Source organism: Myxine glutinosa, unplaced genomic scaffold (assembly GCF_964187855.1).
Source record: "Myxine glutinosa unplaced genomic scaffold, kmMyxGlut1.1 SCAFFOLD_1220, whole genome shotgun sequence".
In the NCBI taxonomy this organism is placed as follows: Eukaryota; Metazoa; Chordata; class Myxini; order Myxiniformes; family Myxinidae; genus Myxine; species Myxine glutinosa.
The window spans coordinates 2,501-117,500 of record NW_027617315.1 but is presented as its reverse complement, the minus strand read 5'-3'; the positions used below and the strand labels follow the sequence as shown (position 1 = coordinate 117,500).

The 115,000-nt window shown below is 42.6% G+C and overlaps 1 protein-coding gene across 5 annotated transcripts; it reads left to right on the top strand.

The window, feature by feature from the left end:
* Nucleotides 1–12,825: 12,825 nt before the first annotated feature.
* On the top strand, nucleotides 12,826–96,182 carry LOC137424158 (uncharacterized). 5 transcript variants are annotated; one of them, XM_078769114.1, is made up of 8 exons: nucleotides 14,050–14,386; nucleotides 25,022–25,099; nucleotides 70,439–70,563; nucleotides 72,366–72,573; nucleotides 82,688–82,740; nucleotides 91,486–91,583; nucleotides 91,946–92,153; nucleotides 92,345–96,182. In XM_078769114.1, the coding sequence occupies exons 1-8, from the start codon at nucleotides 14,065–14,067 to the stop codon at nucleotides 94,157–94,159; spliced, it is 2,907 nt and encodes a 968-aa protein (XP_078625240.1). In that variant the 5' UTR covers nucleotides 14,050–14,064; the 3' UTR covers nucleotides 94,160–96,182. The 5 variants fall into 5 exon arrangements, with proteins under 5 accessions (XP_078625241.1, XP_078625240.1, XP_078625242.1 ...); XM_078769115.1 differs by lacking the exon at nucleotides 25,022–25,099 and having other exon boundaries at nucleotides 12,826–14,386; XM_078769116.1 differs by lacking the exons at nucleotides 14,050–14,386; nucleotides 25,022–25,099 and adding an exon at nucleotides 61,472–61,624.
* The last annotated feature ends 18,818 nt before the right edge of the window (nucleotides 96,183–115,000 follow it).

Here is a 115,000-nt window from a genome sequence, read left to right as displayed (position 1 = left end):
GCAGCGTTCACTGCCTTGAGCTGGAGCTCGCTCAAACGCCGCCATAAGCCACGCGGTGAGGCCCGGAAAAAGGGGGCAGAACGCCAAGAAGAAGGTGTGGCCACGTCATCCAGCCATCAAAGGCGGAGCCGGTAAGCCCTCACCAGCCAACCAGGGCTGAAGGGACATCGCCGACAGGCGTGGCTTTTGGGCTCGCGGAGCGATCATTGCTTGCGTTATGAAAGCGCAAACGCAAAGCCCTTTCACAGGACTTACGCGGAGAAGGATTGGTGTGCATTACAGAGGACTGCGCGGGGGGACTTGCCAGCGAACGCATTTACCAAGAGACTCATGCGCTGGCGTTTGTTAAAGAGGACGTGTTGGAAGGGTGGCTTGGAGAAGGACTGAGAAGAAGAAGGGCGCGCTTGTTAAAGAGGACATTGGGCAGAGAGAGAGGGCGTTTGGCACAAGTGTGCTCATATTACATACGCAGGACACCAGCTTCCCCCCGCTATATAATTGTCCGGTCGCGTTCAACTACACGCGGAGCTGCCTGTCGGGTTTCACCGCTGGACCGGAGCCTGGACGCCATCGCCGGACCCTCTACCTGTTCCACCCTACCATCTACAATCCCCGTGTGAGTGTGTATGTTTGTCCTGGGTATTAAGTTAAGACTGCCATAAGACTGCCATAAGACTGCCCTGTGTGCTGCTCCTTCCTCTTCCTATCCTGTACATTCTTTAGTTTCCTCTTCTTTCTGTATATTTGTAATAAATTGCCTTGTTCTTTCTTGGTTTCCTCTTATCCGATCGCATCCGTCCTTTCTCTCATTGGGTAAACGTGGCACGATCGCAACCGCTTAGAATCGGGTTTAGTCATTTGTTAATAGCTCGGATCGCAGATTGCTATCCGCTCGGCATTTTCCATCATATTCGTGGTTTGAGCAGGAGTTATTCCCTCGTTTCCGGCCGGCGTTAGTAATTAGGTAGTAGTGAACCCCTAGGCCTAACAAATCCTACCTAACATCGTGCCGGGAAGGACGTTATAACCCCCAGGACTCGGGTCGGCCAGATAAAAAGACAAGGGGATTAACCCCCCCTTCATAAGGGGAGAGCCGACGTCCGAGATCCGCAACTATATATATATATGTATACACACACACACACAAGGATTTGCGGTTGGGAGTAAATCCAAATGACTCCATGGTAAGATCTTCAACCTTTAATTGAACAGACAATGACATCGTTTTGATTAACAACATTTGACAAAGCCACACGCCTCCGTTAATCTTCCTCAAGAGTGATAAAATCATCTCAACATCCCCTTATATGCAAAGTGGGCGGGGTATATGCAAAGTGGGGTGGGCAAAGCTGGACAGCCAATTAAACCGTATCACACCGCTCTCGTGAACTGAGAACGTTACTGACCAAATTCAAAACTCAACCGCATATTAACGGCTCAAAATAGTCCTGTAAGCAATGCTGGATTATAAATCAAGTGTTTAGAAAATCCAGAACAATCATTACATTTAATTAGAAGTTAAACTTGTAAATAATTAAATTGTAAATTAAATTGAAACTGTAAATATATTAAAGCAAAATTTTTTAAGATAAAATAAAATTGCCATAATATCAAGATCATCACATGTGGCCCTATGCGGTCAAGGGAAATGCAGGAAGGGGTGGGGTCATAGGGGGGGATAAAAATGGGGGGGGGGGGGGGGGACCGGAGGAGGGGCGGAAGCGGATGGGGCGTTTGGGAGAGGGGTGTTTTGGGAGAGGCGTGTTTGAGGGGGGCGGGGGGGAAAGGGGGAGGGGGCAAATTGTCAGAATAAAAACCTTGTGTGATATATTATGTGGACTCGTTCAAAGTATGGAATGCCTGCTTCGTTTACAGAACAGTGGATGAAACGCTACCGGTAAGTCAAGCACCTCTTGTGTGATCGAGGTAACAGTTTCTTCCGTGTGCCAATCCTCCAAAACACGTCTTCTGTTTCTGTTAGGTGTGGAACCCAAAATATTAACGCTATCCCATAAAGGTGTGTGGCCTTCCTTAAGGCCGTGTTTGGCAATAGCAGATCTGTTGGGATAATTACATTCAAATGCTTTTTGGTGTTCAGCAATACGTTGACCTAAGGTCCTCCCGGTTTCACCCACATGTTCAGCTCCACAACCACAGGGCACTACGTATACCACCCCTGACCTATCCTTCCTCGGAAGCTTGTCCTTGACCCTCATAAGAGCTTCGCGAAGGGTGAAAACCGGTGTGAAACTAACCCTCACTCCTGCCGATTTCAAAATTCTGCCGACCCTCTGTGAAACCCCCTGTACAAAAGGCAGAACACACAAACCCTTTGGTTGTTCTCTCGGTCTCAGCCTGTTGTGTGGGGAAGCCCTTATCGTTTTCCTGTTGGGTAACAAGCTATCAGGATAACCATTTGCCCTCATCACATTTTGAAGATGGTCCACCTCACTCATCTTGTCTTCAAAGGTAGATGGTAACTCACGTGCTCTTTTTGAGAGGGTTTGCACAACCGATCTTTTGTGTTCCATTGGATGGCAAGAATTGAAATCAAGGTAGTGATCAGTGTGTGTTGGTTTTCTGTACACTGTTACCTTTAAGGCTCCTTTGGGATCCCTTGTTATGAGTGTATCCAGGAAGGGAAGGGCTCCATTTTTCTCCTCTTCAATGGTGAAATTAATGGAGGAAAAAGTTTTATTCATGGCCTCATGTATGATGCCCACCTCATGAAAATGACAGATGACAAATGTGTCATCCACGTACCGGAATCAAACACGTGGTTGCACTAACAGGGCTGGAATGGTGCGTTCCTCCAAATCCTCCATCACCATGTTAGCAATCACAACCGATGCCGGGGAACTCTCCCAAACCCCCCATCCGCTTCCGCCCCCCCCCCATTTTTTATCCCCCCCCCTATTTTTATCCCCCCCAATGACCATTTTTATCCCATATACGAGATCGTATATATACTACGATCCCATATATCACATATTTTTATCCCATATATCTCGTATATATACTACACAGTGATTATATATTATTATTATTATTTTTTTGACCGTAGCCCATAGGGCAAAGCTTTCGAGAACAGTGTTTGTCTGTCTGTATGTATGTCCGCTCAAATGTATACCAATCAGAGCTGATGATCTGGTCACATGACAGGGTGATGTGATTTAGTCTGATGTCATTACGGTGGTACGGCGGCTGACTCTCCACACTCCGGCATTTTGATTCCAATTTCGTTCATGTCGAACATATAATCGAACCTGTCATATATCACAATCGTCATGCTCTAGTCACCTTTACGTTTTTCATTCAGTGTGAAACGCAAACAAACCGATTGTTAAAATGACCATCAAATATCGAAAGCATCGGCGTTACGTATCTTCCAACAAAACGGTATGTACCCAACCTTTGTGGGGTATAATCTAGATGACAGTAGATCTTCCCTCAGTTCTGTAAGTAAAACTTACCTCACAGATGTCTGGATTCTTCCAAATTTCTTTCTTTAATTTTACTAGGGAGATACCCATGCTACGCAAGGGTGGGAGGCCAGAAGCAAACAGGCAATGCAGATACGGCGAATGCTAAAGCATGAAAACAATAAATTCCACATTACTGTAGCACCTTCAGTCGCACGTCAGACATGGACAGCAAGTTCGTGAAGGACTTCCATGAAAAACATACCTGTTCGCAAACAAACGGGTATGTTCACATATAGAAACATCGATCGTGGGTCCGTGGCGAATCTGCATATGGCGATCCGCGAAGCTCACGTTCAGAAAGTAGAAACCATCATGGTATGTCATCATTCACTTGAACTCGATATCTCTTTTTGCATTCCAAACAACATAGCTCCAATTAATCACAAAATAAACTTTTAACAACATTGTTAATGTTTCCTTCATTGTAAAAACTACCAAATCAACAGTTAAAAGGATTTTGAGCCGATAGCTGTTACGGCCTTGGCAAGATCGATGGAGACAGCGATCTGTTAGCGTATTCACCGCCCAAATAGCTATGTGGAATTCTCACATGTAGAGATTAAATGTCGTTTGAACTTTGGCCGAGGTCATTATTTACTTTTAATGATGTTTATATACGAATGATGTTTAATGATGTTTATATTGGTTTTGGGTCGTCCTTTCCGCATATCTCGTGGGATTTTAAGTTGGAGAGACGGCCGTGATGGCGGGGAGGGGTTTGGAATTCTCTAAAGCAGGGATCCAACCCGTGTGCTTATAAAAGGTCTCTGTCCGAGGTCACCGAGTTCTATCGGTGCAGCCGTGCAGCGATCGGTGCAGCTGTTTGTGTGGCACCCGGGAAAACAACATCGTCACAATGAACGTTATGCGAACGTGAATGTTATGCGGGAGTCCAAACCTGAGAATGCTGGAGACTAATTGGGAAAACTAAATAGCCTATTTTACTTCTGGAGATCCCAGGATTATCCACCCAAAATATTGTTGCGATCGGTTCAGCCATTTTTACGGTACCTTCGAATGGACAGACAGATAGACAGATAGACAGACGACAGACGGACGGACATTTGGTGAATTATAGTAAGATAAACGGCATGAGCGACTCTATAAAAAGCTAATAATGTGTGTTTGTGGTTTATAATATTATTGTTGGGGATATGGGAATTGTGTGGGTAATCTGATGTAAATTTTCCCCTTTTTGTATGCTGTAAATCTTGTAAATATCACCCTCCAATAGTATAAAGATCAAAGGTCGCCCTTAGTTAATCCATCGCATACACGTAGCAAATCTTAAGTTCCCTCACTAGTTATGTCCGTAATACATGTTAGTATAAGGCTCTGTGGTCCACTAGTTCATTGCGTTGCGTCAATTAAATAAGATAGATTCTCCTTTTGTCAGCTATTGCCAACTGCATTCGCCACTACGGTTTTGGCTGATGGTCAGCGCCTTTGACTCCATTAGCCACGAGGTGAGCTCGGAGAGGAAAGGCGTGTCTCCACCTCATCATAGAGGGGAGGAGTGAGCCAGCCCTTGCCGACCAACCAAGGATGAGGGGTTTGGCTTTGAGAGGGCGTGGAGAGAACCGTCGAGGAGGTTCGCGAAGGGTTGAGGGTGTGGCATATATAACCCGTCACAGGACGCCCCCCACAAGAGAGGAGAGGAGATGAGACACGGAGCAGATGGGATACGAGAGCTGAGCTTTGACTCCACCACGCAGCGTTGACTCCACCACGCAGCTTGACTCCACCACGCAGCTTTGCCACCGCCGCAGTTCGAACCGTAGCAGCTTGCACGACCGCAGCTTTAGCTTTGACGGCGGTGCCGACGTGGCCGCGAAGGAACGGCGGCTGCCCACTCCCGACCCGACCGTGCTTCGGTCCGAGCTGGACCTTCCTCTCCCTCCAGCCAATCCATCTGCAATTTCCCCATCGTGTGAGTCTGCCCGTTTGTCCGTCTTTCATGTGGTCTTGGGAATAAGTTAAGCCTGTTTAGTTAAGCTAATAATTTGCACTGTGTCTCCTGCTCCTTACATTGCCTTGTAAATTGTATTTCATTTCTTTTCTGCTTTAGTTGTGTGTAAATAATAATAAATCTCTGTTCTTCTTACCTTGTCCTCTTCTTCACATTCGGTCGCTTTAGAGGTTTCCATATTGAGGGTGCGTGGCGCGATTCGGCCAACGAATATAAATCGGGTCTAGTCTTGGTAAACGGCTCACGCCGCAGTTCGCTTCGCTCGGCGCAAATCATCCATTACGCTGCGGCCGTGAGCAGGGAGTATTCCCTTGCGTACCGGGATGCGCTGGTATTTAGGTCATAGGACGGTTGGGCCTAATACCCTACCCAGCGCCGACCGGGCGTGACGTCATACCCCTGGGACCACGTCGGTCAGTCATTAGCGAGGGGATTAATCCCCTCTTCTTAAAGGGAAAGGCCGACGCTGGGATCCGTAACAATTGGTAGTCAGGAGTTGGGATTCGAACCTGGGACTAAATTTATTTAGCCCAAATTTTGGACACCAATTGTACTATTGGCCGTAACAATTGGTGTCTGGGAGTGAGATTTGAGGCCCGAACCAAATTTTTTATAACATCAAAAAATTTGGTCAAAATTAAGAGCGCCCAAAATTTTAGAATATTCCAAATTTGAAAATCGCGCATGGATGATCAAGGCGACAGGATGCCGGTGTGGGGGAATTAGAAGAGGGGTTAGGGGTAACCCAGGACCCCAGGGATATGTATATGGAGGAGGAGAGAAATGGTGAGGTGGTTGCGGGGGTATCAGGCGCACAAGATGGCGCCCTTGCGCACGAGGTTTCAGGCGCACAAAATGGCACCTCGCACGAGCGCGCGGTAGCCGCGCCCGCTGCGCAAATAGGGGGAATTGATGTGCGGGACCTCATGGCGCAGATTAATGCAGCCATACTAATGGAGAATATAGGATTGGAAAACAGAATGGGGGAGAAAATGGGGAACCAGATGGAAGGGATGGAAAGCAGAATGAGGGACGAAGCGAGGGGTACCAGTGAGCAATTGGGGGCAATGAGGGAAGAAACGAGGGCTCTGGGTGAGCAAATAGAAAACCAAATCGAGCAGATGAGAGGAGAGGAGATGAGACACGGAGCAGATGGGATACGAGAGCTGAGCTTTGACTCCACCACGCAGCGTTGACTTCACCACACAGCTTGACTCCACCATGCAGCTTTGCCACCGCCACAGTTCGAACCGTAGCAGCTTGCACGACCGCAGCTTGGGCTTTGACGGCGGTGCCGACGTGGCCGCGAAGGAACGGCGGCTGCCCACTCCCGACCCGACCGTGCTTCGGTCCGAGCTGGACCTTCCTCTCCCTCCAGCCAATCCATCTGCAATTTCCCCATCGTGTGAGTCTGCCCGTTTGTCCGTCTTTCATGTGGTCTTGGGAATAAGTTAAGCCTGTTTAGTTAAGCTAATAATTTGCACTGTGTCTCCTGCTCCTTCCATTGCCTTGTAAATCGTATTTCATTTCTTTTCTGCTTTAGTTGTGTGTAAATAATAAAAAATCTCTGTTCTTCCTACCTTGTCCTCTTCTTCACATTCGGTCGCTTTAGAGGTTTCCATATTGAGGGTGCGTGGCGCGATTTGGCCAACGAATATAAATTGGGTCTAGTCTTAGTAAACGGCTCACGCCGCAGTTCGCTTCGCTCGGCGCAAATCATCCATTACGCTGCGGCCGTGAGCGGGGAGTATTCCCTTGCGTACCAGGAGGCGCTGGTATTTAGGTCATAGGACGGTTGGGCCTAATACCCTACCCAGCGCTGACTGGGCGTGACGTCATACCCCCGGGACCACGTCGGTCAGTCATTAGCGAGGGGATTAATCCCCCCTTCTTAAAGGGAAAGGCCGACGTTGGGAACCGTAACATTATACAAGCCCAGCTTCGCCACTGTTAGACTTTCGGTCTTGTTTTATATCATTGGCTGTTCTATGCTTCCATTGTCATTTGCAACATTTTTGGCAAAATGGGTCCTTCATCAAGTCAAATAATGCTGTAAAATGCAGGTAATTTGAAGGTACTATTAAAATTGGCTTGTTTTGTCTTATCCACCCAACAACATTTCGTGCCATTTCTTTTTTTTCTTTTTTTCTGCAAGTTTGTGTCTAATTGATGAGCAATGTACCTGTGGCTTTGAACTTGCAGTAAGGCAGTGGGGCAAATGTTGGACAGAAGGAAGGGATTGTACAAACAGGGAAGGAGGGGGGGAGGAAACACTGCAACCTACAAGTTTTAGGGTTGGATTAGGAAGGGTTAACAGGGGTGGAGAGATTGGAGGCAAGGATGGGAGATGACTTGATATGCCAGTGCACCATCTGTTTGAAAGCTTCGATGGAAGAGTGGGAAAGCACTCTGGAAGATGGTTCCAACAAAAGTTGGTCGATTGCTAGTCAGTATGAATGTTGGAAGTTTAACCATTAGGGGGTTACTGGAAGAACGTGTGCATGATCGAGTTTTTTGGGAAGGGCCAAAGGGCTGAGAGAATGGGGAGGCCACCAAACTGCCTGCTATGTGAGAGCAACAGTTCTTGTTGGTTCCAATAAATTTTGATTGCTCAGTGATTTAATTTTTTCCTGAAAAATAAAGTTTTCCTGATTGTTATGTCCTTTGGAGTATGGACAAAATAGGAAAGAATAAAATTGACCACAGGATTTTTAAGGGTTTATTTTCAAGAGGTAATACTCAAAATACTTGAAGGATAGCCAAGAGGTATCTATACTGACCTCTGAGCTGTCTAGCCTGGGATTAAATCTCAATCTAGCTATAAACTGTCACCCTGGTGTTTCACAGGCAGGACTGTTTTGCATGTCGGCAGGTGCATGAATATGTGCGCACCGTCCGTCGGAAGGACTTTAAGCTGGAGCACCCATCTATTAGCACCTGTCATTCGTTGATGTTAAAGATCATACAGTGTCTTTCACGAAGAGAAGGTGGCTCATCACCAGCACCCTGAACAAATTACAAATTCTTATGGTGGCTAACTGCTTCAAAGGCAGTGGCAAAACACCTGGCGTAACCCTTGCTTGCCAAGGAACTGCTTTGGCAGCACTAACGCTCTCTATGGTGCATTGGATTGAATACTTAAACTGACCACCTCTTCCCTTTCATCCTTCTCCTTCTCCTTCACGTTTCTCATCTAGCGTTTGCCTTCTTATGCTCAAACTAAAAACCCTTTTGGAAATGCATGTGGAGACCCTGCTAATTTTAAAAGTTCAGGTTTTGTGGCATCAAAAACGATTTCTGCCATTTCAGATTTGATGCAAACAATCATTGCATTAATACATACCTCATGAGATACACTACTGTGAATATGAGCAAAGCATAAAACACTTTGGTTAAACCTGGCAGGCCTTGAGCTTAAAACAAGAAAATAGAAACGAACTTGATCATACCTGTGATGTCCAATTTCAGCTGTTGTCATTCATGATAACACGCAATCTAACATGTGTATTATCCATGTATTGTGCAGTTCCTATTTTTAATTTAGCTCAAGAATGCCTCGTTTGAGAGTTATTTTGATCGTTTTGGGAGTATTGTTGTCTTTGTAAAGTTGGTCTACTTTATTACATTTTTAAAATCATCTTTCCTTATTGGAACTTTGTCAATCCTTTTTACGACGACATTATACTCGTTTATGTAGTGCGGCTTCGACCCATGTTTGTTTTGGGTTTTTTTTCTGCCGAGAGCCCACAACATACCACAGTTGAATATTAAAGCTAACATAGCACCTATTGTTCTCTTCTCTTCTCTCCTCGCAGTTTATCGTTTCTGATCTGCCTGATCCTCCCTCGTTCACCATGTTTATCTGTAGCACTTGTTCGTTGTAACTCTCCATGAGGCGACTGTCTACAAATTGCTTTTTCTATCCAGTTCTTCCTTGCTTTGCAATATCTTTGTGATGTTTGGGGTTTGATGTATTTGAATAAATATCAAATTTGGAATTGTAGCTAAATGTTTTTGGGGGTTATTTTTTTTGTTCTATATGTTTTCATTTGCCTTATCAACCTATTGAATCACTTCCATTCCTCCCATATAAAAAGGTAAAACGTATTTTGCACAGTTTTATTGCAATTTGGAAGTGGCTCGTCTGTGGATACAAGTATAAATCAGAAAACATACTTTGCTATAAATAAATGCTTTGGAATGTAGTTCATTCTTTGATTCAGTCTTCCTTTCTTAATCTTGCGTGTTCTGTGATGTCTTTGCTCCTCATGTTGTCTAAACTTTCTGTTGCCTTTGAGAAAGTTAACATTAAGAATTTATCGGTTGTTTGGTGAATGCAAGGTGTTTGTTTTTAAGGTTACCTTGATGTTATTCTTAGGTACGTCGTATGTTGATTTTGATGTTTGTTTTGAGGGCTGAAGCTTGCGAGAATTATGACAGCCGAACTGACAGAATTTGAATACTTACTGTGCACATGAATGTGTAAACATCACTGAGACAAAAATAATACGACGTATTTTATCGTTTCTAATCCGCCTGATCGTCCCTCGTTCACCATGTTTATCTGTAGCACTTGTTTGTTTTGTTTCTGTAGCACTCCCACTTATTTTCTATCTCTCTTTTTTTTTTTTTGGTATACTAGGTCAAGGCTCGTGTAAGAGCTAACACACAAAACATACTATAGGTAGCGGGAGACAAGAGGGGAAGAGAGAGGGAAGCACAATAACAGTAGAGAACATGGACATCACGAGATCTGTGGAAGGGAGAGGGCTGGGTGGGTACACGGTATAAAACAAATGGACACTACTAGGAATTTCAGGAAAGAAAACGGAATTTGACAGAGGTGGATTTGGGGTGTATTAACGGGGGTAGAAAAGATCAAGGTTTTGGATGGGGGAAGATAAGAGATGGTGGTGAACAGCTGTTTTAAAGACCTGGAGGGAGGAGTGGGATTGAAGAGAGTAAGGGAGTTTGTTCCAGAGGTGGGAGAAAAGAGGAATGAAAGAGTGAGGGTGTGCAGAGAGTCTTGATCTTGGCAGTTTCACCAGAAGAGGGATTCTGGCACATCTTGTGTGTCCTGAAGAGGAATAATTGGGGGACAGAGCACAGACATAGCTGGTGGAGCTAGGCTGGAGAGGAGTCTGAAGAAGACAAAAACTGTCAACATGCCGAGAGAGAGAGAGAGAGAGAGAGAGAGAGAGAGAGAGAGAGAGAGAGAGAGAGAGAGAGAGAGAGAGAGAGAGAGAGAGAGACAGACAGACAGACAGACAGACAGACAGACAGACAGACAGACACAGACAGACAGAGACATAGAGAAAAAAAAAAAGCCCTCAGAATCAGCTTCATCATGGGAGATACCAATGATTCTAAAAGCCTTGGTTTCTACAGCGTGAATCCGAGCTAGGTGTGAGGCAGGAGCACCAGCCCAGAGGGGAGAGCAGTACTCCTGGTTGAAGAAAACAAAATAAAAAGTATAAACATGAACAAACACATTAGCTACAATATAGTTTGCCCTTTCAGATAGTGTTACAACAATGTGAATTAAAACGTTAATTTTAATTATCTTTCAAATTCCACGCATCTCTCTGAGCATGCACTGAGTGAAATATCTCGGTCATTCATTTTGAAATGTAATGCACCTTTCCATGTGTAGTCCTTTATTTTTATAATGTTACATTATTCTCTTTAACTCACACTAGATATGCCCGTGCAGTTGTATAATGCTACAATGGCATAACATAAAGCTCCATGCCCACTCTCGATACCTGTCTCTTTGCCCTTGCTATTCGAGAGTTTTGAGAAGTAGTTCATTTTGCAGATTGTGTCCTCTTATCATGATCACTTTGTCTTGGCACTAAACTGCATTCCTTTGCACTAAATTTGCACTTTGCATTAATTATAGTTGATATGCATAATAAAGGAAATACTGTATAGTATTTCCGGATCTCAGATCTTTTTCCCGACCCGGATCTCAGTCAACAGAGCATCTTCTCTTCTGGACTTGGTTATGACTAACTTCCCTGAAAATGTCTGCTGCTCTTATTCTGCTCCAATCGGCTCATCTGATCATGTGCTTGTTAAAGTGGACATCTCTCTGACCATTCTCAGGGAGCCTGCTCAGCATCGACGAGTCTGGCATTTCACTCAGGCCAACTGGCACGGTCTTCAAGCAGCCATCAATCATCTGGACTGGGCTCCCATCTCTACCACCTCTGACATCAACTCATCCTGGGAATTCTTCCAAAGTAAATTGCTCTCTCTCATGCACAGATTTATCCCATCTCGTCTTCAGTTGTCATACCCTTCCTCCCATCCATGGTACACGGAATCTTGTGGTGAGGCTGTTGCCCAGAAACAACTTGCTTTCGTCTCCTGGAAAGCAAATCCAACGGAAGGAAATCTCATTTCCTTTCACAAAGCCCGAAACAAGTGTGTGTCCACCCTCAGGAGAGCCAGGAAACAATATCTCCGTTCTCAAGACCGAACTCTCTTATCTGTCTCCCTCTTCCAAATCCTGGTGGCGTCTGGTCAAATCTGTTTCTGGTGTTTGTTCCCCCTCCATCCCCTCCCTTACCTCAAACGGCTACACAGCTGGCCACATTTCACATTTCCAAGCTGGCCTCCAAAGCCAGTCGCCGACTGGGCATCCTCCGTCGTGCGAAGTCCTTCCTTGGCACACCTGAGCTCCTCACCACATACAAGGCTTTCATCCGCAGCTCAATGGAGTACTGCTCTCCCCTCTGGGCTGGTGCTCCTGCCTCACACCTAGCTCGTCTTCACGCTGTTGAAACCAAAGCGTTCAGAATCATAGGAATCTCCCGCGATGACGCTATCTCCGAGGGCCTTTCACTTACTCACCGCAGGCTGGTTGGTGGTCTTTCCGTCTTCTACCGACTCCTCTCCGGCCTTGCTCCCCCAGCTCTCTCTGGGCTCTGTCCCCCAAATATTCCTACAGGCCGCACAAGATCTGCCTGCATCCCTCTTATGGTTAAACTGCCAAAATCAAGACTCTCTGCTCACCTTCACTCCTTCATTCCTCTCGTCTCCCGCCTCTGGAACAAACTCCCTCACTCTCTTCAATCCCACTCCTCCCTCCAGGTCTTTAAAACAGCTGTTCACCACCATCTCTTATCTTCCCCAATCCAAAACCTTGATCTTTTCTACCCCCGCTAATTTCACCCCAAATCCATTTTTTTGAAATACCAACTTCTTTTCTGGAAGTCCTTGGTGTCCTTGCGTTTTATACCTGTCCTGCCTCCCCCCAGGCCTTCTCCCTCCCACACATCTCCCGATGTCCCTGCTCTCTAATGTTGTGTTTGTGTGCTTCCTCCCCATCTTGTCTACCACTCCCCTTTTTATATACTTTGTTTGCTTGTTTGTTTCATTTGTTTGTATGATAAATGTTAGCTCTTTCACGAGCCTCGATTCTGTATACAAAAAAAAAAAAAAAAAAAAAGCAAGTCATTGCTCCCAGCTTGTATTATACATTTTATTGGCTGCTCCCAGCTCATTTACATAAATTTTATTTGAATTTGAACTACCTGAAATTTAAACCAGTACGGTTTTTAAGAGATGAAGCGCTTCAATATATGGCTGTGTCTGTTCTTCCGTCAAAAATGAAGAACCTTTCTAACCCACTGTGTTTAATTCTGATGGGTTCTAAAGGGTAATTCTGGTGGGTTCTAAAGTGTAATTATAATGGGTTTCCCTCGTTTCTAGGCTTTGCCTATTTCCTATAAAAAATGCCAAACTGAACTGCTTCCTTTGGACACGGGTACGATTTATTTATTTATTTTAAAATGCTAAGCCAGTTTGACATGCATTTTTATTGAAGGCATAATAAAATATATATACCACTTGCAAAATGAGCAAGTATCCTCAAATTATGGAAGTCATATTACTGGTATACTGCTTAAGTACCATACTGGTTGTTGGTGGTTTGAAATCCATATTTGAAAATTCCCAGGACTGATACATACCACTTCATTAACTTGACGGTTTTGTTTGACTTAGGAAGGAGGTAAGGGGAGGGGATAAAGGAGAGTAGGTGAAAGGGAATATCCCTCTAATTTATAATTGATCAACTGTCACCCCCTAAAGGCATAGCTTTTTCAAATGTACCATGGGATCTTTATTATTCACATTGTCATATAGATGAGACTAATGAAAACCCTGCTTTGATTCGCTATGGGATTTGAACCCACACAAGCTAAGGTAGTGGGACAGTGCTTCATCTCCTCGGTGACATGTGAAATATTCTTCCATTCTGATTCAATGGTAAGAGTAACTCGTGTTTCATAAAATAAATTGCTGTATAATTTTTACAAGACATTACTTCTTTTTTTAAATGTTAATTTAGTCTCAAACATTTCATTGCATACTTTGATTCCCACTGTCATTGTATGATATGCTCCCCTGTCATTGTGTTGTAGCTTTCAAAGTCTATTGCACTTTTCATTTCCTTTCTCAGTCACATGTCAGGCATGGCCAAGTGCTTCATTAAAGACTTGGAACAAAAATTCCCCATCCATACCCCACAAAGGATATTGGATGAATTGCAGCCCTTACATAAGTAGAAGTAGAAGTAGTAGTTGTAAATGAGGCTCATTAATGCTTACCACAGACAGGCCTATGGTAAGCCAGTTTGTTTTATTGCTGGACAGTTGCTCTATTTTTATCTTCTCCCACACTGCAGATCCTCCAGCTTGCCCTCTGGTAATGGTGGTGAGCTACTCACGCTACTGTCGTGTCCTGGCCATTGCTGCCCGGCTTCGCAGTACCCTTGCTTGCCCCTGCGACGAATCTTCACAACCCTTGCTCCGTGCCCTTGGTGGAGGCTCTTTGCCAGACCCTGGTACCCGGTTGCTCTATTGCCGCAACACATTCCGGCACGGACGCCTGGCTGACAACCCCAGCATCTGCACCGGTCTTGGTGGGTGCCCACAGTACAAATTTTGTTTGCATTGGATTACTTTCTTCAATCAATTTTTTTAATATTCCTTTGTCATACTTAAATTTGGCTCTTTTTTTTTTTTCCATGTTGCAGTTGCCAATAGATAATTTTGGCATGATAAAACAGTTTGATAACTAAAATGTCATGGGCCACGTGGTATGGCAGCCATTTTGGATTGAAGCTCAAACCTTTAAAAACCCTATTCTATCAAACCATTGAACTAATCGATGCAAAACATTAAGTATATCATCAATCATCAAGCATTCATGGTGACAAATGTTTGATAACTAAAAAGTCATAAGTTAAGTGGTTTCAGAGAAAAATAATTTAAAGTGTTTTCCTTCAATCTAATATGGCTGCCAAACCATGTGACCTATGATGTTATTGTTTGGAAACCTTTTTCCCCATTGGTAGTGGATGATGTATTTGAAGTTTCTCATCAATTTTATTGAAGCGGTTTGAAAAATGCTTTCCTTCGATCCAATATGGCTGCTAACCCATGTGAACGATGATGTCATATACTTATCAAACTGTGTTCCTTGTGTCTCACAGTTTTGTAAGTACCCACATATAAATCACTGCTTGTAGTTAAAAGTGTAACGATGGGCTACTGTGTGTGGTAATCTTCATTCTGATGAAGCAGCGCTTACATGGAACTAGGAAGTGTGCTCATTCGATAAGCTATTGACGGATATAAAATTAAGCGTTTCATATTTGTCTGGTCATGTGAAAAGCGAGTTTTATTCAAAATATGAGAATGCAATACAGGAGGAGGCCCCAGGTTAAAAAGGGATTCTGTTCCAAACAATTATTCATACATTGAGTAAATCAATTTGCAGTTGACTCTATTAAAAATGGTGTTATCAGCGCATGAGTGGGGGTACTCATTTCACAAGGGATTTCACAAGCTTAGCATGAGAATAACCAAAACAAGGAAAATGGTATGTTTAAGAATTTTTATATTTCCGGGAAAATGCGGCACCCATGGAACTTACGCCAAAAGGCAGTGTGTAAGTACCACATGATTATGGGGCTCTTTATGGCCCAGTTCAAAGCAGAAATGGAGTTGATGAGTGAAATAATGAGCAGCGAAATGCAAGTGATGGGCACTAAAATGGATGTGATGAGCGGTGAAATAAAACGGGACATAGGTGATGCGATGGGCAAGGAAATGGCGGCTGTACAGGAAGAGGTAAGGGGGTGTAGGATCGGTGTTTGGAAAGAGTTGAGAGTGAGGCCAGACTGACTGGAGAGATGGGGAATATAAAGAAGATGGAAGGACTCAGGCAGGGGGAATAAGGACTTGCGGTAGGGCAGAATGAATTAAACAAAAATATTAAGGAAAATACCAACATAATAAAATAATTTTAAAAATTCCCAAAGGGAAACCAAGGGGGGAACTGTGAGCCATAAATAGGGAGTGGAAAACACAGAATGATGAGGTGGCAAAGACTATGAAAGAGATGGGTGAAGTAATGAAGGTTAAGGAATGGGCAATAAGTGAAGTCAGTCTTTAAGTCCTTGGTGCTTCCAGTCTTGCTCTACAGATGAGAGACTTGGACCCTTATCAACGGCCAGAGAATGAAACTTAACTCCTTTAGAACCAAGTCTCTTCGGAGAATCCTTCACTATTGCTGGTTGGACTTTGTGTCCAACAAGAAGTTGCTGAGAGAGACTCATATGAGATTTGTTTCCTGTATGGTCCGTGAGTGTCAGCTGCGGCTGAGGCTGACACAGCTGACACAGCTGATCATGTCCATGATCCATATGGACATGTGGATCGTTTTCCGGATGCTGTTCCAGCTCACCAGATACTCTCAGCAAGGGAGCCTCACGAGTGGAGGAGGCTAACGGGCCGACCGCATGCCTTGTGGTTGCAGCAGGTTGATTGGCATCTCAAGGAGATAGGGATGGGCCAGGCATCAGCCTAGGGGATGGCCAGAGGGAGGCCCCTGGAGTACCAATGGAAAATGGATGCGGCGACGCGCTGCTTCTGCGCATGCTCCCATACCTGACTTGACCTGACCTGATGAGTGAACACATAAACACGATGTGACCATAGAATGGAAACGGTTATGGTTCAGACACTTTTTGCACGCCTGGAACTTATGACGTCAAGACGTACTCCGCCAGGAAGTAGGGTACAGTAGGAGTGATAGTGTTTTTCTTTGTACTCGTGGCTGTTTCTAAAGCAATAGGTTATTTTACAGGAACCGGTTGTGTTTTGAAAGGTATGTTGTTTCTCTTCGAGTTTGGAAGCAAAATAAATTTGGTCATACCTGAACATGTTCAACAAATTACTGAGCCAAGTAATTTGGCCAAGTAACTGAGCCAAGTAACAAATCACTGAGCCTAAGTTTTTTGAAATTTGCCATAATTAAGGGTAAAAGCTACTCAAGATTTGTGGGTTCTATAGAGTACAGCACGACTGTAATCGGCCATTGGTACTCCACAGTGACTCCAATCTGCCAGTGCCGATTACCGAAAATAGCTGATATTGCCGGTCCCGATATCGGCCCAGCACTATATATATATATATATATATATATATATGTATGTATGTATGTATGTATGTATGTATGTATGTATGTATGTATGTATGTATGTATGTATGTATATATATATATATATATATATATATATATATATATATATATATACATATATATACATATACACACACACACACACACACACACACACACACACACACACACACACACACACACACACACACACACACACACACACACACACACACACACACATATACACACACATATACACACACACAGTGTACATATATATATATATATTTATATGTATGTATATATTTATATCCATATGTATGTATATATTTATATTATCTATATATATATATATATATATATATAAATTATTATTATTATTATTATTTTTTAATACACATGAGGACTGGTCTCCCATATCCACTGCCGCTGATATTAACTCAGCCTGGGAATTTTTCCACAGAAACCTACTCTTATGCACAGATTCATCCCATCTCTTCAATTATCTTACCCATCCAACTGCTTTTGCTACTCTGAATCTTGTGATGAGGCAGTTGCTTTAAAAGAACTTGCATTCTCCTCCTGAAAGGCAAATCAAACTGAAGACAACCTGAGATCATTCCACAAAGCTCACAACACGTTTATTCTCTGGAGAACCAGAAAACATCATCTGTCCAATTTCAGGAATGAGCTTTCAGACTGATCTCATTCCTATAAAACCTGGTGGCACCTTGTCAAGACTTGCACTCTCTGCCCTCTCCTTGCTTTGTCCACCTCGGTTATCTGCAGGACACACGCGGTCCACCAGCAACCCTCTCTGAGTGAAACTGTATAAATCCAGAACCACTACTCACGTCCACTCATTTAGTCCTCTTTACCCCCGCCTGTGGAACCACTTTCCATACGCTCTTCAATCTCATTCTTCCATCCAGGTTTTCAAGATAGCTGTTCACCACTATCTCAAGTCATCCCTCATCCAAAATGATGATCTTTTCTACACCTGACCACCCCCACCTATCCCAAACATTTTGCTTCTGTATCCATCTTGCCCACCTTTAGTTTCTCCCTCTGCCCTGCTGTTGGCATTTCCCCTTTCTCCTGCTCTGCTGCTTTTATGTTGTGTCCTTGTTTGTTTTGTGTCATAGCTCTTCCACGAGCCGAGACCATGCAGTTAAAAAAAAAAAAAAAAAAAAAAATATATATATATACACAGTGCGTATCAAAAAACATGTAATCCGAATTCAAGGGGTTAATATGCAAAGGTTATTTAATTTCACAATTTACATGTGGTTTACCAATTATGAGGAGATCCTCAGCTTTCCATAGATGCCTTTCATGCATCATTGCTGTCACAAGTACATGTTCATTGAAAATGACAAGTTTAAATCACAGTTTTACAAGTTTGGCTAATCGGTGCAAGACAGTTTGAAATGAATGCATTACTTGTCGACTGCCAAGTTGATTATGTAAAATTGTTAAGCTGGTCTGGTAATCGTCGGTTGCGTCATCCTTTGTTTAAGATGGGTATTTAAGTTGGGCCAACAGTGTATGGGTTTAGAGACAGTCTGAGTCATTGAAAAGATGGTTCAACTTACGACTGAACAGCGGACCTTCGTGGTTACAACCTTTCACCAAACTGGAAGTCTGCAGCGAACTCGTGATGCGTTCAGGGAACGTTTCCCAGAACGGGAGCCTCCAGCAGCCAAAACCATCTGGGCGAATGTTAGAAAATACGAAGAGCATGGCACTAGCCTCAACCGCAACAAGGGGAATTCTGGTAGGAGGTGCACTGGGCGATCGGAAATGAACATTGCAGCATTAAGGCAGCAAGTTTTGGAGCATCCTAAGGATACCAGCGCAAGACGAAATGGGACGGGATTGCCTTCGGCAACATTCAACCGAATCACAAGACTGGACCTCCACCAACATCCATATCAGATTCACATCCGGCATCAACTTACGCCAGGGGATTTTGCCAGGAGGCTGGTGCTTGCCGGATGGTTGATAGCACTTTGCGAAGCAGATGTCAATTTCCTGCGGTATCTCGTTATCGGCGACGAAGCTGCTTTTGCCATGGACAGCAAGGTCAATACCCATAATGTTCTTGAATATGCACCGACAGGACAACCCCCGGAATTTAATTTCGACACCAACATGAATCGACAAAAGTGGACTGCTTGGTTGGGACTTTGTGGAAGTGGTCAGGTGATTGGACCATTTTTCTTTCAAAGGAATGTCAATGGTAACAGGTATCTGCAGATGATCAATGATGAGGTTTTACCGCAGCTGGAGGAGAACTTTGAGTGACAGGTTCGTGGTGTCTTCAGATATATCTGGTGGGCCCAAGACGGCGCCCCAGCACATCGTCTTATCGCTGTCCGAGATCGACTGAGGGAACTCTTTGGAGACCGAGTCATCGCCCTCAACCATGCAGTGGAATTAGGGCATGCTCTGCCGCTGTGAGCTTTGTGTTGAAAGGGGAGGTGTACATGTTGATGGTGTGGGTGCATGAAGGCCAATCATTCCTGAGAAAAGTTCACATCTGACGTTCATTTTGCACCAAATATCCTGACTTGCATCGATTAGCCAAACTTGTAAAAATGCGATTTGAACTTGTCATTTTCAATGAACATGTACTCAGTCATGTGTCACAGCAATGATGCATGGAAGGTATCGATGGAAAGCTGAGGATCTCCTCTTAATTAGTAAACCACATGTAAATTGTCAAAATAAATAACCTTTGCATATTAACCCCTTGAATTCGGATTACCTTTTTTTTGATACGCACGATATATATATATATATATATATATATATATATATATATATATATATATATATATATATATATATATGTATGTATGTATATATGTTTTTTCATTGCATTGTCCACTGGATGTGCATACGAAGCAGGAACAGTTATTGAATTTCTTTCTGCGTAAGAGGTTCCACCAATGGATCTTCATAGGCATTTAATGAATGTGCTTGGTGAATCTATCATTGATGTGAGTGAGCACCGTTAGACATTGGGCAAAGCATTTCAAGAGCGGGGAAACCAATATCGACAACAAGCCTTAAAGTGGTCAGCCTGCAACCACAATGCCACCAGAAAACAAGTTGGATTTATGTGCTCATGAAAGTCCATTGCAGTTGACAGAAGAACCACCTTTAGAGGCCATTTTTCCCCGTGGAGCGCGGGTTGGCCAAGACAAGACAAGACAAGTCAAATTGACAGAGACCATGTGGAAAAATAACTTGCTATTTGCTACATATGTATGCATATTCCTTATAAGTTTCATTGTATTTGTAATTATATTTAGTGAGAAATAAAATATGAGTCATTACTTTCGTTTTACCGACCCTTGTATAACCAAGTAGCAATAAACCAAGTAGCAATTTATTGCTACTAACAAGTAGCAATAAAAATTTAATACTTGGAGTATCAAATACCCTTATGGATGCTGAATTATGATCAAAAGGAAGACCAACTACTGCCTTGGAGTCATTAGAAGGAACCTGAATAAGCAATGAGCAAAGGTGGAATAATCAGGAGGAAGCTGGATAGGATTTGGGTTTGAATTGTGCCTCCTCCACCCTCAAACCCATCGAGGCGCAGCCAAGTGAACCTTACAGAAAACTTTCTGCAATCATTTATTTTTCCGGAGACAGCTAAAGAGATAAAATAAAAGAAAGAATTAGAATGAATAAAGAGAAATGTAAAAACGTTGAAAGAAGTGTGAAAGGAACAAAAAACAGATGTCGGTAAGATCCTGGATAGATGGATTTCAGCAGTTACTCCCCAGGCTCAAACGCAGCAACAGGTACGAGGTACCAGAGGTCTGTCAGCAGGGAAGCACAGTCCATGACTACTCTCCGCCCTCTGCCATCCTCATCCCATCCACTGACATTTGCCTCTGCAATGCATACCTTTTCACTCAAAATCATGCCTTGAATTTTTGTTTCCTCTTCCCAGGTGAAAGTTAGATATACAACACACAACAACAACAAGCATTTTAAGGCCATTTTCCCTGCTAGAGCAGGGGTTAGCCTTGCGGTCCCGATGACAATCTTCTCCATTTTGCCCGACTAGTGAGGTACCCGTGCTACGCACGGGTGGGAGGCCAGAAGCAAACAGACAATGCAGAAACGGCGAATGCGAAAGCATGAAACCAATAAATTCCACATTCCTGTAGCACCTTCAGTCGCACGTCAGACATGGACTGCAAGTTCGTGAAGGACTTCCATGAAAAACGTACCCGTTGGCAAACAAACGGTTACGTTTGTTCCATACCCAGTGAATGGCGAATCTGCATATGGCGATCCACGAATTCACATTTAGAAAGTACAAACCGTCACGGCATTCGCGGCAGCTTCAGAATTGTCATCAAAATCTAAACAGTATTTGTAGAATTTCAATAAAAGCCACAACACTGTTCATATCGGTAAATATTATTCCATCGTGTTTGGAAAAACTGGAAAATTGGAAAACTTGGAAAACTTGGAAAAAACAATATAGCCTATTTTACTCCCAGGGGTCCCAGGAATACCCACCCAAAATATCGTTGCGATCCGTTGAGCCGTTTTTGTGGTACCTTCGAACGGACGGACGGACGGACATTTGGTGAATTATAGTAAGATTTTCTGCATCTCCCCTTGTTTAACCCCCTTGCCCGCATTTCTTCTTCCACCATCTTCAGCCAAGTCTTTCTTGGTCTTCCCCGTCCTCTCCCCGTCCGTCTTGGTCTTCCCCGTCCCTTCTACATTCATTTCCATCACTCTTCTCAACCAGTCACTTTCATCCTTCCTCAACACATGACCAAACCATCTCAACCTGTTTCTCTTCACAGCATCCATCACAGGCTCTATTCCCATCATCTTTCGCAATTCATCATTTGTCCTCCTCTCTCTCAACGATACTCCACACATCCACTGAACCATTCGCATTTCCACCCTTTCCAGCCTTCGTTGCTGCTCTATGTTCATTACCCATGTCTCGCTCCCATAAATCATAACACTTCTCACACATGCAGCATACACCTTTCCCTTCAGCTTCAACGACACTCCACTCCTCGTCAGCACGCCACTCAGTTCCCGAAACTTATTCTAGGCACATCTCACTCCAGTAACCATTGCCGAGTCTGATCCACCTTCTCCATTCAGCATGTCTCCTAGATAGCAAAATGTTTTCACACCTTCCAGCTTCACGCTGTCTCCAAGATCCAACTCAACATTTCCTCCATCTGCAGCTCCCTCTGTGCACACCTTAAACTTGAATGTAGCTGCTACACTGGTTAATGACCCTCTCAAACCACTACATTTTTGATGAACCCACTCAGCGCACATTGTACATTGAATGGAGTTCACTCCGACATCCTTCCTGCACACGGCCACTTCCCAGTTCTTTCCACCTCACCACATGCTTTACCATATGCCATCACCTTCGTCTTTCCGATATTCACCTTCAGACCTTTTGTCTCCATACATTCCTTCCACTTGTTCATCTTCTCATTCAGTCCATCCATACTTTCTGAAATCAACACCAGATCATCTGCATACAACAACTCACACGGCAAACCCTCCTTTACATTCCGAGCCAGCACCTCCATCACAGCTACAAATAGTGGTGGACTTAGTACCGACCCCTGATGCACTCCCACCTTCACGCCAAACTCACCACTGTTCCCGTCCTTCGTCCTTGCAGCTGTGCGCGCTCTTTCGTACATTGCCATCACTACTCTAATCAACCATTCCTCTACTCCTAACTTCCTCAATGCCGATGTCACTATAAATTATCATGTGCCCAATTATCATATAATTATCATATGTCACTATGTCACTATGAAACAAAAGTTAGATATATATGTGAATAAAATGTAAAAACATATTTGGCCATGCAACCTTCAATGTGAATTCTTGCACTTCCCTTTGCATGTAGAGATCAGGGTTATAAGTAATGGGAGTGCATGCATGTGTGTTGGTGAATGAGTGGTGGGTGAAGGGAGATGCAAGAAAGCTGCATTTAAATTGCCAATGTGAAATGTACAGGTTAATGATAAAATAAATTAAATCTTGAGTTTTATTAAAGTTAATTGTAAAAATGGGGCCATTGTATGTAAAATGAGTAAACTTATGGAGTATTAAGTTCATGGGGTATGGCTTGAAAGAAACAGGATAGTTTCTCAACTGCCAAAGTTTACTTTTTTTTCAAATTTGCACTTTAAATTGCAAAATTTTGGAGGTAAATGTGCAACATCAAATAAAATGTAAATGTTATATTAATAACTGATTCGTTCTGATGCAGTTACCTCTATCCCGCACCCCCTCCCTTTTCCCATGCGTACATGTATTGGTTGCCCCTGAGAAGCAAAATTCGAGAAGCAAGCAAGGCTGCTTCTGCTGAATGTACCCATTGTTCGCTCAAATGCATGTCACTGTCGAGCAGGTCACATAAATACAACCATGCGATAATTACAACATAGTAACACCTCCAACTTCTATTGCATTTTTTGTCAGAAAATTGTCTTTGTGGACAGAAAATGACAATTCCAATAGTATTCCCTATTTAACCAAATTTGTACATTTTTGAATTTGTGTATATGTTGATTTTTTTCGCCCCACTATATTGCTAATATAATGTGGAAAGCCAGCCATGTGGAGGGAGTTGATCTTTAAAAGTGTATTTCTTTAGAGATGTCAAAGCTCTTGCAAGAGCAAAACAGAGGATTTGGGTAACCTACTGGCAGTGGGACAATATTATTGGAACGGTTGACCATGGAGTGTACAAGCCTTTTATTCTTTATTTAGAATCATGAAAGCACCTAGTCAGTCAAAATATCTGAGAAACTGTCTAGATTTAAACAGATGAGAAACAGTAGACACCCTGATACAAGTCTCGCACGTTTGGCTGATACTTTTGGGTATTTACCTGCTTAATGACCAAAGCTGCTTCAACTGCTACCTCCTTTGTCAAAATGTAAATATATTTCGTGATTTGTTGGGTAATTTTGTGTGAATTTGATCTCTTGAAACAATAAGCTCACTGGGCTTCTTTGGGGGAAATAATAACGGTGATGGCACAGCAGGGTGGAGGGATCACACTTTCATTTCATGTGATTCTGAGGGCACCATCGGGTGTGTTACATGTGTAAGCCACCAGTTGTGATCACACTCACCCATCAACAATTTCCTGAGATTTCTTCGAGAGGAAGTGCTTCTCTGCTAGAAAATGCATGACTCAAAGCTTGCTTTTGGTTGACTCAACTGGAATGAAGGCATGGACTGAGTTTGTCCCTCCATTGGTGATTGTGGAATCCAGTTGTTCCCCAATTCAAACCACCTCTTTATAAATTTCTCCGTTCTGAACATACTCAAAAGGTAATGCCAGAACTGCAGGTTTGCTTAGTCGTGCAACAATTTTGGTGAACTAATCTGCTCATTTGTTAGTTGATGGAGATTTGCTTTGGCTGCCGATATCTCAACTGTCCTGCCAACTTCGTCACGTGGTCCTTTACCATGCTCAGTCGGTCATACAACAATACCGACGAAGTGCCCTTCGGCTGGAACTGTTAAGTCTTTGCTGAAGAATGCCAGATTGATGGGTTTTTATGCCTCCGCCCCCGAAGGTGGTTGGAGGCATTATTTATTCTTGTATTGGGACGTAGGGCTGACTGGTTGGTCAAGAGGTACGCACTCGCCTCTAAGCTGTCTAGCCTGGGTTTGAATCCCGACCCAGCTATAAACTGCTTCGCAGACAGGGTGATTCGGCAATGTGTGCCATCCCTTGGATGGATGTTAAACTGGGTGACCCATCTACAGACATTCGTTGGTCGACGTTAAATATCCCATGGTGTCATTCGCGAAGACCAGGCAAGCTATCGCCAGCACCATGAACAAATTCCAAATTCCTGCCCTGACTACTGCTGTGAAAGCAATGGCAAATCACCCAGTATAACCCTGGCCAAGAAGCTGCTTCGGCAACACCGACGCTCTGTAACAGCATAAATGCCACATCAGAATCAGAATTGGGTCATAGGACTGTCAGTTTCAGAGAAGTAAAAATTTTTGCTTGGCTTCATTTTGTCTTCAGATGATTCAGGAACTTGCCTCTTCATGAAGGAATGGACGGACTGTCAGTATCATGGGACAACTAGATATCACAACAAAGGTGAGGTTCTGGTCATTCTTAGACTTTATAGTAAAATATATTTTGGTAGAGTCTTGGTAGTAAAATATAAAGGGATGCAGAGTCACCTGATCATTGGTCCATTGGAACCCCTGTGCTGTCTGCTCTATCTATCACTCTCCCTTTTAATTACCTCCAGCACTGAAGGTGAACAGAGGCTACATTTTCACTCCTGACCGTCTGTCTGTCTGTGAGCAGGATATCTCAAAAAGTTATGGACGGATTGGGACGAGACTTGGTGGTCGGGTTGGGTGTGTGACGAAGACGAATTGATTAAATTTTGATTAAGATCCGGATCCAGATCTGACCTATCAGTGGGATACAAAACATAAACTGTTCAGCTTGGCGGAGGTATGCGCTCTACCGAGTGCTGTTGGTTCACGAGTTATCAAACAGAGTGACCACTATATTCGTCATGGGTGTGTCTGTGTGTCTGTCTGTCCGCAGCATAAATACCCGATGATATCATCCGATCTTGATGAAACTTGGGTGGGAGGTTGATATCATGATCTAGTTGTGTCCTGCCTCGTGTGGGCGTATTGCGCCCATTGTGGGCAGAGCCACTCCTGAAAAAGATGTCTTTTTAGGGGGTAATCGATTTCAAGCTACATCTTCTCCGGGGGGTTTGGTGGAATCTGACAGGGGTTTCGGTATTTGGTTAGGCCAATGTCATGTCTAGCCCCACTGACTCGATTTTTCATTTTCGCCCCAAGGTCAAGGTCACAAGGTCTCGAAATTTAGAAAAGTCGATTTTTGATGGTTTTATTACATTGTTCGCTTCCTGATAAGGTGAAATGTCGTACATGATCTTATATTATCACATACATCATGAAATACAAGTTTTCCACCAAATTTCAGAATCTTTGACCTTTGAAGGTCACAAAGGTCAAATTTTCGAAGTTGTCAGAATCGAACCGAATTTTCGGTATTGTGTAGCTAACTAACCTCATAACTGATTATACATTATTTTCTATCTCATTTCAAGGTCAGTAACCTTCGTTTTGACATTTCAAGGTCACAAAGGTCAAATTTTCAAAGTTGTCGGAATCGAACCAAATTTTCGGTATTGTGTAGCTAACTAGTCTCATAACAGATAATACATTCCTATTTATGTATTTTCAATGTCGGTTTTGACCTTTGTCATTGAATACCGCTTGCTTGTTAACCATCGGCGTATCCTGACTTGTTCTAGTTACCTTCGCAAAAGCGGAAGGTTATGTTTTGATCGCTGTGTATTTATTTGTATGTCTGTGTGTGTGTGTGTATGTTATTCGCATAACTCAAAAAGTATTCAACCGAATTGCATGAAATTTGGTGGGATGATTGGTTATTATACGGGACACATTTGATTAGATTTTGGGAGCAATCGGGTCAAAGGTGAAGGTCAAGGTCACGAAAAGGTCAAAATCGTATTTTTACCAAGTACAGAACAGTAGCTGCGGCGAAGGTATGCGCTCTACCGAGTGCCCGTTCTAGTTTATACCTGTTTTTGTCTCTTTGTGTGTTTTTGTTTGATATGGTGCAAACTCGGAAAGGTCTGAAATTTCGAAAAGTCAGTGTTTAGTTGGGTGCATGTCCGTGTTCACAAAATGTTCTTCTCAGATGTACTTGTGAACATTGTGTTCATATCAAACCTTCAACATTCAAAAACTGGAAAGATTCGTGTTGAAATCGACACCCAGTGAAGAATGTTTTATTTTGGTTTTGTGGCGCACAAACCACAAAACAACACAACATAGTGCAGAATTATCTCGTGTTATAAGTGTGATTCAAATCTAATATCTATCTATAATTCCAGTAATCTCTGTACGTCTGTACGTTTGTTTGTTTGTCTGTGACCGCTGTTTCTCGACAACTACCGGTCCGATATACTTTTAACTTGCCAGGTATATTGCTGGGGACCCGAGGATGTGCCTTTTCAAGGTTTCATATTAATCGGACAATTACTTACCGAGCTATGTCCAAAAAACGATTCAACCAATCAGAGAGCAGCGAACGATCGCGTGTGCCGAACGTGGAGGACACACTCTGCCTCGGATGGCACATTTGAGAGCGTATTCATTTATTTCACGTTTGCAAACTATGTTGGCGTTAAACTATGTTTTAAAACTAATAAAAACGAATTTGCGATTCATTCGCTTTCCTGCGCGTTTGTGCACGCGATGGCGATTTCTTTACCAAACTCCGGAAGCCGTTCGCTTTGGACCAAACCATTGCATGTAAATAGAGGGGGGGGATTGTCACCGTACTCGCAAGCCGTTCGCTTTGGACCAAACCATTTCATGTAAATAGAGGGGGGGGATATAATTTTAGATATAGATATAGTACGGGCAATGCCCTAGTATTATATAATACTGAGTCGGGTTTTCTTTTTTTTCGAGCAAATCGTTTACATGCTTGCCAATTGACTTAATGCCCGAAGTTTGGACAATACAGTACATCACCCACGTTATGGACCTTGACAAGTTTTTATCCATTTGTTGATTCTCCCTTTTTACCCTCGCCTTTTATCAAATTTTTTTTTTTTGCAAGTACAGTATGTTGATCACTCCGGTTTGTTTGTGTGTGTGTGTTTGTGTGTGTGTGTGTGTGTTTGTCTGTCCGCTCACTTTTACTTGCCTACAGGTTACAGTTTTTAACTGATCTTCACAAAACTTCACCAAATGGTAGAGTTCGTGGTCCGACAAATTCCTATATATTTTTGAGGTCAAAAGGTTAAAAGGTCAACATAGGCCAAAGGTCTCCACTTTTTTTGAATTTCTGAAATCCTCAATTTTAATCCGATTGACTTGAAATTTGAATAGGATTTGCATATCAGCTTACTGAATTCAACCACCAACTATTTTGAGATCAGCGTAGGCCAAAAGGTCAACATAGGCCAAAGGTCAACCACTTTTTTCAAATTTCTAAAGTCCTCAATTTTCATCCGATTGACTTGAAATTTGTAAAGGATTTACATATCGGCTAAATGAATCCAACCACCAACTATTTTTGAGATCAGCATAGGCCAAAGGTCAACAAAAATTTCAAATTTCTAAAATCCTCAATTTTCATCCGATTGACTCGGAATTTGAATGTGATTTTCATATCGGCTAACTGAATTTAGCCACCAATTTTTTAGATCAGGATAGGCCAAAAGGTCAACATAGGCCACTTTTTTAAGATTTCTAAAATACTCAATTTTAATCCGATTGACTTGAAAGTTGAATAGGATTTACATATCGGCTAACTGAATTTAACCACCAACTATTTTTAGATCAGCTTAGGCCAAAAGGTCAACATAGGCCAAAGGTCAACCACTTTTTTGAATTTCTAAAATCCTCAATTTTCATCTGATTGACTTGAAATTTAAATAGGATTTACATATCAGTTAACTGAATTGAACCACCAACTGTTTTGAAATCAGCATAGGCCAAAAGTCAACCACCTTTTTCAAATTCCGAAAATCCTCAATTTTCATCGGATTGACTTGAAATTTGAAAAGGATTTTCATTTCAGCTAACTGAATTCAACCACCAACTATTTTTGAGGTCAAAAGGATGCTTTACTGAGTGCCATTCTACTTTGTTCTGTTTTGCCAAGTGGCGCTCTATGAGTGATTTTTCATTTGTTTGTCTGTTTGTCCTCACAGAATAAATATGATTTTCTCTGCAACCGTTGGTCCGATTGACAGGAAATTTTCACCATCTGTGCAACTCCACCTGTATAATTTTTAATGATAATTATGACGTCATAGGTCACGTGGTTCGGCCGCCATCTTGGAAAAACCGAAAAACCTTTCACCTATATATCTCCGAAACCGCTGAATAGAAAAAATTGAAACATGGCTCGTGGTAAAGAACTCTCCATGGGGAATAAAATATGTTAATGATAATGTCATATGTGCCTCCATTATGATGTCATAATTCGACAAGTACCAAACTTCATCCTATCAAGATGAAATTTCTTGAGCGTCATGTCGGCATAAATTGGGGGAGAAAAAAATGACGATGTCATCGGTCACGTGGTTTGGCCGCCATATTGGAAAATCCCCCCAAAAAATTGCACCTCTATATCTCCGAAAGCGCTGCATAAAAAAAATTGAGACATGGCTCATTGTAAAGAACTCTTCACGTGTAATAACATCTGTTAATTATGTCATAGGTGCCTCCATTATGACGTCATAATTCGACAAGTACAAAACTTCATCCGAACAAGATGAAATTTCTTGAGCATAATCTAGGGCTAAATTGGTTGAGAAAAAAATGATGATTATGTCCTCAGTCATGTGGTTGTGCCGCCATTTGTTTTAACACAAAAGCCTTAAAAACTACTGAAAACACATCCTGGTGAGGGTCTGCAATCTCTGATTGCTCTTTCTAGTTTCTTCATGTTTTAGCCAATTTAATAATATTCATGTTCCTGAATGCCTGCCATTCCTCTGCCATTCCTCCCCCCATCCGACTGACCTCTCCCCCAAGCTTGATCATTTCACTTGCCAAAATAAGACATATTAAAAGAAACGTATTTTTTCATGACAAACACTTTTAATTCCACATGTTGTGTTTGTTGTATGTGTAGGCCATCTAACTCTGTAGTCCAGCCCGGCGAGAATGAAAAAGGGTTTATACACCGCATCAAATTCAAATTTGCTATAATCCACATCTAACCGGCCTCTCTTCCATGCTTGCATGATTTCACATGAGAACATGACATATTTTAAAAAAAATTAACCCTTTCGTGGCAATTCGTTTTAATTTCATATTAGTTTTCGTGGCTATTTATTTTAATCCCATATTATTTTTAGTGGCAATTTTTTTTTACCACAGCCTTACATTTACATGTAGATACTTCTGAGTGAGTATATTTGAAAGTTTGTACTTTTTGTGACATGTTTTGTACACTCGCATTTTTTTGTTTAACTTGTATGTTTTTAAACTTTGATTCTTCCACGGGTATTGCTCGGCAAATTGAGTACCAGCTTGCTGGGATGAATGATCCCGGTGTGTACCCCGGTTTAGAATAGGTACACCGTATCCCTGCACATCGTAAGAAGCGACTAAGGGTTGGCGTCAGGAAGGGCATCCGGCCATAAAAACATTGCCTCAAACAGGGAACCATGACTGTCATGGGGCCCGCAGGGCTAACCCCCGCTCTAGCGGGGAAAATGGCCTTAAAACGATCATTCATTCATTAATTCATTCTTCCACGGGTATTGCTCATAATGTTGAACGATGATCTATTTGCTGCGAACACAATGCTAAAGTTTTCATTGAGGTTGTTTGTATATAATGATGGAAGTGCCATAAGACTAAAGCCAAAACTATATTTTTTCAAGAATACAAAATATAGATTGACTGACAAAGTTTTGAAACAACCTTACATCATAGTGTCTATATCTGGCTGTGTGACTTCGATGCACTCCTGGACCTCGAGACAGAATATATTGAATAATGATGGCCGTACTTCCGGGGATGGGGCAGGGGGTGTATGCATTGGAAGGTTTTAGCCACTAAATTAGATTCATAGTCCGGGGGTTCAGGGTGAGGGGAGGACCCCAATTCTCTCCATTTAATATCTATTTTGGCATATTTGCTGATGATATAGGAGGGTTTATTGCAAGTCGTACTAATATATGCCAATTGTGGGGGAGAGGGGGATTAGCCGGTCTAATTCTGGGGGAATTGCCCTGTCCATAGGGACTGGTTCTTTGCTTGTGTTTATAATTATTGCTTGCTTGTGTTTTAGTATTTGTGCTTGTTTTTCATTGTTTTTGTTTTAGTATTACTGGACATGCCTCTCAACTGTGAAGTGCAAAACTACATTTCATCATGTTTGTTCTTTTAAGAGGTTAAATATAAAACACTCAGAATATCGAAGTTCTTAAAATGTATCAGGTAGAATTATGTCATGTTTTAAAAGCTATTAATAGCTAATCGTACGTTCCTCTCTGAGTTCACCATTCCATCGCCTAATGTTTCATAAATGTTTCTGCACAAAAAATGGATAAAGTTGTTGCCCTGTTTTTCAGTCGATTTCATATAGCTACTTACATAAAGTTGCCTGTTATAAAATAAATGAAAATTGTTAACACAATCACATCCAGGAAGTAAACTCTCAGCAAGCAAAGCTCATTTGTGGTGGACAAAACCCACAATTATTTTCAACTTGGAGATATTACTGGGACAAATATTCTCCGCCGAATGTAGGTTTTAATGTTTTAAAACGGCCATTATTATTATTTTGGGCTGAACTTTGTTCAGCATCACGTTTGTGTTCGGCTAATCTCTAATTAATCAAAACATATACTTGCATGCACATGCGGTGAATAAAATGCATAAAATTAATCCTCCAAAGAAATGCCAATCAACCGATCCAAATGAATCTTTTGGGGGCTTTTTTGTAAAACCAGGAAGAGAAGTGCGAGGGTAATATAAATTTAATGTTTTAGCATGTATTATATCTATTGGCTGGCAGGATTGCTCATGTGCACATGCCTTTGAGTTGTCTAGCCTGGGTTTGAATCCCAACCCATTTATAAACTGTCACCCTGGTGCATCACACATAGGGTGATTCATCAATGTGCAAGCCATCCATCAGAAGGATGCTGTGTCTGAGGACTCGTATGCCAGCACTGGTTGTTGTTGAACCAGGCTGTTGTTGTTGTTGTTGAAAATCAAATGGTGTGTTTGTTGGAGAGTATGTGCATTATCGCTGGCACCTCAAATAAATTAAAAATTATTATCCTCACCTGGCAAGCACAACAAATGCGTCAATACCCTAAGGGAGGCCTTGTCCTGCAGTAGACTGAAAACAGGCTGATGATATGAAGATGGCCCTTTAGAATCCCCCCTTTTTCCTGGTTCCCTACTTGTATATCTTTTTATTTTACCAAACTGAAGATGAAAAGCTGAAATGGTAACCCACATGCATTTTATGTCAGATCTCAGCTTTTTTTTCTGAACTTTTAAGGAATCCATGAATGAATTCAACTCTTTCAGCTATTTTTAGATTTCTCTGAAATGCTGAGCACGTGACAATTATTATCTCTGTCGTGACTTGTGAACATGTGTATTGGTTGTGCAACACCAACACTTGCTGCCAATGGAAAACGTGCACTCTTGTCAACATCATCGCATCTCATTGAAATGCACTCAGGGTATTTCTTCACCAAATATCAGTTCTAAGGAACGTTGCGTGGTTAATGGTGTGCCATACTGTTCACGTTGTTTTTTGAAAACACCAATATTGTAATTAATTATTGCACATTCATCTTATTAAGCCAATGGTACGACATCCCAATTTCATTTGGCAGTGCAAGGTTAAATATAAAGCAGGAGGAGGAGAAGGAAATGGGGACTTGTAAAAGGATTAATGGGTGGTGCAAAGCTCTACGATTGCATAACATTTATAATTGGACCTTTTGTTAAACCTTGTTACGTAGACTCAGACCTTTTGTTGGAGATATTGAATAAAGTGCCACTTAGTAAATCTAAGGGTTGGGAAAACTCAAAAGTTGGTGGGATCTTCTTGAGCTGAGCTTTGATGACAAATATGTTCTTGCTATCATTCAGAAATATGCTAAATTTTCTGAAAAATATCTGGATGGATGTTTTGAGATGCACCTTATGCAAAGTTGATCGAATGAACTTTCATGGCCTTTTTACGGCTTAGCCCACAGGGCAAAGCCATCCAGAACGGTGTTTGTCCATCTGTATGTATGTATGTGTGTATGTATGTATGTCCCCTCAAATGTATACCAATCAGAGTTGATGATCTGGTCACATGACAAGGTGATGTGATTACATCTGATGTCATTACGGTGGTACGGTGGCGGCTGACTGTCCACAGACCGCCATTTTGAATTATATGCCGTTCATGTCGAACATATCGTCGAACCTGTCATATATCACAACCGCCATGCACAACCTTTACGTTTTTCATTCAGTGTGAAAAACAAACAAACCGATTGTTAAAATGACCATCAAATATCGAAAGCATCGGCGTTACGGCTCTTCCAACAAAACGGTCCGTACCCAACCCTTGTGGGATATAATCTAGATTACAGTAGATCTTCCCTCCATTCGGCAAGTAAAACTTACCTCATGGATGTCTGGATTCCTCCAAATTTCTTTGTTTAATATGTTACGTATTACCTCCCCAAACCCCGGTTACAGTGCACCTCAGAGGCTTGAGAGGGAATGCGGCAGAAAGATTTGTATTTTTGAGTGTTCGAATAAACCATGGTAAAACCACACCAATGCACTTGTAGACCAAAACAAGTAATTGTATTAATAACTCTCACATACACAATAATAACACTATTAAAGAAAGTACCATAAATATGTCACTTGCATCAAATGACCAATACATATTGTTACGTTTATAGGGGGTTGGCAGTGATTACTTTAGACCAGGTAGATTTGTATAGATTAGTGTGCTTCGATTGTTGTGAAGAAGAAGAAGAACCACCATGTAATAAGTAGGGATCCGGTGGACCGTGTGTTCGGATTAAGATGTATCTTCGTCTCCATTACGAGGAGTGGGGCATGTTAACTAGCTTAGGGAATAAGGGTTAATTAATTTCTTGTATGTTCCCTCTGTGATTTATCCCTATGTCCCTTATGGCACCGCATTAGACACTAGTTGGAATCGTGCATTTAATGGCACTAATTAATAATAGAACCTACTGGATGCCAGGACATTGAGCCCTACCGCTGACAACCCCGACTTTGGGGGCACACATAGAATGGGCAGGCCGAGGTCACGCCCCGAGGAGTCGTGATTTGTCATGGTTTTGATTGACACAAGGACGAGTAAGAAGCAACTCGCTGATTGGAAAAGCAAGACAGATGACGTCAGAGCCTGGATGTTAAAAAAGAACGCTCCGACCGACATTTCCGCCCTTGTGCCTTCTCGTCTTGGTTTTGACTAAACTGAAAGGTCACTTGTTATTCTTCTCTGGACTCTCTGGCTCTGAGTTTAGCATGATTGATGCGATGGACATTTTGGTCTTCTCATGGTTGTTCCTCTTGTGGCCCTTCTCGCTGCGGATGCATCGCAAGTGGTTGCTTGTTGAGTTATTCGCTTTATTCTCGGGTTGGTTTTCTTCACAAGCACAAAATCAATCGATAGCGCTATTAACAAAGGATGTGGGTTTGGCGCCGATTGTGTGGCGAGGCGGTCACAGCTCGTGGACTCTGTGAGAGTAGCCCAGCTTCGTGCAGCTGGGGACCGTGCCAAGCGAACCAAGGAGGCAGCGGGACTTGAGCGGACCTAACAGTAAGGCGGATGAGGGCTCAGCGAGGCCTATGTTCGCGCCAACCGGCGTGCATTTCCCGCCATGGGCTGACGATTCCTGACGAGGTTCAAGCCGATCACAGATAAGTGCCAACCACACAACTATTATTTTTGATTGCATTTATTTTATCCTTCGTCTGTGTTTGTCTGTCTGTGGGGACGTCCCATTTAGGAACATTATTTATTATCGCGTTTTATTTTGTATTACCGGCATTCCGTTTAATAAAGCCGGCATTTTTGTACATTTTAATCTAGCCTCGGTTTGAGTTATTTTCCGCAGGTTTGAGGACTGCTGGAGGGATCCGTGCAGGTAAGCGCTCTTCAGGAGCCTCCTCCTCCTCCTCCCCCCCCTGCATGTATTAATTCCGCCATATTTTTGAACGGAGTGCCTCGGAGTAAAGCTTGTTCGGTTATCTATTCCTTGGCAAGATTTTAGTCGCCAGGAACGCGACAATATGAACGTACCATCATTCCCCAATGCTCTCAAAGCAATAAACTCACAACACTCCAAACGTGAGTGGAATGCAACATTCCCCAAAGTCCGTGCATGGATCTCCACACTGGTTGAAGTCATGCAGAACGATGAGAACAGGCAGGTATCGGCACGACTGCGAATGAGGAGTTACGAGATGAGAGGTCGATATGGGAATTGAGCCGATATAGAAACCAATGGCAATCCATACGGTGAGGTCGATATGGAAATCCCAACGACAAAACAAGATGCACCAAGTGGACAGCTTCTTCAAGGACAAAATGGCATACGAGCCTGTAATGGAGGTTCTTGCTTTTTCTCCAACAATAACTCGCACTTGGTAATAAAACCTGAGACGCAGGTTTAATTGCAATCGCAATATAGGACGATGTCGCGGGCAATCCCTTTCACGGGAAGCCTCAACTCATTCGCGACCAATATAAAAAAAGTCCGCTCACAGCCTCGACGTGACGTACAGCTCTCTCCTCCTCTCTCTGCCCTTTTCCATCTCTCTTCTTCCTGTTTCTTTGCCGCGTTTTCCTTTTTCCTTCACAAACACTTATTTTCACCTTTTACTGAAGTCATCTCCATTTCACAAAAAATCGTAACAATATTACCTGAAACAAAATCCTACAAGGATTTTGTGACGGGAGGTGTGCCAGGGAGGTGTGACGATTTTCAGAAAACTCGTACACAGTTATTTTTAGTCGAATTTCAATTTTTATTTTTTTTAAAGACTCCATATATAATGCCATGTAATACACTGTAACAAAGACATTTAAAAAATGTAATTCATGTTTGAAAAATGACCATATAAATGGTGGCCGTTCTTGTCCAAGCATTCTTGCAGACGCGCGGAAAAGTTCCAGCATTTCTCAGCACAGCAGCATCCCTCAGCAGTTCCAGCATTCTTTCTGCGAACGTAAACCACCGTACGAAATCATTCTGCTGCAGTTCTTGAACCACCATGATTTTCTACGCGTGATAATGAAGGTCCAAGTGCAAAATTCGACGAACTGATCTGTCTGACATCCGTAGAGCGCGAGCGTGCCGTACCGCTGACCGACGAGGGCTGGCCTCCACAGCTTGTCGAACTCTTTCAATGTTTTCCGGGGTCCTAACAGTTCGATCACCTCCCCGAGCTGCTCCCGGCCTCACAGATCCAGTTGTCCTGAAGTTTTTTACCCACTTCAATATTGTGTTTCGAGACGGAACGGCGCCACGTCGACCAACATTGAAGTGAGTACGAAATCTGCGCTGTGTAAGCACCACCGAACTACCCATTTGAATAAACGTCTCAGCAACAAAGACGCGATGTTCAATCGTCCACAGCTCCATGGCTACTGAAATGGTGCCTAACAACGAGTAACCAACAGCCATCACACATGCGCTAGACCCCCCACTTGCATTGTTATACCCAATTCAAACATGAATTACATTTTTAAAATGTCTTTGTTACAGTGGCATTATATATGTAGTCTTTATAAAAAAAAAAAATTGAAATTCGACTAAAAATAACTGTGTACGAGTTTTCTGAAAATCGTCACCTCCCAGCCGGACCCTGTATATAACAACAACAAAGGCGGAAGTGATGGATCCCTAACAAATGTTATGAACAGCAATAGTGACTGTTTAAAAAGCTAATCATGTGTGTTTGTGGTCTATATTATTTTACAAGCTGGGCTACGCCACTGTTAGACTTTTGGTCTTGTTTTTTCTTACTTTGGAAAAGTAGATGACGTGTTGAGGCTTGTCGAGGTGCTGAAAATTGAGAAAATACCAAGTTGAAAAAAATTGCTTATCGTTTTCCATCTTTGTTTTTATAGTTCATGCTCAAAAGTTTTTCTTTAATGTTATGAAAAAAAAAATTTCAACAATAATATATGAATGTGACTGATAGCATGGCTTATTAAAATAAATAGCACCGCAAAGCAGGCGTAACCCCTCAGCCTATGCATGGTGGAAACCAATTTCAAGATGGCTGCCGTGGCGGCCATATTGAAAATCGCAGCGTGCCCATTTTCGAAGGGAACCTTCCTCTACTCAACCACAACACACACTGCAAAAATGGATTTAATCGGACAAGCTGTTCTGCTTGAATTTGACGGAAACCAATTTCAAGATGGCTGCAGTGGCGGCCATATTGAAAATCGCAGCGTGGCCATGAACCTTCCTCTACTCAACCCCAACACACACTGCAAAAATTGATTTAATCGGACAAGCCGTTCTGCTCGAAATTGATGGAAACCAAATGTTGACGGACGCCCGGATGGCTGCCGTGGCGGCCATATTGAAAATCGCAGCGCACCCATTTTCGAGAGTAACCTTACTCTACTCAACCCCAACACACACTGCAAAAATGGATTTAATCGGACAAGCCGTTCTCCTTTAAATTGGCGGAAACCAAAAGTTGACGGACGCCCGGACGACGCCCGTGACGACAATACCCCTTAGCCCAATTTGGGCTGAGGGGTGAAAAGCCCTGGGTGTTTTGTATGAAATGAATGGATCGTGTCCAACATGAGAAGGAGCAGCCCTGTGGTTATAAGTGGATTAAGTCACAATTTTAGGTTCAATTTATAACATCGTAGGTAGATTACTCATGTCTTTAGTAATGGATGAAATAAACAGGATGTGTCAATCGAAGAAAGCTAACCACCATGGAAAGCAAGGATAAGCTGATGTTTCGGGCGTCAACCCTTCGTCGGAGCAAAACAGGTTCTGTTGATTTCATCCATTATTCTACCTGTCTGCTGATGCAGAATGATACTAGCCTTCACCAGCAAGCTTAGTTTTCATTCTACATTTCTTGTGTACTCTGGTTTTGAAAATCTCATGGTGTGGTTTGAAATAGTACGCAGCTTCTTTAGGCTTTGACCATTGATAGTAAAATAATTTATTAAGTCCCACCCCAAGACCCAATTTAATCTCTGTTTATTCAAATAAGTTTGGTATGAATTTTACTAAAATACATGCTTGGCTTGGTTATTTACCTCGTACTTCACCAAAGTAGTCGTGTTGTGTTTAAATAACCCTCATCACGACATCAGCTTCTCGTAAATGTAATCTGCTTCCCTGGTATCATTCATTGATTGATCCACTGATAACCATGTCCTCTTAACTTGCCATTGAATGTTTTTGCAATAATACACTTCCTAAATGTTTTTTCTATATTTTACCTTTAATACACAATTTGGAAACATTGTTGATCAATCTTCCTTGAACAAGGGGTTAGATTTATGGAAGATGAACCACTGATCTATTCTGCTTTAGTCAAAAAAGACTTCCTTCCTCCCCTTCCCAGTCTCTTAATTTTTTGTGAGTCCGCCTCCTCACTCCCCTCCCTTTAGGTTATCGAATCTCAGGTCCTCTCTGTCCACCATTAGTGTTTCTTGATAGGAGGCTGAGTTTCAGAGTCTGCTTATTCACCACAGATGGATTGGTGGCCTTGAGTTATTAGTCCCCTACCGGTGTACACTGGAGGGGACTATAGGTTTGCACTCCGTCCCTCCATCTGTCAGTCAGTCTGTCTGTCTGTCAGTCCGTCACGCAAAGAACAGTTTTCCGGACTTTTTTTCTAAACTCTTAATGCTAATGATTTCAAACTTTGCACATGGTTTCTTCACGATAAGTTACAGATCAAGTTCGAACTTCACGACGTTGCGATCATTTTTGACAAAGTTATGGCACTTTGAACTTTGGTAATTTCCCCAACAGTTTTCCGGACGACAGACTGCCGGTAGGGGACATGTATTGCAGTGCAATACTCAGAATGCTTGTTTTACTTGCTGTCTTGTGTTGCCCTCTCTGCCGCCCAATCACTCTCCTTCCAGAAACCATCTATATTTTTACCTCACCAATTCTAAGCTTTATATTCACCTCTCTTCATCTATCCCCTGTGCTATTACCCCAAATCTGTTTTCTGCTCTTCCCTGCAATCCCGCAAGACTGTAGCCCACCACCATCTTACAGTCTCTCACATTTCCAAGTCAGAGCTTTTTTTCACCGTCTTCCCCCCCCCCCCCCGCCCCTCTCACCCCTCTTGTACCTGCCACCCCTCCCCTCATGTTGTGGAGCATCCATCCTTGTGTTCTTGTCCTTCTATTTCTCCTTCACTCTGCGTATTGACCCTTTTCTCTCTGCTGTTCTGCTTTTCCTTTTGTCTTGACATCTGTAAATGTATGTTTTAAACAAAAACAAAAACAAAAAAAAATGTTCTTTTATACTCTTTACCTTGACTGTCTGTTATCAAATATTTCCATCTGTTCTCCATTATCTGATTGTTCACGACATGTTCCCTGCCTTGTGCTTGGTTGTCTATCTGTTGTCTCGTATTCGATTGTCTGTCTTCCATGAGCCTTGACCTCTGTAATTAACATATCTTTCGGAAGATACACTAATCATCTGGATCAATGAGTCTCACCCTCTGGTGAAACATGTTGTGCAGGTGCGAATTTTGCAACAACTCTTTTCCCATGCACATATAGACATATTTTGGCAGTAGGTGTGCACATAGAGTACGTTACAGCTTGCTAATCATTTAAAAACAATAGGCAGGAAGGGACGATTGCTGCAATGTCAACACTGCAACTTAAATTGATGCTGTGTAATTATTATCCAATAAACAAGAGATGCGTAATCACCATCGTAAGCAATAGTCACATGTTTGACCAGCAACATTGTTGCCTCTTATCTGGTTACAGCATGTGTAGTTGTTTCTAAACCAGTTAAATGTTACCTACACAGTACTCGATGCTTTGACTGATTATGTTCCTGCTCGAACCAACATGGCGGAACTCCACCACGAGATCGATGAAAGATGGTTTGTTTTAATACGTATCTATTGATGTGGAAGTAACGGGTCGTTTAATGAAAACAGTTTGCACAAAAAGGGAGGAAATAAAATAGCACAACAAAGGTGAGGCACCACAAGACACACGCCACTGCGGGCCCAAACACATGCAGGTGGAGGGGGGTGGGGAGGTTCGGGGGAGCGGGGGTGCCTTTGTTCGTCAATATATGTACGTCTTACTTTTTAAAGGAGCAAAAGAAAAAAAAAATCTCAATCTAAGGTGGGAGCAGGAGTGTTCCATATAGCGGGGTGTTCCATTATCAAGCTGCTTATAGAGCGCTTGCCAAGCTCATAAAGAACTCAAGCAAGCACCTCCAACAAAAGAGCCGATATGCCCGGAGTGTCCCACGATGTCTGAATTGGACAAATGAACACTTTAATAGTCGGTACTTCTGCTGAGGTCAATTCCGCAGTTACAATTTTGAAATTTGGTTCAGGTGAAGAGGTTCTCAAGCTTTGCAGAAATTATATAAAGGCAAGAACACTGGCGTTTATAAGTATTGTGATGTATGCAGGAATACAGCGATTCGTAGGTATGAAGATCAGCGATATTACCATTCGTAGATATGAAGCTTTATTGTACAGAAACCGACCTGTTCTGAAGCAAGGCATATTTGAGTTGAGTGGACAAAATGGTGGAATTAAGACCCCAAGCTGAGCGACCTGAATGCATGCTGACTAAAGGTAAGCCTTGTAGTGAAATCGTATTCGTACTGAACCCGGGGTGATGCTCGCTGCTCGTTGACACCGCTAGGGGCGCGACTATAAGACCTGCTGCTGCGGACGGTGCTCCGAGACTTCTCCTGTGACATGTTACATCTGGTAGACTCGCTAACGGTACGCCAGCATAGAATATCAAGCTTGCTTGCATTGAATGTTATGAATGGTCCCATGTGATGCCACTTCTTATGCTTATTGCATTTCCTGCATTACAGGATGATGTCATGATCTAAATGGAATTAAACCACCAGTTGGACTAAAGTTGTGTGGACCTGATTGGTTTTTCACAACAAGCCTGTTTCAAGTTTTAGTGTAAATGATCTTCAAAAACACACCCAAACACCCAGATTTCATTCGTGCACTCCTTTGGAGTTCAAGAAGTATGCATGCAAAGTTTGGGGTTGCTAGGTTTTATGGTTTTGGAGTTATGGAGGAGATGGTCTGACAGACTGACACACACTCATTTATTACAATAGAATAGTATAAAAGCCCATCAAAAATGACAGGTTGGGATAGTTTATTCGATGGGGCAACCTTGTGAGCATGTCAAAGTTTGAAGCCTCAGCCTAGTGTCAGGTGTGCTTGTATCTTTTTTCTTGATTAGACATCATACAGATGGAAATGAACATTCATTTTACTGTGTGTCCATGCGTGCGCGTGCGCGTTCACATCACGTGCAGCGAATTTCACCTCCCTGCGCCTTGTATTTATTGTTATTTTTAAAAAAATGCTTCTGTACGCCGCCCTCGAGGCTCGGTTTGCAAGCCTCCATCTGCAATTCAAATAGAAAAGACATAATTTCTCTTTTCTGGAAAATGTTTTTCGAGTTTGTTTTATCATCAAAAATAGACTGTAGTGAACACACATTTGTGTTGAAGGATTGGCCATTAAAACTTACCCTTGTGAAGGGGGACAGACATCTGTACAAACACACAAACTGACTGTGTTTTATATGATAGATATAGTGCCTTCAGAAGTATTCACACCCCTTGACTTTTTCACATTTTGTTGTTACAGCCTGAATTTAAGATGGATTAAATTGAGATTTTTTATAACCAATCGACACAAAATACCCCATCATGACAAAGTAAAAACGTTTTTAGAATTTTTCACAAATTTATTCAAAATGAAATACAGAAATATCTAATTTACATAAGTATTCATCCCCTGAGTCAATACTTCGTGGAAGCACCTTTGGCAGTGATTACAGCCTCGAGTCTTCTTGGGTATGTCTGTATCAGCTTTGCTCATCTGGATTTGGGGAGTTTCTCCCATTCTTTCATTGCAGATTTGCTCAAGCATCAAGTTTGATGGGCAGCGTCAAGTTTTGAACAAAATTCGTCAAGTTTGATGGGCAGTGTCAGTGAACAGCAATCTTCACGTCTTTTCACAGATACTCAATGGGATTCAAGGCTGGGCCTTGGCAGGGCCACTCAAGGACTTTCATGTTCTTGTTCTGAAGCCATTCCAGTGTTACTTTGGCTGTATGCCCCCCCGTGATGGAATGCAATTCTTTGCTGCAGTCTAAGGCATTTTGCACTCTGATTCAGGTTCTCTTCATGGATTTGTCTGTATTTGGTTCCATGCCTTGTTCCCTCTGTCCTTACAAGTCTCCCAGTCCCTGCCACAGAAAAGCATCTGCACAGCATGATGCTGCCACCACCATGCTTCAGGGTAGGGATGGTGTTAAATGGGTGATGAGCCGTGCTCGGTTTCCGCCAGATGTAGCGCTTTGCATTCAGGCCAAACAGTTAAATTTTAGTCTCATCAGACCACAGAATATTTTTCCTCATGCTCTGTCTTCCACATGCCTTTTTGCATGCTCCAGTTGTGCTGCCAGTGTGCCTTTTTCTCAAGAGTGGTTTCCATCTGGTCACTCTCCCATAAAGTCTGGATTTGTAAGTGTTGCAGAGACTGTTGTCCTTCCGGCAGATTCTCCCATCTCAGCCAAGGAACTCTAGTTCTGTCAGTGGTCTTTGGGGTCTTGGTGGCAACCTCCCTAACCAAGGTCCTTCTTGCCTGGTTGTTCAGCTTGGTTGGACGGCCAGCTCTAGGACGAGTCTGGGTAATTCCATATTCTTTCCCTTTCCTACAGTCACGTGAAAAAGTAAGTACACCCCATGTAAAGTTTTGACTTTTTCAACATATTTCAACATACAGCTATTTGATCTTCATTTCAACAATATTGAAAGATAAAGGTGATATAATACAACAAATATCATGAAACATTTACATTTTGTAGTCCATTGTATAATTTAAATAAACATAAATGCAAATTTCGCATGTGGAAAAAGTAAGTACACCCCTACATTTATCACTACTTCAAATACCTAAAATTAGAATCAGGTGCACCAGCTCAGGTGCAAATGATTAGAACACCGTTAGAGAGGATCTTGGAGGAACCTGTCTTATTTAAACCTCAGACATTTAGTTTGGTTTGCTCTTTGTTGTTGAAGTGTGCGGCATTACCATGCCTAGATCAAAAGAGCTCTCTGAGGCCTTCAGAAAGAAGGTTATAGATGCCTTCGAGTCTGGGAAGGGATTTAAAAAGATCTCCAAATAATTTCAAAGGACCACAGACACAGAAAATCATGTTTGGTTTAATTAATAGATATTGCTTCACTTAACACTTAATCGTCCTTTAAAAAAAAAAAAATCACTCGATTGGCCCCCGCCACCCAAAAAACGGCGATTTGATTGCTCATGTGACTGGCTACGTCATCGAGGGAATTTTTGTTGCTGCTGGTAGTTTTTAATAATGATTTTGACTATCAGAAGATTCTTGGTCAGGCAGTTATCATTGCGTGCTGAGAAACCTTTCCCTCGATTACATCACACAGGTGACATCATGAATGAACATCATGATTTTAGGGGCGGGACTCCACTACCAGCTAAAAACTACCAGCAGCAACAAAAATTCCCTCGATGAGCATGTGAAAATTCCTTCTTTTTGTGGGGGTGAACTTACTTTTCAAGTTGACTTGGAACCAAAAGTTAATTGGAATTATGTTGAAATTATTCTAGATTTTGTTAATGTGACCTTTAAAAGAAACAAAAACCACATTTGACATTTCGAAGCAAATAAATTGATCCTTGAAAGTGATGTAAACTGATATTGAACTCAATTCACGGACAGTACTGTGTTAAACTTCTGTACGTTTTCCAGAAGTATCTCTTTATTTTGCACATTAGCCCAATTTTTTTTTAACAAAAACAAAAGTTAAATTACGACTGGGATTAAGGACAGTAAAATTACAGTTCAGTACGTCGTGCAACCCCCACGAGCATTCAGGAGAGCACGTACACGTTGAGGAATGCTGTTCACGAGATTTGCCAAGGTTTGGACAGGAATCGCTTGCCATGCAGTGACAATAGTCTGTTGCAATTCACGCACAGAGGTCGGCTGCTGGTCCAAGTGGTCGATTTGACGCGTTAATTCTGCCCACAAGTTCTCTATCGGATTCATATCCGGGGACATGGCAGGCCACTCCATATGCTCTACACCACGGTCAGCAAGAAAGTGTTGGATCATGCGAGCACGATGAGGCCGTGCATTGTCATCTTGAAAGACAAAGTTTCCTCAAAAGGCTGCACGAGCAAATGGAAGCAATGTTTCTTCCAGAATGACCTTGTACTTGAACTGGTTCAGGTTTCCATTCAGAACAACCAGGTCAGTTTTTCCCCCTGCATGAAAATCAGCCCAAACGGTCACCCCACCACCTCCAGCTTGGACTCTTGGCACTATACAATCTTCGTTGTGGGCTTCATGCACTTGTCTGCGCACTCGGACACGGCCATCTTGACGATAGACCAGAAATCTAGACTCGTCACTGAAGATCACGTGATTCCAGTGTCCTGGCTGCCATTGACGGTGCTCTCTGGCCCACTGCATTCGGCGCTGGCGGTGTTGTCTTGTCAGGCGTGGCTTTCTCAGGGGACGCCTGGCCACGATAGCCTGCTTGAACCAGTCGTTGGTTGACTAGCCTTCTGGATACAGGCACATTTGTCAGTTGCTGCCACTCAGCCCTAAGCCGATAAGCTGACTTGGTACGGCCATTGCGGACTAACCGGTGCAGCTGGTGATCATCCCTCCTTGTGGTTCTGCGGGGACGTCCTGGCCTCGATATTGGAGTAGGGACACCCCTCTGAGCATTTCGTTTCGGGATCTTTGACACCTGACCTTGAGTGATGCCATACTGCCGAGCAATAGCACGCTGTTTCATGCCGGAATTAAGTAAAGCCACCACTCCATGACAAACAGCATTGTCGAGTTGACGGACCATCTCCAGAGGAAGCGGCAATAACTTTTGTAGACGTGCAGCAGTTGTTTTCCACTAATACAGAACGCAACAACCCTTATATACCCGATTGTGAAGCCAATCGTCAAATGTACCTGTCCGTACATTTTGTCACGCCACCTGTGATATAATCCTGTTATTGACTTCTTGCTGCGACAGACAATCAGTGACATGGTTCTTTTAAAAAAGAAATCACCGAAGCGTAAAAGAAACTCACCAGATTGATATACTGAGTTCAGAAAGTAAACCCAAGTCAAGAAAAATATATATATTCCATATTAAATGCCAAGTCTGTATATATTAAAAAAACCAAAAAAAACCCCCACCTTTCGAGGCCATTTTCCCCCGCAAGCGGGGGTTGGGAATTTTGGGAATGCTAGGGAATTCTATCCCGGACGAGTGTTATCAGGGAATTTAATCCCGGACGAGCCCCAAATTTCTGTTACGTGCTCCTCCCCGACCCCCTGGTCACGGTGTACCTCCGAGCCCCGAGAGGAGTCACGGCAGAAAAATGTGTTATTCTGTTTGTCAAAGATCAACGGAGAAGCCACCCCAATTGTTACTCACAAACAAATATTGTATTAAGATCACACAAGAATAACAGTACAACAACAATATTATTCAAAAGTACAATCAATATGTCCGATGATGGTACCATCAGTTTTGTAATATATAACTCACTGTGCTCCAAGTGAGTGAAACAAGAACATTCCCCAATGTCTCTTATTCCCGGCTTCAAGACGAAGTTGATTCGCTCCAGCGATCGCCAGAACCATGTCCAATCGAGACCAGAATCCCGTGCGGATGGCAAGTACAGTCACACCGCCGAAGCTGTACAAAGGCGCCCTCAAGGCGACTGGGAAATCCAAAGGCGCCCTACAGGCGACTGAGAGATCACACCCTCGGGTATGGACGAAGTAACCTTCAAAAAGCCACGTCACACACACGCCCCAGATCGACGTCTGAATGCGGTGAAAATGGTCGAAAAGAGACGAAACCGCGAGCGAAGCACAAATCCTGCGCGAGTCAAAATGGCCGACGACCCCTGTTGAGACGTAACGGCCCGGCGACAATTCTCCTTGGAATCCACCGCCAAAAACCTGGCACGCAGGTTGATCGGTCACAGCGATGACGACTCTGTCGCAGGGACGCCTTTCCCGGGAACCCGAAAGTTCGCTAGTGACTCTTGCTCGCCAACGTTCGCTTCAGAACTCGGAGCTCGGCTCCTTCTTGTCCGACTCCCTTGCTCCGCCCTCTTTTTTTCTCCTCTTCCTCTTCGTCATCCGGTTCCCGATCCGGTTTCCTGTTTCTTTTAACATTAACTTTTTACCTTTTGAAAACAGTTCATGAACAATAAACCTTTTGAACACAATAATAGTACATGGAATCAGAAATATCTACAATGGATACAAACCACCACAACGGAAGTGACGAATCCGTAACATGATGTAGTTGTGTCCTGCCTGGAATGGGCGTATTGCGCCCATTGTGGACGGAGCCACGCCCGAAAAAGATGTCTTTTTAGGCGGTAATCAAGTTCAAGCTACATCTTCTCCGAGGGGTTTGGTGGAATCTGACAGGGGTTTCGATGTTTGGTTAGGCCAATGTCATGTGTCTAGCCCCACGGAGCTCGATTTTTCTTTTTTCTTTCCATTTTTAAAATTAATTAATTAATGTATTAATTTTTTCCACTTCATTTTTCACCGAATTTTCGGTATTGTGTAGCTAACTAACCTCATAACTGATTATACATTATTTTCTATCTCATTTCAAGGTCAGTAACCTTCGTTTTGACATTTCCGGGCCTGGCCTGTCCGGGCCTGTTTCGGTTACAGTCCGTCCTTTGTCATTGAATACCGCTCGCTCGTGAACCATCGTCATATCCTGACTTTTTTTTTTTTTTTTGTCATTTGTTGGCTCTTACACGAGCCTCAATCTTGTATACAAAATAAATAAATAAAAATCCCCTACAGGTTTCATCAGAGGAGACGATAACTTTGCTCTCCGTCTTGTTGTCTGTCTGTCAGTCTGTCAGTCTGTCCGTCCCACTTGTGATTTTCCAGACTTTCTCCCACCATATCCATTAACATATTCAACTGAAATTTGGTACATGGATTTATTATAAGTACAGAACAAGTTCGAGTTTCAGGGCGTTTTATCAATTTTTTAAATTTGTTCTGGCTTTACTATGAAAACTAGAACGGCACTCGGTATAGAGCACACCTCCGCCAGGCTGAACAGCTTATGTTTTCTATCCCACTGATAGGCTGGATCTGGATTCGGCCTGAACCAAAATCTAATTGGCTTGTTCTTGTCACCTAACAAAGTCGTCCACCAAGTTTTGTCATAAAGCGTCCATAACTTTTTGAAACATAATGCTACATATCGCTTTTTGCCAGATCTCTCAATGGTCACTGGTCAATGGTCAGATGGTCTCGATGATCACTTTCAAAATTAAATAACACTAGTATCCGAATCCATATTCAGATTTTCCCCAAAATCGAATCGATTCATCCTTGCCACACATACCTGTCGACCAAGTTTCATCCGAATCCATCCATAAAGTTGAGATATCCTGCGATGTATCGTTTTTAGCCCCATCACTCAATGGTGAAGAATCACTTTAAAAAATATTATAGTGGCCGGATCCGAATCCGGATCTTCACCAAAATCGAATCATTTCATCCTTGTCACATATATGCTGCCTCACCGCCAAATTTCGTCCGAATCCGTCCACAACTTTTTGAGATATCCTGTTCACAGTTAAATAGACAAAGAGACAAGGGTGAAAACATAACCTCCATCCACCTTCAGTGGTGGGGGGAGGGGGGGGGGGTTATTGAGACCTGTAGGGACATTAATTATTTATTTTTTGCTTCACCAAACAACTTGATGTCTATCTGAAAGCTATTGATATTTTGATTTCGTCACAGCAAACTTTCTAATGTGCTGAGTACTTAAAAATTATTGTAAAAATATTGCTCATTTTTATTTAGTGACGGAATATTATTTGTGCAAGATGTACTGAATGAAATGTTTCCTTGATGAAAACCTTTTATGATATGTTTTATTCGCCTAACTTTTATGACTGATTTTGTCTTTTTGTAGTGTTCTCGTTCTTAGCACACGCACAGTCGTACACGCACACTTGTTCGTGTTCTGAACAAATAATGAACTTCTCGAGTTCTCACAATTGTTGCCTTTGACGCATCTTCCCACATCTTCTGATTATTTCCCAACAAATCAACATACAGTTTGAACCTCAGGGAAATTTTGCCTTTGAGATCACTTCCTTCATAGAACTTTTTTTTTTTTTCTGAGAAATTTCTGCACTTGCCTGCCCCTGGCATCCGTTCCCATGTTTACATATTTTGTGACACTTTCGTGTAAAAGCCTCTGATGTCGTTATTTTTTTCTCTGAAATGGAGCCAAAAGTAGTTGCTGTTAACTGAGTGATCAAGTTAGCCCAAAGTTGTTTTTTTGTTTGTTTTTTTTGTTTTTTTTTGTGTGTGAGCATGCCGAGTTGTCAACGCTTTACTTTCGGCACTGATGTCGTTATGCATTTAAGCTTGTGCAAATCAAGAATTCCTGGAATTGGAGCACGTGCCTCAGCTATCTCGCCTGGGTTTGAATGTTGACCCGTCTATAAACTGGCATCCTGGTGTTACACAAGCAGGGTGATTCAACAATCTGTGTGCCATCCGTGGGGATGGACGTTAAAACTGGGTGTCGCATCTGGTGGCGTTAGTTGGTAGATGTTAAAGATCCCATGGTGCCATGGTGCCATGGTGCCCGTGAAGAGTTGGCAAGGTATTGCCGGCACCATGAACAAATTACAAATACTGGCTCCTAACTACTGCTGAGAAGTCAACGGCAAACCATCCAGTATGACCCTTATCAAGAAACTGCTTCGGTAGTAAAATATTACATTTATGACAAAGGTCACATGGTTTGGCAGCCATATTGGATTGGAGGAAAATATGAAATAATTATATCTCTGAAACCGCTTACGCTATCGATGCAAAACAACAGTGTGTATTGCATCAGAATCGCAAAGAATTGGTATGTCGTTGGCAGATCGTGTAGTTCGATATGGTGTAATAATTCTGGGTGTGTACATACCTCAATGAGTGGCAAATGGGTATTTGTGGTCACCTGATCCTGCCATAATTTACTCAACTTGAGGAAGAGAGAGAATTATGTAATCTTTCTCAAAGCTTTCTTTCTTCTCTTTGCTTCTTCTGAAATTGACTCATGAAGGATACCATTTCGCCTTGAGTTGCTCACAAGGAAGTGAAATATCCCAAAAGTAATTCTGGCTTCATTTTTGTTCTCCAAGACTGCGCACATGCTTTTGGTGTTGATTTTATTTATCCAAATCTTCCCTTTTCATTTTGTATACAAGTAAGGTGCAACCCTGCTCTGTCATAATACTAAATCTAATAGCAAAGTGGTTTTTATTCAACAAACGGGGCAACTGTTTTGAAATATTTACAATGCAAATATGTTCAGGGCCAGACCACAATGCATCCTAATTTGGGAGGTTGTGCAATTTGTGGCTGTTTGGTAACTTAACTCTGCCTAGCCGTGTGTAATATTGAAAAGTGAAAAGGTAATTTGATTTGCCACAGATGTCATACTGGGTCCCAAGTTTAGCGACATCTACATATTGTTATGAAAATGACCAATTCCATAAATCACCTTTGATTACCTTTTTGAGATTTGCTTGCTTTGTTAGTAGAAATAAGTATGATTATGTTTTATCACCTTTTTACGCTCGCCTGAGGAGAGGGTATTGCATTTGAGTCCGTTTGTTTGTCTGTTTGTCCGCACAGAATAAATATGATTTTCTCTGCAACCGTTGGTCCGATTGACAGGAAATTTTCACCATTGGTGCACCTCCTCCTGTATACTTTTTAATGATAATTATGACGTCATAGGTATCGTGGTTCGGTCGCCACCTTGGAAAAAACGAAAAATTTTGCACCTCTATATCTCAAAGTGCTGAATAGAAAAAATTGAGACATGGCTCATTGCAAAGAACTCTCCATAGGGAATAAAATATGTTAACTAGAACGCCACTCAGTAGAGCGCATACTCCCGCCGTGGGTCAAGTTGGAATAGTACGATTTCACAAAAGTTTGAGGGAGTAGTTCAGTGACAAGACAAGACAAGACAACACAAGACAGACACTGCACAGATATATATTTAGAATGTATAGGAGATAATGTTAAAAAAAAAAAAACAAGGCAATTTCACTTACATTTTCGGATTCAGCATCCAATTCTATACAAGTGAGTGTATTTTGAGGCATGTGTGACTTCAAATAAAATTGTAAGCCAGGAAAAACGTGCGTTTCATTCCTTAGGGATACAACATGTAAAACTGGCCCAAACGTGAAAACAAAACTCGCTCATTTTAAGTCGTACAAGCTAATGCGACCACCCATTCTTCTGGGAGGAATCCCGTGCACATGCTTGTCACATTTATAACTCACCTAAGTCTTTATAAGTTCATCAAATACTGACACCGCGATTGACTCGCTGAGGTAAATGTTGATAATGATATCTGTTCTGAGGTAAAAACAAAACAAAACAAAAAAACAGTTTTAAAGCATTATACGTATCAAACGATACATTTTATGAAACGGGGAAACTGAATACACACTTTGGTGGTTTTAAAATGACAGAATGTGTCTTTATTAGAAAAAAAAAAAAATATCTTGACGACGCTGCTAACAAAATACACCGCTCTAATGCATAACCACGAGTTTAAACTACATTTACAACAAATATGAAAACTATTTTCATATCACAATGTTAAATATGGAATATATAGAAGATAATGTTAAAAACAAATGAGCCCTATCTTCCAATGGTAAACAATCCTTCAAAAAATTCCTGGATCCGGAATAATATCCTGATCTTCACCAAAAACGAATCAATTCTTCCTTATCCCAAGGGCAATCATCCCACCAACTCTCATCCAAATCCGTTCAGAACTTTTCCAGATATCTTGTTACACACGCACACACACACACACACACACACACACACACACACACACACACACACGAGATTGAATGCATTACTCCCGCGATGTCATAGGTGCCTCCATTATGACGTCATAATTCGACAAGTACAAAACTTCATTCGATCAAGATGAAATTTCTTGAGCGTCATGTAGGCATAAATTGGAGAGAAAACAAAAATTTTTGACCGGTCACGTGGTTCGGCCGCCATCTTGGAAAAACCGAAAACATTTACACCTCCATCTGAAAGCACTGCATCGAAAAAATTGAGACAGGGCTCATTGTAAAGAACTCTCAATGTGGAATAACATCTGTTAATGATGATGTCATAGGCACCTCCATTATGACATCATAATGTGACAAGTACAAAACTTCATCCGATCAAGATGAAATTTATTGAGCATAATCTAGGAATAAATTGGGGGAAAAAAAAAAATAATGATGACGTTGTCGGTCACGTTGTTCGGCCACCATATTTGTTTAAAAACAAAAGCCTTAAAAACCACTAAAAACACATCCTGACGAGGGTTTGCAATCTCTGTTTGCTCTTTCTTGTTATTTACTTGTTGTGGGGAGTAATATGATTTTTATGCCTCCGCCGACAAAGTCGCTGGAGGCCTTATGTTTTTGGGTTGTCCGTCCGTACGTACGTCCGTATCGGCTAAACCTCGTTTTTCGCAGCAACCATGTGTCCAATTAAGACGACACTTTCAGGGTAAGAGTGACACCCATGCAGAATGTTTTTTATGATAAATGTGACGTCATAGGTCACGTGGTATGGCAGCCATCTTGGATTAAAAGCAAATAATTTAAACATTATTTCTTGGAAACCAATGAATGGAAATTTTTTAAACTTGGCACATTGTCAAGTACTCCCAATGGGGAACAAAAGCATGATAATGATGACATCATAGGTGAAGTGGTATACCAGCCAAAAATGTTTTATATAATTTCTTATCCTAAAAATCTCAAATTGCATTCACATGATCTATGACCCATTTGTATTGAAATATTAAATTTAAGACATAGGTCACATGGTTTGGCAGCCATATTGGATTGAAGGAAAATATGAAATAATGATATCTCTGAAACCGCTCACCCTATCGATGAAAATTTTTACAAATATCATCTAACAGCACTGTTGCATATAGTTTGAAAATGATGATGTCATAGGTCACATGGTTTGGCAGCCGTCTTGGATAGAAAAACGAACCTTATCCGATCAACACGAAACTTGACAAACGTGATCCCCTACCCGTACATGTGCAGAGCGATGGCAGCTACCCTTTGTGGGACTATGCGGAGGCATATTGGCGATAGTCACATTGTTCTAGTTTTTATGTCTTCCACTTAATATTGGTGATTTTGCATCTTAACGTGTAAATGTATACGGTTGAGAATATTTGCTTAATTTGGATTTAAGGTGTAGTTTGTATAAAATTGTGTGTGATGTGGCAGACAGGCTCCTTCCATCATGGGATTTCAGAGGACAAGAGTGAGTCCCAAAGCAATTCTGTTAATGTTAGATACATGGGTAGTGATGTCCAGAAAGCAGTTTTGATGGATGCTACTCATGCATGATATGCTGGGAGAAGAGAACATGGACATAGCATTGACTTGCTGATTGGCTCATACGTGTGTGAGATAACTGGGAGGCTCGCCCATTGGCTAGGAGTGGAGTTATAATGGACTCGTGGGTTGAGAATGAAACTCATCGTGCTGAACATTGGGCTGGCTGGGATGATTGAGCAGAGTTTGATACATTGGAATATTAGAGCCTGGAAAGTTAAGTTTTGGGTCTGCAGTTGAGAGAGTTGTTTTTTCCTCTGAGCTCAGTTAAGTTGATGCAATGGCATATCAGCAGTGAAGCACTGATCATGAGTGAAGATCTCTGAAGCTCCAAACTATTCTCACCATGGCTGAAATCACCAGCGGAGAGAGTCATGGACAAAGTTGCAGAGGAAAGTATTATAGCATTTGAGATGAGATGAGTGTGCGTGGGTGAGCCCAATCCTCATATGAATGTGCTCATCTTCCCCACTCCCAACCTCTTGGTGGCTCATGCTATAAATAAACTTGTGCGTTATTTGAGAGCGAAGCCATATTGTTGTTCCACATCCTTTGACCAATTCCACGCTACCATCTTCCTTCCATGTGTCTGTGAAACTACTTCCATTAGAGCATGCCGCTGTCCCACAGTGGTCTGTGAAGCAACAGATGCTGCTGCTTCTCATGGCCTTCATTGTCCCTGGCTTCTTTGTTATCGCGGCACGGCGGGCCCAGCATCACTGTAGCTCGTTACACCATCTTGACTGCCAACCGTGATTTTATTATTATTATTATTGTTATTATTCATTTGTCGGTGCCAATCTCCAGAGACTGGTACGATGTAGTACACCACATGGCCATGAAGGATATTTATGAGCTTGCTGCAATTTGTCAGCCTGGTACCAGACTTAGAGGTAAATATTATGCCTAGATGAGGTTAAAATAGGGTTAAGGCTGAGTTTATGCGATTTAATTGTGAATTCATTTTTGCTTTTGATATGGGTTTTTTCATAATCTGTAATAGTCATATTTTTCTCATTTGATGTAGTCCTGGTGGTGATCTAGTGTCCACGAGTCTGTTTTCTCTTGTATTACTTTGCTGTCACTTAGTGTCTATAGAAAGTCTACACCCCCTTTCAAAATTTTCACCTGTTGTTGCCTTGTAGCCTGGAATTAAAATGCATTAAATCTGACTTTTTCCACCTTTATTTACACATCATAACCCACAACTTCCAAATGAAAAACAAATTCTACAAATTTCAGAAAATTAATTAAAAACAAAACTAGAATATATTGGTTGGATAAGTGTCCACCCCTGAGTTATAAGTGGTGGAAGCACCTTTGACAGCAATTACAGCTGAGGTCTGTTGGGATTGGTCTCTACCGACTTTACACACCTTGATTGGGAAATATTTGCCCATTCTTATGTACAATACTGTTCAAGCTCAGTCAAGTTGCATGGAGGGCGTTTATGGATAGCAATCTTCAAGTCCATCTTGGTTTCGTCAGCCCACAAAACTCTTTGCCACATGGCTTCAGACTCTCCAGAGTGTTTTTTTACATACCTCAAACGGGACTCAAGGTGGACTTTTTTGAGTAATGGCTGCCTTCTTGCCACCCCACCGTTCAGGCCAGACTTGTGGAGTACTTGGGATATTGTTGTCACATGTGCACCGTAACCAGTCATTGACATAAAGGCCTGATGGCTCTTTCAAAGTTGCAAATGGCCTCTTGGTGGCCTCTCTGATGAGTCTCCTCCTTGCTTGGTCATCCAGTTTGGAGGGGCAGCCTTATCTAGGCAGAGTGTTGGTGGTACCATACTCCTTCCACTTCTTAATAATTGCCCTGAATGTGCTCCTAGGGATATTCAGGACCTTTGAAATATTTTTATACCCATCCCCTTTTCTGTCTTTCCACAACTTTATCCCAGAGGTCTTTTGAAAGCTTCTTGGTGCTCATTGTTGAAATACACTACCTAGCAGAGGAAACCTACAGGAACAACTGATTTTATTCTGAAATTATCAGAATTACGACTATATATATATATGAAAAAAAATTATATATATATTGTTGCGGATATGAGGACTGTATATTTTTTTGATTGTGTGAATTATTATTATTGTTTATTCTGCGCCCCCTGCCTCCGGAGCTGTGTAAAGGTGAAAGGGCATCCCATAATTAGTCCACAAGCATACACGTCAGCCAATAATAGAATACCCCTGTTCGATAGTTATATCTTATTCTGTGTTTTAGGCTGTGTCTTACACAGTAAGGCTGTGTCTCCCATTAATTGAAGTACTCCATTGCACCAGTGAAAGAGAATAGATCCCCTTTCATTCCCATCCCCAAAATCTCCATTTCCTTTCACATCCCCTTTCGTCATTGCCAAGCCTCGATTGCCAATTACCTCCCCTCCAAAACCACCATTGAACATGTGCTCGGGTCGGGGAAGAGGGGCGTGCCCGCCCGTCGTCATCAAGGGCGGAGCCAGAGGGTCGCGTGACCAACCAGGGCCGAGGTGAGCACACCGATGGGCGTGTCCTGAAGGCCGGCGGCTTGATCGCCGGAGGCGCTATAAAGGCGCGCGCGCAAGAAGCGTGGGGTGGTCGGTGGTGAGGAGTGAGTGGACCAAGAGAGAGAAAGAGTGGTTGGATCAAGAAAGAGAAAGAGTGGTTGGACCAAGAGAGAAAGAGTGGTTGGACAGGGAGACGTGCAAGAGTGTTGTTGAGTTGAGGGTTTGGACCAGACGAGTCAGACGAGTCCTGGCAAAGCAAGCGGCGGCCACAGCAGCAACAACACCCAACAGCCGCTTGGGGCCTGGACGGCGGTTTTGAGCAGGGCCGCGAAGGAACGGCGGCTGCTAAACGCGCCGAACGTGCTGCAGGACCCCCTTTGACCTTCCTCTCCCTCCAGCCATCCACCTCCTGCCTTTCCACCCTTCTTGTGTACGTGAGTTTGTTCTGTGTGTCTTGTCCCTGGGTATTTAATTAAGTCTGTATAAGCTAGTATTTGCACTGTGTCACCTGCGTCTTATGTGTTGTAAATAAACGTGACTGCTTTCTTTTTGCTTGTGTGTATAATAAATCCAATTACTCTTCTGTCCGTCTTCTCGTCTTATTCCTTTTCCTCTTTGCATTCGTCGTTTTAGTCTTTTCCAGATTGGGCAGCTGCGGTGCGATACGGCCAAAGTTCTGGGTGAATCGGGTGAGTCGGGGAACAACTGTTCGGTCGCGGAGCCTTCGCTCGGCAAACAACATCCTAAACCGCGATCAGTAACAATATATATATGAAAAAAAAAAAAAATATATATATATATATATATATATATATATATATATATATATGAAAATATATACATATATATGAAAATATATATATATATGAAAATATATATAAATATAAAAAAATATAACCACCTTTAGAGGCCATTTTTCCCCGCAAAGCGGGGGTTGGCCTTTTTCGGGAACCGTGGTTGTTGTTTTTCGGTCCCCTTTTTGAAGCAATGTTTTACGGCCGGATGCCCTTCCTGACGCCAACCCTTTTTGCCGCCGTTAACGACAAACAGGGAATTACCAGTGAACTGGTACTCAATTAGCCGACCTCGGAAGGATGACAGGCTGAGTCAACCCCCCTGGCGTTAATTCAGCGATCGACCGGGATTCAAACCCAGGATCCTTGGATCCTAAGCCGGCACCCTAGCCGCTAGCCCAACACCAGGGTTTCTTTCGGTACTTACTTTTTCCACATGCGAAATTTGCATTTATGTTTATTTAAATTATACAATGGACTACAAAATGTAAATGTTTCATGATATTTGTTGTATTATATCACCTTTATCTATCAATATTGTTGAAATTAAGATCAAATAGCTGCATGTTGAAATATGTTGCAAAAGTCAAAACTTTACATAGGGTGTACTTACTTTTTCACGTGACTGTATATATAGATACGGTATATATTGTTACGTTTGTAGGGGGTAGGGGTACCTTAGACCAGGTAGAGTGCATAAATTAGCATGCCCCGTATGTCATGATGAAGAAGAAGAACCACCATTTAATAAGTAGGGAATTTGTATTAGCCCGGATGTCGTGTAAGGTGTATCTTCGTCCCCATTACGTGGAGTGGGGTATGTTAATTAGCTCAGGGATTATGGGTAATTTATCCCTTGTATGTCGTTACCTCTGTAATTTATTTCCGATGTCCCTTTTGGCACCACACCATGGACACTAGCAGAAATCACGCATTTAAACACCCTAATTAAAAAGCTAACCGGAAGTCATACATCGAGCCCAACCGCTGCCAACCCCGACTGGGGAGGCGCACAGGACGGGCGGGCCGAGGTCCACGCCCAGACGGACAGTGGTTGGTTAGGGTTTTGATTGGCACCAGCCCGGGATAATATGGGACTTGTTGATAGCAGCAGCGAAGGACTTGTAGGGAGTGACTCACTGATTAGCGAAACACCCCAGATGACGTCAGAGCCTGGGTGATAAAAGAACGCGTGAGGGGACATTGTGGGCTTCTTCTTGGCTTGATGCGCTGGCAGACATTGTCGGCTCTTCTTCTTGGCTTTATGCGCTAGCGGACATTCTCTGTTCTCTTCTCCTTGGCTCCTCGATCTGACCGATTTCCTGTTGCGCCTGCTCGTTTTGAACTTTGTTGGTGAACGATCGTATTCTTATCTCTCTCCACATCAACACCCTTCTGGTTCTTCTCTGATTATTATTATTATTTTTTTTGTATACAAGATCGAGGCTCGTGTAAGAGCTAACATTAATCACAAAAAGACAAACTGACACATAAAACATATGATAAAGGGAGTGGGAGACAAGATGGGGAGAGAGAGGGAAGTACACAAGCACAATATTTGAGAGCAGGGACATCGGGAGATCTGTGGGAGGGCTTGGGGGGAGGAGGCATGGGAAGGGGGGAGGGGTGGGAGAAGTATAAAACACAAGGACACTGCAAGGACTTCCAGGAAGGAAGTTGGTATTTCAAAAAAGTGAATCTGGGGTGAAATTAGCGGGGGTAGAAAAGATCAAGGTTTTGGATGGGGGAAGATATGAGATGGTGGTGAACAGCTGTTTTGAAGACCTGGAGGGAGGAGTGGGATTGAAGAGAGTGAGGGAGATTGTTCCAGAGGCAGGAGAAAAGAGGAATGAAGGAGTGAAGGAGAGCAGAGAGTCTTGATTTTGGCAGTTTAACCATAAGAGGGTTGCAGGCAGATCTTGTGCAACCTATAGGAATATTTGGGGGACAGAGCCCAGAGAGAGCCGGGGGAGCAAGGCCGCAGAGGAATCGGTAGAAGACAGAAAGCCCACCAACCTGCCTGCGGTGAGTGAGTGAAAGGGTGGATTTTGGATCTCATCGTGGGTGGCCATGCGCCGATATCTTGCTGGTGGTCGTGAGGAGGAAGAGCCGTGGCTTTCCAAGCAAGAGCGACGGGTAGACGAGCACTGCTGGCTCGCTGCAGTGCGACACTCAGCGAGGCCTGGGTTCCCGCCAACGAACGGGCGGGACAATTTTGACGACCCCTGATGAGACACCCCGGCCAAGTTGAGGTATTTTATCCTTCGTCTGTTTTCAAGTCTGGTTGTGGGGACGTCCCAATTTAGGAATTTAGTTTATCGCGCATTTTCTTTGTACCGGTATTTATTAAAATTAACCTATTATTTTTGTACATTGAAAATCCGTTTTGTTTTGAGTTTTTTTTTCAGGTATGGAGACGTCGAGTGGAAGCCGTTCAGGTCAGCCTCCGGATTCCTCTCTCCCTCTTGCTCCCCCACGCGTATTATCCGCCATTTGATTGAACGCCTCGGAGTAACAGCTCATTTCGTCATCTGTGCTACCCTATGGTGTTCACCACACAAGGTAGTCACGTGACAATATATATATATATATATATTACTCTTGACAACTGTTCGGTCGCGGAGCCTTCGCTCGGCAAACAACATCCTAAACCGCGATCAGTAACAATATATATATGAAAAAATAAATAAATAAATAAATATATATATATATATATATATATATGAAAATATATACATATATATGAAAATATATATATATATGAAAATATATATAAATATAAAAAAAATGTATGTATATATGTATATGTATATATATATATATATGTATATATATATATATGTATATACATATATATATATATATATATATATATATATATATACATATACATATATATATATATACATATATATATATATATATATATACATATACATATACAGTATATATATACATATACATATATACATATATATATATATATATATATATATATATACATATACATATATACATATATATATATATATGTATATATATATATGTATATATGTATATGTATGTATATATGTATATATATATATATGTATATATATATGTATATATATATATGTATATGTATATATATATATATATGTATATATGTATATGTATATATATATATATGTATATATGTATATGTATATATATATATATGTATATATATATATATGTATATATGTATATGTATATATATACTGTATATGTATATGTATATATATATATATATATATGTATATATATATATATGTATATGTATATATATATATATATATATATATATATATGTATATATATATATGTATATGTACAGTATATATATATATGTACAGTATATATATACACAAAGAATTAAGTTAAGCACCCCTACACAACGAATTAAGGTAAGCACCCCCTAATATATATTCTTTGTGTATATGTATACATTGGCATATATTCTAAGGTATGTGAGATCAAATAATGATTGGTATGACATTAGCAATTATCCATTGATGAAATTGAGTGATCAAAGTGAAAAAAAGTGATTGGTTGAGTCAGTGATCCGATCACGTGGGTCCTACACACGTTATTGACGCAAAGATCGCTAGAGGTCTTCTCAGAACAATGACTGTACGTTAGAAAACATAAACGTCATCCACACTGTCCGTGATGGACCTATAGATAGCTCCATACTTAAATTGAGGTGAAAATATGCCTAAAATTCCCAAAAAATTTCACCTTAAATTATTCAGAATAAAATATTGAAAACGGCATGATTGTTATGTTTTTATGTGACCATAATATCACTTCTCCAGAAAATATAGCAATATCATGGGTATATTACACTGTTTTGACGACAACAAACTTGTAATGTGCGAGGTTGTAAAAAAACGGGGGGGGTGCTTAACTTAATTCTTTGTGTATATATATATATATATATATATATATATATATATATATATATATATATATATATATATATATACGTATATGTATATATATATATATATATATATATATATGGCAGTGGAGGAGTGCTATGGAGACCAGTTACTTGTCAGATTCATGCTATATAAAGGGATTTTCAAGAAGAACATGTTGATGCAGTATTGCTTGAGTTTTGGTATAAACAATCAGTTAACACACCATGTGCTCCGATATTTCGTTGTGTTGCCAAAAAGATTTCATGTAAACTGTATTACGCAACATTGTTTTGTATTTTTTTTAAATTGCCGTTTGTTTATTAATTTTAATATTTACAATAGGTTCTTCTTTCGAATGTAGCATGTAGCTGTGGGTACCATCATTTATTGGGGCGTGTCTGTGCCGCTGATGCAGTGACCCCTGTAGATTAAAGGAGAAATTAGGAATTTAGCTATGGTGCTGGTGATAGCTCATGTACTCTTCGCGAAGGACACCATGGGATACTTAACGTCCATCCGAGGAACGGCACACACATTGATGAATGATACTGCTTGTGAAGCACCAGGATGGCTGTTTATAGCTGGTTCGGAATTCAAATCCAGGCTAGACAGCTCAGAGGTGAGTGTGTGAACTTGTCGGCCTTCTTGACAGCCCCAGGTCGGCATTGATAGTGCAATAAAAGGATTGCAATGAAACAAATTTCTGACGGGGAATGTGGGGTGTAGGGAGGGAGAAAAGAAAAGGCCAAATTGAGTCTTGTTACCCCCCTACATAAACCGCGTCCCCTACATTTGTTTGTATCCTATTAAAGTTTATTCCATTCATTGTATTTGTATTGGAATGTCACGGATATTGCTAATTTTAATCACAAAGCGACATTAGCAAAAACGGACATGAGTTATTTGCTCGCAGCGGGTAAACAACTTTGTCGAAATATGTAAAAACTTTTTTGCGAAATGTTTTTCGAACGCTATATTTAGACATTCTTGGGATTCTCCAAGTGTTTTGGGGGGATGCGGTCGTGGGCGGGGGGGAGGGGGGGGGTTGGTTAGAGGTGGCATTTTGTTCTTTAATTTTGTATCTCCAACTTCTGCTTGCGCCTCATATTATGGTAGGCAATAGATGTTTGTTTATTCACAAAATGTCAGCCTACTTTCACCAGTCACGAATTTCTAGGAAGGCAAGGTCAAAAGTGTAGTTTCAGGTTCCAAGGCAGAAAACACGCTGGATGCGAATAAGGGGAAGAATGATTAATAATTGAAAGGAACCTTAACTTGAGCTTGATGCTCGTTTTCGATGCCAACTCTCCTCTTCGCACAGCCGAGCCGTTAGCAATAACAAAGCGGTAAAGGACATCTGGCACGCCACTCGAAATAAACCCGAATTCGGTTTACAATATGAAACGTGAAGTCATGTCATGGCTCGCTCCGCCGCTTTCGCCTTTGTGGAGGGGCGGAGGGGGGGGGGGGGGGGCAGGCAAGGCAGCCCTCGGGGCGATAAATCCTCGGGATGCGAACAAGCTGATGCGACGGATCCATGCGCGCTGCGCTCACTTTGTATTCGTCTCCAACTCGATAAAATCGTCTCGAATGAACCAAACTCTCGGCTACTTGTCCTGACACGTACCTGGTAATATTAGATGCCGTGATTTATTTATTTAATTATATATACTCCACGTAATACCATGTATATTTATTTATGATGTAATTGGGCTCGTTCAACTTGCAGGCGTTATTGAAGGGTTGTTGATTTTTCATTGGTTTCGGTGTGCACTCCGGAGTGCAGCCCCGATCTTGATAAATAACGACGATTTAAGTGTAATGAAAACGTGAGGTCGCAAGGCGCTCTGGCGCTGGCCGTTCGTTGGCTCCTCCCCCGGCCCCGCCCCCAGCGCGCCGCGGACCCGCCCACCCAGCTCGGTGATTCACGGGGGAGGCCGCTGTGTTTGCACGGGCGAGCAGGACATATCCTGGTTTATTTGATCGCGAGGCACGACGTGTGTACGTACGGTCCATGCTGTTAACGTGCGCACCCGAACATGGCCGCATCGCGGGTACGTGCGGAGGCCGACGCTCTTTACCTTTGATTTTCCTTTCCTCGCAGATATACATATTATACATATAACATATCAACGTAACTAGGTTATTGTTGGAACGTCTTGTCGACGTCGTTAAAGTCGGTTCCCGCGCCCAACCCACGTAACCCAGCGACGAGTCGGTGGATACCTGCGCCGGAACGGGTGGACCCTTTTACGCGCGAAGTTTGCTCCGAATTCCGAAGGTTGTTTGCTTGTTTGTCCTGCTGGCGATTGCCGCTTGTTTTGCTCCCTGGCTTGTCCGGACACGCTGCCTCGTGCCCTTGAGTCAGCTCTTTCGTCCGCAAAAGGCGAGTCGCAGATGCCACTTCCAATACGCGGTGTTTTCGCCCACGTCTTCTTCTTCTTCATCCTCTGCCACCGCAACAGGTATACGAATACAGTGTTGTTTGTAAGATTAAAACTTGTACGTTTTGCCGCTAGTTTGTTGAAATAAGAGTCAATCGTGGATACAGGAAGCCGATACGCTAATCTAAAACATTTATTCAAACAAATAAGTAATTATCTCTGGACGTTTTATGTTGGTGTTCCTCTTGGGATGTTCCAAACGATGTGCAATGTGACATTTGATTATAATTTTCAATTCGCCATAATCATTGGGAATATAACATTATTTGGACTGAGTGCAAGCCGAGCCCCAAAATCCACACCACCTTGCAGGTGAGAGTGGTCCGAGGTTTTTTTTTTTTGTAAAGTTTGCCTCATTTAGTTTTATAATCCGATATTTCTTACCTGCGGTTTTAAAAATAGTTTAAAACACGTTTTGATTTTTTATTTAAACAAAACTGAAATCACTAAATAACCTAGGGGCACAAATGCCTGGATATCTATGAAATTGAAACCCTTTGGGATGATCCTGATGGCTTTGTCAATATTACCTGGTGTTGATAGCAGCGACTTGGCTCCGACAGCAGTTTTAGTGTTGTTACACTTTGGGACCATGCCTACTGTGCCTATTGTTCACATTCTATAAACACCCCCTTGATTTGGGTACAAACAACACTGGGCAGCTTCCTCTTCTTCTCCCTCCCCCCAACCCCCGCCTTATTCAGTTCCTCCTCGCTCCCGCCCTTCTTTCTACTCCCCTTCTCCCACCCTCACGTCTTCCCTCTGGCTTTCCAGGCACGAGGCCTTAGGGAGCCCTTTGTGAAAACCGCGTGCCTTTGTGTCTCCCTGTCATCATTCAGCTCATTAATGACCCCTTTGCTAGGCTTTTGCAGGAACCTTGATGCTGCTCAGCATACATGCTTGGCTGGGCTCGGGTACGGAGGTAATGCCAAAGTATGGGCACGTGAACTCTGTTGCACCGGCCTTTACATAATTTTTCCTTGTTGCTACTTTTTCTCCAAGCACTGACTTTTTTCCATGGAAGCAAACAGTCCCACAATTGTCTGACAAAATAACTCCCCTCCGCCTCCCTCTCAGGTTTCTGTAGGGTGCATGCAGTCCAACATCAGCCCACTTCTAGTCAAACTTCCAGAATCACTGCTCATCTCCACTCATTTGCTCTTCTTTTCCCACCTGTGGATCCAACTTTCACATTCTCTTCAATCTCATCCTTCCCTCTATGTCTTCAAGACAGATGTTCACCACCATCTCAGATCCAAATGCTCAAAATTCCCCCATGATCCCCAAACCATGATCTTTTCTACCTTTGCTCACTCCCTCGTCCCTCAATCCCACCTCCCTCCAAATCTGCAGCTTTTCCTTTCTCAGAGTTGTCTTCTATATCCATCCTATCCACCCCCGTGAGTCTTCCCCTGTCTTCCTTCTTTCCCACATCCCTTATTTGTCCAAGTCTCCCTCTATTTTGTTCCTCGGCCCTGTTGTTGGTGTTTCTCCCTCTCTCCACTGTTCCTTCTGTTCTGTTGTTCCTGATCTGTTCAGTGCTCTAGCTCTTCCACAAGCCTTGACTCTGTATCCCCCAAAAATGATAATAATTGGAACACAGCTATGTTTACTACTTGGGCCTCTCTCCCTTCCCTGCCTTCATATAATTCTTCAATCTCGCCCTCCATCCAAATCTGGTGCATGTATTTTGAGTCGTGCAATTTCAATATTTTTTAAACTCACTGTAGTTATTCCTACCTTCATTTTAATGTACCTTCACAATTTAAGTTTTGTTCAAATAAAAACTGAATTTTTTTTTGTTTGTTTGTTTTAAGAGAGAAATGCTGAATAATTACACATCCATTTATTATGACCGAATCGCGTAATGATGCATTGTGGCGAATATTTTCACATCAGGATCCAATATGTAAGTAACAATCTCAATACTGGGTATGTCCATCTCCAGCAGCAATCATGACACTGCACCATCATCGCATTGACCGTATGAGCACTCAAATCTGAGCCTGCAGAATGACATTCCATGTCGGAATCGGCTCCTGTTCCAGGGTCTGTGGCTGTCTTGGCAAGGTTCGAACGTGATGAGATGACCAATGACATTCCAGGGATGTTAAATAGGATTTTAAACTTGCAAGGTGACAGGCCAAGGTGTTATGACATTGTTCGAATGTTTCTTGTTCGAATGGCCCTGTGAGGAGGAGCATTATCGTGCAAAAAGGTGATTCCTGGACCATGTTGTTGAAGTGTCGGCAACACGTGTTTATGTAAGATCTCGTTAACGTATGCATCTGCCATCAGATTGGCATGGATACGGATCAAGTTGGTGTGAATGGTTTCAGCAATACCACCCCACAACATGACACTTCTACAGCCAAAACTTTCGGTTTCCTGGACACAGATTGGGGTATGTCACCCATTGCGTCTACTGTAGGCCCGTGCATGGTCATCATGTCTTTCAAGGAAAAACCTGGAGTAATCACAGAGAAACCTGGATTTGTCACCGAACATAACTGCCCATTGCCTCCGTGCTGACCTGACCACCCACCGCACATGTGTTTGGGTGTATCACGGTGCACATGTTTTGGATTCTGAACAGGATGACAAGCATGGATCCCTGCATCATAGAGACACCTCAAGACGGCGTTAACACTTATCCTGAGAGATCAAGGGTGTGTGTTTGTAGTAATCTGGGCCGTTTTGAAACCAATTGTGTCGATGGATCGTGTGAATGTAATCGGTCATTATCCTGGGACGTCCACTTCTTGGCATATCTCTTGTTGATCCAGTGGCTAATGTCTTCTGAGGTCATGAACAGTTCTCCATCCTCACATTAGAGAGCCTTGCAACATGACTAATGGAACACCCTGCTTGATTCCTCTTTCTTTTTTTTTGACAGATGTGCCATTGTAATGGATTGTTAAATAATATAATCATTATGTTTTTTTGGATGATCCATTCGCTGGTGTCTCAGAAAGACCGTTTCAAATTTGCTTAGAATCCTTTTGTCACCTATAAAACTTAAGGTTGCATGAGTTTCACATCCTGAACAGTCGACTCTTGCTTGACTGCATTTTCATTGTTGTTGAGCAGCACCACAGCAAGGATTACATCTTGTAGTTTACATTTGCCTTCTCAGTAGTAGTCATGGTTCATGTTTGTAATTTATCCAGGGTGTGGTCAGTACCTCTCCTCGATACGGTGGCGATATTTAACCTCCACCAACCAATCCTAGCAAACGGGACACCAGACTTTTGATATGCCTCCGATTGACAGCGGTTTACAGTGTTCCGGCCCAGGCTGAACAGCCCAAGGGTAAAGGCAAATGCCCCTGCAACATCCTGTTGGATCTTATTTTATGTGACCATTAGCAAATTTCCCTTTGACGTCTGTGGAGGCAGGCCATGTCTTGTCCATGATTGGCCGAAATACCCACTTGATCTTGCACATGTAACAGTGATCATGATGTATATGGCTGCCTACACAGATGTGTATCAGAGATTTGGCTAAGTTGCGTTTTCTGCTCGTCACCAATGCCAATTTTATTTTTCACAGAAGGATGTAAATTTAAAAGTTCAACTGTGGTCGGATCAACTAATTCTGTTTTGAAATTTGCCCTTTATAGTCCGGCAGCTAAGTTAAATATAGCATAACAATTGTGCATTTTGTGAGGAAAGCACCAAATTTGGCACACTTGTAGACTAACATATTATGAAAAGATCTGGATATTGGGCCATCTCAGATTCAGAGATTTGATTTTTGCAAGATTTGCAGATTTTGCATATTTGCAAGCTGAGATTGCAACGCCAGGGACGGCCGACTCCTTCCTGCGAGCTGCCCACGTCACCCGCACAAGAAGAGCTCATCAAATCACTGCAGCGGCACTGCACATCCTGCAACACCGTACGTATGAACGCCACTGTATGACATATGCTGATGATGCAGAAGACCTGCCTGAGTTCGAAGACTGGTGTCACCAGAGAGGAGAAGACATTCCCAACTTTCAGTACTGGGCAACTGTGCTGGAACTAGAGATGTTGGTACTGGTCTACGTGCATTCTCTGCGGCAGGCTTCATTCACGATGTACCTTGATGCCCTGACGGAACTGGTCCCATGGTTCCATGCCTTTGACCACACACACTATGCCAGGTGGGTCCCTGTTCACCTGAGGGACATGGTTGCACTCCCAATGAAGCACCCAGATGTAGCCAGATAATTCAGGGCTGGCAACTTCACTGTACAGAAGACGAAGAAGGTGTTCTCTTCGATCCCAATCGAATCGAAATCTTGCAAAAATCAAATCTCTGAATCTGAGATGGCCCAATATCCAGATCTTTTCATAATATGATAGTCTACTAGTGTGCCAAATTTGGTGCTTTCCTCACAAAATACACAATTGTTATGCTAAGTTGCCCCACTATTACTGTAATCCGCTGAGTGAATTAAAACCGGAAATCATTTCTTACAATAAAACACACCAATTAATGTCTTGGGATTCATAATAAAAGGAAATTAATAACAAAAGGCACCCTTAGGACACTGCATGGTGGCTTGTTCTGTCAATAGTATTGTATATAATAAGATCAAGACTGACGGGGAAATTTCTGGGTTTCATTGAAGATTTCTCCCCTCTGAATCAATCCTAACAAATGAACTAATAAATTGGTAGTAGGTGAAAATGAAAATGTCACAGAACTTTCATCAAATTTTGATCTGTTTTGCATAGTTTGGGTTGTAAAGCTCATGGAGTGTAATATGCTGTCTGTGGTGCCTCTGGTACTATGCCAGGGCAATTTCAGGATTGGCTTTCAAAGCAAATGCAGTTTGTATTGGAATTATCAGAAACATCTTAGCTTATGTGAAACGTGGTAACGATGCATGCTAGACGTCAGCTCAAGGGGTCGTGCTGTGTTCGGCAAAATTATTATTAGGGAGATGGAGTGTCTGGGGCGAACAGTGACCAGGAATGGTAAGTTGGAGGCAGAGGTGCGGAGGAGGATTCAGATGGGTGTGAATGCTTGGAGGAGGGTGGAGGGATTAATGGCAGACAAATATATCAAGTAAATTGAAAGGGAAGGCTCTGATGTCATGTGTAATGCCGACTTTACCTTTACGGTCTGGAGACGGTGACACTGCCAGAGAGACAACAACAGAGGCTACAGGCTTGCAAGAACAACTGGGTCAGGAGGATTGCAGGAGTGAAGAGGGTGGATAGGAGGATGGATGAACTGAGGGAGGAGTTTGGTGTACAGATGAGTTTGATGGGGAGATTGGTAAAAAAAATGCTGGCCGAAATGGGCTGGGCACTTGGTGCGAATGGCGGAAGAGAGAATGGCAAAGAGAGCAAATAGGTTGAGGGAGCAAGGTAGAACGAAAAAGGTAGACCGTGGATTGTGTGAAGAGGGACATCAATAAGGTGGGGGTGGTTGGAGAGTGCTGAGAGTTGGCTGAGGACACAGGGGAGTGGAGGGTCGTGGTTGAGGTAGGGTACAAACTTGGTGCCATTGGACCTCACTCCTTATAAAGGGAAGAAGAGGAGGAGGAGAAGAAGAAAGATTACAGGTGGAATACAGTCAATTTGTTTTAGTATTTGCTATTATTTTTCTTTTTTTTGACAGTTGGTGGGATTTTACACCCATTGCATCATGGTAAATTTCTCCCATTGGCAAGAAACCAAGTAATTATCTTTGCTGTGTTTCCAGCCTTCTTTCAGGAAACCTAAATAGCTTCAATGTTGGCCTAGCAACAAGTGTTGCCATTACCCCATTTCTTCAGTGATATTAAATAGATTACTCTGGCGAGAGGCATTTTTACTGTAACACAAATTTAGTGATGACACCGGAAAAGGTTGAGTAAGGTAAAAGACACTGCACAGCGGCTGCACAATACTGATCTGAGCCACCAAACTGACAGTTATACACCACATTATATTGTGGTGGGAAGTTCTGTAACAACGTTTTTCCAATCAGCAATGGCTGTGCAATTGTCGTGTTACGAAACAATCCTTTGCGCAATTGCACAGGTTTATATAACCTTTCATTTGTTTGAGTCGATCGACACACCAACTCTGCAAGAGTGTGGAATTGAAAAAAAAAAAAGGATTAGATATCCCAACTGTAAAACTAAGTAACTGTTGAGTGTAGCATCGTGTTGGGGAAGTTTGTCAAATGCAGAACTGTTATACGAGTATTGGTAACCTGACTTGTTATATGCAGAGTTCAGATATGGGTGTGAGTTTTACAAGTGTGATTTACAGGGTAAGTTCTTTCTTAGCTTTGATCATTCTAATAACTTTTGAGGTGTTACAGTTCCAAAAGCAAACTCGTCGGGTAACGCCCCTAAAAATGGCGATGGTCATGATGTCATCTGCGTGACGTAATCAAAGGCAAGGTTGTGTCAGCATGCAATGGATAATGGCCGTACAACTTGCTTCACACCCGGCAAAAAGTGAATTTAGTGAAGATTTTTCTGATCAAGAATCCTCTGATAGTCAAAATCATTATAAAAACTACCCACAGCAAAAAGATTACCGCGATGACGTAGCTGGTCACGTGGGTAATACTATCACCGTTTTGGGGGGGGGGGGGGGGGGGGGCAATCAAGCATAAAATGACACCCAAAAACATTAATATCTTCCTTCCAAGATATTTATTCAAAAAAAGAACGATTAAGTGCTGAGTGAGGCAATACCTGTGAATTAAACCAAACATGATTTTCTGTCTGTGGCCCTTTAAAGGTATTTTCCATATTTATTGTTGTCGTTTATTTCTTCCCAGCTCATTTGATTTGGCAGGTCACTCAAAGGCAGTATGTAACATGCAGAGTAGGTGGCTAATTTTCTTCATCTGAGCATTGCATGTTCTTTTGTGACATATCAGTCATTAACATACACGGGTGAGTCATGACTTTGTAGGTGTTTATATATTGCTCCGAGAGACGACCTGGAATCGGGCCAAGCCAGATGACGAGGACAGCTTGGTTAACATTTATTTAATGATCAGCTACATGTGCTAGGTATGAGGACTACCCTGGCTTTACTTTGCACAGGTCCATTGGTGATTATTTACATATATCGTACAAAAAGTTACACAATTATATAAAATTTTGCACACAATTGTATAAAACCACAATGCTATCTCTCTTAATATGACTGACCAGATGCTACAGCAACTAGAGTTAATAGAACACCTTCTCCTGCACTGTTCCTGAGAAACAAAAACAAAATAAATATTTTAAAGGTTGTAGTAAAAAAAACAATTCAATGTTTACCACCGTTAATGCACCGTCTTTTACACCACCTTATTGAATTAACACTGGTTATTCCTGCCTGTTGTTTGTGTCCTTTATGATGTCGCTAAAAACAGTAAGTTTCCTGGTTGGAATAATTTTTCAATATCGTTTGACTGCCAGGCAGGTGGACAGAGTGAAAATATTATCTTTCTCCCTCTCTCCTCTCCTCTTTCTCTGCGCATGAGCAATCGGGACGAATTTTGAACCAAAGTACTTTTAAACGGCAGGTTTGTTTTCTGAATTGTGTTCAAAATATATTTGTAGACAGATAGACAGAAGTTAACCATTTGCTTAACCCCTCTTTTCTTGTCAGGTGCATGGGGTAAAAATGTCCAAGTCTAAACAGCTGACCCCCTTTGTTGCTACTTTCCCCCAAAATAGTCAAACTTGTGATGAAGCAAATTCTTCATTACCAGTCCGTTGATTGAGATTTGAAGCTTTTTTTTTGTAAACTTGTTTTAAATTATTCATCTTCATCCTGCATTGAACCACTGAATTGTTGATGCCTCGCAATTTCATTTCTTGAGACTCAGCTTCGTGATTATAATTGACGATGCCATGGACTGGTAAAACCACAGCTTGACTAGGGCCTGCACATGAGACTACTCCAAAAACTAGTGCTACATGCTATCCTTGCCATCGCTCTGCGCCATGCCTTTCTTGTCCAAGGGCAAGCGTTATGATGAGCACGGCGATGCCGTGCTTGAACGCCCTCAAAGTCTCGCTCAACTACTTATTAACCTGGATCTTGCAAACAGCCGCTCCTGGGCTTGCCCTGCCCAACCTCTCCCCCTCACTGCCCCACCAGTGTTTAAAGCACATATAAAGGTTCATGAGTGGCCAGCATATAACAGGAACTATTGGCCATTTTAGCGCAATGCAATGTTGAGTATTTTAGGTTTTCTATATGAAGTTAAGGAAAAGTAAAGAACAAAAGAAAGCTCTTAACTCTGAAAAATTGTACCACTGTAGGTATACAATGGTGAGCTGAAATAGGTCAAAAGTTGTCCCCCTATTTTGCTAGTCTGCTTGCTGTTCTAATAAAATTCTGAAGAAATTACAAGGAGCTTGTTTGTAGGAAGCAAATGAAACTTGTTAAAATGTTTGTTTCATGGCTGCTCATGTCTTCCATACAGTGCCAAGCCTGAGAGGGCGCTCGTCAAGGAAACGATGGTCTCGCCCTATTGGAGTTGAGGCACGTCTCTCCCGAGAATCACGTGGCTCTGGAGAGGAGACAGAGGTCAAAGATAACAATATCATGGTAGGCCTCAATCAAGACGATGGATTCCTGAAGTGGAGTCATTTGGGGTCACCTACATATTATGTAACCAGAAGTGGAATGCTTGGCCGTTTTTCACCTCGCTCTTTTACCCTCATTTGTCTCCACTCTTCCCACCCACCCCACGACCAACATCTTTGCCTTTTCTCCCAGTTTTCCCGAATGAGTAGGTAATATGTGGACAGCCCTTTTTAGGACCTATAGTTTGTCCTGGAAGAGGTGCTTTTTATATTGCTATCCACCTGGTGAAGACACAATTCATAGCATTTTCAAGTTGGTTTATGGTATTAAAGCACTACAGTTTTCCAGAGCAACATGTGGAAATTAGTGAAAAATCAGCTGCAGTGCGTTTATGGGTTGAGCTTGAAAGTACGTACTATTTCAATGTGTGTACATCTAACAACGTGAGTGTCTGTTGAGTATGTCCTACAACGTGAGTACGTCTGTTAAGTACATCCTATAACATTGTTGTAAAGGCACTTTTGACATGTACACATGGCCAACCACTTTAAATCCTGAAATTACAACAGTATCAATTTAGTGAATTATTTAGCTTCAACAAAGATTGTACTCCACTTCAAATTTTCCTTTAATACCCAACTGTATGTTGGATAAACAACTAGTATCTACTAAATGAAAGCTCGTCACACAGTTTTTGTACGATCATGAGTCATGAATTGTATTTTGTATGGTGTTGTCAGTGGGGGTCAATTTATTACATATGCATGGAGGTGGGGTTGTACTACATCGAAAAATAAAAGGATAACGATAGAATAGGAAAAATAAAGGAAAGTTTGGGATTGTGAAAGAATTGGGAGAAAAGGGAAAGTCGTTTTGAAGGAGATGGAGGAGGAGGGGTTAGATAGAGAGTGAGCAGGCCTTTTGCTATAATTGCGTATGTAAGTTTGGAAATTGTAAGGCTTCATGAAAGGCTGAGAATATTAAATTGAATGTTATATTTTGAATATGAATCGGAACATGAATTGGAAAACAAGCCTGCTATATAGCAGTACTTTGTCTCTGAAATCCTCCCGATCTCACATGCACAGAGAGCAATGAGATTTGTTTTTGTTTTTTTTACTCTGTCTACCTGTCTTGCAGTCAAATAAAATTGAAAATCATTCCAAAAAGGAAACTTACTGTCATTAAGGATGTCATAAAGGGCACAAACAACAGGCATGAATAACTAATGTAACATGTTAGATAGGGTGGTGTAATAGACACTGTAAAACGGCGCTAAATTCTGGAATTAATTTATTTATACGACTTTTACAATCTTCATTTTATTTAAATTTAATTATATATTTGAACACTGCAGAACACAAATCACCTTCTCACTTTCAAAACCTTCTGTTTAGCAGTACTTGGACATGTTAAATAGGGTTGTGTATAAGACTGCTTTAGTGGTGCTAAACTTCCGGAATTTCCTTTTCACAGTCTTTAATATCACTATTCTATTTAAATTGAAGTTTATACTTGAAAACGATGTGGCGTAACATGTTATATGAACTCTCTGGTTTTTTTTTGTTTTGTTTTTTTGTTGTTTTTTTGCGGCGTGCAGAGCTTTTTGAAGTGACTTGTAAATTTAGGGTGTCGAATACGTATTCCTTTCTTTGTGCATTACTGCAACATTGTTTACTGCATTCCAGCAGCATAGGTTTTGATTTTTAAAATTTCATTTGAAATTGAAAAACTATATCCCCTTATTTTTGCCTGTGCTGTGAGTGCATTTTAATTAGTGTTGTAATGGTGTGAGAGATCTCATTTTTTTGAAATGTTTCTAGGAATCACAGGGCACAGAGCAGCCGGAGGTGGCAACTGTCCCTCAGCCGCCCACAAAAGAACTATCACCAGTTGAGTCCCTGGAGGGAAACAGTGGTGCAGAGGATGATGTTGGAATGGAAGAGACTGCCTTCTTGGAAAGACTCTACGCCTTCATGAGAGATCGTGGCACTCCGATAGAACGTCTGCCCCATCTTGGCTTCAAACAAAGTACAAACACCCGCTCAGAAAAATTCATTTTTGCTGGTGCTTTCCTCTCCGTTGTTTTAACATTAGGAACATTAGAGAAATTCAGTGACTTGCTATGCCATCTTGTCTTGGATCATCTTGTCATCATCAAGAGTCCACTCTTGGATCTTCATATAGATATTTCCAGAGATCCTTACAAATACAGTGCATTCAGAAAGTATTCAAACCCCTTCACTTTTTTCACATTTTGTTATGTTGCAGCCTTATGCTGAAATCATTTAAATTCATTTTTTCCCTCATCAATCTACACTCAATACCCCATAATGACAGAGAAAACAGGATTTTTAGACAAGTTTTGCAAATTTATTAAAAAGAAAAAACTGAAATATCACATTGACATAAGTATTCAGACCCTTTGCTATGACACTTGAAATTTAGCTCAGGTGCCTCCAATTTCTCTTGATCATCTTTGAGATGTTTCTACACCTTGATTGGAGTCCACCTGTGGTAAATTCAATTGATTGGACATGATTTGGAAAGACACACACCTGTCGATATAAGGTCTCACAGCTGACAATGCATATCAGAGCAAAAACCAAGCCATGAGGTCGAAGGAACTGCCTGCAGAGCTCAGAGACAGGATTGTGTCGAGGCACAGATCTGGGAAAGCCTACAAAAAAATTTCTGCTGCATTGAAGGTTCCCAAGAGCAGAGTGGCCTCCATAATTATTAAATGGAAGAAGTTTGGAACAACCAGTACTCTTCCGAGAGCTGGCCGCCCGGCCAAACTGAGCAATCGGGGGAGAAGGGCCTTGGTAAGAGAGGTGACCAAGAACCCGATGGTCACTCTGGCTGAGCTCCAGAGATCCTGTGTGGAGATGGGAGAAACTTCCAGAAGGACAACCATCACTACAACACTCCACCGATCTGGGCTTTCTGGCAGAGTGGCCAGACGGAAGCCAAACAGTTCAATCTTGGTTTCATCAGACCACAGAATCTTGTTTCTCACAGTCTGAGAGTCCTTTAGGTGCTTTTTTGCAAACTCCTAGCGGGCTTTCATGTGTCTTTCACTGAGGAGAGGCTTCCCTCTGGCCACTCTGCCATAAAGCCCAGATCGGTGGAGTGTTGCAGTGATAGTTGTCATTCTGGAGGTTTCTCCCATCTCCACACAGCATCTCTGGAGCTCAGTCAGAGTGACCATCGGGTTCTTGGTCACCTATCATAACTTTTGGTCACCTATCTTGGTCACCTATCATAAATCATAACAACTTCTTCCTCTGTGTTGAAGTTCAGTCCCCCTACAAATAACTTGGTACTTTTGTCGCCATCCCGAGCTGGGGGGGTGTTATTTCCCCTGCGGTGCTCTTTACCCACCCTCGGGTTACCATAAATTTGCCCCCCGGCCAAATCATTCCCGATAATCACAGATACTCCCTCTACAGGAAGCGTGGCTTGTAAACCGACGGTGACCGGTCCTGACACCAAATCGGATTCCAAATGGATAACATGAAGTGGGGCACTAACACAGCCACCGATCCCTTGTAACCGAACCCTATCACCAGTTGCGGTACTCTTTGACAATGGCAAAATGCCTTCAGGCATTAAGGATTGATGGGCTCCTGTGTCCCTCAATACCCTAACAGGTCTTGGGTTAGTCAAGTCTCCCTCGAGTGAGACCAACCCCTCATAAATAAATGGTTGGTAACTCTTCTGTGGGCAATTTCTTACGCTTGCCATCGCATTCGGAGTTGTAATAGTCGGACTCCGCTCTGGGTTTTCCCTTTTCATGAGGTAACAACTGGACATCAAGTGTCCAGGTTTCTTGCAAAAAGCACAAGTAGGTCCGGAGGAAAAACTCGTGGTCTGCCTCGGGCCCCCCGAAAAATAAGTTTGTCCTGGGCCCGTCGCCCTCTGATTTCGAACAGTTCGGGTATCAGCGTTGTCCCCATAATCATCTCGAGGCCGCCGCCATGTATTGTCGTTCTCCGCACCTGCTGTTCCACAACTCCCCTGCGGAAATCTAGGCGAGGAGTTAGGTTCGTGGACCCCTATCCGGTGTGTTAAGGCATAATCATCTGCCATGGTCGCTGCGTCCCACAACTTCGGTACTTTCTTTTCCTGCAGGTACACTTTGATGTCCTCGTGGACACACTGTTGAAATTCCTCCACCAGGATCAAGTCACGCAATGCTTCGAAGTCGTTCCCGACTCCTTTTGACTCACACCACCGATCAAACATGTTTTCTTTCACTCTGGCAAACTCCACATGGGTCTCACTCTCCCTCTTCCTGGCATTCCTGAATTTTTGCCGGTAAGCTTCAGGAACCAACTCATAGGCTTTGAGGATGTGCTTCTTCAATACCTCATAATCTGCACATTGGTCCATTGGTAGTGCCGAATAAATCTCTTGAGCTTTACCCACCAGCACACTTTGCACTAGTATGGTCCAGGCCTCCTCCGGCCAGTTTAACTGTCACTTTCTCAAAGTGTGGAAAAAATTGAGTGACTTCCTTTTCACTGAAGGGTGGAACCAGCCTCACATGTCTGCCCACATTCCAGGTGTTCTGGCTCGGTGTCGGCCCAGTCAGCAAGGGTGGTACCTCTCCCCGTTCTCTCATTAACTCCAGCTCCTTGAATTTAATTTCTTGCTGAAGCTCCATGTCACGTTCCTTTAATTCCCTTTCCGCTTTTCTCTCCTCTGCTTCGAGTTCCCTTGCAGCTCTCCTCTCCTCTGCTTTTCTCCCTTCTAACCTTTCCTGGAGTTCTCGTTCCACTCTCCTTTCCTCTGCTTGTTTCTCTTCTCTCCTCTCTTCTGCTTTCCTTTCCTCTGTTTTCATCCTTTCTAACCTTTCCTGGAGTTCTCGTTCCACTCTCCTTTCTTCTTCTGCACTTTCCTTTTCTGCTTTCCTTTCTTCTTCTGCTCTTTCCTTTTCTGCTTTCCTTTCTTCTTCTGCTCTTTCCTTTTCTGCTTTCCTTTCTTCTTCTGCTCTTTCCTTTTCTGCATTCCTTTCTTCTTCTGCTCTTTCCTTTTCTGCTTTCCTTTCTTCTTCTGCTCTTTCCTTTTCCGCTTTCCTTTCTTCTTCTTTGATCCGTTCCTGGCTCCGTAATTGCAACTCCAGTTTCCGGAGCTCAACGTCTTCTGGTTCTTCGGGTAGCCACTCCCAGGCTAACTCGTCCCATGTTCCTAATCCCACCATAGATTGTATCACCGCGGTCTGCAACTCTACCTTCCTCAAATTAGTTCGGACCTCCAAGTTAAAATGTTTGGCCAATTTCAAGAGGTCCGATTTTAATAACGCTCGGAACTGTGCCTCACTCGGGGTTACCGCAAAGTTCTGTGCCACAAACGCCATGGTGCCTATCGTTAACACCTGTTAACCTTCACCTAAGACTTTACCACAATTTCCCAAAAATTTACCAATTAATTAATAAATTTTAATTAATAACAATATTATTTTATTATTTATACAATTTTATATCCCAGAATTCAATTAGACGAGCCCCCAATTCTGTTACGTGGTCCTCCCGGTAACTACCTGGTCTTGGTGACCCCCGGACCGTGGGAGGACCCCGCCAGAAAGATATCTGATTTATACGCGTTCGTAATGCAATCAATAGGGAAGACACAAACAATTCAGGTCAATAAGCAACCCCACACCAAGGATCCGGATCAATTAATAATATATTCTCAATCCATCAACAACAATCAACAATCAATCAGCAATATTACTAAGATGGCCATCTCATATATTTCCCCCCTTTCCCCACTCACGACCCCTCAATAGTCACTGTCCCTCACAATGTCTCTGGGCCCCTCCAGACCAAGGTGAAGGTCGACTTCTCCGCACACGGGCGGTTGAACGGACCCCTGGCTGACGTGCTCCAAACGTGCACGTCGCGTACCGGGAACAGCTGCTGCAGCGCACACCTCCTTGCAAAGCAAAGCGGGCAAAGCAAAGCGCGGCTCGCAAAGCGTGCGAGGCCCAAGGTGCGACCCGTACACGCCCTCGGAGGCGTCGAGGCGAACAGTGCCGGACGCTTGGTTCCTTCCAGGAAGCCACGGCAACCTGACACGTAACAGGCAATCACCCCGCGCAGGTAACTCCTCTCGCCAGACGGGCTTTTCAAACTCAGCGTTCCCAACGCTAATCAATATCGACCCCGCTCGCGTCGGAGCTGGGCGAGGAGCAGAAGATAGCCGCTTTCTCCCGGACCTCGTGTCTTTTTCTTCTCCTTCCTGTTCACTATCCCGTTTCCGGTCTCCTGTTATCCGGAGCCTCTCTAACCATTTAACCACAACAACCTTTAATAGAATAAACATTAATAAGCAATGACATGAATAGTAATTCACCTAAATCCGGGATCCGTAACAATACCCAATTCAGATGACGCCCTGTTTTTCGATTTCTGAGGGCTCTGGGTAAATGCCAGGGCGACTTGCATTGCATTCTCTGGCGTTGTCACGGTGACTGGTCGACCACTCTTCGGCGAGTTGTGGATAGACCCGTCCTCTCAAATTTGTCACGTATCCGGTAAATCGTGAGCCTCGTTGGTGGAGGCGATGCAAATGTTTCTCGCCACTGCTCTCGCACACGTTCACTATTCTCTGTCTTCCAGTACTGTTTCAAAATCCATTTGCGCTCCTCGTCCGTTGAATTACCAGCCATCGTTAAATTTCCACTTCACCTGCAAATAATATATGTATTATAGAAAAAATTACGAAAATAAAAATATTTAAAATGGTAATAATGATTTTAATGAATTTAATGAATTCTAGTATTAAATGAATCCTAGCACCACTATTATAATACTGGTAATACTGGTATAATCCTTACTGTATACCTACTTTTGCAGCCCCTTGTAATTAAATTTATGACATTCATAACCCATGCCAAAAAACTGTGACGTATTAGGGTGCATGGATGGTATGGGTATACGGGCCATAACAGCAGCATTATAGTATCGTGTTCAGATAACGATGTTATTTTTGTTCAGAATGAACACGTGAGGTGAGGCTATGCACTCTACGAGTGCAATTCTAGTTTCATTTACGTTTAGGTTTTTAAATTTTTTTGCAAGTGTTTGAGTACCCATGTGCATGTTGAAATTAAAGGAAAACGCTTGGACATCGAAAAGGTTGTATATTGACACATAAATGGAGAAAGACTGCAAGCACAATTTATAGACTCTACAGGGTTAACGAGAGTGAGATTGTAGATGAGATCTCCACTGCACATTATGAATAACCACTAACATGAGAGGCAAGACTAACCCCCGCTTTAGCTAAGCAGGGAAAATGGCCTTAAAATGCATGTTGTTTGTTGTTGTATAAGAGGCAGTGCATAATGGTCACATGGATTTTCAAAAATGTATGTAAACAGTCCTGGAAACTGCTACTACTGCCTTATTGGCCTCATTAGCAGGAAACTATATTTGTTTGACATAGAGTGACATATGAGTAGACTGAGATAAATCCTATTTCCCAGCAGCCTGGGGCAAGTGCTTATTAGCACTGGGCAACCTTGAACAATTGCTTGCCAGGCAACCGTGAGAGTATGAATTACAGGAATTTGAAAGATGAAAACGGTTCATTCCTTCATGTACTACTGACCGAACGAATGAATGAATGTGATTTGATTCAGACCAAAGATACGAACAGCCATGGCACACCACAGACAAAATGAATGAACACTATCAACTTGCCGATTGAACGAACAATCTAACAATCACAGCATGTGTGGACCAACTGAAGGAACGAAGATGTGGCATGCAGCAAAATTTAATTCACCAAATTACAACCGGCATCACCTGCCCATGTCCAGAAGCCACCGCGTATATAACGACACATTGTTTTTAAAGTCCCTTTACAACAGATTAGGAGCATGTTAATCTTTGTGGATAATTGACATTGTTTTATAGTTGCAGATAGTGCAAGTAATAGCAAGTCGAATGCTGTTTATTTAACTCAGTTTTAAACCAGATCTGTTAAAATGGGTAGAATATGCTTTCTAAAGTATTTGCATTTCATATTGGGGAGGATGACTCGGAGGCTTGATAAATAGAGGCAAGCATGTTAAATGTGTTACATCCAACTGTTCCTCTGTCACTTTTGTAATCCCCTTTTTTATGTGAGTCACCAATGATCTTTGGTAGAGGCAACATCATGATGGCCTATGGTTGTCTGTTGGGCAACTGGATGAAAAATAAGCTTTCCTTGATCTGCTGACGTTGGTTTGCTGCAATTTTGAGAGACCGAGTAGGATTATGGAAATGGCGAAATAAACATTTGGAGATGAGCATGTGATTCAGAAGCAGACATTGGTTGAGGACATGCAGCCAAATTGACCTATGTTGACCAATATGCTGTGTACTGGAATGTCACACTTGTTTAAACAAGTAAACTATTATCACCTGTTTTAATTCCCAACCACCACATCTATATACAGTATATGTTTTTAATATTTGCAAATAGTCAAATGCTCATGCAAGAGTTTTACAAATACCAACAGAGTACTTTGGGGGATTTTGTTCCAAGCATGCAACCTGTTCTTCTCACATATCCTTTTATTTGGGAGGTGTATTGGCAACAGACTGTTGCCTCGATCACCCCCAAACATATCCCCACCCTCCCCCCAAAAAAAGAAAATATTAAGATTGGCAAAGAAGAGCCTTTTCAAAACCTGATGGAATCAAACAAAGTTTGCACAGGCACAACGTCAGGGTGCCCTCATTAATCCCTAAAAGTTTCAGCTTCTTATGTCAAATCCTCTTCGGAGTCGATCATACATACATACATACATACACGACCGGTCAAAAGTTTTAGAACACCTCAATTTTTCCAGTTTTTATTGATATTTAAGCAATTCAAGTCCAGTGAATAACCTGAAATGGTAAAAAGGTAAGCAGTAAACTGTTCGAGGTAATAAAAAAAAAAAGAAGTTTAGGTTAGCAAAAACGGGAAAATAATGTAAACTGCAGTATATTGTAAAAAAAAAAAAAAGGCCTTCTTCAGGGAACAAGTAATGGGTTAACAACTTACAGCTGTTCTGCAGCAATGTAAGTAAATTAAGCCTTGAAAGTTGATGCAAACAATTCCTACAGGTGTCCCAACCTCTGATGATTACTTGATTACAAACCCCCTGTCTGTATAAAAGCAGTATTGGAACAGACTGTTATTATACCCTCTGAAGCATTATTTGGACAATATTGCACTGCAGGAAGTAGTATATTGGAAACTGGAGGAAACTCTGACAGGAAGAGGTCTGGCAGACCCAAAGCCACAACAGAATCAGCAGACAAGTTTCTGAGAGTCAACAGCTTGCGTTATAGGCGGCTCACAGGACAACAGCTTCAAGCACAGCTTAACACTGGTCGAAGTAAGCAAGTCTCAGTTTCAACTGTGAAGAGAAGACTTCGAGCTGCAGGTTTGACAGGTCGAGTGGTAGTAAGAAAGCCATTGCTAAGATGGCAAAATAAGAAAAAGAGGCTTCTTGGGCCATGAAGCACCGCCAGTGGACTACTGAAGACTGGAAGAAGGTCTTATGGACCGATGAATCAAAATTTGAAATCTTTGGTTTATCAAGCAGGGTTTTTGTACGCCGTCGAGTAGGCGAAAGGATGTTTCCTCAGTGTGACACCAACTGCCAAACATGGAGGAGGAAGCGTGATGGTCTGGGGCTCTTGTTGGATCCAGAGTCGGCGACTTGCACAGAGTGACTGGCACCCTGAACCAAAAGGGCTACCACAGCATTTTGCAGCGTCATGCAATACCCTCTGGTATATGCCTAGTTGGTCAGGGGTTCATCCTACAGCAAGATAATGACCCTAAACACACCTCCAGGCTGTGTCAAAACTACCTTTGAGGAAAAGAACAAGACGGTAGGCTTCAAATCATGGAATGGCCAGCACAGTCTCCAGACTTAAACCCCATCGAGCTGGTTTGGGATGAACTGGTCAGAAGCGTGAAAGCAAAGCGACCTACAAGTGCAACACATTTGTGGGGACTTCCGCAACAGTGTTGGGAAGAACTTCCCAAACAATATTTGATTTCCATTGTAGAAAGAATGCCACGAGTGTGTTCGGCGGTTATATCTGCAAAAGGTGGCTACTTTGCTGAGTAAAAAATTTAAATTAAATTTTGTTAAACAAAATGATTCTGTGATTTCTTTTTTATCTCCAATTGTTTATTTGTTCTATGCTTAATTTCAGAGTTCATTGATACATTAAAGTGCGTAAATTTCAATAAAAACTGGAAAAATTGAGGTGTTCTAAAACATTTGACGGGTAGTGCACATACATACACACATACACACATACATACATACATACATACATACATACATACATACACACATGCATACACATATGCCGTAGATAGATATATTTGATAAAGTACTTCTGTGGGATACCAATAAAAATATGGCCAGTAAAGATATTTAGGAAAAACACACTCAGATTGTAGCTGCTTTAGTAACGTGCTATCTTGTCAAGGTTTTGTTTGCTTGCTGATGTCATGTTTAGTGTTGCTCATGATTTGTTTGCAAAATGTGTACAGGGTTCTTTGTTAGAATTATACGATTGTATAATTAATGGTGACATTTCCAATAGTACTTTGTGCTCGCATCTTACTTTGTTCAGACAGTTTTTGCACAGACTACTTCTCTCCTGAAAAAGTAGAGGCTGCTTCACTCTGTGGATACTTTGATTACATGACCTTTACATTTTAAGTCTCAGGTACTCCAAATGGATCCAACTTCATTATAACTGTTTGTTTGATCAGGACTAAAAAAACAACAACATATATATGGTATATATATATATATATATATATATATATATATATATATTATGTATATATATTAATTTTTTAATATATATATATTATTTTTATATATATATATATACGTATATATATATATATATTTATATATATACTGTATATATATATATATGAATGAATGATCGTTTTGAGGCCATTTTCCCCGCTAGAGCGGGGGTTAGCCTTGCGGGCCCCATGACAATCATGGTTCACTGCTTGAGGCAATGTTTTTTTGGCTGGATGCCCTTCCTGCCGCCAACCCTTAGTCACCTCTTATGATGTGCAGGGATACGGTGTACCTATTCTAAACCGGGGTACACACCAGGATCATTCATCCCAGCAAGCTGGTACTCAATTTGCCGACCTCGGAAGGATGACAGGCTGAGTCAACCCCCCTGGTGTTAATTCAGCGATCGACCGGGATTCGAACCCAGGATCCTGGGATCCCAAGCCGGCACCCTAACCGCTAAGCCATATGTGTAGATGTATAGATATTTATTACCCTCGCAGGAGGAGAGGGTATTGCATTTGGGTCTGTTTGTCTGTCTGTTTGTTACTTGCCGGAAAAGATTCCGGCAAGTATGTTGGTTGGTTGGTTTGTCTGTCTGTCTGTCTGTCTGTCTGTTTGTCTGTTTGTGCGCAGTACTACATCTACATTGTTGCACGTAGAATCGCCAAACTTTACACACATATTTGTCTTGCCCTGGAATAGACTGTGCCCAATTTTTAACTCTCTAGGCCCAAGGGCTCCATTATGACATCGTAATTTGATAATTCAACAAGTACAAAACTTCATCCAATCAAGATGCAATTTCTTGAGTGCCATTTCGGCATAAACTGGTGGAGAAAAAAAATGATGACGTCATCGGTCACGTGGTTCGGCCGCCATCTTGGAAAAACCGAAAAACTTTGCACCTCTATATCTCTGAAAGTGCCGAATAGAAAAAAATTGAGACATGGCTCATTGTAAAGAACTCTCCATGGGAATAAAATATGTTAATGATGATGTCATAGGTGCCTCCATTATGACGTCATAATTCGACTTCATCGATCAAGATGAAATTTTTTGAGCGTCATCTCAGGATAAATTTGTGGAGAAAAAAAAATAATGATGACGTCATCAGTCACGTGGTTCGGCCGCCATATTTGTTTTTTACACAAAAATCCTTAAAAACCACTGATAAAACATCCTGGTGAGGGTCTGAAATCTCTGATTGCTCTTTCTTGTTATATACGGTATTATAGCATTTCCAACTGATATGATCAAGCAATTTAATGTCTTGGTGTAATCATTGCCTATGTTGTTTGTCGCACACAGTCGACCTTTGGATAATGTTTAAAACGACACAACGCCTTGGAGGATACATTGCTGTAAGTACGATGTCCGTAGCTAATTTGCAAATCCTGTAGCTTTGTTTTATGTGCTTTGTATTATTAGATCATGCTCAGCATGAAATAATTGTCATCTTGTGATGTCATGAAATTTTATATGGCCTCCCAAATACAAGTCTCTAATGGCCATGGCAAAGAGCATGTTCTTTCCAGTATTTTGAACACCTGGGTAATTTGGTTCCAGTTGGTGGAGAGCTGCCGTAAGTTATAATCTGTGTTGAGGAGAGGTATAGCGTCTTAAATAATTAAAATAATTTTGAAGTAGTATTATTGGTTAGGTTTATTTCACTTACTTTCTGGTCTATTGAAGTCCTTATTGTTTTGTTGTTGTTGTTTTTTCTTCCAGACAATGTACAACGTTTAATGTATTCCATTGGATATTTTGGGCATAAACTTACGGAAAGTAAATGAAGAAACTTTAAAACAAACATTCAAGTAATTTGTTCTTCATCAGCTTTGCAACTCATTCATTACATTTATTGTTTTTTTTGTTTCTATTTATCCCAAACAAAGTCAGTAAAATAATGATCTTATATGTATGCATTTGAAGACGAGTTAAAGGGGTTAAATTCTGCTGATTTTTGTATTTAATATTTAAATGGTTATTGGAAGCTCAGCCAAACTGACACCTCAGGTTATAAACCTACGGGGAAACAAAAATACAATACTGAATGGAAGTTTCACCTTTTTCTTTCCCCCTCTCTCACTTCTCTCCTTCTTTCCTGCTCTTTCTCCCTCCCCACCCCTCTCTCCCCATTCCCCTCTCACCTTCCCCTCTCACTCCTTCCTCTCTCATCCCTGTCTCTCTCAATACCTCTCTCTCTCACACACACACCTCACCTCACCTCACCTCTCTCTTTATCTCTCTCTCTCACCACATCACCCCCTCCCTTTCCTCCCCTCCCCCCTCCCTTTGGACTTTCTTCCTCACCCGCTTCTATTGTCAACAGTACCAGTTTTGCATGCCCTCCTCAGAGCCTTGTATACAGCTCCTGGTGAAACATGAAACCAGCCTGCAATGTGCTGCATGGAGTAGCCTTTATTGCCTCAGACTTTGATTTCTAAATGCTTGCCATGTGATATTTCTTTCCAATAGCCATAGTATTTACCACACGTTGACCATACTACAACGGTATCACTGCCTATACTATTGTAGTCCTTTCCAGGTATGGCACTTTCTGATTTCTTGCATGACAATTGATCACAGTGCACGACATCAACACATGACTGCATATATACCATTAAAGTTTTTACCTTCTATTTGCAATTTTATCTACTACTTCCTGTTTCCACAAAAAAAAGAAGTCCTAATACACATTGAGTGCACGTGCAATTAATTCACTCAAACCTGTCTATAAAGATCACTCGAGGGCCAAGTCTGCTGGTAAATCGAGACCAAAGTATCCAAGATTCAATCAATATTCTTATTTAATTGCAATACTTATAAATATATTGTATTATATGAAGGTCTATGTGAAGGCAACCAAGTATAAACCATGAAAGAAATTGACTTTTTCTCATTTCCATGTCTTATTATCATGTTGGCTTCTGAAAGTGTGAACAATGGAAGAAGCATTTCTGAATTGTGAATGGATCCAACTCATTCCAGCCATGGCTAATCCAAAACAGTATCCAGCAGGTCGACTTTGTTCCTATGATCTGCCCTAGTGGAAGTCTTATCACTCTCCATGGTACTACTCGTGTCACAGCTACAGTTTCTGGTGCTGCAGCTTCAGGGGCTGGACATTCCTTTGATAAACTAGTTGTTTATGCTTTGTGTTGGTGGGTTGAACTGAAGCTTTTGGTCTTCAGTTACAGCTGTGGGTGATGGAGTGTTGTCCAGGAACAGAACAAGCTTGCACTCCTTTCTTCCAATTTATCAACTTGAGAAAACAACGGTTTCCAATTGAAGTGCATCATGAATGCTTTATAGTTTTAATCGTTTTTAGGAGAGTAAAATGGCATTGTCATTAGTTGTCACAGCCAAATTTAACTGCCATAGCCCATTGTGACCTCGGGGTCATCAAGGTGTCCGCTATTATCATTACCCCAAATACGTCGCGTAAAGTGAGGTTAAGCAGTTGGGTCGGTGTGTCTGTCTGTCTCCGTCTGACAGACGTCGGTTTTTGATCGAGGAACTACTTAGTTTCAATTTAATTTCATATTGCGAACACTGTAGAACATGAACCAGAACACTAACCTGTAGTTTAGCAATACTTTGGCTCTGAATTTGGCAAATTGTATGACTCGTCACGAGCGTGCATGTGCACAGAGGAATAAAGCAGTTGCTTCAGTTTGTCTCTGTCTGGCAGTTGAACAAAATTGAAATTATTCCAAACAGGAAACTTCGTTTTTAGGGACGTCATAAAATTTTGAAATTGCCACTCATTTGTTTAAATGCTGAAAATTATGTTTAAAAGATTATTTGACTTCCAGATTTAACACTAGCAACAACAGGTTATAAGTGCCTATGCTAGCCGAAGCAACTCACTGAAAATGAACACACAGCACATACACTACATGACCAAAAGTATGCGGACATCCGAACATCGAACATCTCATTCCAAAATCATGGGAATTAATATGGAGTTGGTCCCCCCCCCTTTGCTGTTCTAACAGCCTCCACTCTTCTGGGAAGGCTTTCCACAAGATGTTAGAACATTGCTGTGGGGATTTGCTTCCATTCAGCCACAAGAGCATTGGTGAGGTCAGGCACTGATGTTGGGCAATTAGGCCAGGCTCGCAGTCGGCATTCCAATTCATCCCAAAGGTGTTCGATGGGGTTGAGGTCAGGGCTCTGTGCAGACCAGTCAAGTTCTTCCACCCAGATCTCGACAAACCATTTCTGTATGGACCTCGCTTTGTGCACGGGGGCATTGCCATGCTGAAACAGGAAAGGGCCTTCCCCAAACTGTTGCCACAAAGTTTGAAGCATACAATCATCTAGAATGTCATTGTATGCTGTAGCATTAAGATTTCCCTTCACTGGAACTAAGGGGCCTAGCCCGAACCATGAAAAACAGACCATTATTACTCCTCCACCAAACTTTACAGTTGGCACTATGCATTTGGGCAGGTAGCGTTCTCCTGGCATCAGCCAAACCCAGTTTCTTCCGTCAGAATGCCACATGGTGAAGCGTGATTCATCACTCCAGAAAACGCGTTTTCACTGCCCCAGAGTCCAATGGTGGCGAGGTTTACACCACTCCAGCCGACGCTTTGCATTGCGCGTGGTGATCTTAGGCTTATGTGCCGCTGCTCGGCCATGGAAACCCATTTCATGAAGATCCCGACGAACAGTTGTTGTGCTGACGTTGCTTCCAGAGGCAGTTTGGAAATCGGTGATGAGTGTTACAACCGAGGACAAACGATTTTTACGCGCTATGAGCTTCAGCACTCGGCGGTCCCGTTCTGTGAGCTTATGTGGCCTACCACTTCGCGGCTGAGCTGTTGTTGCTCCTAGACATTTCCACTTCACAATAATAGCACTTAGAGTTGACTGGGGCAGCTCTAACAGGGCAGAGATTTGATGAACTGACTTGTTGGAAAGGTGGCATCCTATAACGGTGCCACCTTGAAAGTCACTGAGCTCTTCAGTACGGCGCATTCTCCTGCCAACGTTTGTCTGTGGAGATTGCATGGTTGTGTGCTTGATTATATATACCTGTCAGCAATGGGTGTGGCTGAAACAGCGAAATCCACCAATTAGAAGGGGTGTCCACATACTTTTGGTCATGTAGTGTATGTGAAAGGCCTTGTTAGCATTCATACATCATTTTGAAAGTTGTAGCACACAAATCACCTTGCTTTCACTCCCAAAAACCATCAGTTTAATAATTATTGAGTGAAATGTTACGCCGTCCCGACCAATCAAATTTGCCACATGCTCTGAGGGAGGAGTAACATCAAGATTCAACCAAAAAAAGGAGGCTTGTGCTTGGAAATATCGATCGTTATATTTTTCTATTAAGTAATTTATTCGACTTTCAAAGCACAGTAATTTATTCGACTTCAAATAATTCAAAGCACCTCACCACCACAATATTAAAAACGCCAAACCACCACGTAATTAAATGCACCACATCATCATGTAATTCAAAACACCTCACCACCACGTAATTCAAAACACCTCACCACCACGTAATTCAAAACACCTCAGCACCACGTGATTCAAAACCCCTCAGCACCACATGATTCAAAACCCCTCACACCCACATAATTCAAAACACCTCACCATCACCTATTTCAAAACCCCTCACACCCACGTAATTCAAAACACCTCACCACCACGTAATTCAAAACACCTCAGCATCATGTAATTCAAAACACCTGAACACCATGTAATTCAAAACCCCTCACCATCACGTGATTCAAAACGCCTCACAACTGCGTTATTAAAAACGCTTCACAACCACGGAAACAAAAGTATGAGGGTATATTTCAGTGACAACACATTAGGATCTGTATTTTATTGAAATTGAATTATATTCGTCAAGACTGTTGAACACAAATCACCTTCTTTGCACTTCCAAGAACCTCCAGTTTTGCAGTACTTGGACATGTTAAATAAGGTGGTGTATAAGACGGCTTCAATAGCGCTAAACTTCTGGAATGTTTTTTTAACGATCTTTAAAATCATTATTTTATTAAGATGTAAGTATATACTTCAACACTGTGCAGGGTATTGTGTTCTATGAACTCTCCTGTTTCCTTTGTGTCTGTCACAATGATGGTAAAATACACTGCCCAGAGTGCCGTGGAGGCTTTTAGATGTGGAGGCTCGAAGAGAATGTTATTTATTTGACTTTAAAATCGAATTCACTTTGACTGGGTTCTCCAGGGATTGTTAGATGGAATCTTATTCAGTATTTAATGCTATCAATCGAGATCCACAGCGACACTTGTCCCACACAGCTGCAGTTGATGTGAGTGGAGCATTGGCTGTGTTCACACTCTGGATATAGACTTTATATATGGTATTCTTTGTGCATCAAATTGCGTAAAACTTTACTGGCTTTTTAACTGAAATCAAACTAACAGGTCTCTCGCTCTCTCGTTCTCTCGTTCCTCTCAGGATCCGATGTTAAATATTGTTGTTACATTTGCTGTTCTCCAAACCTCTGGTATATGTCCTCACTCTGGTGAGCTGTTAAATATATCGGCTAACCTCTCACTTATTTGCTCTGCCACCTCCCTCAATATTATCGAATGCATATTATCTGGCCCCAGGGTTTGATATTTCTTAACTCTCCTAGCTCTTTCTCTACTTCCTGTATTTCTAACTGGAACTCTTCTAAAAGCCTTTCCTTATCCCCTAGATACATTTGGTCTCAGTTATAGAACCGTAAAGGAACATGCAGAACCATATAAGTACCCTACTCAACGCAAATCCAGTCGACGAGAGGGCGTCCCAGAGGGGCTCGATACACTTTAAGTAGTTGAGTGAAGTACTCTTGGTCATATCCTGCTCATATTCCCTTTTGGATTAGTTATTTCCTTAACTGGCCTCTGTTTTATTATACTGATCTGAATCTCACTCCATTTCTGTCGTTTTACACCTAAGTAATGCCTTCTGCTTATCCTTAATAGCGCTCCTTACCTCAACCACTCTGGCCTTTTTCTGCCTCGAGCTTTGGTTTGCTGAAATATACGTACTCTGTGCAATGCACATTTGCACCTTGATCGTTGCCCATTTCTCTGATGCTGGTTGCCCTCCAAACTCACCTCTTGTACCCTCAAAGTTTGCATTTCTGAAATTTGATTGCCTTGCTCAACTATCCCAAACTATTAACAGAATCCGTGCACACACACTACATTGTCGTCCCTTAAAATCAGTACTCTTCCCTTACAACATGCCTTTACTAAATGATTAATGTATTCTTCAATTCAGCTCTTCTCTCACACCAAGAGCCCAAGAAAATCATCCAAAGAGTACTTCACTATTCATACCATCTAGATCTACACAGAGTCCTCTACATCACTTCCCCTCTGTGCTGTCACCCCTTTCTTTTGATATGATATGGTCTTTTACCTACATTACCACACGACTTATTTTATCTTTTTTAGCACACCTATACATCTTGTAGCCTCCTAGTCCTTTCTCTCCATGAAGCCGTCTCGCTTATTTTGCGACTACCCCCTACCAAGCCTGCCATAGGCTAAAAAAAGCCTTCATTACTTTCTCTATTCCCACTCCAAACCTTTGTTTAGCCTACAGCCATCATTCTGCAAACACTCTTTGCCACCAAAATTAATTCCATTGCTTCCTAAACGCAAAACTTGTGCCATGAACCATCTTTCAAACATTGGTTTGAAATCTATCGCTCTAGTGATCAGTTCTCTTCTCGGAAGAATACAGGAAAACATTACCTCACAACCCTTTGCTACGAGTTGGGTACCCAATAACCTGTACCCATTTTTCAAATCATCCGAGTAAAATTTCCCTACATCATTTGCTCCTACGTGTACCCGTGCCATCTGCCTGCCAGAACCCAACTAACCTTCCTTCACTGTCCCTTACTCCAGATCATTGCCCCTGCCTACACTCACTCTAATCTCACCATTTTATACATACTCCACCCTCACTATTACTTTCACCATTGCCTACCCCTACTTTCACCTCACCTTCAAAATTGCCTGCGCTTACCACACCCTCACCACTACCAATCTCCTATGTAGATTTCCCCCTCAAACAACCAACTGAATATGAATATGAATGATCGTTTTAAGGCCATTTTCCCTGCTGGAGCAGGGGTTAGCCTTGCGGGCCCCATGACAATCATGGTTCCCTGTTTGAGGCAATGTTTTTATGGCCGGATGCCCTTCCTGACGCCAACCCTTGGTCACGCTCTTACGATGCGCAGGGATACGGTGTACACACCGTGATCATTCATCCCAGCAAGCTGGTACTCAATTTGCCGACCTCGGAAGGATGACAGGCTGAGTCAACCCCCCTGGCGTTAATTCAGCGATCGACCGGGATTCGAACCCAGGATCATAGAATCCCAAGCCGGCATGCTAACCGCTAACCCAACACCAGGGCTAAGCCAACACCAACACCAACACCAACACCAGGGCCCTCAAACAACCAACTGTTATCTCCAAAATGTTCCCACTCCTACACCTCCTGCACAGTAGCCATCTGTTTCCTCAACCTATCTCTAACAATTCTTAGGTGTGCTATTTCTACATCCTGTCTCCAATATCTCCGCTGATACTTATTTTATGTAAGTATCAGCCATATTAAACACTTAACACTCAATTTATATAATCTTCCTCTGTTCTCTTGTTCGCTGATTGCCTTGCTCTATTGTCTGGTTTCTCTTCACCTGCACTGCCCATCAACTAATCCAATCATGGGATCAAACTAGAATTGCACTCTGTATAGTGCATACCTCCACCAGGCTGAACAGTTTATGTTTTGTATCCGACTGATAGGCTGGATTTGGATTCGGACCTGAACCAAAATATAATCGGCTTGTTCATGTCACCGATCCCACTCATTCACCTAGTTTTGGCATTACTTGTCCACAACTTTTTGAAATATCATGCTACATATCGTTTTGGCCCCAGAGCCTGGTGTTGGCTTAGCGGTTAGGGTGCTGGCTTGGGATCCTAGGATCCTGGGTTCGAATCCCTGTCATCGCTCAATTAACACCAGGGGGGTTGACTCCAACAGTTTATGTTTTGTATCCGACTGATAGGCTGGATTTGGATTCGGACCTGAACCAAAATATAATCGACTTGTTCATGTCACCGATCCCACTCATTCACCTAGTTTTGGCATTACTTGTCCACAACTTTTTGAAATATCATGCTACATATCGTTTTGGCCCCAGAGCCTGGTGTTGGCTTAGCGGTTAGGGTGCTGGCTTGGGATCCTAGGATCCTGGGTTCGAATCCCTGTCATCGCTCAATTAACACCAGGGGGGTTGACTCAGCCTGTCATCCTTCCAAGGTCGGCAAATTGAGTACCAGTTCACTGGTAATTCCCTGTGTGTCGTAAGAGGCGACCAACAGGGTTGGTGGCAAGAAAGGCATCCGGCCATAAAACATTGCTTCAAAAAGGGGACCATGGTGTCCGAAAAAGGCCAACCCCTGCTCTGTGGGGGAAAATGGCCTCTAAAGGTGGTTCTATATCGTTTTGGCCCTATCTCTCAATGGTGAAGAATCACTTAAAGAATTTTTAAAATATTTTATCCGTATTTGGATCTTCATCAAAATCGAATCAATTTGTCCTTGTCTCACACATCCAAGCTGCCCACCAAACTTCATCCAAATCCATCCACAACTTTTTGAGATAACCTGCTCAAAGCCAGACAGAGAGACACAAGTGAATACATAACCTCCATCCACCTTCAGTGGTGGAGATTCAAACCAACAAACCATACCTCATATTTACTGTCAGCCAGCCTCTTAAAGGACATTGGCATTAAAATACACACTTCAAAATAATACCAATAAAATTACCCACAAATCTGTTACTAACACTACTGCAGCATTGAGCAGTACCTAATACACCACACTTTGCACAAAATCATGACAGCAAATACTAAAAGCAATAATTTATCACTTCTGCTGTGAGCAGTACTGTATCAACTTTTAGTTGAAGGATGTTATGTGCATTGATGTAAAACAAAATTACTCATCCAGTATTTTACCATGTGATGGTTACACATGAAGTCACCTCTTCTTTGTCTGCATGTGCTGGTTGTGGCTTTTTAGGTGACAGAGCAACGGTTGTGGAAAGCAGTATATGATAAGCTTGGCGGAGATCCCTCCAGTACGAGTGCAGCCACCTGTACCCGGCGCCATTATGAACGGTAGGCATGTTTACCTTCTGGGTTAGGTACAGCACAACCAATCTACCTCATGGTTTAGGTACAGCACAACCAATGAAAACAAAACAAAACTGCATTTGCTGCAGTTTATTCTGTTATGCTTGTGTTTTCAAAAAGAATACAAAAGAGTGGCTTATGGAAGATGCTTAGAAGACATTTCTGAGTGCCTCTGTCGATTTAAAGCGAGATTATTCTGCAGTCGGTCGATTCATCGAGCATGTGGGATGTTATTTTGGCGTTTGAAATTAGGAATTAAACCATAGTATTAGGGTAACAAACAAGTTGTTCCTCAGTGTTAAATGTTTGGTAAAATTGTTTTCTTTAACCTAACTTATGTCCGTCAGGCTTGTGTTACCTTATGAGCGTCACCTGAAAGGAGAGGAGGATAAACCCCTTCCTCTTCCTAAGCCACGCAGACGCTGTGCGGATACAGCCTCTGACTCTGCCGACAGCCGCAAGCGCTCATTGGAGAGTCCGCAACCACCCTTGGAAGTTGGTTTCCAAGACAAGAAGAAAAAAGAAGGCCAATCTATCAAAAAGACTTCTCTTAAGGTCGATAAACTGACTGAGATTGGGGAGTTTCCATAAAAATGTTTGCTGAAATATAATATATGCTACTGGTGTTTTCTTATTGGAGAGTTGAAGAGCAGGAGGGGCAAAAAAACAGTGATATGTAATAGTTCTCACTTTGCATATCTATTTAACTATTGCACTGCTAATATTTGCCTTATTCTTGTTTTTAGGTCTTGGCAAAAGGAAGATTTAAAGTGGCTGGAAAATCAACAGCAGTTGAAATGGCACTTGAGATGGAAGATTTGCCATCTGAAGCAGGAGTTCCAAAAGAATCAATAACTCCCTCATTGGAATGTGGTGGCAAAGCCATGCCAGCTCCAATTGGCCTACATGGCCAGGAGGCTACATCAAGGAGTCCAGGAAGTGACAGTCCTGAAGGAAGTGCTTCAGAGGCGAGTTTGGAGACTGTTCCAAAAACATCGGCTAGCTTGCTGATTCCTCCAGATGACTCATCCTCGGACTCGCATACAATGTTCTTGCGGTATTTGGCCCAGCAGCTGACTAACCCAGCCTACTACTTGTATTCTGGGATGCCCAAAGTAGCGAACGGATACTCAACTATTGGTTCTGCACATCCCTCTACGGTTCCAGAGTTTCTTGTGCCCGTGCAGCCACCCTCTGTACTAGCAGACAGTCGAGGTGGTGTCATGCAGTATGAGCATTCACACAACCAGGACTATGCCAATGAGACAATTGTTAGAGCAGACACTGAGGATGATGTGCCTCTTGACTTATCATTGAAGAAGAAATGTGACTCAAGTGAATTGGCACAAAAAGAAAAAAACGTTTCTTCACCTGTGCCTAATTCAGCTCCACTGTTGATTAGACGAGAAAAAATAGCAAGGTACTGTCCCCCTAAGCAGCACAGAGAACATTTTGAAGACCGTATAGCATCCTCTAGGATGGGTACACTCCCTGTCAACAGTGGAAAAGTTGGGGTAGGACTACCACATGCTGTTTGTAAATCTCCCAGCCTGCAACCTTTGAATGTTTTAGAAAAGCTTGCTCAGTGTCCTCAAGGATTAAGGTACACTAGCTGGGGCAGTGGAGACTGTGGTGTTAAAACTGAGTTATCTGATGAATTTGAGAAAGCAAAAGAATCTGATGCTGATGTTCAAAGCCAAACAGATTTATCTGTAGGTGGAGTGCATGGAACGTGTAGATCTGCTACAGAACAAGGAGACAAGCTGGTTGGAGGGATTGCTTTGGAAGGGCCCAAAATAGAACGTCCATGGGAGGCAGAAGTGCAGAGCGCAGACTCCGTAGTCCCAGTGACAGCGCAGAGTTCAACTTCAGGGTCTGTTCCTGCTTCAAAACCAAGTAACCAAGTATCTATGACCCAAAAGGACATGAGTAGCAAGAAGACCCCACTTGGCCTGGCTCATGCCCAGATATCAAATGCTGCAATCTTACAACCCCACAGTACAGTACAAGGATCATTAGCTGAAACAAAAATGCTTGATCAGGCAGCAGTGGTAGAGGGTTGGCATGCTGGAGGAAGTTGGGAAGGAGGTCATATAGGTCTTGATGCAGGGCTTGCCAAACTTACGGCAGGTTATTTGCACCGACAAGCTTGTGATAATCTTGTGACAGCAAATAACAGAATAAGACCAGGTGGCGAGGCTCTTCGATTTTCGTCAGTGCTTCCTCCCCCAGTCGTGCTGTCAGCTGCACAGCGACCGATCTTGCCCTATTTTCCATCGCTCTATAAAGACGGACTTCCTTCAACTGAAGCATCTCACAGTGAGCAAGAAAAAACTCTCTCTCAATCCGCGTGTACCTCCACCGACTCCAAGCTGAAAGGTTCCATTTCAGGCCAAAGCCAAGTTCCCATTGGCTACCCTTATGCTGCCCAACTATATGCACATCTTGCCCGAATGCCCCTTTTTCCTAGTGGTTACTATAACCTAGGATCCCAGGAAGGCCTTCATCGTTTCCCATATGATGTCACACCGAGCTCCCCACACACAGGAAGCAAAATGTAAACTCTTAAACAGGCAATTCTGCTTGCTGAGCTTTTGTAACTGGCTAGCTGTGCCTTTTGGGGTCAACAGGGTCCATATGGTTCCTCCCCGTCGTCCTCAGGACTAACGACTCAAACGGCCTTTCTTCTTTTCTGGACCAAGCTCTTCCACTGTTTGCATCGCCATTATGTTTGCTGACTGGATCTTGTTTGCTGTTATTCAGTAATTTACTGTGGATGTTTTCTTGCAAGTTCTTGTAGCGGCCTAATGTGCTTGCTATCTACATAAGAGCATTTACTTTGTATTTATTTTCTTTACTAAACAGCCTTTGGGACTTTTGTGGCTAAGTTGTGAATGCTTCCACCGCACCCTCCCCACCGCCTTAGTTGAATGGTTTTGGCAAATGTTCCTTGGTGCACAGTATTATGCAACTGAAGAATGATGGAATTGTCACTGTTATCGTCTTTTTTTCTTCGTCTTCTTTTTTCGTGCTCCTCTCTTTCTCACTTGTCCCTTTCCAAACATCCATTCTTCTCATTTTCCTTGCATGGTTGCGTCTTCTGCTTTTCCTGCTGTAGTATAACACAATGAAGGCCATCTTAGGAATCGATCCAAAAGTGATTGTGATGCAAGGAGAGGTGCAGATTACTGTAACTACACTGCGGTTCCAAACCACTATAGCATTCCTGGGGGTGATGTCAAGTGCTGGAACCTCTAATGATACACTGAACAACCCTGGCACTTGACTGCAATAGGCCTTGCTGCACCTGTTCGTGAAATTCTCCATCCCCTTTTTTTTTTTTTTTTGCTTTCTCCAACCTAAGGGAATGACCCTGGTAATAACTCCCATATAAGTGGTTTTGCTGCAAATAACCACATTTATATAGCAGGAAAGAGGTATATTTGTAGGTAGATGCCTTGAACTGTCAATATCACCTTGTGTGGACTGTTGACGATGTGGCAAACAGAGGCCTTACTGGTTTTGCTGACGTATTTGAGACGATGGCTTTTTTTTTCTTTTCTTTTCTTTTTCTTCCTTTTCTCCTTGGAGAGTTGATTCCATTAGGCTGTGATTATATCACTACAGTATCACATTTTGTGTGTTACAAAGTAAAACGGTTTTAGGGTGATGCCTTAAGTGAATTTTTGTTCAAATTTTTCAACTACACTTTATCAATTCGTATTGCAGTGCAAGCAAAACTGATCGAGGCAGCAGGTATTACAAGCCTTTGTAAATATGACACTTTTTAAAGTCGTCTTAACATTTTTTATATTTAATGAGGTTGTTTTTTTTCTTTTTCCAAAAGCTGTTTTGTTACAATGCTATGACAAGATTGATCACAAATTATATCGTACTTTTTTGACTGCAAACGTAAATCCTCCTGTACAATGGAATGTGTTCAATAACATTATCTAAAATGTCTTTTCGCCAGGTTGTTTTAGATTATTCTGGGGTGTTTTCTATATTTAAGGCATATTTATTTTCATAAAATCACTGTGAATACCCCGTGCTGTTTATAAAGCAACTGCCTCGTGCGTTTTTTGGCAATACACTCAGGATGTCATATATTGTATAACAGCTGCTGTACCATATTGGACATGTCTAAGAAAGATTTTTCCACTCGCACTTCCTTTTTTGAGCAACACGATGACTGAGACGGGTGGTGGGGGAACGGAGGACGGGGGAGATGAGATGTAGTGATGGGTTGGGGCAAAACAGGAGGCTTTATCGTTGGGAGGGAGATAAAAAGTAGTACGGTGAGTGAGGAGTGGGCACTGGTTTTGAAAACATTATTTTGAAGCATGAGCATTTTGTAATGAAATTGCCATCAAGTATTGTTTCTGCTTCTCCCCCTCCCCCCCTTAAACGCTGTCTTCTGCTTACATATTTAGAATGTGTATTTACTGGTACTATACGACATTACTAATGATAATTGAAAGCTGTAACATCTGACCACGGTTTGTACTTTACACGACACCTTTGCTGTAAATTTCCCATTGGTGCCTCGAAGAATACAAATAAAACATTGAGTAATAAAAGGCAGCTCTTGTTTTGTTTGCAGGTAAGATTGCTTTATAGGATTGTTATCCACCATTTTAAGGTCTGGGATATTATCTCACCTGGAACGAAGTACAAGGGAGCAAGGTATTAAGAAAATCTGCCCCTTTGGGTGTCTACGGGGGGGAGGTGCCCCCCAAAATAGGTATTTGCTTGCTTCTCAGAAACTACACATGCAATTCCGATGAAACTTCACCACAACCTTCACCACCCGTGATGTACTGAAGTTTGTTCATGGCTTTAAAAAAAATCTGCCCCTTTGGGGATCTATGGGGGGGGGGGGAGGGGAGGTGCCCCCCAAAATAGGTATTTGCTTTTTTCTAAGAAGCTACACACACAATTTTGATGAAACTTCACCACAACCTTCATCATCCGTGATGTACCAATGATTGTTCATGGCATTGGAAAAGCTGGGGTCTGAGGAGGTACATGGGGAGGGGGGAGGGGGAGGGAGGTTGCCCCCGAAAACAGGTATTTTTTTTGTTTAAAGTCTGATGATTATGTTAGTATGATTCTACATGCTGCCCTGTCTTCTAGCAAGCATTGAAATTGGTTTAAAATACCTTTAGTCAGTGCAGTATACTGTTTATACCACCAGGTGAGCACCAGGGGTATTGCCCCTATGTTTTTTAGATGCTATCTCACTTAGTGTAATTGAAAGGACTGTGTTCATTGCATTGGTGGGTGGGTGCCCCAAAAAGTAATTGCTCTTTGTTTTATTTGCACATCCTGCCATGCTGTTTAGCTTGGCTTTTCTTTAAACTTATGTCCATGTACTTTTCTGTCTACATTTGTATGTCCATCAAATACCAGCTTGTTCCCTTCAACCATTTTGTGGTGGTCAAACCCTCTCATTCTCTGAAGGTTTTGCTCCCACATGAGTCTTGACTTTGGATAGAAGAAAAAAAACAATTCACAGGTTTTAAAAATCCTCGTAAAGTATGTGGATGTGCCAGTTTTAATTCAATACTGTACAATGGTATTGTATTTGGCACCTTTGCGAATGCATTTTGTTGATTGCATGCCTTTTCTGGCTTTTTGAGTGCATGTCATGTTAACTGTTACATTTTTTTCTGCTCTGTCGTGTTTTCACTGAACTTTGGCCAAGATGTTTTACTGAGCTTTTACTCCAACCCAAGCTATCGAATGAGTCACATATTTAGTCTTTGTGTGAGAAATAGTTTTTATTGTTTTGCATGAAAAACCTACATTATCACTCAAACCTAAGGCCCTCAAAGTGATTTCCTTGCTTCAAGTCTACATTCAGAAGGTGGTGAACAGCACGTATTCTGCAATTTAAAAAAAAAAAAAAAACCCAAATATGAGTCCACCAGCTAAATACTTATGAGGATGAGTTGTATGTATTTTTAACTCAACTGGACTATGTCCAGCTGAGTTTTTGTCGACACCCAGTGTCCGCCGTCTGTCGTCTGTAAACAATTCGACGTCTACGCTCTAAAAGACACAAATATTGATTAGATTTGATGACACTTGTTATGGAGCATCTGTAAGACATAACTAGTTTGGGCAGGGCGGTCATATTGAAAAATCAATTTTTGTCATATATTTTTAGCACATATAAACTATATAGTTTGTGGTTCTATTATGCATATTCTAACCATATTGATATAGACCAGTTGAGTTCAGGTTCCCTGGAACCTCTAGTTTATATTTTAGAAGGACATAGAAGGAACTCACAAAATATACAGTCATGTGAAAAAGTAAGTACACCCCATGTAAAGTTTTGACTTTTTCAACACATTTTAACATACAGCTATTTGATCTTCATTTCAACAATATCGATAGATAAAGGTGATATAATATAACAAATATAATGAAACATTTACATTTTGTAGTCCATTGTATAATTTAAATAAACATAAATGCAAATATCGCATGTGGAAAAAGTAAGTACACCCCTACATTTATCACTACTTCAAATACCTAAACCGAGAATCAGGTGCACCAGCTCAGGTGCAAATGATTATAACATCGTCAGAGAGGATCTTGGAGGAACCTATCTTATTTAAACCTCAGACATTTCGTTTGGTTTGCTCTTTGTTGTTGAAGTGTGCAGTGTCACCATGCCAAGATCAAAAAGAGCTCTCAGGCCTCCTGAAAGAAGGTTATAGATGCCTACGAGTCTGGGAAGGGATTTTAAAAGATCTCCAAACAATTTGAAATCAATCATTCGACTGTCCGGAAGATCATCAACAAGTGGAGAAGATTCCAAACAACTGCCTACTTGTTCAGGCCAGGCCGCCCCAGCAAGTTCAGCTCGAGTGCAGACCGCAAGATGCTGAAAGAAGTCTCTAAGAACCCCAGAATGTCATCAAGGGACCGACCGACAGGTAGCTCTTGCCACTGTTGATGTCAAAGTGCACGAGACTACCATTAGAAAGAGGCTGCACAAATTTGATCTACATGGGAGGTGTGCCAGAAGGAAACCTTTACTGTCCAGAAAGAACATCAGGGCAAGACTAAAGTTTGCCAATGAACACCTCGGCGAAGACCAGCACTTCTAGAACAATGTGCTCTGGACAGATGAGTGAAAGGTAGAGCTATTTGGCCACAGTACCAGAAGACATGTTTGGCGAAAACCAAAGACAGCATTTGACCACAAGAATCTGATACCAACTGAAAAGCATGGTGGCAGAAATATTATGGTTTGGGGCAGCTTTGCTGCATCAGGGCCTGGGCAGTTCACCATCATAGAATCCACGATGAATTCTTCATTGTACCAGAGGGTGCTTGAGGATAATGTGAGGCCATCTGTCGGAAAGTTGAAGCTCAACCGAAGGTGGACCTTGCAACATGACAATGACTCTAAACATACCAGTAAATCCACCAAGGAATGGCTGAAAAGAAAGAAATGGAGGGTTCTGGAATGGCCAAGTCAAAGCCCGGATCTAAATCCCATCGAGATGTTGTGGGGGGATTTGAAACGAGCTGTGCATGCAAGAAACCCCTCAAACATCGCACAGCTGAAAGAATTCTGCATGGAGGAGTGGGCAAAAATTTCTCCTAGTTGATGTCAGAGACTGGTAGACAGTTATAAGAAACGCCTACTTGAGGTTGTTTCTGCCAAAGGGGGAAATACCACCTATTAGAGCCAAGGGTGTACTTACTTTTTCCACATGTGAAATTTGCATTTATGTTTATTTAAATTATACAATGGACTACAAAATGTAAATGTTTCATGATATTTGTTATATTATATCACCTTTATCTGTCAACATTGTTGAAATGAAGATCAAATAGCTGTATGTTGAAATATGTTGAAAAAGTCAAAACTTTACATGGCACTTACTTTTTCATGTGACTGTATATATATCTATATATATATATCTGTACAGTGTCTGTCCTGTCCTGTGTTGTCTTGTGTTGTCACGGAACTACTTTCTCAAACTTTTTTGAAATCCTACCAAACTTCTGGTATGCACATATCTCTCCCGTCGGTATGTCCTCAGCGTATTTTTTTGAAAAAATTTCCATTTTATTGTTTTGGGGGGAATTTTTTTGGGAATTTTTTTTTTTCCAACTTAAGTTTTCAACTTCAATTGTTTATAAAATGTGATATCACGTATATTACAAATACATTTGTGCAAAATAATTGTTTGAATTATGATTGGTTTAAACCATGACAAAACGGCAACTCGGGTACAGTCATTTATCTATATATCTACACATCTGGGCAGTGTCTGTGTTGTCACTTAACGACTCCCTCAAACTTTTGTTTCCGTGGTTGTGAAGTGTTTTTAATAACGTTGTGGTGGTTTTGAATCACGTGGTGGTGAGGATTCCATTGTGTGCGACCTGTGTCGCACACACAGGATTCCATTGTGTAATAATCGAGACCAAATATGCGTTGATTTAGGCAGGATTTCAAACCTCCGTGTGGTTGAGGGAAGACATTTTAATGTGCAGGAAGGCGTGGCCAAAAGCGCAGGCCATGTGACCAACAAACGGCAAAAGAGCATGTCACCAGCAAGCAACCAATGGGTTGTGAAACCTCCCTGAATGAAAGAGGGAAGGAGGAATGAAACCTTCTTAGGGGGAGGAAGGATTGAATGCTCGCACATGACCAACCTCAGCCAAGGGGGGATGTGGAACATTCTGGAAGCTTTTCAGGTCTGATAAAAAACCCTGCCCATCGCATTTTCTCCCCTCTTGCTTCGTTGACGCCTCTCTCGCTTCACCGATGCCCCTCATCAGCTTTGACTTCGCTGACGCTCTTTGTCTCTTCACCGACCTGCAAGTGTTGATTTCGCTCTGATCCGGCTGCCTTCTCTGACCTGCAAGCGAACTCGCTCTCTTGGTGTTGACCTCTCCCACAATTCTGCTTGAAGCTGGCTGTCCGAAGTGCTGGTTCATTTTTCCTGGGCAGCAATTCATCCGAGCTGAAACTCGTCCAACCTGCACTTCAACCTGTCGTTCGTGCTGACTTTGAGGCGGCGGTTCGTCTTCTGGACCTTACTTCACCCAGGCTGCATGTCCGGATCAAGGATCGAACTGCTCACTGCGCACACCAAGCGGCCACCCTCGAGTCAATCCCAGCACGTTTCCCGGTACAGGAATTAACCGGTGTGTGTGATTCCCCGTGTGTGAGTGTGTAGGCGCCTGTTGGGTTTAATTAGGTAAGGAATTGATAAGGTTGCATCTCCGTCTCTTTTTCTCTGTGCCTTCTAAATAAAGGGCTGTACATTTTGTTGTTACTTTCAAACATGTTCAGTTACGTCTTTTCTCCATTGGCCTGACCGTCTGAGACCGAATTTGGCGAGAATCGGACCCGGCAATCGCGCATGGTAACGCCGCTTTCCACACCGTGCAAATCCGCTCGGCACGCAATAAAGTGTGGAAAGCAAAGGTTTAACCCCCGGTTTCTTCGGCTGTGTGTCTTGAAGGTATTTGGGATTCCTTGACCAGCAAACACATCGGCGCGTGGCTGGGAGATTGGCGGTTGAAATTGCTTAGCAATCCGTCGATCACGAGCTCAGTCACGGTCGGCGGCCTGCGTGGACCCGGAGTTTGAGGGGGAGCGGGGTAATAAACTCCCCTTAGTACATCGATAAACCCGGGATCCGCAACAAAATTGGTGTCAGGCGAAGTGGAATTCGGACCTGGAGTACGCTTCACGTACTGCAAAACTACGAGCATGTGGAAATTTAGTTTAAAACAAATTTAAAAGAAATAAAATAATTAAATTCGGACGATGGCTGGCCAAGACGAGCAGGTTCCGGTGGGTATAGGAAGTGTAGATGAGGAACATGCTGAAGAATTAATGGCCCAGGACATAAACGAACAAATGGACGTTGGAGTTAGAGGACGCAGCAGGGAGTGGAGATAATGGCGGCGCTTCGTGCGCAGGGCCGGCGGCGGAGGTTGAACCCGCTGTGCAAGCGGGGTTTAACATGAATGTCTTCATGACTCAATTCAGGGCATACTTGGAGGTGCAAATGGGTAAAATGGGTGATCGAATGGACACCATGAGGGAAGAGTCGAGCTATGAAATGGGTGATCGGATGAGTGATCGGATGGACACCAGGGGGGCGGAGGTTGGGTGTAGGATGAGCGAGGAGGTCGCGGTGGTATGTGACGAGGTAAAGCGGTGTGAGATGCGCGTCCAGCGAGAGTTGAAGGAGAGCACGGCCAGACTGGAAGGGGGAATAGAAGGACTGACGCGGGAAGTTGAGAAACTGACGTTAGGACAACAAGAATTAAGGGATCAGGTGGGTAGGAATGCCGATGTTATAGGTTGGTTAAAGTCAGCACAGAAGGAATTAAAACGGGAAGTAGTAGCGACCAACAGAGAATGTAAAATGGTGCACGAGGGACTGATGAAGAGGGTAGATGACGTCATAGAGACTATGGGGACGAAGGAACGAGAAATTAGGACACAGATAGAGACGACCAAGGTAACCTTAGAAGGAGAGATTTCGGAGGCGCATCGGGAAATAATGGGAGTTAAGGAAAAAATGGAGGAGGTGGAGAATGATATTAGTAATATTCAAAAGCATGAGGTGTGCTTTGGAATGTCAGATGGATATGTATTTAATTTATCAGGCATGTATTATGCTCTGTATGAAGTTCTGTATATTTCTACCTTGTCTTTGCAGTTCCAGACTTGTTCCATTAAAAGATCAAGAAAGACATGCACCCAGTCTCATGAAATAATTTGGAATGGTATTATGCTCTCCGTCTACCTGTGCAGAGGCCATCCGATTCTTGATGCTTTTTATACTCAGTAGTTTTGTATCTTTACTATAAATTCATCAAATGTCCGTCCGTCCGTTCGAAGGTACTGCAAAAACGGCTCAACCGATCGCAATGATATTTTGGGTGGGTATTCCTGGGACCCCTGGGAGTAAAATAGGCTGTATTGTTTTCCAATTTTCCAGTTTTTCCAAACAGGATGGAATAATATTTACCGATATGAACAGTGATGTGGCTTTTGTTGAAATTATACAAATACTCTTTATTCTACGTACCAGGAGAGAGTAGATCGACTCCTGACGGCAGCGTGTGCAAAGCGACTGAGAAACGGGTGTAGCGGCGCTTCCGTGTTACAGATTCGTCGCGCACTCTTCACACATAAACGTGCGACTGAGAAAGACATGTAGCGGCCGCTTCCGTTTTGCAGAATTCAATCTTTTTTCAAAATGGGCGCCATGTACTGTTTAGATTTTGATGATTTGGGTGTGATACGATTCAACGGATGTTTATATGAATCATTTAAAATAAAAAAAGCCTTCAATTTCTGATATTTTGCCTTTTCATTTGGACCTCCCAAATGAAGCCCCGCCCATGGGGTGGGTACCTTTAGGGGTCCTTTAGAGGCCATTTTTCCCCACAAGCGGGGGTTGGCCTTTTTCGGGGACCGTGGTTGTTCTTGTTGTTTTTCGGTCCCCTTTTTGAAGCAATGTTTTACGGCCGGATGCCCTTCCTGCCGCCAACCCTTTTTGTCGCCTTTTACGACAAGCAGGGAATTACCAGTGAACTGGTACTCAATTAGCCGACCTCGGAAGGATGACAGGCTGAGTCAACCCCCCTGGCGTTAATTCAGCGATCGACCGGGATTTCGAACCCAGGATCCTAGGATCCTAAGCTGGCACCCTAGCCGCTAGCCCAACACCAGGGACTTTGCTTCTTATTGCAATGCGAGTTTGCTGGAAATTTAATTGAAGGGAGAATGTGATGAAATAAAGGCGAAGATCCGTTGTAGTTCCCTCTGTAGCGGTAGGCCTATAAGAAGGTTGGCTCGGGAGTGAGGGGATTGCCTTTTCTTGTGACTGAATTTGAGCTGGTAAGTTAAAATGATGCATCTTTTATATGGCCTGCTTTACATAGGGCATATTCTATGAACGCATTCTAAATATGTGATTATTCTTTTGTGGATGATGTGGAGAATTGATTACAACAAAGCTCATTATCTTGGAAGAGTTCGTGATTGAAACCCATCACCCCCACCCCCCCCCCCCCCGCCCCCCTAGACCTCCACAGGGACAGATTTTTTTCATGTCGTGAACAAACGTTGGTACATCATGGAAGAGGAAGGTTGTGTTTAGGTTTCATCGGAATAGTGTGTCTTTCAGAGAAGAAAGCAAATATCTATTTGGGGGGGGGGGGGGGGGGTGAGGGGGTGGGGTAAAAACCTGCTGTCCTGCTGTCTTTGCAGCAAAACCTGCTGTTTCTTTAGCACAGCAGTGAGAGGGTTAAATTGGTGCAGTACTGAGGTAGGTCATGATTGCTGCAGTACTGAGGTAGGTCATGATTGCTGCAGTACTGAGGTAGGTCATGATTGCTGCAGTACTGAGGTAGGTCATGATTGGTGCAGTACTGAGGTAGGTCATGATTGCTGCAGTACTGAGGTAGGTCATGATTGGTGCAGTACTGAGGTAGGTCATGATTGGTGCAGTACTGAGGTAGGTCATGATTGCTGCAGTACTGAGGTAGGTCATGATTGGTGCAGTACTGAGGTAGGTCATGATTGGTGCAGTACTGAGGTAGGTCATGATTGGTGCAGTACTGAGGTAGGTCATGATTGCTGCAGTACTGAGGTAGGTCATGATTGCTGCAGTACTGAGGTAGGTCATGATTGGTGCAGTACTGAGGTAGGTCATGATTGGTGCAGTACTGAGGTAGGTCATGATTGGTGCAGTACTGAGGTAGGTCATGATTGGTGCAGTACTGAGGTAGGTCATGATTGCTGCAGTACTGAGGTAGGTCATGATTGGTGCAGTACTGAGGTAGGTCATGATTGGTGCAGTACTGAGGTAGGTCATGATTGCTGCAGTACTAAGGTAGGTCATGATTGGTGCAGTACTGAGGTAGGTCATGATTGGTGCAGTACTGAGGTAGGTCATGATTGCTGCAGTACTGAGGTAGGTCATGATTGCTGCAGTACTGAGGTAGGTCATGATTGGTGCAGTACTGAGGTAGGTCATGATTGCTGCAGTACTGAGGTAGGTCACGATTGGTGCAGTACTGAGGTAGGTCATGATTGCTGCAGTACTGAGGTAGGTCATGATTGCTGCAGTACTGAGGTAGGTCATGATTGCTGCAGTACTGAGGTAGGTCATGATTGGTGCAGTACTGAGGTAGGTCATGATTGCTGCAGTACTGAGGTAGGTCATGATTGCTGCAGTACTGAGGTAGGTCATGATTGCTGCAGTACTGAGGTAGGTCATGATTGGTGCAGTACTGAGGTAGGTCATGATTGGTGCAGTACTGAGGTAGGTCATGCTTGGTGCAGTACTGAGGTAGGTCATGATTGGTGCAGTACTGAGGTAGGTCATGATTGGTGCAGTACTGAGGTAGGTCATGATTGGTGCAGTACTGAGGTAGGTCACGATTGGTGCAGTACTGAGGTAGGTCACGATTGGTGCAGTACTGAGGTAGGTCACGATTGGTGCAGTACTGAGGTAGGTCACGATTGGTGCAGTACTGAGGTAGGTCACGATTGGTGCAGTACTGAGGTAGGTCATGATTTGTGCAGTACTGAGGTAGGTCAAGATTGGTGCAGTACTGAGGTAGGTCACGATTGGTGCAGTACTGAGGTAGGTCATGATTGGTGCAGTACTGAGGTAGGTCATGATTGCTGCAGTACTAAGGTAGGTCATGATTGGTGCAGTACTGAGGTAGGTCATGATTGGTGCAGTACTGAGGTAGGTCATGGTTGGTGCAGTACTGAGGTAGGTCATGATTGCTGCAGTACTGAGGTAGGTCATGATTGGTGCAGAACAGCATGGCTGTTACGTAGTTGAATAAACACACTTTGTTTCACTGTGGGGTTTGTTATTGAGACTTTTCCAAAGATAATTTTCACCCCTGCCTCTTCCGCCTCACTTTTCCGCCTCCTCGTCCGCCTCACTTTTCCACCTCCCTCTTCCGCCTCACTTTTCCGCCTCCCTCTTCCGCCTCCCTCTTCCGCCGCCTTCCTCCTTCCACCTCTGAATAAACTCAAGTCTTGAGAAGATGAAACTTTACACGGTTTTTCACCCCCACAGCAACATGTAGGTGTTTAATTTTGGGCACTAAGCAACACATCATACAAGTCACATTATAAACAAAGCAAGATCATAATCTGCCCCACAAGGCTAGATCGTAAGATTGCAGTTGTAGAAAAACGACAATTTGAACAATTCTTCAAGAAGACCTCACATTAACAGCTTTTGAGCAACGTTGACATCAGTTAATTGCACATAATTGTATTACAAATGTGGATGTAAAATACTGTAAATTCCAGGTTTTATTTATCTCACAATGCTAAATTCAATGAACTTGAAAGTCAGCACAGACTTATATGGAAGGGGCTCAAATTCGTAAGGAATGTCCTCCCATGTGACATCAAAAGGACATCATCAATGAATCAACGTCCCAAATTGTTTTATAATTTCTAGTCATTGGTGAAATGTCGGTTAGGATGGGCTGGACACTTGGTGCGGATGGGGGAAGAGAGAACGGCAAAGAACGGATAGGTTGAGGGGAACATGGTAGGAGGAAAAGAGGAAGACCACGGTTGAGATGGGAGGATTGTGTGAAGAAGGATATGTAAGGTGTAGGTGGCTGGAGAATGGAGATAGTTGACTGAGGACAAAGGGAAGTGGAGGAATATCGTGGTCAAAGCAGGGCAGAAGCTTGGTGTCATCGGAACTCACCCGTCACAAAGAGAAGACGAGGAGCAGAAGAAAATCAGGAATGCAAAGTCAAACAAACCTAAATTTTGCAAAAACATTCATAGCAAATATGCTTAAAGAGGTCATAGCAAAACAATTGGTGCCCCCAATTTTGAATGGGACCACCGAGTTTCTGAGACCTCATAGTACTAAACCACCATTTAGAAAAAAAAGATTCTTCCTGCATTCCCAACTCCAAATTTGCGACCGGTATCACCTTCACAGCTGCATCTTGGAGCTGGCGAGGACTTTTGGAATAAAATTTTACAACGATCATGGAAATAGAAAGTTGACCTTGATCTGGACATTTTATTTGACCTTTAACTAATTTCGATGGTCGTGGCCCAATTAGTAATTTTAACATTTTAAACCATAACTCGACTAATATTTGTCTGATTGGAACGATTCTGCCCTCTCTAGATAGCATATAGTAAAGGACATTTACGCTTAATTTACATCGTACCACTCCAGGTTAAAGGTCAAGATCTTACACCACGAGGAAAGCAATAAATAAGAAATATCCTTTTTAGCCAAATCACTGGGTCACTGTCATGTCTAAATATCAGCTTCCGAGCTCAAAAGGTGCCTGATATGTTGCCCCAAGAAGAAAGAAAATAAATAAGTGGTTAATAAATCGATAATAACGAAGTAATTAATGAATTATTTGATGAATCAAAAAACCAAAAAGTACCGTTTGGCCAAAGCATATATATATATATATATTTTTTTGAATAGAGAATGGAGAGCTCATGCCAGAGCTAATACATTGAACATGAAAACATGCACAGACACAAAACATACAATGAAGGGAGCGGGAGCAAAGAGGGGGGGAGAGAGGGAAGTACACAAACAACAACAGAAGAGAACAGGGACGTCGGTAGATCTGTGGAAGGAGGGAGGGGCTGGGGGAGGAGGGAGTGGTACACGGTACAAAGCAAATGAACACTTCTATGAATTTCAGGAAAGAAGTTGGGGGTTTAAAGAGGCGGATTTGGGGTGTTTTAACGGGGGTAGAGAATATCAAAGGTTTTGGATGGGGGAAAATAAGAGATGGTGGTGAACAGCTGTTTTAAAGACCTGGAGGGAGGAGTGGGATTGAAGAGAGTGTGGGAGATTGTTCCAGAGGCGGGAGTAAAGAGGAATGAAAGAGTGAAGGTGAGCAGAGAGCCTAGATTTTGGCAGTTTTACAAGAAGAGGGTTGCTGACATCTTGTGCGTCCTGCAGGAACATTTGGGGAACAGAGCACAGACAGAGCTGGTGGGGGGGGGGGGGGGGGGGCTAGGCCAGAGCGGAGTCGGTAGAGGACAGAAAGACCACCAACCTGCCTGTGGTGAGAGAGAGAAAGGCCCTCAGAATCAGCTTCATCGTGGGAGATTCCAATGATTCTGAATACTTTGGTTTCAATCGCGTGAAGCCGAGCTAGTTGTGAGGCAGGAGCACCGGCCCAGAGGATTGAGCAGTATTCCATTGAGCTGAGGATGAAAGCTTTGTATGTGGTGAGGAGCTCAGAAGTGCCGAGGAAGGACTTTGCATGACAGAGGATGCCCAATCGGCGACTGGCTTTGGAGGCCAGCTTTGAAATGTGGTTTTCTCAGGAAAGATCATGGCAAATAGTGAGACCCAAAAGATTGAGCGACAGAACTTCTTGGAGAGGATTGTTGAGAAAGTATAAATTGAAAGACATGTTCCACTTCTTTGACCAGTTTAACATATTGTCCAGGTCTGCAGAGAGTTAAGAGGCTGCTGCCTGCCGATTTGAGGGTTGAGATATGGAGCGGCAGAGAGTGGAGTCATCAGCAAAGAGATAGAGAGGATTTTCCAGAGAGTTGGAAAGATCATTGATGAAGACCAGAAAAAGCACAGGGCCCAGAACACTGCCTTGAGGAACTCCAGCCTGAACCGGGAGGGGAGATGAGAGAATTCCATTCAGGGCCACACGTTGACTGCGACCAGAGAGGAAGTCTGCAAGCCATGCGTGGAGGTTTCCATGAATGCCATATAGTCAGGGCCCTTAGGGATATTTTGGGGCCGTTTGGTTCAAATTCTTCCAAAAGCACCAAATTTGGCCGAGATGTTGCCCACGCCATACTCTTTCGATTTTTGACGGGCGCCAAGACGGGCGCCCCCCCCCCCCGGGGGTCCCATATTGGCGAAATACTAAATGGCCGCCACCCGGATTAGAGGAAAATCAGTTAAATAACCAAAAGGGTTGGAATCATGTATGATACCACTTTTCAGGGGTTTTCGAGGTCGAGGAATCCAATTATGATGTTATTTTGATGATTCGAGGTCAAGGTCAACCCTCAAGGTCATCTTAAAGGTCATTTTTGAGTCAAACATGTCGGTTTTTGAGTTTTTTGTCAGGATTTACGCGAGGTTCACCATTTTATGTTTCTGGGTTGGGTAATCGAACTCTGACCTTATTTTTGACAGAGGAAATATTTACATGTCTATTTCCTAATTTTCAGGCATATGCAGTTCATCAGTCTAATTACAAAGGTATGGATTTTGATGTTTTATGAACTGTATGCCATATCCTTGTGTTTAATTTTTGTGCGATCATGATCCGGGTTCATGTATACATGATTGTAAACATGTCATAAATATGACGTCATAGGTCATGTGACCTGGCGGCCATATTGGATTTTATGAAATCCCCAAAAATGGATCCCTGCCTTCATTTTTCGATCGATTCATTTTGAACTTTGACCACTTATAGTACGCCATGTGATTGGATGCATATCCTAATTATGACGTCATAGGTCAGGTGACATGGCGGGATGGACCGGTATGGTCCCCGGATCATACCGCCCTTGGCACCCGTCAAAAATCGAAAGAGTATGGCATGGGCAACATCTGCGCCAAATTTGATGCTTTTGGAAGAATTTGAACCAAAATATCCCTAAGGGCCCTGACTAATAGGAAGAGAGTTTGGAGAGTAAGGCGGGATATGAGACTGTATCGAAGGCACATGATATGTCAAGGGAGACAGCTCTGATATCCTGTTTGGCATTGAGGATCTCCATCCATTGTTGAGACAGCAGAAGCAGCATGTCCAGAGTAGAATGACCTGGTCTGAATCCAAACTGAAGATCAGAGATCAAGCCATTGGAGAAGAGGAAGGATTTGATGTCAGAAGCAATGATGGAATCCATGACCTTGCTGATTATTGGGAGCAGGCTGATTGGTTTGTAGTTGCAAGGATCTGTTTTTGCACCTTTTTGTGTAAAGCGGTAATGTTGGCTGATTTCCAAGCTGATGGCAGATGACCTTGAGCAAAAGAGAGGGTGAAGAGAACAGAGAGAGGGTGAGATAGAGCGGCAGAGCAGGATTTTAGGACCCGTGGGCCGATGCCGTCTGGTCCAGTTGCAGAATCAGAGTCGAGGTTTGACAGAAACATCTCCACCTTGTCAGGAGAGAAGGACACAAGAGTCCAGGAGCAGCTGGGTACGACAGGGTAAGATGGGTACAGAGAGCGATGGGTTTGGGACACAAGATTTTGAGGCAAACGCAGAGTTGAGGCATTTGGTTTTGTCACGTGCAGTGTCGACTGTGTAGCCATTTGAGGTAAGGGAGGGGATGGAGGCGCAACAAACACCAGAAACAGATTTGACCAGACATCACCAGGATTTGGAGGAAGGAGACAGGTTTGAGAGTTCAGTCTTGAGAGTAGAGAGATATTGTTTCCTGGCCCTCCTGAGGGTAGACACACTTGTTCTGAGCTTTGTGGTAGGAACTGAGATTGCCTTCAGTTGGATTAGCCTTCCAAGAGGCAAAGGCAAGTTGTTTCAGGGCAACTGCCTCACCACAAGATTCAGTGTACCATGGACGGGAGGAAGGGTAAGACAACTGGAGACGAGATGGGATAAATCTGTACATGAGAGAGCAGTTTGCTTTGGAAGAATTCCCAGGAAGAATTGATGTCAGAGGCGGTAGAGATGGGAGACCTGTCCAGATGATAGATGGCTGCTTGCAGACTGTGCCAGTCGGCCTGAGTGAAATGGCAGACTCGGCGACGCTGAGGAGGCTCTCTGAGAATGGCCAGAGAGATGTCCACTTTAACAAGCACATGATCAGAAGAACCGATTGGAGCAGAAGAAGAGTAGAAGAAGAGCAGCAGACATTTGCAGGGAAGTTTGTCATAACCAAGTCTAGAAGAGAAGCTGCTCCATTGACTGAGATCCGGGTCGAGAAATTGGCAGATTGTGTCAGTCCGAGTTGGAAGCAGAAGTGCTGTTGTGCACTATTGTGCTGAAATTTCAGCTTCTTCGTTCAAAGGATGAATGAGATATCTCCTGGACAAACAACCAAACAAGACAACAAGAAAGAAAGAAACCGGAGTGAAAACTGAGAACTCTGTTTGGGCGTGACGTCATGCAGCACCTGGAGATGGAACAGGGAGGGAGCGCACATGGACGTGAAGTCACAAGTGTGGTCAACTGCTGTGGAGATTTATTCATTACCGTAGCGATAAAGCGGGAAAAAAAAATGGGGCCACACCATGGAATGGCCGGTGGAGTAAACACTAGGGGACGTTTACTGTACTTCACAGGGCACCCCATAAACTCCGAAGTCTTGTCGTTCTCCTCACTATTCTTATGCTAATTATCCCCGTACGCACCAAGCGGGATTCAAACCCGAGGGTTCGGGTCCTTAAGCACGGCCCTGACCACTCAACCACCCATACCCCAGAGATAGAACCTGCTATTAGCACATTTAACCCCCACGGTGACTGATGGATGCTTTGTGCAAGTTTTAACGGTTTAAATGGACATTTTATTTGTTTTCTGAAATTCTTGGACAACTCCATAAGTATAAGATTGAAAAATAAATAAAGAAATAATTACCACCGAAGTCATAATTAGTTATTCATATTTTCCATCTTCAGATTGACGATTTATTTATTTAAATACCGTCTTATTAACCACGGTCACAATGTGGTGAATGGTGAGAACCACTGGAAATTCCTAATTTCATTTTCAACCTCCCATTACTAACCGACAACCACCTAGTACGGACCGTTAAACGAGTCGTACTAATAGTTAACAGTTATTCGGGATTATTTCCACAATTCCGTGTTGGGGTGTTCCTCCTTTACTCCTTCTTCTTCTTCTGCCTCCATCTCAAAAACCCATCACCATCTACCTCCCCGATGAGCCGACCTCCCGCCAATCCCGAAATATAGAAACACCAAATAAATGTGAAATATTCATCGTGTCCATCGGGTTTTTCAAGAATATTTATTTTGAGTTTATACGTTCACGAATAAATTATTTTAACTCGTCAAATGGGTTCGATGAAGAAATCAATTAAGGGAAAATTGTCCAACAACGCACTGTATTAATACACCGCCTAATTAGCTGTTGACGTTTCGAAGAACGTACAATTCAAAGTTATTTTTAAAATGTTTTCTTGAATAAAATATTTAATTGAAAACACGAAAATGATTGACAGGGGGGAGGCGGGAGTCTGGAGTGGGTTTGCGGGTTTTCCTAAAATGTGGAGGTCGTGTGCAAGTTTCAGACATCCGTGCGGCAGAACACGACGGTGTTTACATTCAATTCACTACGATTGTTCAATGTTTACGTCCTGCCCACTGGTGGATAGTTTAAATAACCGACTTGTTGGTATTCTTTGTCGAGCCGTTCTATTGGCTCTTTGAAATCATATGACCTGGAGCCTGGAGGTCAGGGTGCAAATCCTCCATTTTGTGATTGATCAAAGAAAGTGGCGATTACTTCGTACCATCTAGTGACATCCGCTTCACATTTGTGCCTCGGGAGGCTTTGTCTGTAAGTAAAAGCTTAATATGCTTAAGGATTGTTTCAGATATACGATTATTACATGTTGTATTTGAGATGTTATTACCTGAGCTATGTGCAGGTCTACAAGAGCATGTTGCTCTTGTTATTGGAGGTTGATTCTTGAAATGTGCACCCATTGGTCAGACATCTGCAGGACTGCAGCCACATCTGTCATCTGACTCCGTCCACCACTTAGCACAAGATGAAATGATTTGGCTGCCATCTTTGGGTTTCTTTTGGGACTAACACATTTGGGCCTGTAGGCCTCTGCTGATTATACACTGCCCGGGAAGTTGCGTCCAATTTCCATTGGCTTTGTTTGGGTCGAGTGCTATTCATGATGAGGGACCCTCAAAAAAATCTAATTATAGATAATGAATAATCGTAAGGTTTAATCAAGCCCATCAAAACGCACGGTACGTCAGAACATACAGTAATCAAGCATTTCATTCTACAATTACGTGACTGTGACGAATCAGCTCGTCCTGATATAACCTTGGGGAAGGGTGACGTGGATAAGAGGTGTCGAGTTAATTCTTTGAGAGCGCATTAAATGTTTGTATCCCAATGGTGCTGTTCATCTTGGAGAACTTAAAATTCACGATTCCCAATCAGCCCTTTTCCGAATTTTGTCACGTTGTGACCATGGTGCAGTCATTCTTGTTTTAGATATTGGAGTTGATGTTTTCTCTGTGGCTGCAAAATATAAGCAGTACACCTTACAATGTCAAAAGGGACGAAGTGAAACGGGGAATGAAATGCGGGAGGAATTGCTGGAATGTATGCAAGAGTGGTGCTCACAGCGTGATGAAGTACTTGCTAATCAGTTAAAAAGATTGCAGGTCCTTGAAGAGAGCCGGACGGCGATGGGTCCCGAGGTGAGTGGCGATGATTTCGGAAATGTTTATGATGCGATCGGGTGTTCCGCCGCTATTGTTACGTGTTCCTCCCCGACCTCCTGGTCTCGGTATACGTCCGAACCCCGAGAGGAGCCACGGCACAAAAATGTTATTCTGTGTCAGTAATCAATAGTGAAACCACACCAAGGATTATAAACGAACAGAGGTTGTATTAAAATTCACACACAATAATAAAGGTACAACCAATAGCAATCAAAGTGCACTTCATACATCTTAAGATGGTACCATCTGCTAAAATAAGATAACTCACTGTGCCCTCCCAGTGACTGGAAAGGAACCCTCCTCAATGTCTCTATAACTCAAAGGTGATCCCGGCGAAGAGGCGATGAGGCGAGTAATGAGGCAAAGGCAAAGCGTGGCCCGTCACGTGGTCCAAACCAACATCAAACTGGCGCCGGAAAGGGAAATCCCAAAGGCGCGATCCAGACGTGCACGTTCGCAGTTCAATCGGCGAACCGCGGCGTATTCTTCAAATGCCGCTTTCGCACACACACATCCCCAGCAGACGACCAGAGGGTGAGAAAAGTTGACGCATAGCAAAACCTTTTTCGGTGAACGCTGCGCGTGGTGCAAAATGGCCGACGGCTCTTACTTGAGTCGAAGCGACATAGGCGAGGACCCTTCAGAACCTCGACGCCTATACCTGACCGCAGGTTTCTCAATCCTCCAGCGATAACACCTATCGCAGGAAATTCCTTTCAAGGAGTCTCAAAGGTTACTCGCGGCTTTCGATCGATCACGCTCGCTACGGAGCTTCAAGACACATGTCTTCTTCGACTTTTCTCCTCACGCCTTCTTCCTCTTCTCTCTCGTCGTCTTCCGGTTCTCGATCCGGCTTACTGTCTCTTTTTTACCATGAGCGCTTTCAACCTGTTAACCACAATAACCATTTCCCTTAAACAACAATAACCATAATACCTAGAACCAACAATAATCGCCGTTTCCTTCAAACCCCCATAAGAATAAATAGTACATGACCAGAAATAATAGTACATGACCAGAAAGTACATGACCATGTACTATAATAGTACATGACCAAATATATCCATATATATTGTTACAGACGCGGTTTTGGATGTTAGTTTACCGAGCGGTTTGGTATGACCGCGTCTGCACAGTTTACCCGATTATACTCGAACGTTGGCCGAGTCGCGCTACGCTAAATCAATTGAGGAAAGGACACAACGGCTGGGTTAAAATGACACGACACCAGGGGTACAGTTCTCAAGACCTCCGGAGGAGGTTATAATATTTCGGAACGTTAGATTACAAGGACGAGAGAGACAGCATAGGAAGGTAGGCACTTAAATACGGTCTTATAGTAACCCCGACAGACGACAGATAAACGGGACAAGACTGACTCACACCGGGATTGATGGCAAGGGAGGGCAGGTAGTCGATGGCTCAAGGTGCACCTTGGCTCAGGGGCAGAATCGACCCGGTCCGGTCCAGAGATGCGGGAGGTCTCTCTCAGCGCTAGAAGGTGACGTTCTTTCTCCAAGCTGGGGGCGCATCTCACGTCACGTCCGGTAAGTCGCTGCGTATATCCAGCGGGGAGTGACACGCCCTCGGCTCGTTAGCTCCGCCCCAGATGGAATCGGCCCGTTGCTTCTCATTGGGTGCGGGGGGTTACCGGCTCCGCCCTTGACGAGGGGCCGACAGTCAGCCCCTTCGTGGTAACCCCGTCGGCGCACATGGGCAATGGCGGCTAACCGAGCCGGAGTGAGGACGCACACTCCCCGCGCGCTGTTGTTGTAGTTGTTGTTGTTGTTGTTGTTTCATGGGGAAGATGGGAGGAGGTATGGGGAGGTCCTAAACTCACTACTGGTGCCATACAATCACATTCTGGTGCAACGAAGAGTCAGAATTAATGGAAACGAGTCCTTAACTGACATAGACTAAGA

What these genes read in the sequence shown, in the direction of transcription:
- LOC137424158 (XM_078769114.1), top strand. Translation starts at nt 14,065, where the DNA reads ATGCTTACCACAGACAGGCCTATGGTAAGCCAGTTTGTTTTATTGCTG. An exon ending in CAGCATCTGCACCGGTCTTG is followed by an intron (nt 14,387 to 25,021) that starts GTGGGTGCCCAC and finishes TTTTGTCTTCAG; the next exon opens with ATGATTCAGGAACTTGCCTC. An exon ending in TCAAAGATAACAATATCATG is followed by an intron (nt 70,564 to 72,365) that starts GTAGGCCTCAAT and finishes AAATGTTTCTAG; the next exon opens with GAATCACAGGGCACAGAGCA.